The 144,179-nt window shown below is 38.8% G+C and overlaps 1 protein-coding gene across 3 annotated transcripts; it reads left to right on the plus strand.

Moving 5' to 3' along the window:
* The first annotated feature begins 5,430 nt into the window (after nucleotides 1–5,430).
* RSPO2 (R-spondin 2) lies at nucleotides 5,431–108,245 on the plus strand. Of its 3 annotated transcripts, XM_032713666.1 has the most exons (6): nucleotides 5,431–5,468; nucleotides 5,782–6,069; nucleotides 57,784–57,972; nucleotides 68,200–68,343; nucleotides 69,052–69,240; nucleotides 106,385–108,245. In XM_032713666.1, the coding sequence occupies exons 2-6, from the start codon at nucleotides 5,976–5,978 to the stop codon at nucleotides 106,492–106,494; spliced, it is 726 nt and encodes a 241-aa protein (XP_032569557.1). In that variant the 5' UTR covers nucleotides 5,431–5,468; nucleotides 5,782–5,975; the 3' UTR covers nucleotides 106,495–108,245. The 3 variants fall into 3 exon arrangements, with proteins under 3 accessions (XP_032569557.1, XP_032569565.1, XP_032569549.1); XM_032713674.1 differs by lacking the exon at nucleotides 5,431–5,468 and having other exon boundaries at nucleotides 5,608–6,069; nucleotides 69,055–69,240; XM_032713658.1 differs by lacking the exon at nucleotides 5,431–5,468 and having other exon boundaries at nucleotides 5,613–6,069.
* The last annotated feature ends 35,934 nt before the right edge of the window (nucleotides 108,246–144,179 follow it).

Raw genomic sequence — 144,179 nt, forward strand, 5'->3', positions numbered from 1 at the left:
AGGTAAGATCTTTTACAGCACAGTGAAACCTCTGTGGAGCAAAACACATAAAACTGAATTTTCTATGAACTGAAATTTAGTTCTATAAAATAATGTGATTTCTGAAGTGTGTAATGAACCATCTCAGCACTGTTCAAATGCATCAATACCGCTGCTGAGAGTTTTGAATAATCTATGTAAAATATACCTGTTCCTAGCTATCCCCATGACTAAATCTGTTGCCCAGACTCTCATCACCTGGTATTTCAATTGTTGCCACATCTTCTTCTTGGGCCTGGACTAAAGCATTATTTCTATGACTATGTTAATTGAACATATTATTGCTCAGATAATTTTCCCAGTTCCTCACTTTGACAAAGTGCCCCTTAGACTGAGTGCAGTGTTCGTTAGTGCCACAGTACACACAGCTGCCATACGTACAGTCAGTTGCTCTCTGTAGATTTAAGTCGAACTGTAGACACAAAGGTCTACCACATGCTACAGAACCCATCCCAGTACATTTCCTTCCTCTGCTTTTTAGTCTCTTGGGACCCCCGACTTTTTTTCCCCTCTGACTGTAAACATGTTCTGGGCTCTACAGACTCTGATTTGGCTTCTAAGACACTGACATCACTCTTCGCAAAATCTTTAATAATTTTTTCTTAATCACATCTCAAAGTTACCTTAATTCTTATTGATTTATTGACCACCATAAATAGCTAGCTGTGTGCTTGAGTTCTTGTTCTCCATTAGCTCTGTGGTTTTTCTTGTTTTTCTCTGCCTTTGTTTGCTGTTAACATTCCTTCAGAAGCTCACCCAAAGGGGATACTCTGGTGATCCTCAGCCACCTTCCAGCTCTCTGGCAGGGACTGACTAGTCTCTTCAACATATCTCTTCTTTTCTCCTTCTATCCTCTGTCTTTGTGTAGTCTTCTCTGAAAACACTAATTCAGGTATTATTTCTGTATTGGTAACTAATCATTATCTGAGACTTACCTGCAGATTTGACAACTAAACTATAACTAGTCTATATCTAGAAAGAAGATTCTTTCCATGCAGCCTGCTTCAAAACATGAATTTTCCATCCATCATAGTCTCAAAACTATGATCCAGATTCTTATTGCCAAATATCTTGCTTTTTGCAACATTGTATTCTGTGAATTTAAATCCAATTTAGCCTGCTATCTATCTCTCATTGTGTTCTTGGCCATTAACTTTGATTGTAATGCTTTTTGCCTTGCATACTCCCACTGATTCCTCCTCAAAATAGGAAGCATAAGCTGTTTGTCTTCTCTTTGAAAGCATTTTTTGCCTATCATACCTGATTCATTACTGAGAGTTTACCTCCAATCATCATTTGATCCAGGATGCAGGCCTCCATCATTTAAATTCTGGATCATTCATACAAGTGCTTTCATACCGTCTCCTTAGCAGCCCAGCATGCTTACAAATAGCTCTTGGTAAATACTTAAGGAAAGAGTAATTACTTATAATCCTTTAAAGTCATCATAGCTGTGTTTCCTACCTGCTCCAGGTCAGCCTCCTGGCTGTTACAGTCCAATGGTGTCTCACTGCCCACACATGTTCCCGTTCACTGTCTCTTGATGCAAATCACATCAAGCAGTCCCGACGAAGCAGCTATGTCCTGTACTTACATGGTATGATAGAATGCTAGCCCATGGCAAGTGCTGCTAGGTATTGTGTGGGCTGCTTGTGGGTGGTCTAGCATGCTTGGATGTTGAATCTCAACCAGCATCGACTGCAGGCTTCCTCTGCAGAGCTGGCTCCAACCAGGGCTATGGCCTACCCCACTGCATACAGGAAAAACTCAGTTCTCAGGCTTACTCCTGCTTGCAAAGCCTAGCAATTTCATTGGAGATACTTTTATGATATTTACTTTCCAGGTCTGGGAGACCTTCAAAGGGGCCCAGAAGAGTACAGGCTGGAGAAGAGTACAGGCTATGCTTCCTTAAGAAACAGGGAGATGTCTGAGACCTGTTTCCCCTGAAACCCAGTACTACACTTTGAGAGACCTCAGTCATCTTCAGTGTCAGCAGGACACCTTTCAGAAAGTCCATTTATAATTTTATACATTTCAGACACATCTAGAAATGGAGTTGTGTTAGTGGGGTAGTCCTGATATCACTGTTTGCAAAAAGGACTCCCAGCCTCACCTCCAGATAACTGTTGTAGAGTCAAAATCCCATAACTATGGGTTTGTAGACCTGAAACAGTAAGGAGATCAGTTCTTGGAGTCCTCATAAAGGTGTAGTTAACACTATTGTTTGATTTCTCCTTCTTGTAGTCTGATCTCTTTCTCCCTTGCATCACAGCTTGGAAGGATCTCTAGAATGTTGGTCCAGTTCCTATTTCTGCATCAGAAAATTGCAAGCATGTACTCTAAAGATACTGCTAGTGCAAAAAAAGTCTCAGTCTCAGCCCTCTGGGCCACACAACCTGCCACATGAACTTAGAGTGGATATGGGGACTACATATCTTGGAGAACTCCAGTTGCTGGTAAACATCCTTCACTGAAATAAATTATGGCCTCTGTTGCAACAAGTTTTATCGGAAAGTTTCACTGTGTAAGTAGATTGGGGAAAAAAAAGTCCACAAACCACATATATACATGTCTTATTTTTGGCACTCTTTCCCTTATCATCCATTCCAAATCCACTTGGATACCGCTGACACTAAGCTAGTGTGACCTTAACTGACCCAGTTCTTAGTTCTGTGTTAATTAGTTGACAGGTCACATCTCTGTAATTCTTAGATTATGACAACACTGAAAGGTACAGGTGCTCTGCATAGCACAGTGGGATCTCATACACGGTAACCCCATAATGAAAATTATAATAAATAAAGATTTTTCATCAGAAAATACTTTTATATCATAAAATCATAGAATGGTTTCGGTTGGAAGGGACCTTTAACTTCATCTAGTTCCAAACCCCATGCCATGGGCAGGGACACCTCCCACTAGACCAGATTGCCATCCAACCTGGCCTTGAACACTTTCAGGGAAGTGGAAGCTTACCTGGCAGCTTATCTGGGCAATTTGTGCCAGTGACCCACCACCCTCTGAGTAAGCAATTTCTTCTTAATATCTAATCTAGAAATACACTCAGTCTGAAGCCATTCCCCCTTGTTCTGTCACTAGAGGCTCTTGTAAAAAATCTCTCTCCATCTTCCTTACAGGCTCCCTTCAGGTACTGGAAGGCTGCAATTGGGTCCCTCCCAAAGCCTTCTCTTCTCCAGGTTGAAAAAATCTAATTCTCTCAGCCTTTCTTCATAGGAGAAGATCTCTTCTTTATCCCTCCAATAATCTTGGTGGCCCTCCTCTGGACTCACTCCAACAAGTCAATGTCCTTCCTATTCTGGGGAACCCAGAGCTGGACACAGCACTCCAGGTGGGGTCTCACCAGAGCAGAGTAGAGGGGCAGAATCAATTCCCTCAGCCTGCTGGCCACACTGCTTTTGATGCAACCCAGCATCCAATTCACTTTCTGGGCTATGAGCGCACATTGCCAGCTCATGTCCAGCTTCCCATTTACCAGCACCCTCAAGTCCTTCTTGTCAGGGCTGCTCTTGTTCTGTTCATCCCCAGCCTGAACTGATACTGGGGGTTGCCCTGACCCAGGTGCAGGACTTTTCACTTGGTGTTGTTGAACCCCATGGGCTCGCTTCTCAAGCTTGTCCAGGTCCCTCTGGATGGCATCCCATCCTTCAGGTGTGTCACCTGCACCATTCAGCTTGGTGTAATCTGCAAATTTTCTGAGGCTGCACTCAGTCCCTAATCCAATGTGACTTTAAATAATCTTTACAGTTGATACTAATGATTAATCTAGTGTATTACTACTCCTGTAGAGTAGATAAGCATAAAGAAGGGCAGCCCAGGGGCTACAGAAATATTGGAGAGTTTGGGAAACTCAGGATCCAGTTCTGACACTGTCTCATACAACACTTTTGATTTCAGGCAAGTTATTTACCCTCTTTGTAACTCAGTCTTCAGTCTGGAAACTGATGGTACTGATGCTTCTGTGCTCCAGAGGAGTCTTATACTGATAAATACAGTCAAATGTTCTGAGATCTCAGGATGGTATGGGAAGCACCATACAGTCAGACTTCATTTATCTGTGGTTAGATTGTTAAGGCTGTGGATGAAGAGCCAGCTTGAGTCTAATATGACATATTAGCTCAGGCACAGCGCCACATGAATGCAGTTATGCTCTTTCTAGGGCCAGCTCTGCTGTGGAAAGACTACATCTGCTTTTGTGAGAACCTAGCTGGCTCCATCCCGAGGCAGCTCAGGTATTTCACCACCAGAATTATTGGGGGCGGGGGCTGGCGTTGGGGGGGAGGGAGGGAAGGAGGAGCAGAATCACCCAGCAGAACCCGAGCCTGAATCCAGCTGGGTTTATGAGACCTGGCTTTGCGCCAGCTGTGCGAGATCCACGCTGTCTCCCAGCTTTTGCACCTGCTCCACAGCGCCCAGGGTCCTGTGGGGCTCATTAGGTCAGGCACAACGGGTTCAGCACCGCAAGCAAGCAGTCACGGTCTGTCGATACCTGCAATGCTGGGGAACAGGCTGCGAGTGAGGAGCAGAGAAATAAATGGCACTGCGGGCTCAGCGTAGCGGATGCTACGAGGAATTAACAGACCCTCCTGCATCAGAGATAAATTTACCTGGAACCTCTTGTTTTCTCCCTTGTATCAGCCTCCCTTATCCGTAATATTGGGGTTTCCCTTTTACTAGCTCTACAATACCTTTGCCAAGCAGAGAGGTGGCTAGAAACCATTACAAATCACTTACTGAAGTTCTCACACTTCTAAGCCATCTTGCCAGGACAATGAAAGTGGTGTTTCCAAAGACACTCTGGAACGTGTGAGATCAGATTTTAGGAAGCCAGAAGGAAAGGCGGGGAAAATAAATGAGTCAAGGTCTTGAAACCGGGGTTGAAAGAAATAATTATCAAACACTGCGGGAAAAAAGCAAAGAAATGGAAAGGAATGGAAGAGGAAAAAAAAAAAAGAAAGGAGAGAAGTGAGGAGGAGTAGGTTTCCTAAAGCTGTAAGCAAGGCAGAGAAAGGACGAGGAGGCTTTGCGGGGAGAGGGAGAAGCCCGCCGAGGAAGCGCCTGCAGGCAAAAGCACCAGCGGCTCCCGGGCCGGGTTGGCGTTCGGGCCCGGCGGGGGAAGGGGCGCGGGCCGGGGCGGGCGGCGCTTGTGCCGGGCGGCGGGAGGGCCGGGGCGGCGGCACCACCCCCGGAGCGCGGCCCCGCGCATCCCCGCGGAGCCCGCACGGCCCCGCCGCCCGCCCCGCCGCATAAAAGGAGCGGGCGGGGGCCCGCCGCAGACACCGCCCGCATGTGCCCGGCAGCCCCCGCCGAGCCCGCGCCCCGGCCGGCCCGCGTGGGGCTGCCCCGCCGCGCGGGGCCGCGCTCCGGACCCGGCGGCGGGACGGGGTGGCCGCAGGGCCGCGCCGCGGGAGGTACGGGGGGGTTGGGGGGCGGCTTCGCCCCGCCGTGCCCGCGACCTGAGCGTGTGTGGGCGGGGAGCCCCGCGCCGGGATAAATAGCGCTGTCCCCGGGCTGACAGCCCGTCCCGGGGCGCGCGGGTCAGGGGCGGCAGCGCTCGACCGCCGGTCGGGGACACACTTGGGGCTGTCGGTGACTCCGCTCTGCGGCCCCGCTCCTGCCCCGACCTGGGCTGCGATTGTTTTCTCTGTTTGTTTGTTTCTGGGGAGAGCCCGAGCAGCCAGGAGAGCCCGGGGCCAAGCCTCTCCCCTCTCTCTCTCCCTGCAGCACAGCGGAGATGCTGGAAGCGGCGGTGAGTTCACAGCGCCCGAGAAGGGCGGCAAGAGGCGTATAAACTCCTGCGGTCCCCTCCAGCAGCCGCTGCCCCACGACCCTCCGCCGGCCCCTCCTCGCCCCGCACGCCGCCGGCCTCGCCGCCCCTCGCCGCCGCCGGAGGAGGCTGCCCACCCCAGCGGCCCAGGATGCAGTTTCGGCTCTTCTCCTTTGCCTTGATCATCCTGAACTGCATGGATTACGGCCACTGCCAGCCCGGCCGCTGGAGACGCAGCAAGAGAGGTGAGTGGCGCCGCCGGCTCGCCCGGGACTTCGGCCGGGGCAGCGGCGGGAGCGCCTGTGGGGAGGCGGGCACTGCCGGGGGGCTGCGCTCCCGTCGCTACTGTCTCTCCCTGCCCGGGGAGGGCCGCTCCCCGGCAGGTGAGAGTGGCCCCGGCCTCGCGGGCTCCAGGCCGGCACGTGGGGCAGCAGCGGGGGCGAGCCGGGGGGGCGCGGGGCCGAGCCGGCGTGGCGACCCCTCGGCGGGGCTGCTCGCCGCCCTCCCGCTGGGGAGGGAGGGCCGGGAGCGGGAGGAGCGGTGTGAGCTGCGATGGGAAAGCACCGGCCCGAGCGAGGGGCTGCCGGGGATCGGGATGTGGAGCGGTGGGCGCACTCCCCGCGGGGCCGGGGTCTCGCTGGGAGCTCCCGCCGCGGGAGGGGCCGCAGGAGCAGGGAACGTCGCTGATGCCGCCGTCGCTCCTCGTCCAGCAGCTCCCAGCGGCCGGGGGCTCGCTGTTTGCCCGCGCAGTTCAGACTCGAGTGTCCATGGGACGGACTTGGAGGCTGCTTTCCGTGGACCATCCCTAGAGCGACCGCGTTTCCGAGGCAGAAAGGCGGCTTCTCCCCTTTTATCCTCCGGTACCACTGTGCCGCTCGCGCGGGGCTCGGCCGGCCGAGCGAACCGCGCCTTCCCCAGCGCCCAGGGGACTTCTGTGCCGCCAACTTTGCTGGAAACGTCCAGATCGATCCCTCTGAGGAAAAGAGATAAACGGTGCGTTGGGGCTTAATCTGTTTCCCTAAAGCGCTGGTGTCGGGGTGCCGGAGCTCAGCAGCCGGAGCGGTGCAATGTGCCAGTACAGCTCCCGTGTGGACGGAGACGTTACTGCAGCGCTTCCCGGCTGGCAGCCTGGCCGTGGCTTCGTTTGGGTTTTTTTCTTTTTTTTCTGGTGGGTCGATGGGGAGGTTCACCTTATTATAAAATGTTTTTATTATCGACATATTCTGAATTATTTTGCTATTCCTTTTCCTGTTGTTTTCTCAGCCATGCCTCCTCTTCCCATTTCTAAAGTTAGCTGAAAATCAGGTGGCTCGAGCTGCTGAGAAATCCATATTTCTGAAAGAACTGCACTTTTAGTGGTATTATTTGGAAGGGGAGGAACTTAAGATCTCCAGTGTTAAACTGGTACAAATAATAATAAAACTGTGAGAAGAAAATAGTTTGTACTTTCATGCATGTATTGCCTTCAGAGTAGATACAAATAAAATTGTAAAGCAATTTAGTTTTGATGGTTTTTCAACAGATGGTTTCCAGAATTTAATTTCTGTGTGTGTGGCTAAAACGATAGTAGTCTTTTAAAGTGACCAGACTATCTGTGCTAACAAAGGGTATACTGTGTCTTTAATTAAATGTGGAACTACTTAGAGCGCTGGCTAGACAGTGGAGTGTGATAGTGGCATTTCTGCTTTACAACAGAGCTTAAGGACTGCATTGTGGGAGTACTGAAATGAATAGACATCTAACTCGAGTTGTGTGAATTGTCCTTCTACAAAAACTTAAGCTGGTTTTAATTGATCTCATGTTCACTGATTGATCTTAGACCAATTGTTGTGCTTGTTGAACAGTTGGCTTTTCCAAAGGAGATGGATTTAAATTAGTTTTTAGTTTAATTATTGGATAAATACCATCAGTATTGACAGTTGACTTACTGGCACTGTTTTGTGTGATCACCCAAGGGTTTTGTTTTGAGCTTTGAAGAATGCAGTCTTTTTCAGTTAGTAAGTCTAAAAAAGTAAGCATAGGCAGTTCTAAGCACTGAAAACAAAATCTAAGAATGCATTCAAATTATAATAGACATTTGCCATGACACATGCAGTCTGAAGTAATGCTTTCATACAGGACCCAAAATTCCAATAATTTCACAATTTTTCCATATCCCATCTGCAAATAATCAGGCAGTCACTGTGGGGTACTGGCAGTTAAAATTTCTCTGGCATACTCTTTTGTCTGTTACGTGATCTCAGATGCTCCATAATATCGTTTTCTTAATGAAATACAATTTTTGGCATTGATTAAATCTCCTGTGTGGTAGGAATCGCTTGCATTCAGTCTGGAATTGTAGGCAAATATCATGTGTAGCTGATTTTTTTTTTTTAAAGCAGCTAAATGTACAATAAACTTTAAGTATATACGCCTGTATTGACATTTGTGTTAATTTGTAGCTGGTGTAGAATACTCTAGTAAAGAAGAGTTTAGTAAATTTGAGGGATGTTCCCAGAATTCTTCATTCCCGTTCTGCTTGCAACCCTTTCTGAAACCAGGGCTTGCAACATTGCGCTAGAAGTGGAATGAAAAATTAGGGTTTACAATGTGGTTCCTACTAACTTGTGTTAGTCAATGTTATTTCATTAAAATTTTTTTGATAAATGTGTAATAATTAACAGGTTCTCCTTACTCCACTGCTGCTCTCAGTTACTTTTGCAGCTCATTAGAATTTTGCTTTGCCTAGTTGCTCAGAGCAGAACCTTACATTCCTTAAAACACCCCAGCAAATTCTCCCTCTGGAAGTTTCTGCCCTGAGCAGGTAATTATGGCCTTTTTGCCTTTCTTGAAGAAGATTTTTTAAAACCTGTTTAAAGGTTACCTGTCTTAAAGGTCAGTGGTGTAATCTCACAGCTGGCTTAGCCTAATCTTTCCCTTTCTTGTTGAATTGTATAATTTGATTTTTTGTTTCTCTTGGATACCTACTTGCTTGGTCATTACAAGGAAAATTTATCTCTTCAGATTTCTCTTTAGCAGTTGGTATAAGATGGGCAACTTCATGTCTTAGCATTTCACTGAATATCACAGGGTGCATGAAAAACTAGTGGTTTTTCCCTTGTCTGAGACATAATAAAAAGAACTTCTCCAAAGAGAACCACAAGTCAAGATTGGGGTACATAGAAATGAAGACTGCCAGGCTGGCTTCCTGTGAGAAGTGATGGTATTCTGCAAAAGCATTGACAGAAGAAAATATAGGGATCCTTGTGAACAGCCATCAAAAAATAGATGCTAACAAAATTCCCCAAGGAAAAAAAAGGTCAGTGTAACAGCAGTGCCTGTATTGATGGGAAGACTCAAGACTAATACAGAGATGCTCTCTCGAGTTGGTGAGACCAATGTTGGAATAAGGAGAGATGTGAATGGGACACATTCACACTGGGAAACTGGAAGTTGCCTGTATCCAAGAACTCAAAGAAAACTTATGGTTGTCAAATACTTGTCATTCTATTTAGTTCATATTCATGGGGTGTCATAAGGGCTAAGGTGAATACTCATCTCCTAGATGCTCACACTGTATTAGAGGTACATAAAGGTGTAATGTTTGTGGCAACGAGTGACTAGTAGTGACAGTGGTGGTGGCAAAATACCCACAGGTGGAAATAGGAGACCCTGGGGAAGGAAATGTCATGAGTGTTTCTCAGATCTCAGTATAGCTTTGCATACAGTGTTTATAGGAGAATATACATATATGGAGGGGCACAGTCACTGGGATCAAAATTATGTCAATTAAATCTTTATCATCCTGATGTAAGATGGGAATCTTGACCACAAACCTGTTATTAATATAGGAAGCTGTTACATGGATTTTTCAACTAAAAGAAAAACCTGTTTGGATATTGGTGATTGTGATTTAGCTTCCCTAACAGGGTACTTACCTGAGATGGGAATAATCTTGGAGCCTGTCTCAGCTGGATTGTGTGGTCAGGCTTTGGGAAAGACAGATGATTTGAGCATTAGGGAAAAAAGAACCTGTGTTGGAAATGCTTGACTGAAATAAATACCACATCTACTTTTACAAGGGCTGTACTTGCTCCTAAAGAGTAATTTATCTCAAAAAAAAAAAAAAAGTCATACTACAAAGAATATCTTTTAGTTGTCCAATGGTATCCAAATATTTTAGCAATTCAGTCCTCTTCTCTTTGAACTTTAAACATGTCTTACATTTGGAAGACAGTTAACTTTTTGTCTGTGGGTTAAGGCTTAGAATCTTATGTGGAAGATGTACTTTGAAATGTTTTTCCTCAGATGTTACATTAATTGCTTGTAACAGAACTTGTAAAAGAACCGAGACATGTTAGTACTTCAAGGGGTAATTTTCAAGGTTCTTGTGATCAGTAGAAAAGCTTTGCAGGGTAGCTTCTGTTCTTTCCTCAGACCCTTACTTAAGATAGTTAATAATTAAACATTCTTTATACATACATCATTACTACAGCAGTAAGAATATCCTAATACTGTAATCACTGAAAAGTCAAAACTTTTAAACTTTTGGCTACTTATACTTTATGTGGTGCATATGAGGAAGTTTCTCAAACTGCCAGAAGTCAGTGTTTCTGTGTGAGTGACTGAATACTGGACTAGCTAATGATGGAGCATTACTGAGGATAAACAGTGTTCAAGTGAATTGTGAAGATTTGCAGAAGAGATGCTCCAAACACCAAGAGCAGGATTCACCATTGAAACAGACACCTAAATTTGGGTGTTTGATTCAGCTTCACAAACTAGGTTTGTAGTGCTGCTTATGATATTTAAGCCATGCTTCTGGGCTTGGTATGTATATGATCTTCTTGAGCAACCAGAGGCAGGCAGGATACCCTGGAGCAAGTCATGTGCATCTGGCACCTTTAGGTGTCTCAAGGCCCATTATTTGGAAACTGGAAATGCATGCTGCATGCATGAGATGAGGAGGCCTGCTGCCTTAGAAGAGACTCCTGCCCTGAGAGACTGGAAGGGATCTGTCCTTCTTTCCCTCCTGGACTTTTATTTGGAGGGGAGAAGAGATCTGATCCATTGTAAATACTTATGTCATGGTAGAGATAGTTGTAGTTGTGTGTATAATGTATTGTAGTATTTATTTGTACAGTCACTGTAATATATTCCCTTTCCCCCACTTTGAGTCTGGTTGTGTTTTGTCTGGTAAAACCCATCTCACATTGGGTTGAGATGTGGGAGGGGGAATGGAGGTAGAAAATTGGATTTTGGGCTATCTCAAACCATGACAGGAGCATGTGCTGGCACAGTGTTGTGTGTGTGCTTTCCCTTGCCTGTGTCCATCCCTTTAGCTTCCATTATAGGTCACTTGGGGTTAGGATGCTGGAGTAGATGAGTGTGCCTGGTCACACCTTGAAGTCTATGCTTCATGCTTTTGTGTTAAAACCTGTGGTAAGATTTACCTGTGGTGAGGTACATATATCAAGCACACATATTTGTGTGCTTGATAAACTTGACTTAATTTTACATTTTCCCATTTTTGGGGAAGGAGGGGATGTATATTTTCCAGGGCTTGGCTGAAAACTGTCACTAAAGTAGCTCAAAATGCATGACAGATACCAAAAGTGAGTTTCTATACTAACATCGGCACACTACGGTGATAACAGCAATAATGCAGTTTCTCAATTCAATGTGTTCATTTACAATATCATCATCCTGGGTAGTCTTTGCGAACGAAGATTTGAGAAGGATTCTGTCCGCACTTACTACAAATGCGCTGATGGCTAAAAAGGCCAATGTGAGATAGACAAGTCTGGTTGCAAAAGGCACAGCAGAATGTTTCCTTAGGCGGTATTGGTAAGACACGGTTCTTTCTGCGTTGTCTTTTCTTCTCAAGAATGATTCTGCGTTTGTTCTCAAAAGAAGCAGCAGTGTTATGTGTGGTGTGTCTCTGTGTCTCCCTATTGGAGGCCAGAGTAGACCAAATTTACCATACACAGGCCAGAATAATTACTATGATAAAGTATGTTAGCATGGTGTTGTTTACGTAATCTGCCTCTAATGAAAAATATGAAATTATTTAAAATCTAGAAAGTGGAAGAGGTGTTTGCTATCAAAATTCAAGGCATAAAGAAATAAACAATGGTCACTCTGTAAGCTGTTTCTTTGTTGGGTTTTTTCTTTCTCTTGCTCTTTCTGCCAAGAGTGTGACTATCCCATGAAGGTCTGCATTTCATTTCTGATCATCTGGCTGTTTTTTAATACCAAAAACTTTAGCTAGCTATAGATTAGAGGGACTGTCTAGTCAAACCTGCAGACCACCACAGGCAGAAAACATTTCCCAGTGCACTGTACACCAAACTTGAAAGCTTATAGCTGACCATAACATCCTTTCCAAAAACGTATAATTGATTATAAACTGAGGGATGGGATTTGTGTGACTGCATGTAACTATGTGGAACATGAGTGTCTACGTCTTCTTTTATGATTGATGTAGTACTAGTTGGTACAGTTCGTTGAGCTGTTGGTACAATTTAACTTAGCCAGCAGTAGGTGCCTGCCTTTGATCAGATAAAGCATGCCCTAAACTCAATAAATATAAAAAAGATGACTTTATTACCTCTACGTATAGATAAAGTGTAGTTCAGATGTGCGCATCTTCACTGTTAGCCCCTGAACTAAGCTGAAATCAGCTCAAAATGAGAAGGGATCCACCACATTCAATCTCCTCACCTATATTAAAGTCTGTTGGTGCAGCTCCTAACTTTGACAGGTACAGTCCCTGAAAGTTCTGTTTTCTCTCATATTAGGCATTTATTTAGCTGCAGATATTTTTTAATAAATTAAATTCCTCAGGCATGCCCTTTCTGTTCGCCTCAAAGTTTTGTTCAGGCACAGTTGGAGAACCTTCTGTATTTTTCTAGGCTCCAAGTATTTTCTAATCCTTTTCTTAGTGAAAAGCATGACTTCATATGTTTTGGCTGTTGATAATGCACAAATGTAACAGCTTGATCCTTTCATCATGGGCTGCATTAGACACTGAAATTAGGTGCTGCCACGGTTTGTGTACTTGTTGTCTTTGTAGTACTTGTTCAGCAAATGTAATGCTTTGGTAAGCATCACTGTGGTGCTGCAAAGTAATTTTGTGTATGAAGAGTAAATCTGTCACTTTTTGGGAAGCAGTGTTGGGTTTAAGCCTGTTCCCAAGTAACTGGTATAGAGCATGGAACAGGCTTTGTATGACTTTATGATACTTGGAGTCTGACTAATACGTCTTAGGATGTGAAGTGTCAATTGGATCTTGCTTGTGAGCACCATAAGGCAGATACAGAGCTATTTCTCCTGTCTACATGTTGGCTTTATCTAGCCAGCTCCATACATAAAGGCTGCTTACTGTTATGATTGCTGAACTTTGTGGGAAGTAAAGTCACTTGTAAGCCTGACTTGAAGCTGTGTCACTTTATTCTCTCTACACCCGGCTGTTGAGCTCTCACAGGGTTTACCATGACATGAACCATGCTGTCCATTTTCACTAATACTTTTAAAAACTCTGAGGAGAAATGAGGTTGAAAGGGATCAGGGTGGTGGTCTCTCCAGTGTATGCCCCCAAGAGGCAGACAGTGGTGCAGCACAGTGTCAAACACAGAGGCAAGAGTGAAAGAATGAGTTTGACAACACTCTAATTAACGTCACCTTTTCAGTGCAGTTGCTGCAGTGGAGATTGGGAGCAGGAAGAAGGAATTACAAGAGATTGGTATTTATACATAATACTACTTAAAAATTCTTAATTGATGTGAAATCCATGTTCTGAGCAAGGAATGGAGATGAAAACTGTAACTCTCATGAAATGATGGAATATCGTGATACTTTCCTCTCTAGATCTTCCTCTGAGACTACAAGGATTTGAGACCTTAATTGTATGTCTTTACTTTGGGATTGCTGTATCTTAGTACCTTGATTTCAAACAGCTACACACATCTCTGACCTTTGTCTATCAAACTGTGGTCCATGGAGCAGCTGCTAGAGTTTTCTGGATATGTACAGATCACATTGCCTCATCCTTGTGTTTGTACCTAAATATTCTTGAATGAAACCTTCCAGTGAATTTATATAGCTCTGCTTTATTCTTACGCTATTTTGATGCAATTACTTGTTGCTTAAATACAAATTTGTGGCTTGAAATGTCTTTTTAAGTGACATGCAAAAGATCGGCAGCTAAATTTTCTGACATTTCCTCTTGTTTATGGACTTGAATGTGCAAGCTGTGAAATGCATAAGGATATAGAAAAAGGAGTAAAACTGTAGCGTGGGGAAGAGCTTAATTTTGCAAGGGAAAGCGAAGAAGCAACTAGTATTTTAGGTACCTGAATTATGTGATCAGTGGGAGTTTTTAAGATACCATCTGTTAAGATCTGATGAGAAGTGCAAAAAACCTTCATGCTCTTTGTTTCAGTAATTAGTTATGTATTTCCTTTTGAAACACCTGTTTCTGTAGAGCCAGGTACTTGATGCGTCTGTAAGACTTTGCCCTTTCATGAGGGAATGCTGTTTGCTTTCACTACTTTTGTGTTGTTTCTATGGGATATTTGTATGACTGTAACTAGGGAATTGTAAGCAATTACAGGTAACACATAAAATATTTAGAAGAGACGTGCAGTTCTGCAACTGTGTTTCAAAAAATACCCCCACTTTCAATGGAATTATGCAATGTTATTTGAAGAGGATAATAGCAAATCTCACGTATGGTTAACAGAGATCCAAAATAATATGAAAGTACTTCTACTATGATTTTCTGTTTTTAAAAATAATTTTTTCTCTCAAGGATTTAAATCCAAAAATAATCAAGAGCATATGGTTTAGGGATGGAGTCTCAAATTTACCTTGCAGAACCTTTTGTCTGTACTTTTTTTTTTTGAGAATTGTCAAGATTTTCTCCATCTTGATGAAAAACAGACCCAAACATAGATGTAATGAGATGGAGAAAGGGATCTGAAAGATAAGTAATGTTTGTGATGTTGGCTTTTAGGTTGGTGTAGTTTTTTTTTAATCATTGCGCAGTTGCATGAACACTAATTCCCAAGTAGACCATGTGCAGCAATGAAGACAATGTTTGTGCCTTTTTATATCTGGGAAGAAACTTTTACACTGCAAAGGACAAGTGTATTTGTGTTAAGAGAATTGCAGTGGTGCCATAAAATATAAACTTCCTGATCCAGACACATTATTTTCTTTTTTGAGTTGAAATGCTGGCTGAAATACGTTGCACACAAATATATACTCTGCAATAATGTATGGTCTTCTCAGCCGTATGGTTGCCACCTTTGGAATACCAAAAAACCCCAAACTAGCCACATCAGACAAATGGCTGTTGTGCACGCACAGATTAATCCACACATGTATAGCAGTGCTGACAACACCCATCAAGTCCATACTAAAACTTCTTGGGCAAGATGGGAACAACTGAAATAGCAACTATGCTTAGTAGTGTTATGATAGGTGTTACTGATTTGCTCTTCTTTCTGGAATTACTCAAAAACTTTGGTAGATAAAATATGATTTTGTTACAAACCTACCAACTTACACAGTGATTCCACTGGCAAGCATGTGGCTATGACACTTTTGAATTGAAGCTTCATAATTTTTGCTTTATCTATATTGAGATGGTACTTAAGGGTCCCAGCTAAGGTGAGGGCTTGTAGCGCTGGCCCTGCTTAGAGGACAACCTCTGAACTAAGGTCACCAGAGCAGAAATCAGAAATCTGTCCTGGATTTCCTTCCAATAGCAGAAATGTTCTTTGGCCTTTCATGACAGCTAGTTCAGACCTGGTTTACATCTCATTTTACACAGTGCATGCTAATAATGTGACGGTCATGGATTCACTTTTCACTCAGCAAGAGTAACTGTAACTTGATACAATCACTGCGATGCACTCAAGGTGTGTTAGGTTGTGTTCACAGCACAACAACACAGCAGCTACCTGGTTTTAGTTTGCTTAAAGCATTTGCCAGTTACTGCAAAATACTTCCAAAGAGCCTCTGGTCTGAGATACTTCACTCTTGGAAGAAACATAAACCCAAAGAGCATTTCAATTCACTTATTTATTTGTCCTCATCAGGTTACATGTTTTACTTCCATCAGCAATATTCTCAGGAGGTGGTCTTATCTGGTTTCCTGTCCTCTCCAAAATGATTGGTCTTCTATCCCCTACTTTGTCACTTGTAAGGAAAGCTGATTTACTGAGGGACATCCAAGGGAAAGCACCTTTTGCAGTGGGGTAGTCGTGTGCCTTTGCTGTTGTGATCTGCTTCTGTGGCAATAGCTGATGATAGGACAGTTTTTTAACTTAGGCTCCTTGCCTGTGCCATACAAAATATACCTGGCCTGCATGTATCTGTCTTGATCTTTTTTTTAAGTTGCTCAGCAAATACTGATTTTACATGAGTAAATTGCCTGTTTGGTTCTATCTGACATGGTTCGGTGTTGGGAATTCTCCATCCCTGGTAAGAAGGTACCTTCAGGATGTCAGAGGGATTGCTTCCATTGTTAGTCTTTCCACATGTGAAACTTCTGCTTAATACACGTATACATCAATGACAATTGTAATAGGAAATAAATTCCTCTTTTATGTAAATGCTAAGCAGCTTTCCAGTGTGAAATGTTAATATTATAGCATGGATTTTAATAATGAAAGCATCTAATTGGAATGGTGCTTTTAGACAGGTGCTCTGGCTTCCAACTCTATTTCTTACAGCACTATTGCAGAATGCTAGAATGCAGCATCTTTGCTGATGCTGAGAGGACAGTGGGTCATAGTTGCTCTTTTTAAATATAATGAAACAGCAGAATTACAAGTGCTTATCATAACTCTTTTATTCAGTCTCAGAGTTTCCTGAATTTGATCTGCTGCCCTGGGTCTTCTAAGTTTTTTGGGAATTGAGTTTTAGGAAATGCTTTTATCTGTAATTGGGAAGTAAAATGAGAAGAATACCCATCTTTTTTTTTTGTAGTGTTTAAAGTAACTGGTTTTGTTTTTTTTTTTTTTGCTATAAAGCTTACTTTGATTCGAGTTTACTCTGTTTTGTTTGTGGTTGTTTTTTTATATAGATTTTTGTAGAAACTGAAAACTATGAACTGCTTCAATGCAAAATGTGTGGTGTGAAACTGAGAAGTGAATCTGCAAAATCTTAATATTTAAGTGAACGGAACCTGTAGGCCACCTAGTGCTATGCAGTGTGTATCTCTAGTGCTGTACAGATGTGGAATAGTAAAAATATAGACTTGTTTTAGACTTCTTTTGAAGGATTCGGGTGAGCAAAACTGACACAGGAAGGCAAGAAAGAGGAGGCATAGAATAACCTTGTTATTAATGGTTTCAGGCAGAGCTGGGTATCCGATCTCCAGTTCTGATTGTCAGACTTGTCTGTGTTCACTGGATTATGTGGCCACTCTGTGCTGAGGGCATGTGCTTGCACAAAAAAAGTATTCCCTCCATTTCAGATTAAAGTTCAGCCTCATCTGTATCTCTTTGAGCAAGAAAGGCAACAATTTCTCATTTATCTGCCTGTATTTGTGCTGCACATGCTCCATCTGTCTCTTGCATGGTCTCAGCAACTCAATAGAGAGACTTCTGTGTTGTGTCAAAGGGAGTCTAGTTTTGATCAACTTTGGGTACAAGAAGAGGATGATATTGTCTGTTCTTCTGCTAAAAGCGTCTTGTTATTTGCATCTTGTACCAGCAGTATTCTGGCCAATACCCCCATGCCTTTAGGAATGGTTAGGAAAAGTGACCGAATCATGTGCAGTTGCAATCACCCTAACTTTGCTGGAGTACTAAAATCAACCCAGAGAAGCTTCCTTGCATTCAGTAGTGACACAGGACTTTCTAGCTCTGTCACTTTCCCTTAATAAGACTCCCATTCTAGCGGAAGTAATGAAATAGTACCTGCTTTACCTGTTCCCTTTTCCTTATATTTTTGGGTCCATGCAAAAAATGCTGATGATGCACAGCAGAAGTTAAAGGTAAGAGTTGAAATCAAAGGAATGATGAACAGCTAAGTTTGTCTGGGTGATCTGAGCCATTTAAAGTTGTCATAAAAATGAGGTTCTATATCATGTTAATTTTGCATCATATGAGTGCCTTGCTTTGCCATTTTTCTTCTCTCAGGTATGTACAAATACCAGAGAGTGCACTGTGAATGTAATGATTAAGATACTAGACCTAACTCTGATCTCACTCATTTTGCTGTAAATCTGGGGGTATTGCCAATCTGTCTCAGCTATAGTGGATACTCCTGAAGTGGTGTTTGCTCTGGGATATTGTTGTCTCGTGCAATATTCCTGTCAGATGCTACAGAAAGACCGAAAGGCATTTTTCTTTTTTAAGAGCTGTAGTTCACTTTGCTAATGCTGTATTTAAGAACTCTTTCATTACTTTTAATTCTTTCATCAGACTCCTGGTAAAAATCTTGCTGCTTCCAACTTTTATTTCAGTTATTGTAACATTAGCAGTAGCATCAATATGTAGGGATTTTTTTCAGCTTTTGGAAAAGGATTGAAATGGGACTCTATTAAACCTGAATCTGAAGACAGACTTGGTATTATATTGTTTTCTCTTAATAGCTTTCCAAGCAGCCGCTAAGTGAAACTACTGCATATTGAGCCTGATGTAACATGAGGCTCATTGGGTAAAACAACATTAGTCTGTGCTACTGAAATACACTCTGGAAGGCTTAAGGAGGAGAGGAAGGAAAATATTTGAAGAGATCAACTGGATGTGGTTGAATACATGTAATGTCACCTGAGAAGGATTAGAATTTGCTAAAGCTTGACCTGAACGAAGACCTCCATTTAAGGCTTGTGTTCCTACCAGATCAGCTGCAGTCATTTTTCTGTGCACAGTTTTCTACCAGCAGTCGTACAGTGAAAGAGTCTAGTGATTTACTTGGCTTCTGTGTCTCAGCTGTAATAAAGTTAAAAAAAAAAAAAATCCCAGTTTAACATTCCTTCTTATTAGCTGCAGCTGGCTTTTTCTAATTACTAAAGTCAATATTTTTGTCGTTTACATTCTGTTGCTTTTATCCTTTCTGGGTGCTCAGTGTACGCACACTAGCTGATGAACAGCTACACGTGTAGCTCATATCCATAGATGTGGACAGCTTAAAAAAACCACATGTACTGACAGTTCAAATTTCAGGAGAAGACCCAGTGGAGTGGTTAGTAGCAATGGTACTTCATCCACCATGGTATTAGTTTTTTGATGATGTGGGGTTAGCAAACCCAGTGGCCTCATTCTTAATAACTTGACTTACTTGTGTCTTGGAAAATCGTTTGATTCTTTTGTTTTGCGATAGTGTTTTGGAGTGCTCAGGATGCTTTCCCATGCACCTCTCTGAAGTGATGGATATCTCTTACAGGTATCAAAACGGAGTCCCGGGGTTACAAAATAAAGTAAAAGAGAATGACAACTGGGGATACTTAGTATCTTTGAAAAAACAAGTCTCAAGTGATTTTCTTTTTTTACTCAATCCTGCTGTGTAACTGAGATAGGGGTTGAAGAGAATGAAATGTCTAATTGTGCCAATATCACACAACTAGATAGATGTTCACCACAGCAGACCACTATAACCACTCCTGCTAAATCCGAGGTTTGACCATTGAATGGTAAAGTACTTTATATAATAATAATATAAATTTTCTTATTAACATTATAGGTTTTTTTCAGGGGAACTACTTCATCTCATGCTTCTAGGATCAGACTTGAGTATTGCAGACTAGGAATACTCTTAACATGGAAATGGAAGAGGTTTCTGATACCTTTCTGTGAAGTATTATTGGCTGCTGCTGGAGTGAGCAGTGCTTTTGCTCAGTATATCAGTTTCCATGTAAAATTTTCATTGCAAAGTTTCTTTTTCTACAGAAAATGGTAATTGATTCTAGATTTTTGTGAGGTTCAGCATAGCATGTGCCATTCTGGGCTTGATCTTTCTTACAAATACCTCAAGTCACAGTTAAGTCTGGCAGATATGTAATGAGAAAAAGCACACAATGAAATGCAGTGCTGTGGAGGAATAGCATGTCTCTCCAGAGACTTATATTGAAATGATTTGATGTCAGAACTACTTAGAGTTATCCTTCTCTTGCGTTTACATCTCATACCACGAAGTTATGAAATTGTGACTAAGCCTTAACCATTTTGTTTAGCCACAAACATAGTTGACTTGTGTTTCATCAGTGCTTGTTATCGTGTTTATTTGTTTCTTGATTTTGTCATTCATTCATAATTTGTTACAGAAACACTATCTCCTCTCTCCCTGTAGTAACCATGTAGAGATCCCTGTGATATTCTGATGTGTGGAGTAATTTCTCTTTTGTTTATGCATATTTAGCTAAGAAGAAGTCTGATTAGTTGAATGCTCTTGATAGTATTCAAGTATATCCTAGAGCTTTGCATTTGCTGTTTGATGTTCCATTTTACAGCTTTACTTAAATGCTCTGCAGGGATTGTGGTTTAGTGGTGAGAGCATGAAATTTGAATCCAAGGTGCCTGGTTCTCTTACCAACAGAGCTGGTCAGTATGTTTAAAACCAGATTCTTCTACCCCACCACCCCATAACAGATTTCTGTATGTGTTTCTACAAAGAGTTTTTTGCTCTCTCTGTTTTTTTAAAATAAATGTTGGGCAGCTTAAGCAGGCACTGCAAGTCTGTCTTTTCTTTCTGTGCCTGAGTTCCTCTGGTTTAGAGAGAGGGTAGTGTTTTATCACAGTGCAGTTTAAATTATATCAGATTTGTATAGCTAAGAGGTCCTAGAGTGCTAATCTCTAGGCATGTAAATGGTTATTATTAAGGATAATAAGCAAGTAAATAAGTTTCCTGCTTCCAGGTTTATTGACTGAGCACACACTAGCATGTAGAGCATGGCATTCGTGGCATGATCTGAGCTTCAGAAAGTGCTGGCTCTATCTGATTGAAGCCTTCTGTGTTCTCATGTCTATCAGAGATGAGGCAGCAAAACCTATATGACTCTGCATCGCTGCTCAGCAGGGTGCAGAAGTTACTGCCTTTTTTTCATTACTAGATATGTGTCTGAAAGTATTTAAATGGAGTTTTATCCTGACATTTTATTAACTTTCAGATACAAAGGGTGGAGGTCTTCATGTGCAGGTAGGTATTTGCAGTAGGCTGACTTAATTGTTGTAAGAACAATTTATATACTCATAAAAAACCAAATTATGTTTTATTTCATTCCAAAATGAGGTAATTATATTATCAGATTTTGAAAATGAGGAGGCTTGAGACACCTCAGGGCTGTGAAATTAAAATGTTTCAAAGAGGCCCACAGTTAGTTACTAAGCTGAGCACATTAAATTTAACTTATCTGAAAATGGAAACATAGCTTCAAACCTTTAAGGCATTCTCAAATTTAAAAAAATGTATATTTCTTCTATTAAGAATGTAAAAAAAGTATATAGCATGTTTGTCTTTACCTCCTCAGTGCTTCCACTATCTTTCCTTTAATTCTACAGTCTTGCATTCACATTGCAAACATAATCTATGTAATGTGAGCCAAGCGGCTTTTAGTTTTTTAGAAACATATGACCTGTTTTTAAGACTGTATTTGCATTTCCACAGTATTAACAACAAAAAAAAAATCAATAGCCTCTTGACAAATACTAATTTTAATTTCTACCTGAAATGTACTGAATGCGAAGCACCCAGAGTGCACAGGTAAATTTAATATATTTTTTATTTTTTTGTCGTCTTTATAAGGGAATTCTCATTTGAATTTAAAAAAGCCCTGTAGTCATTAAGTATCATTCTTTCAGGATGAGACCCAGCCTGCTCTGACTTAGGTGGATATGAAATAGAGAAGCTAGTACATTTAATTTCATTTTTAATGGTATTCCTGCAAGATGTGGAGATAAAACTCTATGTATCTGAAAAGAAAATATGCTCCATCTGTTCTAGTTAAAGATTTCTAAGTCTGGTCCATCATGTTTGTTTGAAGTCTCAGACTGATGCTTAGGGTTGACAACAGGGGAATGACAGATTTGGTGGATGTTTTGAATGTGGCGAGTACATGCAGGATGTAAAGTAGTGATGTTGGATTGAATTAAAGTGATGTCCTGCAGCTAAATGTAGATTTGTGTAGTGTGGAAACAGTTTGGGTTGTCTTTTTCATATGGCTTTCTGTAACTCAGATACATTAATATTAATATTAATTATTAATTTGAGTTTTTTAAAGAGTTCTATGAATTCTGTTTTTTGCAATGATTATGTTCAGCCCACCTCCTGTATCCACCTTTCTTTTTCTGGAAAATGGGACTACACATTTGCTCCTGGCGCAGACTTTTAGCAGCACTGCAATGGTGAAGACTCTACACATCTTAGAAATAAATTCAGTTGTGTTATCTAGTGTTGTGGTTTTGCTTGCATTCTGCTACATAAGTTTCTTTGTTCGGATGTTTATAACTTGGAAGATCTGTTCCTTAGATTTACATATTTTCTTCTTTTAGTGCCTTTATCCAAGATGTTCTTTGGAAGCTTTCTTGCTAAACAGCGACATGATGGTCAAAATCTCATGCTTGGACTTCAGAGCAGCGTGTTTCTATTTGCTTAAACTGCTCTGTAAGTTTCTTAGAGCAAAGATATAGGGAGAATTCTGGTCTTATGAAATGAATGGCTCATCATCTGCTGACTTGAGTGGAATTAGAGTATCACCATTGGTTTACAAGTGCCAGGTGAATTACTGTTATAATTGGATATGTTTGTGAAGAATCTTTGCTTATCCAGTGCTTTTCCTGGGTTCTGGTAGGACTGTTTTCCTTTTCTTATTTGTCCAGTAGTTTTCATGTCTTAGGTAGATTATTAAAGAAGCCTAAGGTACCTTAGATGTAGCTGAAGTGAGCTGGAAAACAGGCGGTTTCCAGTACAGAGCCAAGCTTGTTACTAATGCTCAATAAAAATAAGAGAATGGGATTTCCTTCAAGTTTCTGAATTTTATTTACTCAGCTTAGTCTTAGCATGTAAAATCTTATGGGCATGAATGAGATTAAGTAACACATGCTCTAGTTAGCATTGTTTCAGATTTGGCAATAAACAAACTTTGCTCTTTCCAGCCTCAGTAGATAAATGCTTCATATTTTATTAGAACAATTTGGCTTCTGACATGAACTGTAAGCCCATTAATCCTGTAATATAGTGATTAAAATTGGAAAAATACAGGATGTAAATATGTTCTTCATTATGCACTTTAATGCCAACCAGATATATAGTGTGCAGTCTAGAACATGACAGTTGGAGTATACTGAGCAACGAGCAAATTGTTGATGAGGCTCATCTGCTATTGGTTTATGTTGGGGTTAAGAGTAAAAAAACCTTAAATTTCAACTGTTTGACATTTTATGTTGATGCCTGTTACATCTTGCTGGACATAGATTAAATAGGTAGGGCCAATACCTTTATTACCTTAGCTCAATATTCTTCATTGAATCAAGGAACAAGAATAAGATAAAAAATATGTGAAGAGTTCTTCAGTAAGTTGTACAGAGGAAAAAGACTCCTCAATTGTCAGAGTGGCTACATTTTTACATTGGGAATAATAATAAAAAGTAGTTCTAGTCAATGAAGCAGTAAGTCCAAGCTCTTCTATTTGACCACATTCTTTTAATTTGGGACTGGTTTTCCTTCTCAAATTTAATCTGAGATTTGCATAGATCACTTAAGTTGGGAAAGAATAAATTCCTATTGATACCATAGCATCTGCTACAAGAATCTTGGAAGTGATTATAATGGTCTCAGTTGCCAATAAATTAGTTGCTCAGTATGGAAAGTGGACCTCCAAATACTGGTCTCCAAATTTGAATGTGGTCCGGGAGTAGCCTGTGTATCTCATCTGTGCAGAGCATGCACGGGGAAAGGAAGCTCAAAGGCCTTTTGAATACAGTTTTAATTTTCCCATACAGTGTTTTCTTCTTGGATTGTCAACATGCTAGACTTCTGCATGAAATTTGTGAAGGGTAGAATATTGATCAAGTGTCCTTATAATGTCAGAATCTAAAATCATTCACCTTGTAAAAGACTGCTAATATTAGTCAGTCAAGTTGTTAACTCGGCACTTCCATGTCCACCACTAAACCATGTCCCTAAGTGCCACACCCACATGTCTTTTTAGTACCTTCAGGAATGGTGACTCAAAATTTCCCTGGGCAGCCAGTACCAATGCTTCCCTACTCTGGCTACAAGAAATAGGCAAGTTATCATCAATATTAGCCATTCTTTCATTTCTGCACTTGCCTGGATTTCCCGGGGTAAGCTTCCCAGCCTCCTGACTGCAGCTCATCTGGCATGGCCTCACCACTGACGGCTTGGAACCATGGCCAACATGGAACAATACTTAACCTTTTCACTTGGTGCCAAGGACAGCTTAGACCCCTTTTCAGATCCTCTTTACCAGATTAAATCAAGTCAAGCTCCCAGACGGAGCACAAAGTGGGGGGGCTGGACTCACACCTCACAGCTCCTCTGTAACACTTTCAGGAGACATTCACCTCTCCAGAAATCCCTCTTTATTAAGCTGGACCTGCCACAGGGCACAAAACGTTCCTCAGGACCTGCTCACTTTCCACTGGCGCCTTCACCCAGCCCGAGGCACGGGCAGGGCCCTGTCCTGGCCCCACAGGGTCCTGGCCCTACATCACGCACCAGGATGGGCCTTCCAGCTGCCGGGGGCACAGGAGTGGGACCCAGCAGGATTCAGCCCAACCATTGCCTCCACACTGACACGGCAGAAGCCTTAAGCTCCTTGGTGATGCCCCATTTGTGTCCCTCTGCCAGGCACCCCAGGACCAGACCACCCACTCACACAACTGCTCACAGCAACGATTTGTGATGTTTCAAAAGTTTTTGAAGTCCATAAATGGAACTGTTGTCCCAAAATAGGTTCTTTCAGCTGGTGTACATCAGACCCACTGTGTGCTGCTGAGTTTTATATTGACAGCCATCATGTTTTTTTATGAAGTTTCCCTTTCTGCTCCATGGAGTTTGTCACGAAGATATTTCTGTGCGTTGACTTCTAAGCTAGACAAACCTCTAGTACATTTGCATAAGTGAGAGTCCCTTTATGAATGGAGACATTGTTTTGAGATTACCTAATTAATGGTTAATTACTGATTTAATAATGCAACAAATTTTGGGTGTTGCATTAGTGTGCTGACATATTATTTCCTTCCTCTTACAAGACAACACAGCAGAAATTTCAGATCTTCACTAAGGGCTTTTGTAAGAATAAGTCAAGTTCCATGGCACTTGCAATTGAGCAGTAAGAGATGCAGTGAAAGAGAACCTGTAGCCTTGCTTTGTCCCTTACTTAAGGCTCAGACCTTTCCTTTATGACTGAGATCACTGTGCTTCCACAGCCCAGAGATGCTAATGTGGAAAAAGAGTGAAGGAATCAGTGGAGTTGGTGGAGAAAGCCAAGAAATTGTTTTCTATTGGTGGTTGAGGTTAGGTAGAGAAATAGGAAGAAATCCCCACCTTTTTCATGAAAAGCAGACAACTAACATAGAAAGCATTATTTAGTGAAAAGAAAAATTAATTGCCAAACAAGATGTCAGTCTAGCAGCTTACAATCAGCCTTAGAAAACACAGAAAGTTCACTGGTATGGGATTTTGGGGTGCAGTTTTTATTGGATCTGACAAAGTGCGCTGTGATCTCTTTGGAACGAGACTTCATGGAAATATATTTACAGCCTGCACACAGATTCAGAAAACATTCCTGTATTTGAAGTGGTTTAGCAAAATTCATTTATCCATTAAATCGAGAATTGTGTTTAGGCTGCAGGACCTGATGGTCCACATAATGTGCACTGGGCTCCTAGCAGTCATATGTAAACTGTCTAATTGCTCTCAGCTGTGTTATAACAAATAATTGGAAACTGAATATCCACCAGCAGCAGTACCTGTAGCTGTAACAGTAGTAGCCATTCCTCTTACAGTTCCTTAAAAAAAAAGATGAGATCCCTCAGAAAAAGTTGTTTGGTTTTCTTTATATTCTTCTTCTGCTACTTTTAAAAGCTGCTCTTGCAGCATGACTTGCCTGCCTGTTGTCCATGTTGCATTGTTTTCTTTGAACAAAAGCCAGTCGTTTTTTTGGCAAGTATTCTGCCATTTGAACTACTGTCACTGGGGAGAAATATGCTTCTGTGTTGATACAGTGATGATTTTAACAGCTCGCTGACGCAGTGGAGGACACTCCAGAAACATTCCTGGATACAGAGGTCCTTGCTTTGGACTGTGCATTGTGAATCCCAAGATGTTGTACGGTGGGCAACTCTGTCTTGTCCACTGGGTTGACTTTCATATTGGTTAAAAGACCAGTAAATATCTGCAGTGGCATTTGATATTACTTCTTGCTCACTTTATGTGTGTGGGATGCAAAGGCAATGAAAAGAAGTGCACCCTATGTTCTGTAGTATTGTTTCTGGTTTTGTGACATTATCTGATCTATTGGAATTTTCCAGATATTGAACTGAGGAACCCAAATCTGCTCAAATATATTACAAGGCCTGTGAGAGTACCCTGGGTAGGGTTATGGCATTAGTTAATAGAGCTGTGCAGTCCTTGCAAAAAGATAAAGGACATATTTATGTGAAAAATTTGGAATAGCTGAAGCAAAGTTGTAACAAGATCTCTTGAAAACCATCATTATGTACACTTCCATTTAACTCAAGTATGAAATGAGAAATCTGGTTTTTTTTCTTAATGACTGTGTCTGAGCAGATGTAACTATTTTCATATTCTATAGTTAGCCTAATAATTAGCTGATGATTGCTCAGCAAAGAGGCCAACAAATCAAGAATGTAAAGAGTACATTGACTCGTCTGAGAATATTTGCTTTGTATTATATGTGATTGTTAATTTTTGGTTATATGATTGCTGTATGAAGTATTCAATGTTTTATAACTAGAGAAAGGAGATAAAATGTTGAGAGCTAGTTTTCAAAGGAAAGTGTTTTCTTGGGTTCATGTGGAGAGGATTTTTCATATTCAGAATAAGCCAATGAGGCAAAACAGGAGGGGAGAAACCTGCAATAGTGTCACTGTAAAGTTGCAGGTGTTAATATCTGCTTGATTAAGCATTTAACTGGGAACCTTACATTGCCTAAGTCTAGCCTCAGCTGTGTTTGTAGTATTTAAAAGGTGTTAATATGTATTAATCTTCTAAGATACTTCTTTGCTGTTTGTTATTTGGGTAGGATGCATTGCAAGAACATGGTCCCTTGCCTCTTGGGTTCTTTTATCATAGCCCTTATCTTGAAGTGAGATATAAAGCAAGGGATTTTGTAGGTTTCTGATGAACTTCACTGAATTCAGGAACCACATGTAAGATTAAGGCCTAACTAATTTGATCAGAAAGTCCTAAAGAGCATAAATAATGAAAAAAAGGTGGGAAAAGATGACGTTGGTGTAAGAGAGCAGAATGTGGCACCAAGTAGAAGGAATAGTGAAGAAAGGAGTTTTTAATATGGAAGGGAAATCAGCTGAGTTGATTGGTTTCATGTGTGGGATTCTTTTTTAAAATATTTAGTTATAGAATTAAATGGAAATTCCTTCCTTGGGAATATTATGGTAGAGCATGGTTACACGTGTGCGACAGAGGATAACAATGTATATGTTAAAAAAGAAAAGACAAACTGTTCAAAATATCAGGAGATTCACAGGAAAAGCACCTCTTCATTGAGTTTAACAGCAGCTAAATTATGTGTCCCTGACTTAATTAGTGTCAAAGTTATTTGAATCTTGTCATATTAATCTTTTATTTGCTACAGTTAACTGAAATACAGTTCTCAACAGTGTTTAAGTTTTAGGTGCTGATGAAAAGGTTTGTGCATCTTATAAATTGCATGCACTGTGTAGAACTCTTGTTAATTGGTGGTGGAAGTTACAATCCATATTTTAAATAAGTAGCATAATACTGCCATTCAGAATTACACCACAAAAAAGAAAGGGGTTTAATGGACTCCATATGTCTGCTTTTAGAAGTGTTTAAGTAAAACTTTGTTATACCACATAATGGTAAACCATCAGTGCTATAATGTCCTTGGGGTCTTTTAAGAAGCTTCTTTATAGACACTTGTCTGACAAAGATTAATTCATTAATGAATTCAAGCTAACGGTAATATAGTTTATATTGTTACAACAAGCAGACATCAGTGTTGGTTGCATTGTCCCTTTAAATTCCTGAAAACTGAAACGCAATATCCTTGCTCTTGAGGAAAAACTAATTTTGAACAAGCAGCAGCTTTTCAAGTACGTCACTTGCATTTCAAAACAATTGTTTCAATGCATACTTTAGTTTATGCTCTTTCAGAATAAAAACTAAAAGAGTAGTTGTATGTAGCAAAACATGAATATAGAATGCGGTCTTCCTGTGTCAGTGATAATTATTTATACAGAAATGTTAATAACTAGTTCTTAAAAGTTGCTTCATGTCTAAACATTTCAATGAAACAACTCTATTTATAACTTTTAAGTTATAAATAGCTTAGGTACTAATGGCTAGCTAGCCTAGGGCCACATTATTTAAGTGGTCCGATTGCCTTCATCTCCTTCCCCTCATTGTTCCCCTGCTCCTAAAGTAGCGCTTACACTTGGGAGTGTTTCCAAACCCAGTGGCTGTACATGTGTGCTGCCTGGCTTAGCTGATGACTTCATACTGAAACTCAGATCATTGGGTTCTGTATCAAAATTCTCATGGGGAGCGTATTAAAAACTGTAGTAATGCTTCCTTCACTTCCACCCCTGAGGCACAGGCTGGTGAGGAATGTGCATGCCCATATCATGTCAGGATATGCTGCTTCCCAGTTCTCACCTAGCTGGGTCTGCTGCTCTGTGGATCAAAAATGCCCAGTGGCACCAACACATCTTCAAGAGTGGGGACAGAAACTATTGATGGAACCTGAGGTGTGAATTCTGGACATTTGTGTAAGTGTACCCTAATGAGACGAGCATATTTTGGTACAAAACAAAGGCCATGGCTCTATTAAAAAGGCATAGACAGAAATGTAATCTAGTTTTAAATGATATGTCTTGAAACGACTTGTGCTTTTCAGGAATGTGCGTGTAAATGTGTGTATTAATAAGTCTGTGAGCACATACAGGGGGATTACTGCATGCTGTTAAAGTTCTTACAATGTTCTGTCTAGGTGTCAAAAAGAAAAATTTTATAGAAAAAACATATAAAAATTGTCTTTCCAAGACTTTTTTAAAAAAATAATAAATTTCAACCTTTTTATTACTTTCATACAAAATTTCTTTCATATTAAATTATTAATTCCATGAACTATTTAGCTTTTTTAAAAAAAGTAGACTGACTTTGAAAGGAGCTGTTTTTACTACATGCAGGTGACCCCCTCAAAGTCATATTCAGAGCATTTTGTTCTGTTCAAAGGAACCAACCTGTGTTCAGATGCATCTCCCACCTTCACGTGTCAGGTGGGTGACACACTTCATCTCACGGTTGTTACATGTGTATAAGCACCGTGGGCTGACCTTGGTTGGATGTCAGATGCCTGCCCAGCCACTCTCTCACTCCTCCTCCTCAAGAAAGCAGTTGGGGAAATAACATGAAAAAGCTCACAGGATGTGATCAAGACAGGGAGATCACTTACCAAACTAAATGTTCTTTGCTATATGGGAGTAACAGCAGTGGGGATCCATTTTTAACTCCTGGAGAGGCAGAAAAGTCGTATGGGCCATCTTCTTGGGTGATATCACAGTGTTGCCTTGTGATAATGAAGTAAAACATATTGGAATTGATGATATTTATATAAAGCAGAGGAGATAAAGCAAGAAAAATGAAAAATCTTCATGGTCTGTAAAGAATTTCATGCATTTCAAGACTGTTACACAAACTGACTGCAAACTTAGACACTGCTTCATCTATTTTTTCCTTTACAGATTTTTTTTTTTTTTAAGAAAAGAACAAAGAAATTCTATTGTTTGCTCTTTTACTTATCATAGGAATCCAGGATCAATGTATTTGGGATCCCATCCTCTCACATCTTAAGTGCTGGTAATACCGCCTGCATTTCACCAGAAAACCAGATTGCTGCTGGAAGGGAATGATACAGTTGTCAGAAAAGGAAAGGAGAGCTCTTATCTCATGGAAGTTTATTTATAAATCATAATTTCTCCTTTCAAAAAGGGCTGATTATTAATTAATTTAGTTACTCATCAGCTCACTTTTTTCATCAATAGGTAGTTACTGTAGCAACAAACATACATTGATTATTTCAGATGTTAGGATTTAATATATACTTGCAGTTACCTTCTGCACATGTGTAATACATTCTAGCTTTTTATAAGGCTGTTGGTTACAAATGGCTTTGAAATAACTACCATGCCTTCCAGCTATAAAATCCCATAATAATTATTTATTATATCACCATCATTTTTATTATGCTAAAAGAGATTCTTCCACACCCCCTCCCAGAGCAGAATAATGTTGTAGAAGGGATTTCTTTTGCCCGCATTACTTCAAGATTGTTCAGCACTGCAATACAGCTATATCATCTTTGTTTTAGGGGAAACTGAATGGAGTGAGACAGCTGCTTCATGAAACTTCAGTAATTGGATTCATGTTTAAATAACTTGGGCAAAAAAAGCCTTTAGCTTCCTAGCCTAATTCTTTTTATTATCTGCATGTAATCTGAGTAGGTTCTAACTAGAAGTTCTCTAACAATTAGGCTAGCTGGCTTTATAGCTATAATTTAGACATAGTTATACATACCTCTGACAATTCCCACTTCCTGTTACATATTCAGAACATAAAAGACAAGGATGTTGAGATGGTAATTTGTTTCTGAAAATGATTTCTGAATCTTTTAACCCCTCTTCCCCTAAATTTTAAAAGTATTTCTGGAGCTTAGGGCCATTTATTTGTGATTTGTTTTGTTTTGTTCTCTTTTATATTTAAGACTTCAGAAAGAGTCTGATTTTAACTTAATTTTAGTGTGGTATATGCTGTTATAACATCCAACTGCTTAAGCATATTTTAGACTTTAAAATACACTCATTTAAACTGCTTTGGTTCCAGAGCATCTGATTTAGATACTTGTGCATTCACTTCTTAAATAAAGTGAAAGCATATTGTGTCATATAAGATTATTTTTTTCTTCATTATCTGATCCCTACGCATTTGAACTTGGGCTTCTGTGACAAAGACACAGTTGTTTGTCTGCTGATTGAATTTAACAAGAAGCTGGTGTTCTCTAAGTACAAGTACCTCATTTCCTATAACGTAACAGTACAGTAATGCTAAAGGCACATACGTACAAAAAAACCCCCAGAAAAATCCCCTTAAAATCTCAAAGCTGGAAATTCAACCACTGGAAGGTAATTGTACTGAAATTTAAGCCAAAAGTAATTTTCTTACATAGTTAAGGAGTTTTAAATGTGATTAATAAACTGCCATAAAAGGGATCTTTAGAGGCAACTTCAAGGAGATGATATGAACTCATGTGCATGGAGTGATCATAGTTCCCAGCACAAAGATATTTTCAAACCTCTTGGGACATAATAGGCAAAATAATCCTTATTTTACTGCAGCTTCTCAATTCTTTCTGTTAGATATTTATGTAAATGAGGTACTTTTGGAGCTGCTGTCCAATAAACAGGTACTACTGGCAAGCATCTCTCCACCTACCCCAGAAGCGTAGCACCCTTGCAATACAGCAAACAAAGTACAACATTGTCATAGATCAATGTTTAGAGAGGGACCCATTTCACTTAGTTGTAGCCATCTGAAGGTTAGATTCAATCTGACCTAGCCATCAGTCTGTGAAACAAAATGGGCAGCTCAGCGGGAATGTTCAGCCCACTTATGTTTTAGGTTCTTCTTTAGATGGTGGAACATGATGAGCATCTCCAAGGGTAATTTATCTTATCCCAAAGGGCTAATGTAAGAGTGAATCCATAAGGTTTTAGATGGTGAAGTTAGGTGAGGTGAATTCCATCCCTAGCTCACTAAATATTGTAGCTTGTTACTAGGGCATACTTGCTTATGACTTGAGAGTGATGCAGAATCTCTGTGCTGGAAATTAAATCACATTACAAACCTTATTAAAGCAGAACATTTGTGTTAATGCAGTCGAGCAAAACAACATTTTGAATTGTGAATTTGTGAAAGCAAATACCCTTGTCAAGCCACAGAATTCCCATAGGTGTACTCTGATCTGGGAAGTTCTGATAGAGTCTGAAGACTGAAATTTCAGTAATTTGTTTGTTTGTTTGTTTTTGGAAGTATTCCATTATGATAACAGAAGGGATTATGGTAGAAAACCACTTTTGAGATGAAACTTAAACATGTATTTTACATTGTACACCCTGCACAGGTTCTTTGCTGTTCTTCGTTCCTATATTTTCTAAACCTTGACTTCACAAAAGCAGAAGGATTTCTGATTGGAAGTAATATATATCCTGCAAACCTTCAAGTGGACAAAGCTAACAGAGTTTCTGTGGGTGACATACTTTTTCTCATAACTGTCAATACTTACCAAATAATCTGTTTGTCTCCAATTCTGTTAAAACAACTTAAAGTTTTAAAATGATTCAGCAGTAGTGTTTGTGGAGCATCTTGCCATGGTACGTTGAATTTCAGGATTGCCTAGAAAGATGTTAGGATGTTCTGCCAAGCTTCTGATCCTGGTATGTTCACTTGCACAGCAATATTAACCTCTCCATAGTATTCTGTATGTGTAAATAGGTTGTTGTTTTTCACTAGTGCCTGTCTGGCCCTCCACAGTTACCACCCTGCGCTTTTTGTTTTTGGTAGGTGGGTGGGGCAATGATTTGGCTCTTAAATGTTTTGCTTTTGGCACTGATGCTTGACTGGCTTCTGTCCTCTGTTTAATTCCTATTTTTTTATTTACATTGTAGTTACTGTTCTTTATCTCTGATACTTATATTGTGGTGATGTTTTTGGTTTAGAGTTTCCACAGTGTGCTATAGTTTGTTCTTTGTACAGTCCCAATGTTCACTTACTGACTTGGACAGCAAAGAGGAAAAAGAAAAAAAAATAAAAAGGAAAGAGTATATGTATTTTTTTACAGCATTTGTAGTCAACACAAAATACACTATGGAAAACACAGTTGTTTCAACAGATTCTCAAAGCTGAGACCTGGATAAAGTTTATAGTTTCAAAAGGGCTCGAGGGAACACATATTTTTCTGCCAACTCTAAAAAGACTTGAAAATGTGTTGAAATCTTAAATGTATTGTATTTGTTTTGTCTGCGTAGGCAAGTGCTTCTGTGTGGCCCTTGTATTTCTTGATGTCCTCTACAGCTGATCTTGTAGGTGGGTTTTATGTCTCTAGTGCTGATCAAAGGGAGTTTGTAAAGTGCTTTTAAAAAAGTGCTTAAGAGTTGGTCTGGCTCATGTTTCATGGGTTTGAAGGATTCATTGAAAATATGTTCAGTAAAATAATTTTTATTTCTATCACAAAATTTGAACTCAGTTTCTTGAGTGTTAGCCTTTTTTTCCCCTCTCCTCACTACAAAAAAATAGGCTTTCCTAATGATATTTATGTCTTAAATAAGTGGAAAACTGGAAATTCTCCTTTTATGCTCTGATTCCTTATAACTGAATGTGTAATTTTTCTCATAGTAAAGTTCCTGGTCACGTGCAGGTGAAAATATTTGACTTGCATGCTTCTATACATTAAGGTAAGATTTTTAGAGTGGCATGTCTTGCAACTGCTTACAGCTCATTAGATTAATTATTTCTTCTTCTAACACCTATTATTACTGTTAGAAACTTTTACTAACTGTTACTCAGTGCCACTTGGGAAGGGTTAGGATATTCAACTGTGTCACTTCAGTTATCAAGGAGGGAACAGGTCCCTGATGTTTAATGTCAAATGAAAGAATCTTTGGGACATGGCTTGATTGATCGACTGATTTATTGTCCTAAGCATATATATTGTCTAACTCCTCCATCACTTCATTTTGAAAGTTACTTATCATACCCATATTTCCAAACAAATTCAAATTTGTACAGACATATCTGATTTTAATAATCAAATCAAAGCTGTTTTCAAGACTTTTACAAGTAAGGAGTGGAACATTGGTGGAATGACATTGGTGGAACTGTTTTCATAAAAATGGTTAGCAAGGTAGATTAAACTGGTATTGAATTCCTCTCACTACAAGTGGAGCTGAGGGGAATTCAGCCTTGTTCCATGATGGTGCCTTCTTCAGAAAGTTTCTGTTCCTGATCTGTGAAAACGCTCTCCACAGTAAGTATGTAAAGATGGGAGATCTCACAGGAACGTACTTAAAACTGCACCACATATGTAAGCAGATGTTATTTTGTGGTTTAGAAACATTAACTTCTTTCTTCTTTTCTCCAGCTGTATGCCAGGATCTTAACATTTGTGCAATTTCAGTATACAGTCAGAAGTTTATGTATCAGTTTATCAAAAAGCAGTCTGTTGTCTCATGTATTTGTGCCTAATGTTGCCAAAGATAAAGTTGGATGAGCTTTTTCACTTTTGGATGCATTTTTATTTGTTTGTTTTGATACATGATGTTTTGAGATTACATGTGTCTGCAATCTCAGACTGCAGCCAGAAGGAGATGAGACTAATCCTTAGTTTAAACAGTTCAAAGACTGATATAGTAACCACTTTTAGACTCTCCAAGCTGCTTTGTAACTAAAATAATATGTTTAACTCTCTCCCTGTTTTAATAAATGCAATTTTAGTTAATCATCAGTCCTATTTGAGAATGAAGTAATTTGGGATATTGCAATAGGAGTCCACGTCACTCTGGGCTGTCATTTTTTTTTTTCTTTAGTCATACTGAGTCCTGGTCTCCCCTTTGCCTGCAAGAGCACTTCTCTTGTAGCAAATAGTGGACCTGTTCAGCTACAGAGATTGAGTGTTTGTGTGTATAGCTTTCCTTTCTAAGCATTGTTTCCTGAAATTTGTACTAATTCCTGTCTCTAAGGTCAGGTACTTTTCCTTACATTCTTTTGTATTGCAGTGTCAAAACATACCTACCAGCAGGTGGAGATTGATTAAAAAATGTCAAGTTGACTGGTTGATCAATCCTCTTTATCAAAAGTGACCCTTTCAGAGGTTTTCAGGATATCTAACTCCATTTTTCCTGTTCTAAATCCCACTTCGCCATATCCAGTTAATTTCTGTTGGGGAAACAGGTTATGCAGAAAGGGCATTTGGAGGGATCCCTTGAGCTGCAGAAACCTTTGAGGAAAAGGTGATGAATGGATGGAGAGGTTGCAGCTGCCCAGCAGGACTCCAGTAACACTTTGTGTGCCTGGGAGAGCCTGGCAACTTCCTGCCTTTCCAGCTGAGTGCCACTGTGGGAATTTTCTCCAAAGGGATGAAAAACCTCCAACATTTCTCTGAGCCGTGCCAAGTGTGATCTATCCATTTGCTACTGCTAAACAAGAGAAAAAGGTTAAGGATTTGCATTTGCAGTTAATAGTGTCAGCCTTTCTGACCTGGTTCCAAAGAACTTTTTTCTTAGTCTTCCATTTTGAGGACTTTACAGGTAGATGGGATATCTGACGGTTCTGGTTTTGTTTAGCCTAAGGTGGTCTGCTCTTAACTACTGGGCATGTGAACTAGGTGTCAGTTTTGGGTTTCTTCTTGGGAGGCAGCTGCAGAAGCTCACGGCAACCTTGAGCTGTGTTGGATGCCAACCTCTTCCACTTCTGTCTCCTTTGCCTCTCTGATAAGCAGCAACTTGTAGTTCTGCTGACTCCTCTTTCTTCCACACTTGAAAAAACTGTGGTGCTCAGGTTTCTCCAAGACTGTGACATTGTGGGGTGGCAGATGCTCCCAGCCCAGCTGTGTGAGAGGCATCTGGCTGTGCTGTGCTGGCTGGTTTGCCTCCTCCAGGGAAAAGGCACTGGGCCAGATTCAGCTTGTTAACTTCCAGATGGATCTTACTAGCTAGTCTGTTCCAGCAGCACGCAGAACTGGCAGCTGTGACACCTAGGAGGTGAGCACGGAACTGTTAAACTGTTAAAGAACATAGGAAATTTGAAGCGCCTCTTAAGGCATTGACTGAACTTCCATAGTATGCAGAATTCATCCAATAATCAGTTGTCAATTCTGCATTTGCAATTGGGATACGTAGGACCTGAAATCAGCCAGCATTATGAAAAAGAGCATTAACAAACTCCTTTGCTGGCTTTACCTTGCTGTTTATTTTATCTTCCCTTTTCCATGAGACCTTTGTTCTACATCCACTCCTCTGTTCACCACCTTTGTCAAGAACCTTTCCTTGAAGCCTGAGGAAGTGGTTTAACATTGGATACAGACGCACGCACACAGACGCACACAAGCGTAACATCCCACTGATAGAAAAGGAGTGTGACTTCCTGTACACAGTGGGATTGATGGGGGTGGGAATGGCACAGTTGCTAAAATGCGAGCAGCAGAAAGGCGATCCCCAAAGTATATAAAATTCCTATGATTTAAATGACTAAGTCAGCTGAATGCTGGTAAATCTCCAGCTTGTTCAGTGCAGAGTCTAAATACGCAACCTGCAGTTGTTTTTAGGTTGTTTCCAATCCAAGGTTGGACTGCAGAGGCAAGCGTAAAGACCGGAGGGATGGGTAAAAGAAGAAGATAGTAGGAATGGTTTTAAGTGCCTTACTAATCAAGCCTAATTGCCATTTTACTATCAAGTAGAAATAAAGGTAGGGAACGTAGCTGCAGCATACAAAACCTCTTTGTTGAACTGTAACCTGGGCTTCCTTTTTACTGGATCTCTGCTTCTCATTGTTAATACGCATCTCATACAGTAAAGAACTGAAGTAAAGATCTCAAGTGAAATGCATCCTGGCCTGGAGTAAGGTTGCTTGTGGGACTTTTTCATCTGATAAATGAGATGGAATGGCAGGAATATGGTGTGAATGGGATAGACTAATTTTCATTTTTGAAACTTTTCTTGTCTATACTTCCCCTCTGTGTGTTCACCTCCTGTAAAATTGTTGCACACTAGTCTCCCTGCAAACTTGTTGAAATTCCTTCTGAATGCCCTTAATATCCCTAAGTGCCCTAAGATTAGGTAAGCTTATGGTCCTCTGGGGTTAAAAGTTGATGTGACCTGCTTCTCTGCTACAGAACCCATTTAATTGGATACTTGGACATGTAGATACTTGAGCATCTTGCTTCCTAACTGAGATGTTCCTAATTCCCTCTGTGCCTAATTAGAGAATGCAGGTCTTTCCACAGACGTCCATGCCATGCTGGGTGGTTGTACAGGGACTGCAGGAGGACCTGGTAAGACAGCATTTTCTGAGGAAGGGAAAAGTGTAAGCTGGTGCTGGTACAACAAAAAGGTTTCGGATGGGACAATTGAAGGCCCTAGAGGTGTTTGTCCCTGCTGCAAACTCTAGCAGTACCTGTACAGTCAGTAGGAACAAAGCTATGAGAAAGATCACATTCATTTTTTAATAGAAAGTGAAAGGGAGTTACCAGCTTGATTGCAATCAGCTGAATGAACCCAGAAAAACACTTCAGCCTTCTCATTACCAACCAAGGCATTTCTTTCTTCTCAACCAGGTATTTATGGGGAAGAAATCCATTCTTGAAAAGATGGGGTATTGAAACTACCATCTCTGTCTGAAACTGCTTCTAAGCCTCTTGGTGGTGCAGATTTCTAAGAGCACAACTTGGACTGAAAGAGTTATGACAAGCTTTTCTTTCTCTCCTAATTACCACATTCTTCAAAAAGACTGCCCCAGTAAACACTTATTGTTCTCTATTCCTTTTCTCTTGTGTTTTTGAATATGACAAACTAAGTTTCACCCTTAGATAACCTTGTGTCCTTACAAAATTTTATTTAGATGTCTAAATTCCTAAAAATAATACATGAATGAAGCATTCCAAGCAGCAAACCACAGCTTCCTGAGGTAGCAGTGACTGTAGTGCAGTTTCTAGTTCAAAGATTTTGTTTTATGAGTGATATAACATTGCAGAGTCTACATCCAGTTTTACCGTATTGCTTTGCTGTGTGCTGTTTGTATTTATTTTTATGATTTTTGGATGCAAAGCATGTGTCATTAGTTGACTAATATAAACAGAAGATTGCTAAGGTACAATTTTTGTGGTATGTGTGCCCACTCTTCGCTGAGCAAGGCTTTTTAATCTATATATTGTTTCTAGCCTGCAATGATCAAAATACTGCTTAAAAGTTTTAGTCATATATTTTATCACTTACAGGAAGTGCTTTTACTTTTGCAGAATATGTTTAAGACTGGGTATAGTACTCTGACTTTTGGTACAAATTGTTTTCCTGGTGTCTAAAGCCTTGCTTGCTCAAACTCTCGTAAAAAGGGATCTGACTGGGATTCGGTTGCCAAATGTGTTTAGAAAAGGCATCATAAATGATAAATTATGATTTCGAGTTCATTTGTCTGGGACAAAGCCAAGCACGATATCTGTTATGTTACATTCAGCAACATAGAGCGGGGGAAGGTAAGGGGGGAGAGTGAAATGGTAATTTGGCATACCAAAGTACTTTATTTTCTTAACAAAGTTCTCATATTTTAGAACAATTCCATCGTTTGGACAGAAACCATACACTCTCTAATTACTGGCAATAAAACTAAGGATTTAAGAGCTATGAGTGTTACAGTTGGAGGAAACTATAATTAAGGCTCTGTTTCCTCAAGGAAACAGAGTTCAGACAGTTTTTAAAAGGAGATGGCAATTATATTTGAACTTCTGAGTGTTGATAAATGCACATTCTCCAGTCTTCAACTAAGTTAAGCAGTAAAGTATATCTTAAGTAACTTATTGTGTTTCCCAATGTGTTGTTTCAGCTCTAGAGTGATTTATCTAGTAATAGTTGTAATTTCTTCTGATTGTAAATCAGAATTCTTTAATTCTATATCTTTTGTCTTCTGCTGAGAAAGAGATGTGTAGAATGAAGTAAAATTTAATGAATATGGTTAAGAAGTAAGCTGGTTCTAAAATACTGCACTGTGTATGTATGTGCACTCTCTTGCAACCTGTATGCTTCCAGAGAGTCAGGAAGGCTCTGTTACTACTGAATACAATAGCAGGAAGATTGTTAGTCATAAAATAAATGTGGGTGTACTTAAGTATTGTCAGTCAGCAGGTCATTGCACGTCAGTGCAGAAACCACTGGCATATAAATCCCTCGTAGTCTGATGGGCTTCCCTGGGGCAGTATTTTTAGTCAAGAAGGATGCTGTGGAGGCTGAAGCTGGAGGTGGTGATTGGGGCAGCTCCTGAGCTCTGGATTTCTCACTTTACTATGATGTTCTGGTCTTGTCAGGACTTTGGCTGCTCCACTGGTTTCCCAGGCAGTGTGGAGAGAGCAGATTGGTGTGTCTTGGTGCTGATCACTGTAGGCTTCCCCTTAGCCCACTAAATATTGTGAAAGGGCGTGAGTACCTGGGAAGCCTGTTGATGCCAGTTCCCAAGTGCCTGTGTTCCTGTTCTTGGTGCAATGAAGTACTCTTGTCACGTGGGCGGCACCAGAACTTGGCTTATCTTTGAATTATTTATTCCTACTTTATTCTGTGCTGGAATGAAGACTGATTTTGGAACAGGAAGATCTTCTGTAAAGTGGTATAATATTTTCTGTACATCCTCACAAATTAGAAGGACCATTTTTGTATCACCGGATTAAGTATTAGGTAGATTCAGATAGTTACATAGTTAGGGAACAGAATACCTTAGAAAACTATATTTAGAAAGTTATCACAGTAGTGGTGTAGAAGCATGTAGAAGCATGACATAAAATTCCCTCTCTGTTTCCATTTGTTGTTGAATTGGCAGATTAGTTGTTTGAAAAGTCAAGCATTTGTGGTGATTTTATTTGAATTTTAGTGGAGCAGAGTTCATGTCTCTAGCATTAAAATTTATTTTGTTAGTGTAACCAGAACATTTTGTGTAATCTGATAATTTTGCATGTGAGATAGTTTGTGTTTGAGTCAACTTCTTCAGAAGCAAGTCAGAACTGTCCGTAGATAAACTGTTTGCTGCAGTGCTGTGAAGAGGACATGTGGTCAACAGGTTAATGTCCTGACAGACATTGGTGTCCAGTGTGTCCCTCAGGGGCCTGCACTGGGAGCAGTACTGTTTAATATCTTCATTAATGACACAGTGGGATCAAGTGTAAATTTGCAGGAGACACAGCTGAGTGCTGTGGATGACATGCCTAGGGGAAGGGGTGCCATCCAGAGGGACCTGAACAAGCTCGAGAAGTGGGTCCATGGGAATCTCATGAGGTTTAATGAGACCAGGTGCAAGGTGGGGCTCCTGGTTCGGGGCAACCCCTGGTATCAGTACAGGCTTGGGGATGAACAGATCGAGAGCAGCCCTGCCAAGAAGGACTTGGGGGTGCTGGTGGTTGACAGGCTGGACATGACCTGGCAATGTGCACTTGCAGCCCAGAAAGCCAAATATATTCTGGGCTGCATCAAAAGCAGCGTGGCCAGCAACTTGAGGGAGGGGATTCTGCCCCTCTGCTCTGCGCTGGTGAGACCCCACCTGGAGTGCTGCATCCAGCTTTCCTAACATAAGGATGTGGACCTGTTGGAGAGAGCCCAGAAGAGGACAATGAAGATGATTAGAAGGATGGAGCACCTCTCCTGGGAAGAAAGGCTGAGAGCTGATGTTGTTCAGCCTGGAGAAGAGAAGGCTTCAGGGAGACCTTATAGTAGCCTTCCAAAGCCTAAAGGGGCTTACGAGGAAGATGGGGACAGATGTTTTAGCAGGGCCTGTTATGATAGGACGAGTAATGGTTTTAAACTAAAAGAGCATAAATTCAGAGCAGACATAAGGAAGAAGTTTTCTACAACGAGGGCAGTGTAACACTGGAACGAGCAGCCCAGAGTAGTGGTGGGTGCCCCACTGGAACAGGCTTCCTGGAGAAAGTGGTCACAGCACCAAGCCTGCCAGAGTTCAAGAAGCATTTGGATGGTACTCTCATGATGTGGCTCTTGGGAATGGTCCTGTGCAGGGCTAAGAATTGGGCTTGATGATCCCTGTGGGTCCCTTCCAGCTCAGCACATTCTGTGATTCCTGGAAACATTCAAGGTCAGATTGAACGGGGCTCTGAGCAACCTGCTCTAGTTGAAGATGTCCCTGCTCATTTCAAGGGATTAGAGCTACATGACCTTTAAAGGTCCCTTCCAATCCCAATGGTTCTGTGGTTCTATGAAATTCTTTATGCATCCTTCTGTCTGTTTTTCCACGTATGTTTTTCCACTAATTTTTAAAAGCTAAAGGAAAATGAATGTTTTACAATACTTGCAACAAAGCAGAGCTAAGTACAGCACAATGTTTTTGTGCAAGTATATGCCACAATTATGTTTTTCTCTCCATCTTTGGAGATGAAGGATGCAGCTGTTCAACAAGGACCATAGCAGAGAGTGAGGGAAATCTGTATATTTTTGGCACCTGGGATTCTTTTTCAGTTTCTAATTTTTACCTTTAACCAACCCTGGAAAAGCACACAAAATGTTAAAACATAAAGTGTTAACCTGTGACCTGGAAAGTAATTTTTATGTTTTAAACCAGGCTCATGTTGTTATGGTTGCTGATAATATTTTTGGAATTAGAAACCTGTCAGCGTTTCCATTTGGAGAGAGGGAGCTATAACCGGCTATAAAAATATGTTCCTAGTCAAGGCATGCCATGTGAGGTTGTGAAAAGCAATTAAGTCTGGCAGCTTTAAAATTAGAGGCCCATCAACAATATTTGGAAATCTGCTGCTTTTCTGTCTGTGCTGCATTTCTAGATGTCAGGAAATGTATGACAATAAGTGTGTGGTGGCTGTTGGGGATCTGCTTTTATGGGTCGCTGTGCAGAATCAGATCTGGATGGATGACTTTGGTTTGTCTTTAGTGTTAGGTTTTCTTTCCCTCTGGATGTCATTTCACAAATAATGCTTTTGATAGATATTTTAACACCCTCTATCCATTTCCTAGATCTTTTGTGCAATTGGTCCTTTTCCTTTGGTTCACCACAACTTTAAGTAGCTCCAGCACATTCTTCCAGTTTACGATGTCTCCCTGACTCGCCAGCTGGACTCCACACATAGCCTTGGTGCTCCAGGAAGGAAGACTTGGCATCGAGTGTGTCTGGGGTTAATGAAAGCCTGGAGTGGGAAGTTATAAAAATCAGATGGTTATAAGTAATTGTAAGGGGCTATACACTGAGTTTAATAGCTCCACAGGGAATGGTGATATATATGAGGAGAGCAGGAGAGAGAGAATGGGCATAGGAAGGTGCCATTCCCCCTCCCCTTTCATTCTGTCTTTGCAGGATATTTGATACCTTTTTACCAGAATCCTAGTCTAACCTGACTGCACTGCATCATCGAACAATGCCGACAGAAAACCTGTAGAGAGGGGAAGCTGTTTCCAAGATCCAGTCTTCTCCTCTGGCTGCAATAAAATATTTGAGTCTGATAATCACACATGATTATTTCTCCTGTATTTTTCATAGTGATTCTAAATCATCTACTTTATCTTTTATCTTGATCAAATACTTATCTGTTTCATTTTCTGTTCAGGCGGATTAGGACAAGGTTTTTTTTTTTAAGGGAAAACAGCCCCAAAGTTAACATCAGCTTGTATTTCAGTGTGCCCCAAATTCAGCGTCAGAATCACAGGGACCAATGCTGCTGCTCAGGTGGAAAGAGGTAGTAGCTGGAGTCAGGCCTACTGGTAAAAGGTTGACTGTAGTCCCAAACTTTTAATCACTGGTTGCCTGTGATGGTCAGTGTGGAGGCAGGCCTGCTAAGCCAGGAGTTTGCAGCTCCCCATGGAGGCACCGGCAGTTGCTGTGTGTGCAGAGCCTCATGCTTCCATAAATCTCCCTGCGTGGAGGAGATGCCAGGTGCTTGATCTTAGCGAGTTGTCCCATGACCATGAATGTAAGGAGACCCTGATGTTACTTGCTAGGTATAAACTAAAATTAGAAGTTGCCTCGTGTTTAGGATTATGCTATATCTTAAGAACTGTAGTATAAGCTGCTGAAAATGAGTTTTTAGGTAACAGTTAAGAGTACGATATTGAGGCATGGTGTTTATATTTTAAATTAAAAAAATAAATAATATAATCTTAAAAATATAAAAAGTATTTTACAAGGTAAGGACCTTCTGTGGGACCTGCATACATTCTCTGTCATTCTAGCTTCATAGTAATAAAAGGTGGTTGTCCTGTTGGCTTTGCAAAGCCATCATTGTGACAAAAAATGCTTGTATATTTAAAGAATAATGAAGTAAAATTGCACTGGCAACCTAAATTCTGCCTTTATTTTCATCTTTTAATTATGAAGGCCATGTTTTTTTAGTGGTTTAATAGAAACCATAATGAGTACAAAATCTTTGAGGGAAATACAAGCACCTTATATGACATGATTTAATTACTTGTTTTCTAGGGCTGGTTTTGTCAGGGAGTATGTTTGCACATGCAGATACATACACACACATGCTCATAACTTGAGCAAACTATTCTGCAAGTCCTTGAGAACACAAGTGTGGAACACCACCATGCTGGTTTTGCAGTCATGTTTTGGAGAGGAGCTATACTTTGAAGAATATTCTAACTGTAAAATTTGTTACATTTTTAAAAAATATGCTTCAGGTTAGGATAGGCTGTTTTCTGTATGCTTCACAATGTCAGACAAATAATGAAAGCAAAGAAACAAAAAACCCAACACCATAGAGATTATGTAATTTGAGGTTTCAGTTGAAGCGGTTAAATCTCAAATATAAATTTAAATATAAGAGCTGTTTTTTTCAGAGGCAAAAGAAAGTGTCATAATTTCCTTAAAAGTGTGCCTCTGGTGGTATAGATGAAAATGTGCTTATGATTCTCAGCTGCAGTTTTATGTTTTACATATACCTACTAAAATCTTATGAAACTATAAACTGAAGTAAGTCTGAGCTACAAAGCAAAAGATGCATTTAAATATTTTCTATCTAAGAAATAACTGTGAAGCAAACTGGTGTATTAGGGGGTAATTTCCCAGGACATGAGCTTTCATATGCAATGAAGTAAATTTGTTCTCAGTCATTTTGACTTTTTGTTTTAGAGTCCAGACATATCCACACAAAGGGTTTTTTTTTTTACACATAGTTTTGTGAATGAAGAATGTTTATTTATTTATTTATTTAAGGTCCTAATATGGGATTCTGGACCAATATATATGAGAGCATGTTTAGTACTACTAATTTTTAGGCTGCTCTTGTTAAATGACAGTGTGGCTATGATATTCTTTATTCATGTGATGTTATTTGGGCTCTCCACAGGCTTCCCTAATAGTCCAATTCTTAAAGAGTTTTTACCCATCTTTACAGAAAACTTGTACCCTCTCCTTTCAGTGGGAAGATAATTTTCTTTCTTCCAGTTAATTATTTTGAATCAAAAAATCTAGTTATGGGAGTTATAATTACGAGATTACTTCGCAAGTTGAGTTAAAGACCATAGTTTTACTAAGGCTGTGCTACACAATCCTTCCTTTCTGGAAAACTATCAACAAACATTTATCATTCAGAAACCTGTACCAGGAGAGTCATAACTGGAGTGTTCCTGGCTGTTACTGACTTAGTTGAAATGATTGAAGTCTGTTAATGTACAGCAATGTTGAAAATAAAAACCTGTTTGAATATCAAAGTATCTGTTTAGCTGCCAGTCTTTCAGTGTCTCATTGGAAAATTTCTATTAATTTTTCAATAGCTGTTTTTTTTCAGGGGCTTATGCAATTTTTGTCTCTGGTGGTCTCTAGTATGATGTGTTCTGAGATCTGATGGAAGAACTTTGGAGTAATGATTTCTCTTCTGTGAAATACTCCAGAAATTATTTTTTTTTGCATTTTTTAATAGATCGATCTTTCTCACTCTTTTTTTGAAGTAACATATAAACACATGTAACTTTCTACTTTAAGCTGCTGACACCCCTTTTACTGCAAGATAGTGAAGTTCTATTATCTCAATTTTAAGAATGAGGAAAGAGTAAAAAAAGCTAGGTTACTTGCCCAAGTCATAAAAGCAGCTGTGACTGAATTATTGCTTGAACCTAGGTGTGCCTTATCCTAAGCTGAGGGCTCCCTTGACTAATTCATTCCTCCTCTCAGAGGTATGGCCTTTGTAATAAAAAAAATAAAAAAAATAAAGTGATTTATTTAGCATATCATAATCAAATATTATTACCTTTTACTCAGATGTATGCAGGCTAAAGACTTGAACTGGCACAAAGTACTTCAATTCACAGGTTACTAAACTATGTGTCACAAGCTACTGCAGTGACCAAGGAGTCGCAGAACACTTCAGGTCCTTGGAAAAATGAGAATTAACTGATTAAAAATTGCCTAGAAAGTCCTAGCTATTAAACTGTGCCACATGCTGAAAGTCTATGCCGGTTTGATAAAAGAAAATTCCTTTCTGGGTGTAATCTGATAACTAGCTTGACTTTGAGTATATTGGGGACATATATAAATTAGACACGAGTTTTGATTTAGCATAATATTTCCCCCTCATTACTGTCAGTCTCTGATCATTCAGAGGAAGAAAAATAATTTTCCTCCATTCTTGAGAAACTATATGTGCTGGTTGCATGTTAAAGTTGGTAACCTTTTCAGCTTAGTGGCTGGGCCCTGAAGTATGAGACTATATGTGATTTATAACTAACGTGTCTCTGCTCTTTTCAAAAGATATCTCTGGGCGTAAATGTTCATGGGTTATTGGACAGTTGTGGATATTGTCCTGTGCTGTCCTGAATTTAATCTCATTTGAGCTGAGCTGCATTGCTACCTAGAGGTCTTTTCCTCTGGTGAGCTTTTTTTCTCTTAAGCTGACTCAGTGTGGGAAAGGATACTTCCAACTGTGAAGGTATCCTTTTAGTTCCCTTATTTGCAATTGCAGCACATTTCCAAAATGTTTTGTTTCCATTTCATTCACTGATACTTCATAGAACTCATAATATGATGAGTTGGAAGGGACCCACAAGGATCATCAAGTTCAACCCCCAGCCCTGCACAGGACCATCCCCAAAAGTCACGCTATGTGCATGAGGGGATCATCCACATGCCTCTTGAATTCTGTCAGGCTTGGTGCTGTGACCACTTCCCTGGGAGCCTGTTCCAGTGCCCAGCCACTCTCTGGGTGAAGAACCTTTGTCTAATATTCAACCTAAACCTCCCCTGACACAACTTCAGAGCATTCCCTTGGGTCCTGTCACTGGTCACCACAGAGAAGAGATCAGTGCCTGCCTTTCCTCTCCCCTTCACAAGAAAGTTGTACCTGCAGTGAGGTCTCCCCTCAGTCTCCTCCAGGCTGAAGAGATTTAATGACTTCAGCCACTCCTCATATGGCTTCCCCTCAAGGCCCTTCACTATCTTCATTGCCCTCCTTTGGACACTCCAATAGCTTAATATCTTTCTTATATTGTGCTATCTCCTTCCATGGGATCTCCTGTGTAAAGGAATTTACCTGGGCATCTGGGAAACTTTTCATATCCCTATGTGCTTTGTTACCTGTTCCTCCTCCATCAGAAGTGTGTTGCACATCATGTAACTCAAGCTGCCTTCTTTAGGTCAGAAATGAATGCAAACCCCTCCATTTACATGCTGTTTGATATTCCATCTGTTTGATATTTATGAAACACTAAGCAGTGTGTTCACTGCTTTATAATCTGGAGAAATAAGGCATGCTCTTCACTGCTCCTGTGTCTTAAGCAGTGTTCTGGATCTTCATCTCTTTAGTTGCAGTGCTGCCAATAATGTTTTGTCTTCAGTGGTTTGGGTGGATCTGGATTTGGAACTGTGTTTTTGTTGGAATGCCTCTTTGTTGGATCCCTGCAGTTTTCAGTGCTTGGAAAAGTTATAACTTACAATGGAAGACAAAGTAAACGCACCATCAAAGGGGAAAAATTAAATCTCTGTTTATTCACCTGCATGCTAAAGATGAATCTTATCCACAGCAGCTAGCTGAAATATTCTAGATATTAAAAGACTTGGAAAAAGTTGAATTTTTTTAAATACCTGGGACTTTGTTCCAATAGGATTTATGTCCCAGATGTTGATTTGCAGCAGCAATATGCTGGATGAAAATTGCTGTTGAATGTGCTATCAGATAGTGACACACAGAATATGTACATGGGGAAAAGACACAGAATACCATCTGTGTAATTACGGAATAGACTGTGACAGTCTGTGCTTTCTGAATGACTCTATCATGGGAATATGAAGTGGAAAAGTCTGAGACTGGTGTCCAAGTGACTTTTAACAACCTGGGATGTGGAAATACATTGCCTTGTGAACTCCGCTGGCCAGTCCTCCCCACCAGCATGGTGTTATGAGGAAAGTAAAGGAGTGTTTGGTTTTTTTTAATTTTTGTTTCCCTTTGCAGCTTTCACACCAACACCATGTATAAAGAGTTGGTCCAAGGTACAGTAAGTCTCTGGAAGAAGCATGACTATTTTTCTGTATTAGAAGTGGAACTACTAGCTTCTGTTTGAGTGTCTGCTCATGCTTCCCAATGAAATTTATTTTCAATGGAAGGCAAATAAAATTCCCCCTGCAATAAGCTGGGGAACATGGTCATTTTCATATACTGTCTTCCCTGTTTATCTCTTCCCACATACAAAGTCTAGAAGGAGCTCCTGTGCCTCATACATAGGTAAGATATAGTGGATTGGAGTTTCTTGAGGTTACTGTGAAGTTACATGAAGTTACTGACATTTAACCAGATTATCTGGGGCTTATAAAGTCTCGTAAACCCCAATGAAAGTTTATTCAAAGGTTATATTATCAATATTTTTACAGACAGTGAAAATACCATATAAGATAAAGACTTTTGAGATTTGGAGTAGACAAAAATGCCCAGAGCTGTGCAAACAGTACAGCAATGGGCAAGTATTGTCCATGTTTCAGTACCGTTAGACTACAGGGTTTCTAAAAAAAGCATCAATCTGTCAACTCATAAGGAGATGAAACAGAGGTCTTCTTGGAGGGACTCTTCTCAGCGTGATGACAGCTGAAGCAACTGCTTTAAAAATCAACTACTTGAGTGGATTAAAGGAAGTGGCTGGTTCATTTGTTAGAATAATGCAATTTCTTACTATATATGAAATGGATTGGTCTATAAGTTAAAACTCAGGAGTGGGATTGGCAATATACATGTGAATGTGCATCATGTAAGACTTTCAAATACCACATGTGAGTACTTGGTGGAGGATGGGGACCTGTGAGTGGTATTTGTGAACCAGTTGGTTGGTAAGGCTTGTTTTTTGTTGTGGCTTTTTTTTTTTTTACAGGCTCTTTAGTGGGTCTACTTGCATGAACACAAGGAGAGAGGGCTTTTTTTGGTTTATTTTATTTTATTTTACCTTTTTTTGTCTCTGAATGCACTTTATGGCTTTGATGCTTGAACCTTTTATTGCCAGTGTTTCAAGTGTGTCAGTCACAGCAGGAAGACCTAGAATAAAACTGGTGAATCTGTGAACAGAAAGTAGCAATAAAAGCTAATATTTTCTAGGACATTTTAACAGGGGGTGGGACACTTTCCTCTCTTTCTATTTCTGTACTTGTTTTTTAGGAAGGCAGGTGATGGAGTCGTGTTTGTGACCTGCAACAGATGTTCCGTATTTTTTTTCCATCCTGTAGACAGAATGAACTTCCCATGGATAAAATGTAAATTGCTGACAGCTCTGGATTTCTGGATGGGAAGGACAACATATGAAACCAACATATGAGTCATTTTATTGGTAGACTTCTGAACTTGGTAGTCAGTATGCAATGCTGATAATGCCTGTAGTCACTAAATATTGCAAAATAGCTCATCACGTAGGTGAGTTCTTGAGACTTGCCAGAGTGCTGAAGGAGAATAATATCAATATTATGTATCAATATCATAGTGACTGTCCCTACCATGATGGTGGGGAAAACAATACAGAAAATTCTGAAAGTATTCAGCTGGATAGCTGTGTAGCAACAGTAAAATGTTTTGATTTGGAAGTGGAATAAAAGGCCGCTGTTGTTTGAATATAGATGGAATGAAGACAAGTCTGCCTACACTAGAATAATCAGAAGGACATTATATCAATAATGAGATAATGAAATGAGCTGATAAATGAGAGTAGTTTAAGCATAAAATTATGATATTGAAAATATAATGAAGACCTCCAAAGGAAGTGAAGAAATTGTTTCATAATAAGCAGAAAAAAATTGCTGACGAGAATAAATTTGGTGAGATTTATACCAAACTCGTTGAAATGAAATGCCACCCTACAGTTAATCTGTCTTCAGAGGAAGAGTGGGAAACATGGTTTTTCTCATTTGTGGACAGCTTCAGAGAAAATGATCCTGAGTGATGAAGGCCCAGTGTCCTGAGAAAGAACACTGGGTGATCTCTGTAACTTCCTACCCAGAGCAATGTGGTATTTGGGAAATGGTATCTTTGTGGTCAAAAAAATTTACGTAACACGTGAGTGTTTAAGGAGAGTAACATCTAGGAAAAGTAGAGAAGTTACATCACTTCTGTATTTGGCACTGGTACAATTGCTTTTCCAATGCTGAGCTCTTTTTTTGGTATCCATAAGCCTGTTGATAAAATGGTAAGGCATTGATCAAAGGACTGGATACTTTGCCCTGCGGTGAGACATTCTGGAATCTTGCTCTGTTTATCTTACCCATGAGAAGGCTAGGACTTGACCTGATCAGAGGGTCTGCATAGGGAAAAAAACATTGAAAAGCTGTTAACAAACTGGCAGGCAAAGATATAAAAAGGTCCAGTGGTTACTATTTGAAGTTCAAAATTCCACTGCAGATTTTCAACAGTGTGAGTGATTAGCCCCTATGATATCTTAACAAAGGTTGTGGTGGTTTCCTTACCGCTGACAATTTAAAAATTAAGATTGAATGGTTTCTTAAATGATACGTTTCAGTAAAGCACAAGTTCTGTGGCTTCTTTGTACCGGGCATTGGCCTAACTGGTCATAAAAATCCCCTTTGACCTTGAATCTTTTAATTCTCTGAAAGATAATTACTAGAAACAAACTAGCCTTTTTCTTTGTTTTGTTTTGTTATTGAGGTTCTCTGTCTAAAACTTACTTTTGCTTTTACAAAGTTCTAATGAAAAATAGGTATTTTTCTTGGCCAGCTTCTGTTCATAGCCCATCAGATGTTTTTTCTCTACAGTGAACTTGCAGTGTTACAGTCTTAGTACATTGGTATACTGTGTAATACTGGTGTATGTACAAGGCTATATGTCTTGTTCCATTCTTTGGTACCCTGAATACATATGCTGTGCCAAGCATGAATGTATTTAAGTTGGTTTTATTGTGGTATGTATGGGATATCTTTATAGCATTAATTGAATTCAGGATTATGAAATCTACTCTTTCTGTAATAAGTGCAGCTTGTAATGATTTTTTAGTTGCTTCCCTTCTCTGAATCCCATCTGCACATCTCGTGTTTACAGTGTTAAGTGTCTTGGAGACATTTCTGCAAGATCTGTACTAAAATCCAATTACCAGCATTTATGTGGCTGCAGTCCCAGTTAGAGCAGGAGTGCTGTTAAGCTGGATGTTGCATCAGCAAGCCCAATTTCTGACTTCAGAGAGCTCAAAAGACCAAAGTTTGCCAAATAGTGACACAGTGGACAGACAGCAAATGATATTAGGGACATAATGCGCATGTTAGCCTGGCTCTCTAAAGAAATTTTGTTCAAGGAATGACTTTTCCTCCTGCTTGTTTCTCTGCCCAGCTCTCCTCTTTCTCCAGTTGGTTTTGGATTCATTTGTCCATTTCAGCCTGGTTTTTATGGAAGCATAAAAATACCAGGTTCTTGTGGTGAGCTGAACCATCAGGTTCAGAAGAGCTTTGTGACACCCAACAAGTGGATATATAAGAAAGACAGAAATTAGAAGCAGTTGTGGTATGGGCTGCAGGACAGTAAGATCACAAAAAATCGAATGCTCTAAGTTCTCTTGCTTACAGAACAACTTGTATTCTTGTGGGGAACAGGCTAGACTCATTTTGCACTGTTGATTCTCTTGTGATTTCAAATAGTCATAACAATTCACTTAAAACTGCTTCAGCAATCTGGCTTAAATACATTTGATCTAGACAAGAGTTAAAGTAATTAGCTGACATTTGATTTTACTTGATATGGATCCAAACCATGAAACTTTGAACACCCTTGGGTTCAGGAGTGTTTCATTCAGTGTTTGGGTACTAGTCTGTGTTCTCAAGTAACCTTTTTAAACTTGGCAAACTTAATACCAGATATAAAGGCACTACATAGGGAATCAAGTCTGTAAATGCTTTTTCTTTAAATATAGAAATACTCTAGACTATAGTTGTAGAAGCAGAAGGAATAGAAAATGGATTATCTGTGTTAAGGTGTGTGTTTGTGTTTATGTGCAGTGTTCACACTTGTATATGTACTTATATGGCTGTACAAAACATTACTTCTGCTGGAAGGACCTTACAGTCTTAATAGACAACCAGGGCAATCATGTGCTTTGAGAGCCAGAGGATGGTGCTAACTTAGAGCATGTGTGCATTTTCAGTTTTATGATGTGATGACAGCAGTGCTCTGACACTGGTTAACATTTGTGGGCCTTGTGAAAGGAGCAAGTCTCCATGAGGGATTTGGCTGGAGGAAACCTGCCTGCCTGGTACACAGTGTTGAGGAGGGTGTTCCAGGCAGGGTTGAAATAAGGATGAGTAGCGTGATGTTTTACATTGCAAGTGATGCAGTTGGTAACTTGGAATGTGATTGACCACGTTTTGCAAGCTTGTTATTTTTTCTTGCACTCTAATATAGAAGGAAAACAAAGAAGTTCTAAAGAAATGTAAAAGGAAGTGTAGAGATGTTTCTGTTGAATGCAGGGGCGTTCACTTCCTCCTTCAAAGAGCAATTATGTGTGAACTCAAAAAAGCTGTATGTGATAAGAATACATTCTATTTGCTATGTTAAGAAATGAGATGGGAAGAGAAGACTTTGCGGTGGGGGGGATTTTGTAGGATTTAATTATAGCCTGTGTATATAGGGGCAAAAGAGAGACAGTTAAGTGGGTATATTCAAGAAGGCATGCTTATGGGACACCAAAACCAGCGCTATGGTATTTGTTTTGTTAAGCTGTATGTCCATTGTCCAAGTAATTTATTAGTAGAGCATATTGTGACTTTTCCCTGTTTTGGGACAAACTGAAGTAATAAAAAGGTTGTAGAAGTCAGAGCTTCCTGTGAAGCTCTGAAAAGAAAATAAGCAACAACAATATGGAAGAACCCTGATTCAGTGATATGCACTTTACAATAACTTACTGCATACATAATACCCAGAAATTACTCAGTTTGGTGCCTAAGCAGCACAGTGGGAAGTTTTCAGATTCTTTCATAAAGTTTACTCTTTGTATTACAACATACAAATCGTATTATTTCCCTTACCACTGTATAATTCTTCAGCGATTTAAAAAAAAAAAAATCTTAATGTGCTAAAGAAAGAAAAATATTAGATGCATTTTGGGGGTTTTATTATCACTTAGTAAATAGGAGACCAACAGGGAAATTCATCACTATGTGACCATTAATTATGTGACAATCTTGAACTCTGGTATCCAAATTCAATGTATGAGTTAAATAATAATTCATGTGAGTAACAATAAATGTGTCATATATACAGTACCTCATATCTGGGGATCTCAGAGCAGTTTACAAGTTTGCATCTCACAGTGTTCCTATAAGAGGGGGAAAAAATACAGGCATGGAAATTAAAAAAATTCCTTAAGAGTGGCTGGGAGATAAAGAAGGAGAAAGGTCCGGATATTATGGTTTGGGAAACCTACATGTAACTTAAAATTATGGGACAAATATGTACAATTTATGGAATTACTGTATTACTGAACTCTTTCATATATCTTGAGTTGACCTTAAGCTGTGAAAGATGTGCCATCCATCTCCTGAACAAAAAATAGTACAGGATTATGAAAGTTCATTTTATGCTGCTAGCTACTTTTCTGTGAGAGCCATGGCTGAAGCCAGTCAGCATAATTAAATTTTCCTGCAGAACAAAGACATTTTACCAGAAACAGGAAAAAAAGGTGCTTGAAGAGAATAACGTGGGCGGTCATAAAGGAAAGAGAAGTCGGAATTTTCATGGACTCTGTTGGCCTTCAGGACTGCTTCCCAAGTGCACTGTTAACCAGAGTCCTAAACAGACCAAAGTCTGCCCTCTAGAAGTCCAAGCAGAGATTTTGTGGACCCCCTTCCTTACTTCACCAAGAACCAAAAACTTTACCATTTGGTGATCACTATACCCAAGATGGCCTCCTGCCATCACATCACCCACAAGTCTTTCTCCATTCCCAAACAACAGGTCCAGAGGTTACCTTCCCTAGTTTGCTCCCTCACCAGCTGTGTCAGGAAGTCATCTGCCTCACAGTCCAGGAATCTCCTAGACTCTTTCCTCTCTGCTGTGTTGTATTTTGAGCAGACATCTGGTAAGTTGAAATCCCCCATGAGAACAAGGGTGAGGATTGTGAGACTTCTCCCAGCCTCTTACCAAGTATTTCATCTGCCTCTGTATCCTCCTTGGGTGGTCTGTAGCAGACTCCCATCATGATACCTGTCTTGTTGGCCTTCCCCCTGATTCTTACCCACAAACACTCAATCCTAGCCTTCCCATCATCAAGCTCTAGACAACCAAAACACCCCATAACATACAAGCCTACCCCACCACCTCCTTGCTTATCCTTTCTGAGGAGTTTATAGCCATTCATTGCAACATCTCAGTTGTGTGACTCCTTGCACAATGTTTCTGTGATGGCAACTGTCATACTTTTCCTGCTGTACAGAGACTTTCTGCTCCTCATGTTACCTATGCTGCGTGCATTGATGCAGATGCACTTCAGCTGCGCTGTTGATCCCAGCACCTTATTTGTGGTTAATTCCTACGTGACTATTCTCAGGTGCTTCCATGGTTTCTAACCTATGAATTACCCTGGCATCTTTGTTGCTAAATGTATTTCCATCTCCTAGGTCCCCTGAGATCGGAGACTAAGGACCTTGCTAGCACTCTGTCCCTCAGACACTGGCATACTGCCCCTGGATTTATCTTTAGTTACCCTTGATTTATCCTTTCCCCCCTTCACGGCTAGTTTAAAGCTCTTTCAGTGAGCCCTGATAACTCCTGTACAAAGATCTTTTTCCCACTTTGAGACAGTTTTACCCATATTCAGCAATTGGCTGGGCCCTAAGTCAAAATCAGATCCTGATTTCAGCTGTTTCGTATTTCAAAAACCACTCTGAGTGGTGAATACATTCAGGCATCTTGCATCTTTGCTTTTGCTTTGTTTCTTTTAATTCTTTTTGTTATAATACAGGCTTCTCTGAGGAACCTTGAATAAGCTTGGATGTACAAATTTGCTGAATGTGAGATGCAAGGAGGCGAAAAGGGAATTCAGAAGTCTACAGGATTGCCCACCATGTGTTAAGCAACAATTGCTTTGGAGTACGTGGTCACATATTATTTGATGTGGTTACAGATAGGCAATCCCTGCTGGCAGTGAGATGAGGGATGCATCCAGGCCTAGCTTGCCATCTGCTTGTTTCTTTTCTTGTCTGTCATTAAATATGTGGATTGTGGATGAGAATAGTAACAAGTCAAACTGTAGGAAAAGTTATATCTCGGGTCTTGTGGGCAACAGGAGATGGGAACTGGTTTAGGAGTATAGGGCAGTTGGTCTGGTAGGGTGTCTCATTACAAAAGGGTTAACAGAGTGCTGAAGGGTAAGGATGTGATTCCCATCAAGAGGATCTCATCAGGTGAGACTGGTGCCAGAGGACTCCAGTACTCAGTGTCCCACTGACTGAGCTATTTCACACCAGGTTGCTTGGCTTCTTGTCCTGCCTGCCACCCACTAGGATTATTTTGTACAAGATCAGAGTTGAATGCTGTCATGCTGAACTTAGAGAGTTGAGGGGGGATGGGAGAAGAGAGGGAATGGGAATGTGGTGTGCAGATGTGTGAAGGTGAGAGTAAAGCTTATCAGCTACTGATTCCACAGGGTAGTGGGCTTTTCCTTTTTTTTTTTTCCTGGTTCTGCTGGTGAAGTCATCAGTTGAACAACCTCAGTTATCCAGCCATACAAGGTAAAAGTACGAGATCACTACATTAGGGTGTGAATACTTTTAAATATATAAAAATATAACAATTAAACATTGTTTTTGCCCTTTTGGCCAGCTGCTCTCTGGTGGGCTCTGTTAAAAAACTCTTGAGACCCCAATGACACTTTCCTCTGTTGAATAGTATTTTTCTTTTGTTTCCAGTAAACCAGGTTTGAACTGATAAATTTCTGTGAACTTCTGTGGCCAGTTTAATATTTAATACAGACCTGCTTAAGTTATGCTGTTTTCAGGAATGTCTTGAGCCATCCTCCCTCTGCTAACCTGCTGTGCTGATCGAACTCCTGAGAAGGACTTGACAGCCCATGGGGACAGAGGAGTGTTCTGCAATTCTGCAGAAAGGTGGGATAATACAAGCTCATAAGGACAAAGACTGATGCATCTGAAGTTTGTGTTGCAGTTATCAGCCAAGTAACTTAAAAGAAAAAAAGAAAATACTCCAACAAAATCAGGGTGTAGACTTGAATGCACAGCAGCTGGTGATCTGCACTAAATGGCTTCCTTTGGTAATGTCTGTGAGTACGGTTTTCAGCCCATTTTGGATAGAAACTTGTAGAAAAAGGCTCTTAGAAGTTAAAACTGTTACTCTTTTTCTGAAAGTTTTTTCTTGATAATCTTATTAGATCAAGAGGAGGCTGCAGGAAGACAGCTGTTGTAGGACCCTGAGCCCTAGGGGACAGCACATGTTGCTAGTGCTGTACCTGTTCTGCAGAGACTTTTCTGCTCCCAGTATTGCTCACTTCACAAGTCAGAAATTATGCTAATAGTGTTGCTGGATTTCCATGGGCATGTGATTTGCAGGTGCATATGTTGGGGTGCTGAAGTTCCAAAATAGCCCTCTCGTAATCCAGGAGGAAACAGTTAGAGACCTGCTGAGCCACTTGGATCCCCACAAGTCTATGGAACCAGATGGAATCCACCCAAGGGTGATGAGAGAGCTGGTGGAAGAGCTCACCAAGCTGCTCTCCATCATCTGCCAACAGTCCTGCCTCACTGGGGAGGTCCCAGATGATTGGAAGTTGGCGAATGTCACACCCATCCACAGAAAGGACCAGAAGGAGGACCTGGGAAACTACAGACCCGTCAGCCTGACCTCAGTGCCTGGCAAGGTTATGGAGCAGATCATTCTCAGTGCGATCACACAGAACCTACAGGATGGACAAGGGATTAGACCCAGCCAGCATGGGTTTAGGAAGGGCAGGTCCTGTCTGACCAACCTGGTCTCCTTTTATGATCAGGTGACCCACCTGGTGGATGAGGGGAAGGCTGTGGATGTAGTCTACATGGACTTCAGCAAAGCCTTTGACACCGTCTCCCACAGCACACTCCTGAAAAAGCTGCAGCCTACGGCTTGGACAGGGGCACTCTGTGCTGGGTTAAGAACTGGCTGGATGGCCGGGCCCAGAGAGTGGTGGTGAACGGTGCTGCATCCAGTCGGCGGCCGGTCACTAGTGGTGTCCCCCAGGGATCAGTGTTGGACCCAGTTCTGTTTAATGCCTTTATTGATGATTTAGATGAGGGGATTGAGTCCACCATCAGCAAATTTGCAGATGACACTAGGTTGGGGAGGAGTGTTGATCAGCTGGAAGGCAGGAGAGCTCTGCAGAGGGACCTGGACAGGCTGGAGAGTTGGGCTGATTCCAAGGAGATGAGGTTCAACAAGGCCAAGTGCTGGATCCTCCACTTTGGCCACAACAACCCCATGCAGCACTACAGGCTGGGGACAGAGTGACTGGAGAGCAGCCAGGCAGAAAGGGACCTGGGAGTTTGGATTGACAGGAAGCTGAACATGAGCCAGCAGTGTGCCCAGGTGGCCAAGAAGGCCAATGGCACCCTGGCCTGTATCAGGAACAGTGTGGCCAACAGGTCCAGGGAATTGATTCTTCCTCTGTACTCAGTGCTGGTGAGGCCACACCTGAAGTACTGTGTCCAGTTCTGGGCCCCTCAGTTCAGGAAGGATATTGAGGTGCTGGAGCAGGTCCAGAGAAGAGCAACTAGGCTGGTGAAGGGACTCAAGCGCAAGTCCTGTGAGGAAAGGCTGAGGGAGCTGGGGTTGTTCAGCCTGGAGAAGAGGAGGCTCAGGGGAGACCTCATCACTCTCTAGAACTGCCTGAAAGGAGGTTGTAGCCAGGTAGGGGTCGGTCTCTTCTCCCAGGCAGCTGTCCGTAAGACAAGAGGGCATGGTCTTAAGCTGTGCCAGGGGAAGTTTAGGTTAGATATTAGGAAGAAATTCTTTACAGAAAGGGTAATTGGGCATTGGAATGGGCTGCCCAGGGAAGTGGTGGATTCTCCGTTCCTGAAGGTTTTTAAGATGAGACTGGATGTGGCACTTAGCGCCATGGTCTAGCAACTGTGGTGGTAGTGGATCAAGGGTTGGACTTGATGATCTCGGAGGTCCCTTCCAACCCAGCTGATTCTATGATTCTATGATTATATTTTGTTGTTGTTGCATGCTTATGCCCCCAGCTTTAAACTGGAATCCAGCACTGCATTTTTACTTAACGTTTACTGGTAAACTTTATAAAGCTTGGTCTCTGCTTGCCTGTACCTGTATTGTGTGTAAATTCATTAAATTGCTCTACATACAATTAAAACTGTAGAGATTGCATTTCTTTTTATTCAGTGTGAGTACAGATGTATGAACTGAGTGCACTTTCAGAACTGCCCCTTCAGAACTTCTTGTAGTCATGCGGAAGATAAGTAACACTTTAGAGGGAAGAGGACCTCCAGCCAAAATAATTCTCAAATGATCTTAAAGTATAATTTATCTTCTTATTTTGCAGCTAGCTATGGACCAAATCCAATTTGCAAAGGTTGTTTATCTTGTTCAAAGGATAATGGGTGCATCAGGTGCCAACACAAGTTATTCTTCTTCCTACGAAGAGAAGGAATGAGACAATATGGTGAATGCTTGCATTCCTGCCCATCGGGGTACTATGGACTTCGAACGCCAGATATGAACAGATGTTCAAGTGAGTTATTTTTTTGAACCCTTACATTTGCTTTTGTAGAAAGGCCATAATTTATGCTCAGTTTTTAAGATGACATGTTGTGGAACAGAGTGATATTTTCACAGAGTTCTCAAGTTCATCCTAAGACTTCTTTGCTAAGGAATGTCCCAGCTCATTCCAAGATATATAACATTCTGCAGATTAAATAGTTGATGCATTGACCTAATTTTTATTGTTGTTGTTTTTTTATTGCTATTATTTTAGTTAGAAGGGAAATTTAGGAAAGAATGCAGATATTCCTAGTTTTAAGAAACAAAGATTAAGAATTATTTTAACAGTGCCTCATGTAGGTACTAGTTATTGCATGCACTAATATATGGGTGGGCTTCTTGTCATACTTTTTGTTCCCATACAAATTTCAGGTGACCAGATGCCTCACACCAGACATGCTTTAATATGTAAGTGTTGCTAATTTAATAAAACAGATGTACTATTAAAAACAAACAAACAACCTCTCACTTTTAGTGAAGCATTTTATTTGGAATTTTACAACCTGCTAATGTGCAACAAGATTCCCTCTTTGCATGTTTGTGCCTAGAAGGCCAACTGTTAAAATCAATGAGTGCTCTGGTATCTCAGATTATTTCACCTCTGTCTGGTAGTTGTGCTGATTCGTATTGATTTTTCCATATGCTCATATGTGGAATATTTGCCATATGGATTATTAATCATTGCTATTACCTCTAATTTGTATTTAGGGGGGGAATGTTTTTGTCATAGTCTAACCAGAATCGGGTTACCAAACCTAAGAACCTGAAGTGAGAAACAGCTTTTCTTTGTTTCCTGGAATAATCAAGTGTTTTTTAAATGTGCAACACTCTCCCCCTCAGTGCTGTGCCATGTCACTGAGATGCACCGTGTTGTGAGAAGTGTGTGCTGGCTTTCACATCACACATAGTCTTGAGACCCACATGAGGTCGCTCAGTGGCAGTCTGGGCTGGATGAGGAGCACTTATGACCATGCTTGGATCCAACCCAACCCATCCCACCTCTTCCATTCGCTGCGTGGGCTCCATGGATATAGTATTCTATATCCGTGTGTAATATTGCAGAGTGCTGCCTAATATGTACTAGGTGGTTAGGTTTTGATGAAAAAATTAAATGAGAGCAGTATATGGTTTATGTCTCCATTCTGTAAAGTAATTTAGAACCTTGGCCTTAATTTTCGTAGCTCATTTGTGAATTCAACAACTTCTTTACTTGAAACCTCTCAAAACAGGGCCATAAAAACTTCCCCATGTAAAAATCGTTTTGAATATATTTATAGGTTTGGGAAATAGATTAATTTATCTATATTAGCCTGTACTGTGTTTGTGAGATAGGAAAAGTAGTTTGTACTAGCAATACTCTTTACTTTCTTAGAAAGGAAAAAATAGAAAAGTTAATTGCAGAAGGTGGAGGGTGAATTCAATATAGCATTTTTTTGTTTTGACCACTTTAAGGAAGTGGTCTTTCTCTGAATTACAGGATTGATTTTGAAAAGCATAAATGTGAGTTGTGTCCAACTCGTGTTGGCGTGTGTTGAGCGCTTGGTATTTGTCTCACCCTCATGCCTTTGACAGTGTCCTTCTGTGAGAATAATGATGCAGTTGCATTTACCGACCAGTCCTGATTCCCCTGTAATGATTTTTGTATTGCATATTTTTATTTTAGCGTAACTGCCAACTGACGTATTTATAAATCACATATTCATTTTTTTCTTGGTTTGGTGATCCTGCATGGCACATAGGAAGCATTGTGGACATACAGACATTTTGTGGATTGAAGTTGAGTTGAAATAAATGTCCTTAAAGATAGAATAGGTTTCTTCCTACTTGATGTTAGATACTCTTAGGTATGCTTAGTACAGGCTGCATTGCTCAGACAGTTCTATCTCGGCTAAAAATAATAAAAAATTTGGCTATGCTAAAATCCTTCTGGGAGTTATAGGGCTTGAATTACATTAGTTGAAATGATTTCTACCCTATTAATCTCTTCATAGGCACAAAAGCTGTTTTAACATTTTATTACTGGAACACTTGCCCATTTTTGCTAGAGAAGCTATAGAACATATTTTTATGGAAAATGTTGACATGATTTTAAAAGCCAAACATAGTGCCAAATGTAACACAATAAATACCACAGCCAAGTGCAACAGGTCTAAAATTATGGAAATTTTGGATTTCAAGACAAATTTTCTTTTCTACATGTAAGAAATACGTATGTCTTGAATTTGCTAAGTGGTTCTAGGCTGTTTTTCTAGTAACAGTGAATCATGAAATTTGAGACTGCTTGTCTCTAGAAATCAGTGTAGAGTCTCCAACTGGACATGATTTCCTTGAACACTGCAGTATGAGAATGCAGTGCTTTTGGACATGAGGTGGAAAAGTGTTGAGTTTCTGCTGTAGAGGAATGCCCAAGGGAAGAGCTTCACTTTGTTAATTTTCCAAGAAATTTTTAATAATTAATGACTTTGAACTAAACTGCTCAAGAGATAATCTCATGAGAAAAAAATGAAACTGAATTAAAGAGTAAGATGAAATCTGTCACCTTGATGGTTGAACTGATTAGTGGATCAAGTCTATCTCGAACCTTTCAGCGTAGTCTGTGGTTACAGTAACCTTTATAATTTTAGGGGGAGGAACCACTCAGAGTATAGAAATTACAGCTCCCTTCAGCTTTGGTTGGCTACTTCATTTGCTTAGGTTCACCCTCTTTGTCCTAGGAGGGTCTGACATGGCTAAAATTATAATTTCCCCTTCCATTTGTCATCATTAAAAACAAGATAAAAAGCAGCTTTTAAACAAATTGAGCATTTATTAAGCACATATAGTTAATTCAATGCATTAAGAAAGGTAATTAATTTTTTAACGTTGTTACAACATAGCAAGACATCATTAATATATCCTTGTTTGACTATACTTATGTAGTATGGCAGAGCATATGACCTTTTGAGACTGTTGTAGTCAGTGCAATTTTAGCAGTCAGGGGTTCAATTACCACAAAATTCTGGAGAGGATTTGCACAGGAGGTGGTGTAGCTGACAGATTGATGTGGAGGGCCAATGGACACGTCAGGATGGCAGTGTGAAGTTAGATCTGTAGCACCAGTGCTGTTGTAGCGAGCAGCTGAGGGATGGGAGCGGGAGTTGGAAGAGTGAGTGTCATGGTCATGGGAACAGACTGGGGATAGGTGAAGTTACAGAAGAGGCAGAGAGATCTGAGGCAAGAAGAGTAGGGTGCTGTGAGCCAGAGCTCAGGGTGAAAGACCAGAGTATTAGGTTCAGCAGTGTAGTGCATCATCATCTACTACTTTGACTTCTTAAACACAAGGGAATGCCTCAAGCAAGGGCCCAATTCCAGTACAAAGACTGCCAAACCCCTCAATTTAGGAATGCCATGTTTCCTTCGTAGCTTTAATCTACAGCTTCTCTATGCAAAATATGATCATTTTCTCTCAGTATTGCAGGCTGTGAGTACAGTTCAGGACAGCTCTCTCGTATGCTGGTGGTTGCTGGTTTCCACTCCTGTAGATCCCCTCCAGTGTTCTCACTTTGCTTTCCCATATGTAACTGGTCTTCACTGGAGTCTGGATTTCATGCAAAGCAGAACTTACTGTGAATCGTTGTTGTTATTAAGATTACTAGGAATTGACCAGCTCTCTTTTCCACTATACATACTACAAAATATCTTTGTTATGAAGGGAGTTATGAATGTAAAGTAAATCCCACTTACTTTGTTTAGAAAGGGCTAATGTGACAATGGAAATGCTACAGAATATGGATATTTCAAAAATGCAAAATGAGACTCCTAAAATTTTCAAGATTATGCATATCAGTAAAAATACTTTACAAATGAGCAACTACTTTTTATATTTTAAATACATATATTTTGACCTTAAAATTCATCATATTGCACTTAGTATGAGAAACTAATCTAGTAAAGTTCTTCTTAAGGTATGTTAAAATATGAAGTACATGCATCTCAATATGGAGCATTTTATTCTTTATTTTAAGTTTCAAAGGCATTATATTTCCCTACAATTCTGCTTATTCTGCATCACCTTATAAGCTGGTGATAAATTTAGAATGGAAGGATTGTATTTGTTTTGGTAATGTTGCACTCTCTGTAATGATAGCACAGAGAAGCTGTTTACAAGGAGCATATACTCTTTTTTTACAGCAATAGGGACATGCACCTGAGTTTAAATTTAATTCTATAACTAAATCTGTATTTTGAGCTCCTGAGCTTTGATTCCTTCTCTGAAGTGTATGTCAATTCTTTAATGCTTGTTTTAAAAGAAGAATGAGTAGGAGTGGCTTATCGTGACCGTCAGAAGCCAAAGCAGGTCATGAAAATGTTTTAACATCACTGTGATTCATCTTCTTAAAATGTATCTCTAATTTGAGCATGATTTGTAGTCTGAGCTTTGTCCTTTCAGAGTTGTTTAATGTACCATTTATGTAGTTTTCTGTAAATATTGTAAGTTTCATCCATGTTGATTTTTTTATGATATTCAAGTAAATGGCAGTATAAATGAGTTTTTAAAGTCTAAATAAAAATGTTTTATTGCTAGTCAGCAATGCACTTCTTCTATATCATATTGGTTACCCTAACCTTGACTGAAACGTGGCTCATAGCTATTACTTTTTTTTTTCAAAATCTGACATACGTGCAAAAATACTTCTGAAGAAAAGTATTTCTGAAGTGCCATAAGGTGCTACAGCTCCCTGAAAGCTAAGGAGAAAGGAACTTTGGCTCCTAAATCCTGTAGATAACTTATCTTTTGCCACTCTCTTTCAGAAAACAAACTCAAGATGTTTTAAATTTCTGCCTTTGGATTCTTTTTTGGCAACGGCCTTTTTTCTTAAAGGAAATCTTATGACTGAGATTTGTTCTCCTCTCTAGAACCAAAGAATATTGTCCTTCAGCTTGGTAGGTTTCCTGGCCGTTTACTGAGGAGTGACACAATACTAGCTCATGAAGTTATATGATTCTTTCTTGAGCATATTCTGTAACTGGTCTCAAGCATGGAGGCACTTTTACGTACTGTAAGCTAAACTCATGTTTTACTGAAGTGTCAGTCACCTTTTTACTGTCCTGTCAAACTAAATTAAGAGATTGCACACTATCAGTAGGCTTTCCACTGGAGAAGTTATGCATCTTGTCCCATAAATCAGCATTTCAGAGCCCTGTTGAAGGGGTAAGTTTTTGATTCACTGTATTTTGTCTCGACACTGAAGATAATTGAGCAAAGCAGATCTGTCTAATTTCAGCCCAGCTTAGCTTCACTAGGCAAAGTAATGACTTCTCTTCCATCCTTTCTCCTGGGAGGTGAAGTCATGGAGCTGTGAATTTACAGCCTCTCCTATGACAGCCTGTGATTGAAAATAGACTTCTAGAAAGTTAGCTTTTCTAACTCTTGGAGTACTGCGCTTCTTCAGTTCTCACTTTTCAATTTAAAAATCTGTATTTAGCATGTAAGATTATATTTCTTTAGTGTTTTTAATATTTATTTTACCCATTCAAGTCATTACGATGGGCTCTGGTCTGTCTGATGGAATAAGAAATTTATTGGTTTAAAACTTCTCTTGCATTTAGAAGCAATTAGGACCTCTGTCATGGATTTCAGTGAGGTCATAATGGTTCTTTTAACTTTTACATACAACTCTTGTGAGAAGTATGATATAACATTTTAAGTGTCATCTGTTTAGAAATGTGCTAATCAGACACACCAGCAGATTTCTCTGGACCTTCCTGAGTGCTTTTAAAAGTCCAGTTATGTGAGGATGATACCAGAGGAAGGTGTGGAGTCTTCGTATGAGGGTGGCCTCTGTTTTGTACCTTTCAAGTGGAAGGATGGTAGCAAATATTTGACTTTCTGGCTTTTCCAAGATGTAATCTCTGGAAAGAATATTTGAGAGTTTGCTAGATAGGTTGCAGTATGAGTGTTACGATGTCTCAGAGGTCCTGGGTGTGAGTAGAAGGTAGGAGAGCCAGTGGGATATGTGGAGACATGATGCTAAGCAGGAACGGTAGGGATTTGAGGTCTGGTAGGAAGCAGATCCTTGTTGCCCTGCAGGTAGGCCTGCCAAAGGTATGCAATTCCTCTGGGGGATTCTTCTGTAGAACTGAATTTATCAACTCTTTCTCCGCTCCACACCAATCTTGTCTTTCTCTCTCCCCCTTAGCTTCCACTTCCAGGCCTCCTCCTTCCTCTTTCTAAAATCTCTCAGGCTGTTGCTCTTGTCTATTTGCAAACCTCTAGTGGCAACTATTTTCTGTTTATTTTTAAAGAAAAAAAAATAGGCATTTTTAAAGCATACCCTTGGTTATGCATTATCTGTTTTTTCCTCTGAAGAGTTTCTTGGGTCTAAAATCTTAGCTATGTTTATCTCAATTTTTTGGTCTCGTTTCCTCTAGGGTTTTTGGGTATTGTAAACTTTTAGGCAATCTTTTAAGTGGAATAAAAAGCATACACAAACCACATCACCTAACTGCTGGTATTATACAGAAAACGAAACCACTGGACTCATGAGAAAAGCAATTGGGTCTGTGGCTAGTAAATTGAAGTAATAAAATTGATTTTTATAAGAATCTACTCCAGATGAAAAAAAACCCTCTATCTTATTCCAGTTCATTATAATTATATCAGTAAGCCAACTATTTAATTTGGAGGGAATTTAAAAGGATTTAGATAGGGATTTTTAAAAGTAGAAAAGATTTTGCTTTTCATCTCCAGAGGTAGGCGTAAGATGCCGACATCAGAAAGTTTAAAGGCTTGAAAACGGTAGCATTCAGAATAAAGCAGTTCAGGTCACTAAAAAGTATTTCCTTGGGTTTTATTATTTACTGTAAAGTATAAAATAATTTTTCAAAATGCTGGTTTTCTTAATTATTGCATGTTATGTCAAACAGTTCTCCTGTAGATTTCATAGTAGATTATTCATTGTTATCCATTTTATTACTTAAACAATAGAATGCAAAGAATTTTAGTAATCTGCAATATACTTCCATTAAGACCTATATTTAAGGAAGTTTACATAGATAATGATGTTGATTAACAAAAAGAAATACAAAATTCAACACAGTTGTATTTATTTCCAAACAAAGGTATCTTAATATCCTAAGGGGAGTATCAGCTTATTTAGGTGTCCAACTAAAAAATGTGTACACTTTCTGTATCTCTTCACATTGGTATAATTTACTTTAAGAAACAAAAGAATCTAAAGAATTCATTTATTCTAATTTACTAACCTCAGTCACCATTAAAGTAATTCACTAATAGCACTTTTATTAAAAAAAAAAATCTCCCCAGAGCATTTAAGTCATGTAAGGAAATGAATATAGGCACCAAAAATAATATACTCTATAAATTTTCTCTGTATTTCTTAACTACTGTTGTGACAGTTTGTGATTGAAAATAGATAGTTCTAGATAGTTAGCTTTTCTGACTTCTGGATTATTGCTTTTCTTTAGCTTTTTAGGTTATTTAACATTTATAAAAAATGCATACAAGGCTTAAGTGCAGGAGCATCTTCCATAATTTCAAACCTTGCATATGGAGGATGTCAGAAAGGATCAGCAACAGTATGGTGTATTACTGAGTTAAATGATCATTATGATTAGCACCCAGTAATCCCATGTATCATGATGAATATCACTCTGGTGAAATAATGTTGTAATTTCAGAATTCTTACAGTGTTCCTACTATTCTTTCAGCATTTCCCTCTAAATTTCCCCCAAATCCTAAATTTCATGTTTGGAGTATTTTATCTTCATAGGAAAAAATTGAAAATAAACTGCCTAATCTCCACCCAACCTTCACCCAACCTTTACTCCAGCCAGCCTTCACCTACAAATGTTTCTAAAATATAGTTATCATGACAAGGACTCTACTGTGACAAAAAAAGAAAATTGGCATAGGAAGTAAAGTAAAAAATATAAATAGGATGGGAATTTTGAAGTATGATCAAGAAACTGAAAGAAGATTGATTAATTCTTTTAATGTTGAAATATGAGATATTCACATATGTGCTTAGTGTTAAATAGTGATATTTCATGGAGAGTATCCCCAGCATAAGGTGAGGAGACTTTCACCTGCTAAGTGTGTCTGTATCATATCAAAAGGCATCTTGTATTGAAAGTTTTTCCTTTAGTCCCTCTTCCACGCACACAAAAAGGCTTTTAACATGTTGCTACCCGACACGCTTTGAAAGCAATAGTTAAGACATTACTTAAAGAATATTGTGTCACTTGGATGTGAGGGAGGGTCACAAGATCTTTTCTTTTATTGTTCTATTCTGCACCTCATCATTGGACTACATGATTATAAAAACCTTGATGTCTTTTCAAAATGCTTCATGTGGTGAGCAAGAGGCAAATGTTTTTTCTGAATATTTAAGCAAACAGGATGACTTAAGTGTTGCATTTGATAAAATACTTGCAATACACCTTGGGTGTAACAAAGCAAGTTAGCAATTAACTCTTGTGGTACATCTCCAGAGCAGCTCATCTAACTGTTTTTGCCTTGCAGTGCATTAATCTGGGGAAGTGATTTTGCAAGGTCATTGTGTGGGCATTGATCTCCTGTTCTTTGGGGACTGGTTCAACCCTTGTGAAAAAGAAATTATTATTTTCAGCAATTTCCTATAAACTGAAGTGCGGACAAGAAGCCAAACTTGTGCTACTTTTAGACCACAAGTTCTAAAAGCCCCTTTGAGACATGTGGTCCAACAGAGTTGGTAGCATGCAGGTTATGTGTGGTCGTGTCTAAATAACGCCAGCAGAGTTACCTTTGGCAGTGCAAGGCTTCAAAGTGATGCTAACATTCCTTTTAACCAAGCAAATGTGTACCAGAGTGTATTCGAAATACACTTTTTTTCTTTTCATTCAATCTGCCTAATTTATTGGCCAGTGCCACAAGAAATCCTATTTTAAAAGCCTCATATTTACTCAGTTGCTAAAAAGGAATAAATTTACGTACTCACTCACACGCACACTGTTTAACTGTTGTGGGGTGGCCTGTTTTGGCCTACTGAAGTTCAAGAACAAATATTAAAATCTGTTTTATAAAGATTGGCTAAATTTGAAGTGTTGATGGGGGATATTTACCAATAGCTATTTTAGAAATGATGACATAAATGAACAAAATTATTAGGATATTGTTGCATGACGTGAATAACAAATGCTTCTTGCTGCGACTTCAGGTAGCTGAAGACAGGATACAGTTAATGTAGTTTATGTAAATTAGGTGTGCTAGCTGAAGGATTAGATCTACTTAAATTAATAGTAAAGTGATCATTACTGTTCCAAATATAATGGATTATGCTTTTCAATCTTTGGCACATTTTTCCCTGGTATTTTTTTGTAGGTGTGTGTAGTATATGTATGAACATTAATAACTGCTCCATTTTCAAGTTGCCATGTTTTACTATAAAATATGATGTTTCTGAACAGTTTACTTCTGAGTTTAATCTATTGTGGGTCATATTTCTTTTAAATTTTCAGAGGAGTATGTTTCATGAAGGCAATAATTGTTTAGTTTGGTTTGTTGTTTGGTTTTTTGTTTCTTGTTTGTTTGGGGGTTTTTTGGGTTTTTTTTGCTATTGGTTATAGCTTTATGTCTTTTAGTCGTTTAAGAATGGTTATTTTTTTGTGGATTAATAATAAAAGGGAGTTAAATCTAGAAATATTGAGACTTTTTGCATGGTAGCACATGCATGTGTGTAGACATGAATATCAGATATACTACGTGAAAGCATCTACTCAGCTATTTATAGGGTCAGCTCCTGGAAGAAAATGTATCCTACTTTCTATGATAAATTATAAACTGAAGACAATACATATAATACATGCATGCTTCCCAAAATTATTTGTTGCATCTCAGTTTCATCACGATTACTTAAACACAAAAATAATTTACATTTTTCCTCCAAAAAGATGTAGTAAACTCAAATATAAGTAAACTGGGGGTTGTATCTACAGTTTTGATTACAAAAAAGATATAATTCAAAGGATGTAAGGGAAAATGTGGTAGACAGTTACAGTTGCCTTTAGTTTCTTCTATAGAGCAGATAGATTTCAGGATGACAGTATTCCTCATTATAGCACTTCTGGCTTTGCTATTTTATTGCTTTATAAGTCCCTTTATTTTTAGTTTTACCCTAACTTTGCTCTCTTATTGTTTGTTATGATCCTTCTGATTCAGGATGCAGAATAGAAAACTGCGACTCCTGCTTTAGCAGAGACTTTTGTACCAAATGCAAAACTGGCTTTTACTCGCACAGAGGCCGCTGCTTTCGAGGGTGCCCTCCTGGATTTGCAGCCTTGGAAGAGCTTATGGAATGTGTGGGTGAGTCTTCTAGCACAGCAGTGCTGCTGATGTAGCTCTTTTGATGGCTGGCCAGGTTCAAATATGGTACTGTTTTTAAGGTGGTGCTTAGTATTTCTTATGAGGAAGTATTGACTGATGAATTGTACTTTGATTTCTTTACTACTACTATTACTAAATTTTCCAAACTTTAAAATGTTGCATTATTGGGAATGCCACTCTGTTGCACATCAGAAAGTTCTGTCCTTTTAATTGTAGAATCACCTAGTATGAGAATTTATAACTCAGAATTTGTAAGATTTCAGGAATTCTGTCAGAACAGACTCTTTCTTTCAAGAGTATTGCTTGCATTTCATTATGGAGAGGGCCTGGAAATGTGAACTTTTGAGCTTTTCAAATCCATGTGACAGCCAACTAGGAATTATTTACTAGATAGAGAAAAAATAAGTCAATCTCTTTATTTCAGGAGGGTTTTTGAATATTTAGAACTGATGCGACTTGTATACATAGAATTTGATAGTTTGATTTTTTTTGCTTAGGTTGATGCTAGCAAAAAGATCTTTCCAGGTTCTGTAAAAGATTTTAATTTTGTTTCTAATTCTTGCCTGTTAGCAGTAAAAGTTTCAAGTATTGCTTCCTAACAGTATACGATGTAATTAAAAAACAAAAAGAAAAAAACAAAAAACCCAAACAAACCAGAAGAATTACTTTTTTCTTTTGCTTTGTCAGAAGGCTGTGAAGTGGGTCAGTGGAGCGAGTGGGGAACTTGCAGCAGAAATAACAAAACATGTGGATTTAAGTGGGGCTTGGAAACGAGAACAAGACAAATTGTGAAGAAGCCAGCGAAAGACACAATCCCGTGCCCAACCATTGCGGAGTCCAGACGGTGTAAAATGGCCATGAGGCATTGTCCAGGAGGTAAGCGTAGTCCACAAAAATCTTTGTGAGCTTTCCTCAAATTAAATCCTATTTCTAACTTGAAAAAAGAGCTATTTCATCCCAGCTAAACAGGAAATTGTCTCTGTTCTGCCAGCCAAGGCTGAAAGGCAGCAATACTACTTCAGTCCTAGTCTGTATAGCAAGACTTCAGGAAAATGCTCAGTGTGGGAGTGACCAGTCCCTCAGGAGACTGTGAAACTGTGCTTTTCCTGGTGTGGTACCAAGGCTTTTTCAAAGAGGTACCTCATGGAAGAACCATAACAGGTGGCAATTTGAGCTTCCGCATGAAAACTGTACTGATAGTGGAATAACTGTTCTGCATATGGCAGGAAAGATGAGAATTGTAAACCTCTCTGCAAGTGGCACACCCACTGCTGGTGTGATGAGTAAATTAAAAGAAGTTAGTTGCACATGGCATTCTTAGCTGCAACTATTAGCTGGAATATGTTATTTATTTTGAACATTGTAGGTTGGGGCCAAACTATGGTAGATGTGATACAAGGAGAACTGTGATAGCTACTAAGATTTTCAGCATGAGACCAGTTTATGGCAATTATCACAAGTAAATAAAATACATACTCAAATTTCTTTATCATGGTGTTCTAAAACTTAGGTGATGATGCTGATTTGAAAAAGGAAATTGAGTTTCAAATTTGTGTTCAGTTTTTTAGACCCCAAAGTGGAGACACATCACTGGTAGGGGGTTTTTGTTTGATTTTTATTTGAAGTGTTTTCAGCTGTGCATCCTGAACACTTAAACAGGTTTCAAAATTTGTAGGAGAGGTGGGTGATCAACAGGTGATAAGGATGCCATTCCTTTTGGAATCGTAGGCTTAAAGAAAGATGCAGGCTTGAATGGACTCCAAGAGGTCTCTAGTCCAATCTCCTGCTGCTAGCTGGGTCAACTGTGAGATCAGACAAATAAAAAAGGAATAAAGGGTTGAAGATCTTGAGAAAAACCATAACCTGATGAATAAAATAAACCAGAAACGGTCTTAGAAAAGGTACATAAATAAGTTTGTTTTGTGTTTTGGGATTGTTTAAGATGTCTGTCTTGGCTTGAACATTCTGTCCACCAGTACGTGTGTATATTATACATAAAGTTTTAGCTTACAGATTAAATCTGTGCAAGCTTCATTTTTGTCTCTAGGACCCTGACACAATCTGGAAGAGAATATGAAGTTGATTCTCTGTTATCCAGGTTAACAGTCTATTATGCACTCTGCCTCCCCTGGCAAGCAGAAATGTGGGTTTAGTCTTGATAATTTAGTTAGCACACAAATTATTCAAATTGTTTTAAATAATTTGAGAAGTGTGCTTAAGTGAACCCTAGTATTTGTGGATACTGTAGCATGCTCATATAACTGTGTAAATTTGGAGCCGTTGAATGTTCATACCTTTTTGTGGCAGATTCTCTTAGACTATTTCAAATTCTTTTGTCCAGCAATTCAGGTCACTGCTTGAAGATTTACATCTCAAATTTATCTTTTAAAAGGCACAGTGGCTTTCCTAAGAGTTAGGATATTTATTGCCTAGTCTGTATCAAGATCTTTGATCAAATCTCTGCATTTTTTTTCACTGTGTATCAGGACCATTGTTGCTGCAAATACAAATTCAGTGTGAAAGGCTTGTAGTACTCTTTCATGGGCTCTAGTAAATCCTAAAGAGTACAGTCCTCTCCTCCCGTGGTGTGGAATCCCCTGCATGTGTTTTCAGAGATAAAAATAAATATGTACAAAACTGCAGGTTTAAACTCTCCACACTGAATGCTGATGCTTAACCACTTCCATACCATCGTATAAAACACTGCCCAGGTGTAAACTCCCTTCCCTCTCCTAAGAAACTTCTGGGAGTGAGTGTGTTAGTGGTGTTTTAAGTGCCTAGGGTATGTCTTCCCCAGACCTCATTATCTCTGCAGGTGAGGAAGCGACAGAGATTGCCCTCTGTAAAATTCCTTTGTAGTATGTTTTAATTGCTATATATATAAGGCTGGTCTGAGATCCCATTCCTTTATCACATTTTAGTTAGCAGGTTGCCCCATTAGACACACAAAATGTTTTGTTGCTTATTTGATCACTGTGACGTGGTGGGAGGCAGAGACACTGGTTACATAGAAGCTCAAATGAAGCAGGTCCTGATTGCTAAGGAAGAGATTCTGTGTCTTGAAAAAGATATGGTATTTTCCTAATGTTAGGAATTTTGTAATTGAACTTTTAAACTGAGGAAATAAGAGAAAAAAATGTAAGGATAGCACTGCTGGGAGGCTGAAGAACCATGATCCCTGTAAATGTCAGTTGAGAGGCTCTTAATAAATCCTTTCATCTTAATGTTCTCAATACAGAAACTCACACAAATGTGGAGAATAAGTATTGGATTATAGAGCTAAGATGGTTGTAGATTGTGATGGATTAAACTGAGCACAGGAAGTAAGGATATTTTTGGTAAAATAGGGTCAAATAAAGTGCTTTTGTCACATGCTTTCTACTTCTGTACATTTTACAGTTACTATTTTTGGTCCACATCTTTGCAGTAGGAGGTGAATTAAATTCTGTGTTCCTACTAAGTACTTCAGTTGTTACGCATCTGGCTGTATGGCTGTGGTACAGCTCTAGTCGATGATGAATTCTTTATCCCTTTCCCAGTAATTCCCAGTATATCCAGAGATACATGCTGGAATGCAAGTGAAAGATGATTTCACTTCTTTCCTACTGAAGCCAGCAGCAAAACAGCCCTACTGATTTCACATTTGTTAGTGATATTTTCTTATTCTCAGTAGTAATTGATTTAACTGTTATTACGATACGGAAATGTCACATTTGTGTGTCTGTTATGTATGTTACCTTGTGGTTTGAGTGTAACATGACTCATACTATGAGAGGTTAGATTTAGAGAAAGGAGATTTGGATCATTCAGACCACCTCCTACCCATGCCGGTCCTTCCTGGCAAGGAGTTTTCTTCTCTTTAGCTCAAAAAGAGAGAAAGCCAGAATTTTTTAAAAAGAGTGATTGTGTTAAGCGATGTGGAAGTCAGCAGGCAGAAATGTTCAATAGACTGATTAATCTTGCTGTCTTGATTTTTCCCATATATTTGCTATAAATATTTTATTTTTATCTCCTATTTTTATGTTCCTCATGTTCACCTCAGTAATTGCTCCTCTTTTGTTTGTACATTTGGAGAACCTGTAGGTTGCTCTCATTTTTCTTATTAAGTATTACACAAGCAAGCAAAGCAGCTATTTCTTTTAGTTTTCCATCAGACTGCACTTCTTCAAGCTGTCTGCTACATGAACATTACTCTATGCCAAACTCTATTACTTTTGCAAACACACAGTGCTGGCTCATGTCCAGCCTCTCATCCACCAGCACCGCCAAATCCTTCTAGCTCACCAAAGCCCTCTGTTCCCCAGGCTCAACAAACCCAGTTCCTTCAGTCTCTCTTCACAGAGCAAGCGCTCCAGCTCCCACCCATGTTGGTGATGCTATGCCAAACTCTATCAATATCTTTCTTGAACTGTGGGACTAAAAGCTCCATATGGTATTCTAGATCTAGTTTGATGGAGGTTAAATAAAGGGAGATGATCACTTTCCTTAATCTGCTGTCAGGCTGTGTTGTCAGGTCAGCAGATTGAAGGAAGTGATCACCGCTGACAGGGCGCAAAACTGACTCACGTTTAGCTCAAGTTTCATTGGGACCCCTCAGATTCCTTCCCAGCAGAGCTGCTCCTCAGCCAGTCAATATCCAGCCCATATTTTTTCAGGGAGTACTTCCTTCCCAGGTGCAGGACTTTGGTCTTCGTTGCATTTCCTGAGGTTCCATTCTGCTAAATGAATCTTTTCTTCATAAGAGTGAAATGAAAAAATAAAAAAGGTCAAAATAAATGTAGCACCAGAACTCAATGAATAATCTTTGTCGTCAGGCAGTTGATCACATTCTTTTGAGTTTTTTGATACATCTGCACTGTACCCAGTGCTGAAAAGTTTGTAAGCCAGGACTCTTCTTAGACCTTCATTTATATACATTGTACTTGTAGTCTGTCTCAACACATGATACCTACAAACACTGTCTGCCTTTTGAGAGTCAAGGCTAGGGCTTTCCCTAGGTGGGGCTTTCTCTAGGTGGGTCGCAGTAAACATAACCCCTTTTTTGTCTGTCTCCTCTTGGTCATGTTATGTTGCGATAAGAACAGATAGCCTAAGTGGCAGAGGTTGGTCCAGGAACAGCAAGAATTGTTGCCTCCTCCGTGAGGACAGTCAGGTACTTGGCTAGATTGGACCAGTAGACTGTGTAGGCACCACCCTTGGAAGTTTCCAAGACTTGACTCGACAAACCCTGGACAAACTGGTCTGAATGGTCTTGATCCTATTGAGAACAGGTGTTTGGACTGAGGACCTGAATGATTCTGTGTCTGAATGACAGAATGTGCTGTGGGTTTAGGCTGAAAGAAGAGTGTTCATGCCGTTTTGGCTTTGCAAAATTTCTGATAGCTTCTGCTCCTAATTAGAGAGAAGCTGGAATGACTGGTTCTAGGGAATAGGAACAAAACAAGTCTTTACTGTGGTTGTTATAGTACTGAGATCTCTTTATTTGGCCTTTTTTATTTTTGTTGAAATTATATGCAGAGTATGTGTAATGTTTTGAATATAAAGCTAACTGTTTTTTCATGCATTTCTGAAATTAGCCTTAATCAGCTTAGTTTGAAGTGCTGATTTCTTAATTTATGTGTTATTATTTGACCTATTCACTTAATTGTCTTTGGTTGAATGCTGCACACTTCTAAATTCAAAATCATGCATGGGATCTAAAAGATCTATAGCACAATGTGCCTCTATTTTGAGTTAATGCACCATGGCAGTCTAAGAAAACACTGAAATCCAGCAGAAGAACTGTAGAGATGCAGCTATAGAACTGTATTTTAGAGTTGCTATGACTTTTTAAGCCTTAAAGAAAAGTCCAGTCTAATTTGTGGACATTTTTAATAAACTGAGGATTTCATTCTGTTGTTAGTTAAGTCATGACATAAATGTATGTGTCAAGTTAGAGATAAATGAAAATGATCCTACTTAGAAAAGATTATAAGTTGATGCATGATCTGAAGAGGGATGGTAACAAACACAAAGCATTGTGGCTTTGGGGAAGATGCCAAGATTTACATACAAGACTTACTGCTTCAGTTAGTATTTAATGAATCTTGAAGACATTGGAATATTATTTACCACTGTATTACTAAAATTTAGGGTGTACAAGACTTTCCAGTATTTTATATAAGACTGTAGTACATAGACTTTACAACAGTATACTGTCATTGCCTACTGCAGCTCTCTGTTAAGTTTGCAGTAGCTTTTTTTGTGCTCACCAGACAGGTAGAAACTGCATTAAGTGTAGCTCCACTGAGTACTGGCTTTGCCAGAATACTGGGATCACCAAGCCAGCTTGCCTCCTTGGTGCACTTTGTGCATGCCAACTACACTCTGGCCAAGAAGGCTTGGCCTTAGCTTGCCTGAAAATATAACCCATAATTTTCAGTTACAAAGCATGAATCAAAGCTTTTGAAGGAAAGAAGGAAAACCCTCTTCAGCATCAGTTTGCAAGAAGTAACTCCACCGACAACACTAGGTGCACAGTGCAGGTTGGAAAAGCAATGGTAATGAAAAAATATTTTTGTGAGTATTTTAGTTGATGGCCATTCTGCACATTTCGTGAAGGAGCTAGTAAGTGGGAGCAAGAAAGGACAAGATAATAGTCCAATGTAGTTTGGAGGCTTTCCAGGAAACAAGAACTGTTTTATAGTGTGGCTTAACCCTCAGAGCCTGGCATGCTTGTTAGTACGTTTGTTCAGGAAACAGGCTTTTGTCAGCCGCAGATTCTGCTTGTCTGGATTGTCAACATCTGCTTCGTACAGAGAATGTTGTGCTGTGAGTATTAAAATGTGGGTCTTTTTCTATTCTTTAGCTGATCACATTCAGAAGGGACTGCAGCATTTAAAAACTAATTGTAAAGGAAATCTAGAGCCTGAAGAAAACGAAACACATAATACTGCTCATTGCAGTGAAAGAGCCTGCAAATAGACGACATATTTTAATTAAGGCACATAGGCAAGAGCTACAGTTATATCATCAATAGTCAGTAAGTTTGTACCAGCTTCTAAAAAGACTGCAAATGTTCCCGATTCTGTTTGGTAATAATAAAAACAGTGAAAATCTAATCATAAGTAGTTTCAGGTTGAAAAGGACCACAGAAGGTCATCTAGTCAGCTTCCCACTCAAAAATCCTGAGAAAATCAGGATTAGCTTTTACTCTGACAATTCTCAGACATTAAATATTTTCCCTTTCTTTTCATAGTTCTATTCCTCTTCATATGCTTATTTCTGAGACAATAATTTTCAAATTATAGGAAAAAATGATGTTGTTTTCATTTGTTTCAAAGTGGAAAATATAGAAATGCACAGGAAATTTGTGGTTATGTTTTCATGACATTTGCATTCATTGACAGTTAGATGTGCATGCATGCACGTACCTGTATTGGAGCACTTCTATACCTGATGCCTCTTAGATTTGCAAACAGAAGTGTACCTCTCACCTGTTAGCATACTACAAAATAACTCAAATCAAGAAACTCTGATTTTTCTTTTCTGCATTAAAATATATTTTCTATAATCTTTTTCTTAGAAACAAAGAACCTAGACTAATATTTCCTTTGCATATTTCTTTTCTTTTTTTGAACTGAGAGAGCAAATAACTCTCTTACATGTGCATTTGATTAATATTCATTAAAATGAGATCAAGTGTAAACTTAGTGGGATTTTGAAAAACAGCTGTTATTTTTCTGTTATGTTTTTGGGAGCAATCCATTCCATAGTTATTTTCCAAAGGGAAAATGCAATCCAATTAGGCTCATATTTGAAAAATAGTTAGAAATAGTTTTTGTAAGCCATCTAAGCTTGAACATCGGTTCGAGGAGCAGTTATGTTTAATTCTGAAACCAACTGCTATCGATCAAGGACCAACATGCAGATGTTGGACATGCAGATGTGTCTCCTCTTTGATGTTACTAGATTACATTACCTTACATTGCTTGATGATCGAGGTGGCTCTTAAAGCTCTGTGAACAAGATATGGCTGTTGACTCATCCTCCTCCTTTTTCTACGTGTTTGAAATCAGGTCAGTTAAAATAAGTGGCTAAGCAGTTAAATGCTCTGAAAAAATATCAACACTAACTGAAAATAACCCTTCTGAGATTTTGGTAATTTAGGTAACCCAGCGTTTGGGTTTGTATTTTCCTTGAAAATGGTACGGTTGATTTTGCATGGGAATTGAGGCAGCTTTTTATTAAGTCACAGTACTCCTACAAAACTTTTTTGCTGTTTTTGTCTGGATAAATGTAACTATGTGTTACAACTAAAGTTATTAATATTTGTGGGTTTGTGTGAATATGGTGAAATAATACATTACTTATATTTAAACCTGTAACTTAGCTTGGATAAATATAAATAGCCTAAATTTCCTTGGAGTGCTCTTGTAATGAAGTGTGGTTTTGGTTTGCTTTTTTAACTAATGGCTCACATTTTTAAAGCTTTTAAGACACTTCATTCTCTTTGACTGAAGCAGAATTTAAAAATGCATAAACTAGAAATAAAATCTGTCTAAAGTGACCTTTAAGAGGGTACCTTTCATGGCATTAGCAAAACACTTTTGTAGAAAAGCATCGTTGTCGTCTGATTACTGTTTCAGTTTTCCTTCTTTAGTACTGCTGCCCAAAGTGTATCTTATAATGGACTGTGTATACATGAGTGCATGGTTTTACCTCTATGTACCCTATCAGGACAATTCAGCCTCTGGAAATTTATGTATTGTTTTATCATATTGACAGGATACATTTTAAACTTATTTTCAAAGGTTTATGAGGGAATTACTGGCAGTGCAGAAGAGCCAACTCAAGTGTATTTTTTCCTTCCTTTTGGATATAAATTGTTCTTCAATCCTCCTTTTTAATTAAAGTAATAGGAACTGTTTTCTTGGGAAGACTTTTCCATAGCTTTTCAAATCATTAAAAGGTTGTATGCACAATTTATTTATTGCCATTATTATATCTTAGACCAGATAAGTACTTTCAACATGTGTGTTTCCTTAAGTACACCATATTTCAGAAGTAGCATGAGTATTGTGTGATGCAGTGTCTCCTATGGGAGTTATCTGTTTTTAATGAATAACTGAGTGTACCAGAGTGTAAATCCTCGTAAATGATCAGAGTATGAGTTAGAACAGTCCCATGGCAGTTATACAATTCAGGGCTGTTTAAAAATACTGAAGGAGAGCCAGCTGCTAATCCACATGGAAATACAAATACTGAAAAGAGCTGTAGCTGATCCAAGTGCACAGATTGAATTTGTCCATAAAAGGTACTTGACAAATTTTATTGTACGTGCCCTTATGAAGTAAGTCCTGTTGGTTCTTTGTCTTTTGCTCCTTCTGAAACTACAATCCACTTGTAGGAGGAAAAACCATATACATGCTCACTTCTGATTCTTGACAAAACAGCTATTTTTGTACACTATAGTGTCAGCACTTCAGTCACAGCAGAGAAAACAGAAAATACTCACCTGTCTAAGATTATATTTTCTTCCCTTAGGATCAGTCAGTAAGGCACAGTTCTGTGCATATCCTCTCCCAAACCACAAGCCTGAGTATGGCAAGTCTGGAGAGCCATCTGCTTCAGATGTGACATGACTAGAGAGCAATCAGCCTCCCTAATTTTTTTAAGGATTCAGTAGGACTTTTCTTGCACAGAAGTCTCTTCTTAAGTAATAAAACCCTATTAGGCTTTTCAGAAATTATTTGTTTTTGCAACATTGATACAAGGGCCACAGCCTGACTGTTCCAGGATCTTCCCTGGCACAGGGATGAGACTGGCAGGTCTGTATTTCCGAAGATTCTCCTTTCTACACTTTTTCAGTATGGATACAGTATTTCCATTTTCCCAGTCACCTGGTACTTCATCTGACTGCCATGGTTGCTTAAGATCATGGAGAGGGACTTGGCAAGTACATCAGCCAGTTCCCTCAGGGCTCTGAGGTGCATCTTATCAGGTCCCATAGGCTTATATATATTCAGGTTCCTGATCTTTCGTGGTGGGATGGACTTTGCTCACCCAAATTGAGTCCATTCACTCAAGCAGTGTGAGAAGAGAGATTGCCAGTGAAGGCTGAGGCAAAAAAGTTGTTGAATACTTAGCCTTCTCCTCATCTGTTGTTACCAATTTTGTCAGTTTTGCTCATCAGGGAAATACACTTTCTTTGACCTTCATTTTCTGACTGACATACCTGTAGAATATGTTCTTGTTACTTTTTGCATCCTTTGCCAAGTTCAGCTCCAGCTGCACCTTGGCCTTCCTGACCCCGTCTCTACATAACTAGACAGAGTCCCTATATTCTTCCCAGTATACTTGGCCCTGCTGCCATTGCCTGTGTGTTCCCTTCTTGCCCTTTAGTTTGACCAGCGGGTCTTGAGTCGGCCATGCCGGTCCTTACCTTCCTTTCCTGATTTCTTACACCTGCTCCTCTGCTCTATGGAAGGCATCCCTGAAGTTCTGCCAGCTCTGTTGTACTCTCTTGTCCCTGAGGGCAGTTTCCCAGGGGGTCCTATTGACTAGTTTCTTGACCAGCTGGAATTTTGCTTTCCTAAAATTCAGGGTCCCAACTTTACTCTTTGCCTGACTAATATCCCTCAGGACTACGAACTCCATCAGTGCATGATCACTGCAGCCCAGGCTGACTCCAGTCCTGATGTCACTGATTAGCTCACTTGCTTTGGTGTAAGTAACCATGGTCACACTCCTTGTACAGTACCAATGTAAATTAAATTATCTCAGTATACTTCACCCTTCCACTTGCAGTAGGCTAACAGTGTAGATGCAGCTGATTAGAGCTGCTTGGCTGTTGAGGTAAGAACTCATTACACTGCTGTAACTTGTTTGTGATGACCCGTCTGTACCCTTAATAATAGCTATCTTATTCTAGAGAATAATTTTCAATGCTCTGTGGCAATCTAAGGTCGCCTAAGACAGGAGCCTCATGGATTCAGGCTGAATTCAGCAGAAGTTATTTACTCCTATCCTACAGCCAGAGGGGGCAAATGAAGAGGGTAAAGAATACAGGAAAGAGGAGGAGAGAGGAAGGAATCTGAGAAAGAGTTATGGCTTCTTCCTGTTCTTTGGCTCTTTAGACAGGAAAAAATCACATAGGGACATGTGGGTTCTAATTAATAGCTTTGTTAGCCAACAGTAGAAGGTAAAGCCTATCCACATGTGCTGGTTCACTGATATTCCAATGCATTTTAAAATCAGACACAGAAGGTGCAATTCTACAGTGATGTGTAGTTCAGAGCTCCCAAGCTGATGCTGCATAAGGTAGCTCAAGAAACAGGAAGTTTAAAAATGAGCGTAGTGCTGTGCAGGAGTTAATGACCTCTACTGAGAGACAGCATTTATTGGGTCTGGCATGGTGCTGTGCAGATATAATGTTTTCAGATCATGAGATACTATGTTTAGAATGAAGAACTGTGATTTGCTATATGGATGCATAGCTCAAGAGTGCTAACTTGAGGGACTCATTCCCTTTTATGGTTTATTCCTGTCTAATTATTACAGAAGGGCTCACAGTAACTCTGTAATGGGTCATTGCTCAATTCATAAATGCAGCAGCTTCCAGTACTCTGCTGAAAGCCAGATTTAATTTAATTACCTTGAACCAGACGGCTACAGGAGTGAAGGGGGAGTACTAAGAGAGAATATGTGAAGGAACAATCTCCCCAGCTGCTCTCACTTGATTGCGTGGCTGCCAGTGTCAGAGCTAGGCTAGAGTCAGCTGCACTGATTTTTTAGGTTGTGCTGTGAAAGTCCTTCATAGAGAGCTTCTAGATACGTCTGCATCTTTACCTCTCATGAGCAGCGCAGAAGAAGGGGAATGGTAGAAAAGAGCTACTGCTTTTTTAAATTCATTTATTGTTGCGTGGTTTGGACTTTTTTTTTATTTTCTGTCTTTTTAGAGCTTTCTGAGATAACTTGAGATCATTTTATTTCTGATTGGAAAGTTTGGACACCACTGATTCCTGTAGTACATTTTGCTTTGCACCTCAGAGGTGAATGCGAAGAACTTCCTTTTGAACACTTTGAATTCCAGGTTCATTCTGAAGAACTACAAAACTTATTGCAGATAATGTTTGGTAAAGGAGTGGGAATTTGAGCAAAGGAAAAGAGTAATAGAAAGCAGGAACTGCTCATGATGAACAGCGCATCCCTATTATGCATTGGTTTTACATGGTATTGTACCCATTAAAATGGATAGATATAAATAATTTTCTGGGCACAGTCTTAGGAATGAATTAGCCTAAAATTACCCCCATGCAATATCATGGGGGTATCTCAGTACTGTAACTCTGTCAGTATAACATTCTGCACCAAATGATCAAGCATAGAAGCAGTATTAATGATGATGGACAAAATACTGCACCGTATGTTTGGTTTCTGAAGGGGCTCTTTTATGCCTTTATGCAGAAAGTCCTCTCTCTTAAACACATTTATTTTATGTATATAAACTAACATAGTCCAGATTTTTAAACTAGCACTTCAGATTTTGAAGGGACCCCAAAAGTATAATCTAAAGTGTTCTCCAATGAATTACTATTTTACATCATCTTTGCCATTTAATGTGAGAGTTTATCAGTTTGTGTATCTTTATACAGTGTGAATCAAGTAGAAGGCTATTGGAGTTCAAAGGAGGGCTGAGTTTATACAGCCTTACACAGCACCTTCAAGTTTGACACTTTAACCTTATGTTGTACACATCAATTTACTGTGTAGACATATTGCACAGTAGCAAATATTTAGATCATCTTTTAAGACTGTTCTTGTAGAACTTGATTAGCTTGGCTGTTCATATATTTGTCCATTTTAAGCCTTTTAACTCAAATTATAATTTGTTGGTTTCCTATGAGCATTCCTTGGCATTCTTAGCTGATCATATGCATAAGTGTGACGATTTCCACGAAGCTGGTACCAGGTGGGAGGTATCTCGTTGCAAAGAGCAGCAGCAGAAGGGCACCAAAGCAGGTACTTTACAGCATGTCAGAGTTATTAAAAACTTCAAGAAGTTCAAACAAGGGGCATGACTTGCAACTCAAACATAGGTGCTTGTAATATCATGTAAGGAGCACAGGTGTTTCCAATGACAATAATATCCCATGTTAGCACCGCAGCATGTTAGAGTGAACTCCTGACAAAAAAGGCAGCCAGCTGTTAAATTATTCTACTTCTCCATCAGATACAAATGCAGACATCTTGAATGAGCTGCCAACTGTACTTCTACAAAAAGTTAAGCAGAGTAGAAAGAGTACTGTAAAAACTGTCAAATTTTTTTTCTTAATTCATTGCTTTTAATATGGCACAAGGAGACCTTAGCTGTTGACTAGAGGCAAGTGCCAAGCAGTTTTGATCAGATCTAGCACAGCTGCCCTGAAGCTAGATTGCAGCTATCTTTAATACTGTAGTATCTTCAATACCGACAAAGCTGCTGCATTTATCTGCTGCTTGACATGACAAATGCCTAAAGGGTTTCTAAAAAAAAAAGGTAGTTATAAACTACCAAAAAGATGATTAAATTCTGGCTTTTTATTTTTGCTCTGAATTTATGGACCAGATGATTTTGTTACCTCCTCATTTACCATCTGTTCCTTATAACATCTAAACTAAAAGAAACAACTTCTGTGAGGCCTTGCAAAACAAAACCACCATTTGGTCAAATATAGAGGACGGTTTTAAGCATTGCAAAAGGTTGTGCAGGAGAGATGCACTAAAAATCATTTTGCAACTCTGCCATATAGCACTAGGAGTGATATATGAGTAGGACTATTTGAGTGTATTTACAACAGGAAAGAAGAGATTGTATTTGATAACTGATGGGTTAAGAAATTTCTGGGCCATAAAAACTCCACAGCTAAAAAATACCTGAGCAAGACCTGTGTCAGGCTTCAAATCACTGCTCTGATTAGGCAACTGGAATAGCTGGTGGAAGGTTTCTGGCTAAGAGAATATACTGTGGCAGAATAAAGGGAGATGAGTCTTGAAGCAAAAGGAAGTTAGTTTTAAGATCATTACAGACCGTGTCAGTGTGATAATACAAAATACTGACATTCTGATGTAATGATCAGAATCAGTTTTTATAGTCATTGTGGACGATTCTATATATCTCCTGTGCAGATGAATTGATGCTATCAGCTATAGTTTGCAGGACTCGGCACATGATTATTCTCCCACCAGACTTTCTTAATCGCCTCTGCAACCCAATGCCAGCTTGAGCGTAGGCTGCAATAATACCTCTTTTGAGAGCAGGGGAAGCCAGTGGATCATGAGCCCTACACATATAAATGGGAAAATCCTGGGAGATAAGGTTCATTTTTTTCCTCGCAGCTGTGGCAAGGAAAAAGAGAAGAGGATTTATCATTTCTGCAGAACTCAGAAATAGAGATGACTCAAAAAACAGCAAAGTGTTTTGTAAGAAAGTTTATAACATGCTGAGTGCTTCTTTCTACTGGGCTTTTTATAATTAAATAAGTAATTGTTCTTAAAATTTCAAGCTTGAAAAAAGGAGTTGATTCATACATCTTTTCCAGAATCATGTTTTTTTGGGTGGAGTATGTTGTGAAATAATAATATATTACTTTTTTCTTAGTTTTCTTCTAAACATCTGAATTATTTTTTTCAGGGAGATAAAAGAAGTTCCATTTCTTTAGAAAGGAACATTCTCTCGCTTTTCTTAGTGTCCTGGGTTTAGAGTATCTCGAACTGTGACTCAAGCTTATAAAGCATTCGCCTCCAAGTTTTTTGGGGGAGATAGTTATCTGGAATAGGTCAGTGGTGTTTTACAGATCAGTTCCTATTAGTCTCTCATAGCATTGATGAGTGTGAACTTTTGACGGTTATTGCCAAAAGTCAGAGGTTTCATCAAAGCTAGCAAAGTTTCATTGCTTGGTTGGTTTAAACAAGAAGCAAATCTGTCTGTTTTGTAATCATTAGTTCCATGAAGTAATGGGATCTCAGAACTTAAAGTGAATGTAAAATAGGAGCCAGCATATAACTCACTTCACTGTGCAATTTTAGGACCACACTAATTCAGTGAAGGTTGTCCTAGAAGAAATTATTAAAAAAAAAAAAAAAGAGAGGAATACTTTCCCCAACCAATTGTAGGTATAAAATAGGGGTTTAAATAGTGTTGCTGGAGTTGGAGTTATAACTGCCTGCATCAGTATGTGCACTTTGCAAAGCTGGGAGCAACATGTTTCAAAACAACCACTTAAAAATGATTATTCTTTTTTAGACAGTTGTCCAAGTCAGCATCTCTGTATCATCTTTCAGGGCTATTAAAGAAGGGTGTGGATCAATTGATAGGGGTGTATTTTATTTTTCTCTGTGAACCAAAATTTCATCTAGTTGTACAATTAACTGTGTAAACCCTCTAGAACTGGTAGAGACTTCATGTCAGCTCACTAGCAATTGAATTGATTTATTTACCTTTTGTACTTACACTAATTTTTCTAATGGTCTTTTTCTAAGACAAAAACAAGAGTACAGGGGAAAACTTTCTTAGTGAGAACAATGTGATGTGCAAACTTTTGTCTTCTCCCTCAATCAAAAATGACTGATTTTGTGAAGACACTTTTTCAGGGAGTGAAATACTGATACTGTCAGTGTGGCCATGCTTCAGCTGCCAAAGAAAAGGTACAAATACCCTGAAATCTGTAAGACTATTCATTTGCTGTGGACACTTTAAGAAAGCTCAGATAGTTCCTTCAACAGAACTCTTTGAACTGTGAAAGTTACCATGTATCACTTGCAGGAATTGTTATAAAAAGGCTTTACCTTATCACTTCCTAAAAAAATTAAGAGGATAAAGTAGTAATGAAGACATTAATGGTAGTTCCCTGCATTGCGTTCTGGTGCAATTTTTGTCACCAGTTTCGTAATTTCTTAAGCTCAGCTGCTGGAACCACCGCATAATAACACTCTTAATGTTTTAGCTGTTTTCCTAGTCTTTGTAGCTGCAGGCATTAGTTGGAAAACATGGTCACTTTGAATGTTTCAACACCATAGATTCAATGAAAAGCACTGGAATTTAATTACTGCATTAAAATCTAGTGGTTTTAAATTTTACTTGCAGCTGGCTCATGATTTTTGTCTCAACGTGGTTGTCAAACCTTTAGCTGACATGCGACTCCAAAGAGAACATATTTAAAGGTTCTGGTTTAGAGTTTTCAGTGTTTGCTAAAACACTCTACCTCATTTGGCATATAATTTGTGAAGAAGGGAGTATCTTGTAGGACTACAGATTTGCTTTTCATGGTTTTCATTTATGTAAAACTTAGCAGCAAAAAATCGAGTGTTAATAGTGAAGACACACTTCAATGCAATGACCTAGCATACTAATTTGAGAATATTAGAAATTCATATTCTCTATTAGGTTCTGAAAAATGAGCTAATGCAATACATTGTGACCAAGCAAAATCATAGCTGGTAATTTACTTCCTTGGTTTCTGTCAGCAGTTTTGTTTTTCTTGAATAGGTATAATTGTGTGTCCAAAAAGAGATTGCACTAAACCCGGTTTTGATATAGTCAGACTTTCCAAATCCTTTATTAAGGACAGCAATTTCCTGCTACAGATAAAAATACTTCAGTCTTCAGTTATATTTGCATTCGGCTGGTAAAAAGTAGCTTTCTTTTAAAAATGTGTTACTTGTGGTCTTCAAAGCTGAGTTGATTGAAGCTATCCTATTACATTAGCGTTCATGCTACTATGGTGTTCAGCTGAGCCAAAGTTAAAAGTAAAAAAGCTCATTTAAAGCCATTGAAGGCTGGTGATGTCCCCATGATACCACAGCTATGAGATTTTGAAAGCAAGCACTTTCTGATTAACAGCCCCGAGCTGTCGCAAGGCGGAAGTGTGGGAGGTTTCAAGCCTAACCCATTCTACAGAAAATGAAGTGATATTAGTTACTGCCGTTAGCCATATGACTCAGTAGTAACTCAGAGAAACATTATTTACGCTTGGCAGAAGTTAATGCTAAACAAGCTCCATAGTCTCATTTTTGCTAGCAAACATATTTTCCCATTAAAAAGGAGCTAAAATGTACTTATGGTGATCTTACCCTTTTGAAGATAAGTGCAAGAGATACTTTGTCTAGTTTGGAAGTTTTGGTGTGTTTTTCTGCCAAATTTATAAAAATAATGATAATAATAATCAGATCTAGATCTTCCTTACTTGAGGCTTCATACAGTGTTTATTACAGTCTAGCTTTATTTTGATGGAAAAATACCAGGAAATTGAGTATCTAATTGTTATATAATGTTAAAATTTGGAAATGTTTTTGTCTGAGTTGCTGTGGTTCAACAGCCAATGTTTGTTATTCTGCTTTGATTTTTATACCTCTCAACGCATTTGGAAACAGATTTTGTGTGTGCTTAATTTTTTCTCATTAAGTCTGATATCTCTTATGTTTTTCATTTATACCTAAAGCTTACTGTGGTATCCCCGAAAGTGTTGAAGAGATTGGGACAATAGCTGTCTGTTTGTATATGATATAAACACTAACATATATGCATACAGGCATAGAACGACATGTTTCTATGCTTCCAAGCTTGCTGGTATTTCCTAAATCCATAAGATACTTGCAGCTAGAATAATTTTTATCTTTCGCTCTTGGTGTTTCTTTTAATACACAGCTGCTGTTGTTCAGGCTTTCAAAAATTTGTTCCATAACATTTTTGTTATTATCATGCCCTGCGGAGTACTGAACACTTTTGAACATTGGCTACTGAAGAGTATTCTTTCAGAAGGATGAGTGTGTTCTAAGAGAATCCTCCAGCTTTTTTCCGAATGCCTTACTGACTTCTGACTTTAAAACTGACTGTTTTAAATCCCTCAGAGGTTTGTCAAATGCCTGTCATAAAGTTAGTCTTTTCTGCCCAAGGTAATGGTATTGTAGAATGTGCCTGAGAATTTTGTAGTATTGTATTTCTCCACACTAAAAGATTGTAAAATGCTAGATTACAAATAGTCCCATTAAATCAAATTCTCCTGTTTTTCTCAGAAGCAGTGTCCTAATTTATGGAATACTTCTGACTATGTTGCAGTTACACATATCAGCCCAAACAGGACAAATAATCTAGAGGTCATCTGCTGAACACTCAACAAGGAGCCCTCCCTGAGTTTGGTTTAGAAACAGTTTGGCAATAAAAATGTTTTTGTAGTATTCTTGGAATTGCCTGGTATCAGTGAAAATATACTCAATTTATTTTCAAGTATTTAAGACCTTAATTTTACAAGAGCGAAACCAAAGGATGGAATAGTTAAAGGAAGAGTGAGGGATAGAGATTTTTTTTATTGTAGTACCTGTGAATTACATATTAGTTTGGAATAATGATAGCACAGTATGTCTCTGAATACAGTCTGGCCACACCCTTAGTATCCTAACCATGACCTCAAGAATATTTAGCTTTTTATATCATTGCAAAAACTCTTCACCGTGATTTAATTTATCTTACCATTAAAAAGGGATGTAAAATCTCTCCTTAAAATCATGCCATAAGAACAAACTTTCTTTCAGGCTTTGAGAGCTTCCAGTACTGGCTAAAAGTAGAAATTGCAGAAGCATATGAAAATATTCAGATCGTGGTTAACGGATTGTGTTTTGTTTTGTATGATTATATTGTTATTGTACTGTGTATAATTGTGATACTTGATATACAGCTATTTTTCTAAATGTCAAGATGTGGCTACTAAATAACCCTAAAACTCCATTTCTTGGTTACTACAGTAAATGATTTTCAATGGAATAATGCAGTTTGGAGAGGAAACATAGCTGTTGCTCACAGTGTGCATTTTTGTTGGGACATTTCTCCTTCTGGGGTGTTTTTTTTTCTTTTACTTAGCTCTCTAACACAGCCGCAAAAAATTTGATATGTTTTCTTAAGTCGCTTGAGGAAAAAAAAAAAAGAATCAATAGTATTTCATAGTATTCTGTTCAAATCTTATGCATAATTTGTCAGTCCTGTATTGAGACAAGATCTGATATTCTTGTTTTATGGAGCAACTCTTCACTCAGGATGCTTGCACAAAGACAGATCCACTCTTATACAGGTGCTTGCATAGTGCATATTGAAAATCACAACTCCAGCTATACATCAAACTGTGGTAGCTTCACCAAAACCTCAATTTTTGAAGTTGCTGGGCTTAGCAGACATGCATAATGCTACGTGTTTTCTACCCTTCATAAAATAATTAAAATATTTCGTTTAAAAAGCATTATATTGAATAATTGATTACTTCATTTGGTGGATCATAACAAAAAGCATCACTTAACATAAATTTGCCAAAATGTCAGGGTGTCATTCCTTGTGCCTTTGGTTATGCCTGAGGACTACCAGACTTGTAACACTTTTCAAAACTATTTGTGGACATCTTCAGTTCCCCTTCCTTCTGTTTTTGACACAGTTGTCCCTGTTCAGCTGTATTCCTCCCCACTTCCCTGGTTTCCTTCTGCTCTCTATGCTTGTATTTTATTTTGCTTTAATAAACAGGTTTCCACTCTGTATGTCTCTTCTATTTACTCATTAATGCTTCAATTCACTATTCCAATTTTGAAAGCTGTCTTTTAATCTGTGTAAAATAAATTAATTAATGTAATTTATCTAGACTGATATGAGAGAGCTGTAACAGTTCAGCCTGGAGAGGAGGAGGCTCAGGGGGATCTTTCTAATATGTGTAAATACCTGAAGGGAAAGTGGAAAGAGAACAGAGCCAGGCTCTTTCAGTGGGCCCAGTGACAGGATGGCAATGGACACAAGTTAAAACACGGAGATTCCTTCTAAACATCAGAAAACACTTTTTGGCTGTGAAGATGACCAAGCACTGGCACAGGTTTGCTCAAAGAGGCTGTGGAGTCTCCTGCCTTGGAGATTTTAAAAAGCCACCTGGACACAGTCAGAGGCAAATGGCTCTGCGTGGTCCTGCTTGAGCAGGAGGGTTTAGACCAGATGATCTCCAGAGAGAGATCCATAACCTCTCTTTTTAAGCTCAAAGGCCCTTCCAACTTTGACCATTCTCTAATATGTATAGTTTGATTTCAAAATACAATTTGAATGGGGGACCCCTGGTGGTCTAGTGGTTAGGATGCAGCACTCTCACCGCTGCGGCCCAGGTTCAATTCCCGGTCAGGGAAACTCCCCCGGGCAGATGGAGCTCGTCAGCCCTGTAAGGCCATCCATCTAAGAGAAGGTCACTCTAAACAAACCTACGTCCTGAGGACCTCACTGACACTGTCCGAGCTCGCTCGGCCCCGGCAGATGAACCTTAGGATTAAAGGGTGGGCTCAGCTCAGCGCACACTGTGTCTCACCTAAAAAAATCCACTGCGCAGGCTCGAAGGGTAAAGACCTTTCCCAAATCTTCATTCGCAAAGACTGGCCATACATACAACTTGAAGTGGTAGTAAATATCATGAGTTGTTATACTATCTGTCTTAAAGAGCAAGAATGTTGCCAGAGATAAAAAGTTTATGGGTTTTTTATTAATTATATGCTTCTCGATTATGAATAGAAAGAGAAGTAATGCAACATGTGTTTTGGTGCTCTGTAATTTAGAGCACCTGACCTTTTAGTACAGATATGGACATTGCTTTACCAAGGAAGGACAATTTTTATGACTAGATGACTGAAGAGAAGCTGTACATCTCACTAGAATATTGAGGACGATTGTAGAGAAAATTTCTGAAACCTATGGAGCTCTGTGGAAAAAAAAAATTAGTGAGAACTTACCTAAGATATAGTAATGCTAGCAAAATACCTGCAGTTTATTTGATGTTCATGGCTAGGCTTCGCGAACGAAGATTTGGGAAGGCACTATCCACATTTGCTGCAGGCACGCTGGTGGCTTATGAGGCCAATACGTGACAGACATATCCGATTGCAAAAGGCGCAGCAGAAAGACTCCTTAGATGGTGTAATCTGCAAGACACGGTTCTTTCTGCGTTGCCTTTTTTCCTCGAGAGTGATCCTGCGTGTGTTCTCGAAGGAGACAGCTGCGTTATAGATGCTGTGTCTCCAGGCCTCCCAATTGGAGGCCAGAGTAGACCAGTTATGGTGATCAATATGGCCAAGGCTGAGATGTTGTTTCAGGGAGTCCTTGTATCTTTTCTTCGGGGCTCCTCTCATGCGGCAGCTGGTGGCAAGTTCACCATAGAGCAGGATCTTAGGGAGGTGGTGGTCCTTCATCCTGGAGACGTGCCCTGCCCATCGCAGCTGCGTTCTCAGTAACATGGCCTCAATACTAGTGACAGCTGCTTGCTCTAGTACAGATGTATTGGTCACAGAATCTGACCAGCGGATGTTAAGGATTGTACGGAGGCAGCGTTGATGGAAGCGTTCTAGGAGACGCAGGTGGTGGCGCTGAAAGTAAAATATAGTTCTTTGCTATACCGTGTATGCTCTTACGACTGAGACAATAGCACCATTTTTGTCTTTTTTTGCTATCCTAAAATCCTTCTTCTGTTTTACAGTCACTCTGTCAATGTCTGTCTCTCTGCTACAATAGTAATTAAAATCAATATAATAAGTGACTACAACCTAAAAAGACTCCATCTCCCTTGAAATGTCAATAGAGAAGCCTGAAATCCCTTTGCCACTTGGACTTTGATTTCTTAGTCACCCTGCATCTTGATCTTCTCAAAATAACATTTACAACTGCAGCTTGCAGTTTTGGTGGTTGAGACAAAGGGCACTGTGCTTAAAATTCTCTTTTATAATGCTTATTAACCCACCAACTTCTTCTGTGTATAGTTTCTTATGCAAAAAGCCAGATGATTTGACTGCATTGTATTCCGCTCCACATCTGCAACAAACTTACCATTTGCATTAGCACAATAGTTGGCTGAATAAACTTGCCTCAACACAGAATATTAACAGATGCCTTTCTCTTTTCTGACCCTGTTTAATCACAGTGAAAATAATTTTCTGTTTCCTTTCCCAAAGGTGATGGACTTCAGTGTGTTGTCTGATGACATCAGCTTATAAGAGAGGGAGTCTTAACCAGTGATTTTATCAGAAATTAACATCTTCACATGCTTTCATGTTTGTAACTACCATCCTGGCCTAGTCTTTCCAATGATGATACTTGTAAGCCGTACGCAAAAATATGCAATCATTTCCTATAGTTCTAAACCTCGGATAACCAAAATGCAGGCACTGTGTGCCTGATTTGTAAGGCATTTAAATTAGAGGTGGAGTGATGCACATATTTTTGGATGATATACTATGGAGATACAAGTTTTTCAGTGGAAGCATCTTGGTGGCTACATGATGCTGTAGGCATTGCAAAAGAAGTGGATTCATGTCTTATCGTGTCAGGAATGGACCTGATGTTCAGGACATAAGATGATATATACCCTGATTTTAGCATGAAAGCACTGTACCTCTACTCTTTTCTTTTACTCTCTATTATTCTCATCTCATACAGCAGTTCATATTTTCTGGTCTCTCATGTCTCAGGCAGTACATGTGAGACTTGCAGGTTCAATGCATGTGTTGTGCTTTTTCCCTTGATAAGCCTAAACTTCAGGCGTTTTCAGTGTCATACAAAGTCTGCTGTCCCTTGTGTGCAAAAGAAGTTGGTCCTGATTTATTATCACTTGAAAAATTAGGAGCCAAAATGTCATGACTGCATGGTCCTACTAGATTTGCAGTATGAAGTGGCAAAGAAGTTACTGAGTGGCAGAAGGTCAGGCTGAGGCTTTCACTTAACAAGGATTCTACCAGGACATACAAAAACCTGTTTCCAACTCCTTCTACAGTAAGTGCCTCCATATGGCAATGGACATGCCAGGCATCATGCGTGGTGGAGAAGTCTCCTGTGAAAGGGAGCGTATATTTTTGTCCTACTTTTATACTGTTACTGACTTGTTAGTTTTGGGCTACTGTTACAGTCGTGGTTTCGGTGGATCCTTGGTTGACCGAGAGCAGCCACTTTCATGTTTTTGTATTCTGATGCCACCAGCTGACTATTGCAGCCCTTAACATTATGCACATAGGCTTTTAAGGATTTGTGAAATTTGAGGATCAGTGCATTGTTCAAGACTTATGGCCAGCATGGAATGAACAAAATTCTGCTAGCAATAGTAACTTATATCTGATCTGTTGTTTGAAAGCTCAGTTATGTTCCCAAGCAGTAATTCTTGCATGTAAGAAGAAAATAAATCAGTTCTTCAAAGGTGACCAAAATTTCATTGCCAGATGAAATTTCAGAACAGAATCATTTATCTAAACAGTGTTTTTGAGAAATGATGAGATCAGGCCAGTTAAGTTCTTCATTATGTAAATTATGGATTGACATTAATCCCATCTATTATAATTTTAAAAAAAGAAAAAAACCCCAAGCTTCCCCCTTGGTAACATACTGTATCGTTCAGTGTTAGTTTTAGCTTCTGTTCTTGGCCTATTCGTAGATCTGCAGTCCATTACAGTGGCGCCTGTTAGAGCAAATACTGTGAAAGTTTTGCCAGTTTTTCTATGATAAACCATGTTTTCCAGGAATTCATACTTAATCATAAAAAATCCCTCACATTTGAGACTTGGCATGGAAAGCCTAGATTCAGAAAGATTTCACTTGTATGTTTATCCAGATATGAAAAAAATAAATCAGTCATCTAATTTAGGTATTTCAAAATAATGTATTGTTTAAAGATCAGAGAACTATATTTGTTGGAAACAAATAATATTATGATCACTTAATCTTAATAGACACGTTTCCTGATAGTGAATAATTGCAATATTGCTCTTACCTTACAGATCACTCTTAAATGTTTCTGTGTGTTTTGTCTGTTGGGTAGATATATAGTTTAAAATGTTCAAATTGTTTTCCATATTCTAGAAATATTCAAATGTCTAAGGTTATTTTACTTTGAAAATCTGTGTATCAATGAAAATTTAACTGTATAAACAACTCTGTAACTGATGGTATGATGTTGATATTACACCCTAATGTGCATTTTAAAACTTATTTTTTCTAGATGGCATGCTTATATTACTGGTGGGAGGATTTTTCTCTTTAGTTAATTACCTGTAAATAAAATTAATGCAAGTTGCAGACATTCATCATGGACATAGGAGTCAATTGACTTTGTTACTCTTAACTAGTTCTACTAGAAACAAACTATAACACTGGCACTTTCTAACTAATAATCCATATACCTATACAGATTTAAATTGCCTGCAATAGGCAAACCAGGGAGAAATGCTTATTCTGTAGTATAAACCTTTCTTTTCAACTGTGTATTAGTGCTTTGTGTTTCCTGTTGAAATCAGGTTTGAGGAAAGAACTATTATCTAAACTTTACACAGAAATGAACAACAACAGAAATCACATGTTCAAAGCCTGTGTATGTGGAAATAAGTTTAAAGAAGAACAACTAGATAGTGTTGGGGAGTGAGTAATTATTCGACTACACAGAAGGAAACTGGAAGATATTATACATAACTGGAAGGAAAATAAATTCAGACAGGATTTTGAAAGGAATCTCCTGAAGTCAGTAAATGAGAAGAAAAGGCTTCCAGTCTGAGTTAGAGAGAAGGAAACTGGCTATAATAGTGGTTTAATTGTCTCAGTAGAGAAAATAAACAGTTGAAAGGATACTTGTAACTGATTTGATAAGTATGTCACATGCTAAATGATCCAGTTGTCACCCATTATTAATCTTATAGAAGAGTTTAAATCAACATATGGAATAGATTGTGATGAAGGTGCTGGCCAAGAATGAATATTTGCTAACATGATGAAATAATTAGCATTCAGTAGAGATCGACTCTACCTCAATGTGAGAAGCTGATAATCACTTAGCTGAACTTGGGTCCAAATAATTAGTTCCTTCCACGCTCAAAATGGTATCAACCAGTCCAAGTAGATAGTCAAAGTCATACATTTGTGTCAATTTTCTTCCAAGTAGCTGGTATAGTGCTCTGTTTCAGATTTAGGATGCAAATAATGTTGATAACACACTGATGTGTTGGTTGTTGCTAAGTGGTGCTTACACTATGGTAAGGACTTCTCAGCTTTTCATACTGCTCTGCCAGCAAGGGGTCTGGGGAGCACAAGAAGCCAGAAAGGGGCACAGCTGGGACTGCTGGCCCCACCTGACCAAGGGGATATTCCAAGCAGTATGGCGTCATGCTGAACAACAAAACTGGGAGGAATTGGCCGGGGGCTGACAGCTGCTTCTCAAGGACTGGCTGGACAATTGCATTATGCATCACTTGTTTAATATATTCTTTTTTTTTTATTATTGCTATTGTTACTTCCCTGTCATATTAAAATTTATCACAACCCATGAATTTTACCGTTTTTCCATTTCTTTCCCCCATCCCATTGAAGAGGAGTGAGTGGCTGTGCAGTGTTTAGCTGCCTGTTAAGTTAAACCACAACTTACATGTCTGTTTTTAGGTCCATGTATTCCAGTCCAGGGGTTTATCACACATGCGTCTAAATCAGAACTGCAAAAACTGTTCAACTTGAAAAGCAGCTGTAAATTTGAAGTTAGTCCAGTCTAAAGGGTTTAGGTAAATGTTTCACCATCTCTTGATTTGCAAAGAATGTACAAACAGGACGGTACCATTCTTGGGAGACACATTAGTTGGCACAAGAAACATGACAGGAAACTTGCTAGTGTTTTAGGGCAGTGTTCAAACCTGTTCTCTGACTCTGTTTATTTTTGTAGAAACATAAAATGGTTTGGACTGAGAGGGACCTTAATGATCATCTAGTTCCAACCCCCCTGTTGTGGGCAGGGATGCCACCCACTAGACCAGGTTGCTCATTTTATTCCTAAGATGTAGCCCTTGTAGTTGGCCACCAGTTTAGCAAGGACCTTGGTTTGTGCTGCTAGTGTACTCCAGGATGGGCTCTCTATGACTGACAGCCTCAATATCTACTGGCAGAAGTACCTCTGAGGTACAAGGAATTATTATCGTCAGGCGTTCCTAAGCAAAAAAAAAAAAGGTCTTGTACAATTTCAGTCTTTTGGCTAATACTGTCACAAATAATGAAGGCAAGATCTCACATACATTAGAAGCTCACCCGAAGTAGCCATAAGAATGTGATGATGTGGAGCAGGAATAGCACATGCATTTATATTTTCATATGGTTTAATTAAACCCATAGAATCATTCTGTACATACTAAGGTTTTATTGGTATTAGAATAAAGAATTTCTTTTTTTAAAAAATGAAACTGATAATTACTTCTCTCTGTGCTTCTAATCAATGGTCTTTGATGTACATCTGTTTTTTAAGTACATCTGTACTGTAACTTCCAGTCAGGAAAAGCCTTTTATGGCAAGTAGCCTTTAAGCTACATACTGTGTTTATGTCACATAGTCTTTTCCCTTTTCTCTTAAGAAGTATCCACACATTTTTCTTTCAACTTTCAGTTGAATTTTCAGTGAATATATACTTAAAACATTTTGTGCAGGAAAAACTTAGGTTTTGATTAATTTTGACGGGTTGGTTGATGGAGGTTACAGTGCTGTCTTTCTTGCTGATGTACATCAGAATAAGAAGAGAACCTACTTTGTCCATTCTACATGTATTATTAGACACCATGTTATATTGCCTCTCATATCATGTGATCCAAGTGTGTATCCAGCTGCTGTGTATATGAAAGGGAAGACAGCCTGCTGTGACGCTGGGAGCATCTACAGTGCTGGGCTGCCATAACAGAGATGCTTCAGACCATTCATTGATTCCCCTAGCAAACTGATCTCTCTTACCTCTGGGAGGGGGAAAAAAAGCATTTTTTGTTGTTGTGTTCTTCAGATCAGTGCTAAATACAAGAAATACATGGTTTAAAATAAAATGTGTTTAAACACTGATGCACTCAGGCCTGAAATGCATAGTTACTATTTAGCATATTTAACCATGTGAAATAGCTCATGTGGATAAATTTATTGTCACAGGCTTATTTCAGTTTAGTGAGATGATTTTCAGATAAGCCTTTGCTGAGTTCTGCATGGCTGTTGTATGTGAAGCCAGCGCTGCCTAGCTGTAGGTGCTCCTGCAGCTGTGCTGGAGGAAGGAACATGTGTGTGCTCATCATCCAGCCTGCACAGCTGGCCGGGTGGCCTCCAGCAGCACGGGAGGCAGCTGAGCCTTCCTGCAGGCACGACACTGTGCTTCTTTGGATTGACAATTGTTAGTGCAGCCTCTTCTGCCTGCAAAGCTGAGACTGGTAGTTGCTGGGTGGTGGGCACTGAGGAACAGCTTGGGCAAAAATGTCCCCAGCAGCTCCAGCTGGATTCAGAAAAATGGCATTCCCTATAATTGTAGTAATACTGGTTGCATTCTGAAAATTCACTGTAGTTAGGTTTCTAATGGCTCTTCCCAGACATACGTGTCTATTGTGAAGGTAAATAACAGGTCTGGGCTCTATGGCACCCCCTGAGAGATCCCATTTTGCTTATTGCAGCTTCTGATATAAAAGATGTTAGAGGCATATGGTTAAGTCCAGCACTGGTTGTTTTGTGGTTTTTTTTTGTTTGTTTGTTTTTGTCATGTCATGCAGATAAGTTTAACCTAACAGAATTACTTTCAAAGTAAAATTTCTTTGTGTGAGGCTAAGCCTGTACATTCATACGTGGAAAGCTTTTGCGAAGCCCATTCCTTTGGGATTAATATTTGCAGCTGCAGAAGCGAAGCTAACAGAAGCATCACAGACATCATGCCCAGGTCTACCTATCATATTTAAATGTGTTCAGACTTGGGACTTCTATAGACCTGTAGAGTTTTGTTTGTCTTTACCACAAAATAAAATTAAAGCATGTTCTGAGTGGATGTCTAGGAAAAAGTGATGATGGCCTTAAGATATTTCTGTAAGCATTGCTGTTTGTTTCAGTCAATTACATAAACATCTTTTAGAAGAAGAAATTATCTGAGAATAATGGTAAACAATACTGTAGTGTAGACCCAAAGAAAAGTCCGTGTTGCTTTGTAAAGCAAACACAATTGATTTTCATCAAGTTAAATGTAAAATTATTCTGGAAGATCAAAGAGTTATAGAACTAGGACTGTATACCTGCAGCATGAGGAATGGCATCTAAAAAGCAGTGTTTCTGAAAGAAATCACATGAGTCCACTACAATATATAGAGAAAAATTTCAAATGCAATTCTTTGCTGTATAACTTTGATAATAATGAAAAAGCACAACAAATCAATTTCAAAACTCTGACATCCAGGCTGAGACCCACATTTTATAGAAGATACTGGAAAACTGAACAGATAGTTCAGTTGGAAACTGTGCAGGTACAAGTAAAAAAAAATTGTCTGAGGACTACAAAATAAGCATTAAAGTGCACAAAGTCTGCTATATGTGTAACTTCTCAGAAAGACGGTGAACAAATATTTATCTACAGGACAGGAAGAGAAAAGTCTGATGTAGGACAGAAAGGAATAATGAGAAATAATAGCTGCATAATAAAATTTAAATTGGGAATTGGACAGAAATTTCTGGTGGTGGAATGATTAACTCCTGGAACAATTGCCAAAGGAATTGGTGGACCCTCCATCTCCTCTTGTCTTCAGATTTAGATTGAACACGTTTCTCCAACAAGTCAGTAGCCTCAACAATGTATGACACTAATACTTGCTTTCTCATGTTTATGTAAGAGATCTCACTAAGACAAGTAAGATAGAGGTTCTCTTGACTCCCATTCTCACTTGCAATCACTGCATCCTCTTAAGTTTTAAGCAATAAAGCAAGTTTTCAATTGTATTAATTCAAAGTGTAGGCATTCTAAAAGAGAGAACATTATTTAATTTTCCTAGCTAGGTATTTATTATTTAATCTATGGACTTTGAAAAGTTATGCAGGTATGAGTTACTGGGTCCTCATAGGTAGTCTTGGGAAAATACTTCTTGGTTAGCTAGCAAGAAAGCTACTGTAACACATTTAGGGATAAAGCCATATCACTTGGAACATCTTTTAAATCCTGACTGGCCACAGATCAAAGACTATGACTATCTCTACAGTAGTTCACTAAACTTGCTGGGGTGTTACCTGGCTCTGCATTGAGTGGCACAGGTTGGTCCATATCCATATTGCTCAGTTCAGGGCTCCCAAGCCAGGGACATGCCTGTGGGAGCAGCTCTGGCCTGTACTGCCTCTGGGAAGGACAGGGACTGCCCCAGGTCAAAACATGACAGGCAATTGAGGTACAGTGTCTGGAGGTGTTCTCTAACACTGTTTAATTTAGGTAATGCTGGTGTAGCATTACTCTGGAGAAGTCTGTGGCCATAGTGTGTGGAATGTATAGGTAAAGGGAAGTCCTAAAAGCTTATTTTAGATCATTAGTCTGATCAAATGTCTGAGGAGTAGGGAGAAGTGTACACCATCTACACCAATGTAGTTACAGATAAACAGAGACTAACCTGACCAAATTTAGGTAGGCAGTGTGAATACCCTCTGCTTCAAGGCCTTGTCAAGTCTAAAGCGAATGAGTATCAGTGAGCAGTGCAGGTGCAGCAGTTAGTCTGATACACTATATGAGCAGAATGAGGTAATAATTTTACATAATATTAGAAATAATACATTCTTATTAATTTTCAATTGTTATTCTGTAGGAGTCTTCCTGCTGGATCATACTTTAGTTTGTTGTCAGGTGTTTAATTTAGCCTCTTTTCTTTCTGAACTTAAATAGGATTTACTGTGCAATACTTGAACTCAAGCAGAAGTGATAATAAAAATATTTTTGAGCTGTTTCATTAAAAAAAAATGGGAGAAGAAAATAAAAGAAAAAGATCCTGGAACAAATTTATTCTTCAGTTCTTGACCAGAATCCCTAAAGGCAATTAAAAAAGGACTAACCCTTCACAACTAAATAGTATTGCACAAAAGCAAAAACAGCTCTAAAAAAAATTAACTTCTCAGTATCATCTCTCTCTGTAAGAAATCCTTAATTGAACAAAATGCAATTTCCAGTATGAAATTAAATCCTGGGGGTACCATAAATAAGTGTTGCTTCAGTAGAATTCATTTTTTATTCCCAATATGATGAGATAAAAATAAAATTAATTGAATGGACTAGGAAAAAGGAAGAAAAATCATCTGTTTTAAAATACTGGGCAGAAGGAGTTTTAAGTCAGATTAGTGTCCAGTCAAACCTAGAGAATTTTAAGCCAGTTAGTTCTTAGCTATAACTGTTGTCTGTAGAGTTAAAATATATTTACATATATATGGGTACTCTTGAGAGTGTAGAAATATTCTTTAATTACTTTGAAATTTGCTTTATATTGCTCTGTGAAAGGAAGGAAAATAAAAAAAAACCCAAACCTTTTATTGGAAACATTTTGCTTGGCTTTGCTTGTGAAGTATCTGATCTGACATGATGTTGGCTAAGATAAGGGTAGTGAATACCCTGCATGCAACTGATATTCGTGTAGTTTGGATTCTGAGCTAAATTTACATTAGACAGACATTTTGGCTGCAGCGGAGACTTACCTGTTTTCATACAACTGTGACTGAAATGACAAAGGGACCCAAAATTTAAGCATCTATATTATCGGTATTCAGGTCTCTTATGAGAGTTTCCATCTCCCCTTAAGTTTGCTAGTTTTCCTCTTCCCCTCGTGTGCTTTCTCTTGCTTTCTTCTCTGAGCACGTGTGTGTGAATTTTTATGACTTCACTTTCTATATTCATTAGTGAATATATGTACTTCTACAAACAAAAAATAATACTCTCTGAAATTATGGAAGTTAATACCTCACTGCCATCTACTGTCTACACTGGAAAACTGCGCTGTGGAAATGCACTGCATTTCAGTTATGCAAGGTGACACTTTTCCCAGTGAATTTGCCCTAAAGTTGAGGAAAACTGCACTGAACTTTCAGAGTAGGCTGTGACATGTTAATTCCATTCTTTGTGTAGGAATCAGTATTTCTTAAACAGATGAGAATGTCTCATGACACTCAATATTGTCCATAAGGAAAGAACATCAGATTGTGATATTGCTTAGTTAGTTTGTATTCAGGCCAGATAAAAAACCAGATGTGTACTTTGGGAGAAAAAGTATAGCTCACTTTGCTTATTCTTGCCCTAAATATTAATACCTTTAATTTCTTCATGCATGTGTCAAAACAAAAAAAGCTAGCAAGATTAAGATACAAGAACTTGAGATATTTTGATGTTTCTTTTATTTAAAGAATTGGTCTTTAGATCTTTTAAATTAGCTTTCATCTCAGTAGCTGATGTCTGGTGTATGAAAATGCCAAATATATGTAATATTAAATGTTGGCTGCAATTTACCCGAAGTTGTGAAATTATTAAGTTGCAAATCAACTATCAGGATTCTGAATGTCAGGAACTGAATAAAACATCACTCAGGTTAGCTTTGCACTTTGAGTGCTTTTGTAATGGTTTGTGTAGAAAAACAAGGTTTACTCGACAGAAATTTCTCTGATTTAATCAGGCAAGTTGACATCAAATAGACAAGAATGTACACAAAACATTAAACTGTGTGTTTGCATAAGAGAATTCTTTTTCTTAGATTATTATTAGTTTCAGTAGGCTGGGAATACACATTTATAGCATTAGCTATCAGTACTGCACCAAAAAGTTTAAAAGGAGACCAGTCAGCTTGCAAACTCAAGCACTTTAGAGTTGAAGAAATGTCTTCATTTGTTTCTTATCTGTATCTGTTGTGATGAAGTCTGTAATTATGGTATGGTTTTTTTTCCTATTTTTATTAAGTAATTGTTCTAAGACCTTATTTTTTCAACATTACTTAACTCCTACAAATCAAGAGAGAATAATGAAATAATTCATGACTTACTGTGGTGTCCAGGTTTCATGCTTCACAAATGTTAATTAATCTACCTTTACAAATTCTGGTCTTTGTGAATTTGAAATGGTGTTGTGGGCAGCTGATGTACTCTGTGTGATCATACCATCCCTTCTGGTGTCTTCAGAGGCGAATATGTGTTTGCAGGATTTTTTCAAATGACATCAGAAGTTCACCCAGGAAGATGAGAAACTGCTTTCTGTCCCATCTCCTTGACCTTCTTACTTCTTTTCCAGTGTCCCCAACCAAGACCAAGTTTCACTCCCTATCTGAAAAGGTATTTTACTTTGGTTGATTTCCTCTAAATCACATTCCTCCACACTGAGCACAGCCAATTTCAGCCTAAATGTTATGGTATTAAAAAAACCCACAACTGCAAACTAGGTTTTGAAAACTGTCATGAATTTGGTAGCAGGTGACATTGGTAGAGATGCCCGTGGTGTGCATTTTGCAAATTTATTAAAGCTCTTCGTGTCCTCTTCCTGTAGGCCACTTGTCAGTGTTGGTTTGTAAATCATGCTTTAGGAAAAGGATGCCTTTGTAAAAGTGAGGAATTTTTTTTTCCATTGACTGTGTGTTTATAAGATTTCTTAACAATTTATGCATTTCTCTGGCAGTTTCAGTATCCAGAACTTTTAACTGACTGAAAACCCTGGGAAATAAATTACCTCTAGGGAATAATTTCTGGACTGAATTCTTTGTTTGCTTAGTTGCTGGATTTTTTCAGTCAGTGTTTATGTGTAGTTTGCCGTGTGGTGCAAATGGGAAATAAATGGCAAGGCATCTATGGGTCTGTGCCTGACAGACATCCTGCTAGAGAGGGCTCCTCCAGAAGCTTACATGAGGAGTGGCTGAGGGAGCTGGGATTGTGTAGGCTGGAGAAAAGGAGGCTCTGGGGAGACCTTATCGCTCTCTACAACTACCTAAAAGGAGGTTATAGCAGGGTGGGGGTCAGCCTTTTCTCACAGACAACTAGTGACAGGATGACAGGACGTAGCCTCAAGCTGTGCCAGGAGAGGTTCAGGTTGGACATCAGAAAGGGTTGTTAAGCATTGGAACAGGCTGCCCAGGGAAGCGGTAGTCACCATCCCTGGAAGTGTTCAAAAAATGACTGGATGTGGCACTTGGTGCCATGGTCTAGTTGACAAGGTGGTGATTGGTCAAAGGTTGGACTCAATCTTAGAGGTCTTTTCCAACCTAAGTGATTCTGTGATTCTGTGACATGGTTTAGTGGTAAACATGGTGGTGGTGCTAGGTTGACAGTTGGACTTGATGATCCTAGAGGTATTTTATTTTCTAACTTTAATAATTCTGTGATCTGCCATCTTTCTCTTGAGTTATCTCTTTAACTGGTTAATCATTGAGTATTTCTATCGTCTTTCCACTGCTGTCATTAGTTCCCTGATGTTGCCATCCTTCAGTGATATGACTTAATAATAATTTGTCTAGCTTCCCACATGGATGAAATGCTGCCATACATGAGGTTTGTGGTAGAGCAACAGCTGTAGGAGCATGATGTACAGGTGTTTAGCTCCTAAAACAATGCATGAAAGGGAAGAAAAGATTAAAAAGTGTCTTTAGCAGGGTCTGCTAAGACTTAACTTCTACCAGTGAAAGCTCTGCATCTGAAAATCCAGAGAAGGGAAGCAGGCAGACACCTGTAAATCCCATTGTTCAGTAATCATCAATAGAAGAGAAAAATGTTTTAAATAAAGAAGGGAGTATTAAACATTCTGATAGCTCCAATATAGTGATTTATATGTGAGACTGCTGAAAATGTTGGGGGGTATTACACTGTGAAATAAAACTGCAGATAGTTGTTTTTCTTTGGGGTTTTTTCCCCTTTTCACTGAATGTTTTAAATTTGCTGCCCCCATGTGGCTGTATACTGTGTTTTCTCTGCTGAAACTCACGGTGAGTTTGTTAGAAGCGCCGTTCGTGTTCGTACGGCAGTGCTTATACAGCAAGTCAAGCGCAATTCAGATACTGAACTGAAACTGGCTGGCTGAGTCAAGGATCTCAAACAATGTGACTGGGAGTCCCTGTGAATACATTTGCTTCATTTTAATTCTGGAGAATCAGGAGTGCCCTGGATGTTAGGAATCTGCTGCCCAAACTCTGTCCAGAGAAAGCTGCCTTTGCAGCTGTCAGAAGATGATAAGGCTCCTTCTGAACCAGGTAGTGTGTATCCCAGATTGACCAGGTAGATCCTGAAGGAGTATGCAGTATTTCTAAACGAGATAAATATAGGCATATAGTAACCGAAACAGTGCTCAGATATTCTGGCCTTTGTATGAATTATTTGTATTTGCTCTCCTTGCTCCTAACACCAGTCATTAAACAAATAAAAACTGCAGTCATAAAATTAAAATTGAAGATGAGACCTTATCTGGAGACCTGTCCCTTGGAAAGGAGAAACAAGATGCATGGCTCTCTGCCAGATGACAAGCAGGCAAGCATCATTCCACTAGGAAGGATGTAATGTCACTTAGAGTGGTGCTGGCTTTGGATCCCAGGCAGCTGCACTGGACTCTTTGCTCGCTTGGGTACTGCTTCTGATCAGGAGGGGTTTATAGGCTGGCTGAATCAGCCTTTATATCTCAGATATTCGTAGAACCATAGAATGGTTTGGGTTGGAAGGGACCTTAAAGAGCATCTAGTTCCACCCCCTCCACCGAGGGCAGGGCCACCTTCCACTTGACTGGGTTGCTCAAAGCCCCATCCAGCCTGGCCTGGAACACTTCCAGGGATGGGGCATCCACAGCTTCTCTGGGCAACCTGTTCCAGTGCTTTCCCACCCTCACAGTAAAGAATCTCTTCCTAATATCTAATCTAAACCGACACTCTTTCAGTTTAAAGTCATTTCCTCTTGCCCCATCACCATAGACCCTTGTAAAAAATTCCTCTCCAGCTCTCTTGTATTGTCACTTTCTGTTCTGTACAATAACATTATAGCCTGTTGTTGGTAGTGATAAAACCCCTCCAAAGAGGCAGTCCTTTTACTCTCCCTCCTCATTTGCTTCAGTCAGGAACTACCTTCTGTGTGCAACAGCAGGTTCTGGACTAATCTGCTGCTGCTAAAAAAATCCACTCCTTTTCAGCTGCCCAACAAAGCCAAGCATGGCAGAGCCCTGCTGCTTCCTATGGAGAGAAGGACTTGGGGTCAGGGCTCTTGCTTTAAGGAGCAGTGTGCATGGCAAGGTGTGGGGAAGGTTGTGCAAAGCTCAGATGAGGTTGTCCAACACCTAACTCATGACACCGAGCTGCCACCTGATCCGGGGGATTGTCTCCGCCATCAGCTGCCCTCTCCCCACTGCCCTCCAGTCAGGGAACTGGGAGAGTTTGGGTCCTGGATCCTCTTAGAGGATCTACATTACATATCATAAGCATCGTGTCCCTCTAAAGAGATATGTAGTAAGATATTAAAAGATACTTCTGTTCACTGTGCTTCTGCTGATAAAATAACCACTGTAATTGAAATGTGCATTTAATAAAAATTCTCATGCTTGGGGACTTCAGCAGCATACTTTGTTTGAACTCTCTAGTCTTTATAGTCACTTTTTTCTTGCTAATCTCTTATCTCTGTTGCATTCTACTAACAGTATGGGAACTGATGGTTAGCCAAGAAATACCTTTTATATTCTGTTTTCTGATTTAAATGACATTTGGAATTTGGGGCTCAGCATCACCAAGTCATCTGGATTTTCTCCTGTGTGGTTTAATATTGCCCTGAAAATATTGAAACTTATTCTGTACAACAGGGCACTTTGAGATACAATGAGCGAACAAAGCACTCCTCATAGGAGAACAAATTATCAGCTATCAGTGCTCAGGGATGCTGCCTCTACTTAGGTTGCTACTCCATGGCACATGTAAAAGAAGGTAATTTGCCTTTGATGTGCCTTGGGACAAAAGCAGGTACAGGGACAATTGCTGCAGAGCAGCAGAAGCATTGTAATGTGCTTGTTGCACAATGACATGTCGAATCACTGAAATCTAGTCCAGTTCATTTCTATTTTAAGGATATCATATGGGGAGTGGGCTGGCAATTTGACTTGATGTTTGTGTTGCAGGATCTACTTTCTAAGGCTTAGACAGAGATACCAGCTATATTGTGAGTCATTTTGTCCTTTTATCTCAAAGTGTTTTAGAGGAAAAATAATAGGGTCTTTCACTGCCTTAAACTTACTTACAGTAAGCAATTAATCTCTAGAGGATGTCACAGAGAAACTAGATGAGACACTGACTTAAGTTTATATTTCTTTTACTAATTGGTCTGTATAATGGAAAACCTCAGAAAGATCACTGAGCAAACTGGGTAGCAAAACTCCAATAAAGCTCTGATTGATTCTTCTGGTCTTGTGAGAATCGATTGACCAGCAGAATTGGTCTCCATTTCCCCTCATCTTCTGCTTCCTTAATAAGTATTTTGAACATGTGGGTTAAAAAATTTAGAATATTGAAAGTGCAAGTTAGACAGTGTTGAACTATACATTCATCCAAGGTCTGATGCCTTACAATGTGCCAGCTAGTGGAATTCCGTAAAAAATATAAATATATATATATGTGAAAACTTCTATAGTTCGAATCGTCTTATTGTAATACCACTTTGTGTCAAGTGTTCCTTGCCTCTGACCTCATTAGGTGTGCCTCGTCATTAGATAGAGTGTTACTAAAGAGTTTTAACTTAAAAGCTGCTTTGATTAATGCTTTGGTCGGACTAAGGATTTATTGTGTAGGATTAACTAGATTTAAAAATGGCAAAATGCCATAGTAACCTTAATGCCAGACTTTAATGAGAAGCAGAAGTAAACTCCAAGGACCTTTATGATTTTTAATATGGACTAAACTCCTGTGCTTATTACGTTAATGTCCTGTCCTATTTTATATACAAGTATTCCAATAATTCCTATAGAATAGTAGCCTAGTCAGTGTATTATGTATATATACATATATAGCTGAAGTATATAAGCCTATATTTTCAATGAATCATAAATTTTGATGATTTTAGAATGAGATTTATTCAGTGTTATTATGAAATAGAGAAAAACTCTTGAGTCTTTTAAATTAAGAAATAATATGAAAATAAGACAAAGCTGGATTGGCAAACGTTTGTTCCGTTTAGCAGTGTACTGACAATGTAGATGAAAAATGTATTTTCACATTTTTATGTAACCTGCTAATTGAATTTCCTTTTACTGTCTTGTTAAATTCATTTGGTGCTCCTGAAAGTTTACAAAGTTGTCACTTCTAGAGTTTAATAACCTTATTTTTTTACCATTGATCACATATTTTAGTATATGATACTGCCAAGAAAACCCAGACCATTCTCACACCTGACAGCATTTGGCCATCTCCTTAAATCCTACTAGACTTGATAGGATTTAAGCATATACTGAAAAGGTAGTGCATTGCCCAATGAGGGCCTTTGTATCTGACATTTTTTTAGTCCATGATATCTTTGCTGAGATAACCGAAGGGCACTGATCTATTATTAGAGCTGAAGAGGAAAAGCTTTCCCATTAAAGAAGCTTGAGAATTTTTTTCCTGAATTGATCCTGATTTCCTGAATTTGGTTATTTTTCAGTGAATTTCTAATAGTAAGAAGTATGAAGTGTAATTTTTGTTTCTGCTCAGTAATATACTGTGAGAATTAGACACAGTGTACTAATAAGCAGTAACAACAGTTCTTCACAGAGGTGGTAATGTTTCTGCCAAAGCATGTCGGATGGCATCCAACCAAATACTTGGGCTGTAATGCCTAATTTCTCATTGAAATCACAGATATATTGGACATGACTTAAATAGGATTACTCACTCAAGCAAATTTACGCAAGGATCTAAGTCATATATCCAGTTTCCAGTGAGTTAGGAGTCTACATACTCATTTGGCTCTGAGCCTTAGGCACTTGCATAATGTTGCTTGTGGGACCTGCCCTGCCAGAAACGAAACCTGCATCAACATTGTTACTCATACCAGCGAAATTGTGCCTGTGGACAAGTGATGACAGTCAGGGATCCTTTTTTATCACACTGAAAACTTGTGTTTTCACTGACATTGAAGCTCATTAACCAGCATTACCTTTGCAGTCCCTATTGATAATTTCTGTATGAATGAGCTACTTTTGTTGTTGTTTTTTTTTCTAATTTCTGTATTCTTTACTCGACTCATTGTTATGATTTGTTTTCTTTTTTTTTTTTTCAGGGAGAAGGCCAGCAAAAACAAAGGACAAAAAAAAGAAGAAAAAGAACTTGATGGAAAGGGCTCAGAAGCAGCACAGCATCTTTTTAGCGACAGATAAAACAAGCCAGTAAAGACTTGATTTTCTTTAATATATTTTTTTTTGCAAAGTGCACAAAAGCTGCTATATGCTCCTGCCCATGGATGCACTACAGTTCAGCTGCTTTGACAGTATTGGTGGCAAATAACTTGTGAAAATAAAGCCCACAAGCTTGTTTGTTTTATTTATATATTTTTTTATTTTATTTTTTCCTTTCATTTTTGACCTGAAGACTTCAAGGTCAGGAGCACACTGAGTTGAATCAGTGGAAGTGGTCCTGAAGTGCATCAGAGGTAACGTTCTGAGTGCTTGGTCAACATGTTGACCAGGAAAGAAATCTCCGTAGCACCATTAGGCGGACTTGTGCATATTTAAATAAATAAAAAAAGGAAGTCTTGGAGGTGTAGGTACTGTTGCATTTATGGCCTTTGTTTCCTATATTTGTACATTTCAAGAGTAAATGAATATGACTTACCTACTTAGTGTTAATGTACATTGTTCTCAGCACCTGCTACATCAAAACAGTTGTATAATAAAACTGCTTTAAGACAACATGCCACAGGATTCACTGCTTAGACTTACAGAAGCACAGCAAACTCTATGTGTACATACTACTCTGTCTACATATAAATGAACATATTTACTGTACATCTATGCATCTTTCTGTATAATACTTTATACATGTTTAAAAGTATGTCCTGTTGGTTCTAGTAATATACTTTAATCCAGTAAATGTTTACTTTTTACTATGTTTTAAGTATCTTCTCATATTCCTCAAGAGTTACAAACTGGATTTTTTTTCTCATTTGCAAAGGACACTCATTTACAAAACTACCTTGCACTGACCCTCACCATGGAGTGTCAGCTCTGAAGTATACTTGCCAGACTAGTCCACAAATCTTTTATGCTATTCTGTACTCCTATCTCAGCCCTCATGTATTTTGTCTCAGAAGAAGAAGTGTAATGTTTTTAAGATGAGGCACAATGACGATAGATATTTTGAGTGTCAGGACAGAAATTATATGTAAAGTTCTTGGTATCTAAGATTGTATGTGTAGTTTGTTGGTTTTTTTCAAATATAATGCAGTGTTTTATTTCAGTTAGTCCTGATGCAGTCAGATACAGAAAATAAATACCTGAATAGGGGAGAAACAAAAGAAGAAGTTACTTGAGGTCAAATTTAATCTGCAGCTGGTGTTTGCTTTGGGTTTTTTTGGGGGGATGGGGAGTGGAGACAATTTTCTGTGTAGGATGTTAAAATGGCTCAGGATGTGTAATTTGGTAATCTAGCATTATTGGGACTGTCATTCAAGGAGATTTTTGGATACGTGCTGGGAAAAACTCACACTGAAATGGCTGTCATTTAAGATGCCTGAGAATAATTAGAGAAATTATTTCAGTTCTAGGACTAAAACTTGTATATGACCTACACAAAAAATGAAAAAGCAAAACAGACCCCAGACCTTCACAAACCTCATTTTGACATATACTTTAGAAAAATCCCACAAATACCAGTTTTTGTTTTATGGGCTATATGCTTTTCAAATAAACTAAGGAAATAAAGCATCTGTAAGCACAAATGTATCAGTATTTAGCTATGACAAGTGTTGCTACCGAAGTGTGCAGTAGTTAGACACTTATGAATGTTCCATAAACTGCTTGTGGACTTCCACTTAACTGTGAGATTTTCACTATATGTTCATATTTACCTAGAACACAATAATGTTATGGACAGTAAGATTGTTCTGATCCTGGGCTGCTATTTTGGACATAAAATGTTCACTTAAAAAAAAAATATTAAAAGACAATAGGAACTGTAGCTGCCTGTTTGCTTATTGGTTATCAAATTTGGCTCTAAGTGCAGTGAATGCCCTCATACAAGCCTTTCAATAGATGTTACAAATATTGTATTAGGCATGTCATGGAAAGAATGCTACAAAATACAATAAAATGATGTCACAAGCTTCTGAGTAAAATATTTATGGTTCTTTTTAATTCAAATAGTCTATTCCTTTGGAATTGTGTACACATAGAAGAATTGGAGAAGGTGTGTGGATGCAGATTTTCTCCAACTGGGGTAAAAAAAATATGAGGGTTTTCCAGACAACTATTTTGTTGATACTTAGGTTTGAAGAAACACCTAGTGTTAGATATACGTTGATTTCTGCTGTCCCAGTCACCTTCACATTCAGAGTTTCCTTGAGAGTGTAGATACAAGAAAGTCATCCCTAAGTAGCAGATGCCCTTCTGTCTAGTTCCTTTGTTGTACTAGACATTCTGCCTTTGCATGGTGGACCCTATCAATGTATTCATAGCACTGGGGTTTTTGTAGGCTCATACTTCTTCTGAGGTTAGAATGGACTGTCCCTTGGACATTAGGAAAAGGATTTTCACTGAAGAGGGTGTTTGGTCACAGGCTTCTCAGGGAAGTGGTCATGGCATGAAGCCTGTCAGAGTTCAAGCAGTGTCTGAACAATGCTTTTAGTAATATGGTTTAGTTTTAGGTAGTCCTGTGAGGAGCAGGGAGTTGGACTCAATGATCCTTATGTGTCTTTTCCATCTTGAGATACTCTGTGGTTCAATGAATCTATGACCTTGAGAGATCATCTAGTCCATATCTCTGCTTGAAACAGTGCTAACCTTGAAGTTATCTTCAAACAGATACTGTTTCTTGATAAAGAAGATCAGGTTTAAAGCTGGATAACATTAAAACAGCCTCTTATTTTCTTTAACTTTTATCAGAAGCAGGCTTGTAAAGATCTTAGTTCTTTTCTGGTAAGTGACTATCCAGGTACAGATGTCACCTTTTTCCTCTTTCAGAGTTGTTACTGCTTTTTGAATCTGTTTCTCTCAAACAGCAGAGGGATTCACAGCGGTGGAACTTCTGCATTCACAAGGCTGTTATGCCCCTAGTTTAATGCTTAGCTATTGGAAGTCTATTTAAAACTACAAAAGATTCAAATCAGTAGGATAAAGGACTTATATATGCTGTAGTCATTGGTTTTAAAAAGGCGTTGCATTGCTATGATGAGCAGAAAGTGCTTTTTCAAAAGTATACATTATTTTATATCTTATTCGCCTGTCCCAGAAGAGACAATTTCATACTGCACTGTGTATTTAGGATCTCTCTACTCTCAGTTTGACTTATATCTGCCTCTTTAAATTAAAACACAAACAAAAAAAGAAAAGAAAACCAACTCCAGGTGCAGATTTAGTGCAATTATTTTGTGGCTGACTGGTCTTTATTGCACTTCAGCTGTTCTTGCCAGTGAGAAATTTTTGTTAGATGTTTCTTTTCTTATTCCTGGCGGGGGGGTGTGGGGGGTGTGTAGTGTTGCATTCCACATCACAGTAATGCAAACCTTCCATATTACAAATGTCAGTATAAGGAAATTGTTCTTCTCTTACACCTATATGCTCAATATGAAAGAAGAGTGAATACTTGTAGAATTTACATGATATGTCTCTGTTTATCAGTATGAGTTTTTGTTAGAGAAAAAAAAAATATGTTTTCATCTGAGTCAGCTAAAACCAAACCAAAAATCAATTAGATGCCATGCTAACTCTTCAATATTTTTAATAAAATAAAAATATTTGTAAAATCTTGATTGAAAACTTATAAAATGAAAAGATAGATCTTTCCCAGGCAGATTAAGATCAAATTCAGTGATTCAACTTTGTTATACTGATGAAATAGAATATAGAATAAAAATAACTGGATATTACTGGCACAAGTACCATGCTTTTTAAGTGGGTAGTGCTACTGAAGGCTGATGCTACCACTTAGCAGAAGGTATGAGTTTTTTTAATTCAAACTGCACATCTCTCTCTCTTCACCAACAAAATGTATTTGTCTTTTGACACCAGTTCACTTTCACTTCCAGTGGTGTAAGCCAGCATGAATTCCAGTAAGCTCTAGACTGATGTTATTTTGGACTGAAACCAAGAAGAACAAAATGTACCCTTCTGAAAGTGTAACACACAAACCGCTGTCGACTTTTTGTTTAGTTCTTTTCTGAAAGCTCTGTGCTGAACCTGGCATCAATTCTTTAATGAGAAGGCTCTTTCCAGGTCTGAGGAAAGGACATTATCTTTAGGAAGTAGTATAGCAGCCTGATCTGCAGGAAAGCCAGGAGAAAGGCAGCCCACTGTTTGAAGTGTAGTTCCTCTGAGGAGTGAAAAACACTGTAAGAAAAATATGACTAGAGAGAGCATCTGAAATGAAACCAGCTTGTAACCCATTGCCTAACTCTTCTGGACTTCAACTGATTTTTTTTAATGCAAATTAGTTCTGTTTATGTCTAATGAACATACGTCTTCAACCCCAGTGAAGCTGTATACTTACTTAAGTGGCCAGTAATACATCTCTGGTCGTGCCAGCTGTGGAACTGCTGCCCAGCCTCCTTGTTTTCAAATGTATCTTCAGTGACACTCATGTAATCCTGATGATTTTAACTGGGCAATGCTGTTGAAACTAACTAACAGTTCATAGACCACAAATGTACAGACACTGAAAATAGGGCCATTTTGTTTTTCCCTGTCACTTTTCAAAATAGAAATTCAGCTCAAGAAAGCAAACAGTGGCAGTTAGAAGATATATCTTGGCTTGCAACTATTTCTTAGCTTCTCCTTAAAATTTAAGGGGGCTTTATGAGAAAGATAAGAGTTAGGAGGGTTTTGTTGGTTTTGGATTTGGTTTTGGTTTTGGATTTGGTTTTGGTTTTTTCCCTGAAGCCTCTTTTTTTATCAGATACTTCAGTGAGAGATTGCGTTTGCTTTCTGAGTGGACTTGGTTGCCATTTATAGAAACTAAGGCCCATAACTGCAAGGGGGCTCCTAATCTTTGCTCCAGAATTGTTTGTCTTTTATTTAGTTGTAGTCTAGTAGTAGGTACATGAAAAATCTCCGGGGCAGGAATGCAGCCACGGAATTTCTCCTGTCATGGTTTTGTACTCTCCTTTTGGCCTCATTCCTTGTTATGCTGTAGCCTGGCTTCAGCAGGAGCAGTGAACAGTATTTCTACCATAAATGTCTTCTAGTCTGCATTTTCTCTTGGCTAGGGCATGTGGTTTCTAACTCTAAGGCTGGCTCTAGTAATTTATTTTGTGGTCAGATATTTTCTCTGTAGAGAAAGTTAAAGAGAAGTTCAAGGACTAAAGGTATATAAACAGATGATGAGAGGAATAAGCAAGTATGTATCCTCTCACAGCCATAATCTAAAACAGGAATAGGTAAGTGTATAGATAAATATAATGATCATCCCTGATCCAATGATTGCAGATGCTGAGGGCATATGATATGAATGAACAACAGATAATGGCTCATTCCTTACACAATATTGCCCGTTGCCACTATTGAATGAAGAATATTAAGCTATTGGTTTGCCCTGTTAGAGTATCTTTTTTAGGCTTTTATGTAAAGGTATATGGTGTTTGTTGCTCTACTAAGAGAGTTTAGATACCAGTGTTTCTGCCTATTTTTTTTATTTCATAATGAATTTATAAATTCAAATCAGTTCAATCCCAGCTCAATGTGATTGTTCAAAATCAAAGTCTCCGATCAGTTCTCTTGGGACAGTTTGATAAAGACAGTCAGTAACTTTAGCAGGCAAGGTAAAATAAATAATAAATAAGTACAATAAAACAAACAAACAAACAAACAAGTAAATACACCTAAAGGTGTATTTGACTTTGAACTAAAACCATGACAGTTTATGACAAGGTGATAGTTCATATAAACTTGGCAACAGAAAGAAAGAATATAGAAGAAACATTTTTCAGTCTTAATTTTGTATGCAGCTATGATAAAGATGTATGAATGCTGAATTATAGCATTTTAAAGATCTGTAGTGATATGAACAGAATTGTATTTCTTCTGTATATAAGTGACTGCAGTTCTGCAATGATGATTGAACGAGGCAATAATTCTTCATTCTTAACTCTCATTTTGGTTTTACTTCTCTTTCATGCAAACAGTGCAGCACAAAGATTTTGGGGTTTTGCCTACACTTTCTTCCCCTTCCTCCCCTCTCCCTGGGGCTTCCTCTGCCATGATTCAAGGGATTCCCTTGAGCTCTAAGCTGCAGATGCTTTGCAATATGCAGCCGACTTGCAGATGTTTTGGCATGTATTTCCAAGCTATACAGCCAGGCACTCTGAAGAAAATCCAGATGTTATTCAGAGAGAGAGAGTAGGTAGCACATGCATTTTAGAAAAGTATGTTAATTCCTGTTATTTTCCTGGCCAGCTTCATTCTTTGAGGTGTGATATAAAAAGAAAGGGCAGATGTATCATCTGGGAAGCTTCCAAATCCACTTCTTAGAAAAGCAGTGATATTTGACCATACTGTAATTGAAAAAGATTGGTGTGTTTTATGCAGAATGCCACCATTCCTGTGCTGAATAGACAACTCTACCACAGAACTTCATGTCATAAATTATCATAAACTTGATGTTACCTTATCATAAACCAAAATTACCTTTTCCCTATTAAAATGGCATATTAACAGATAAAAGTATAGACGAAGGCTTCTTGAGCAAATAAAGGTCATTTAAAACTGATGGATCCTTTGCTAACAATGGAGATGAAGTGTGCATTTCAGCCTGGACTGTTGTATCACCAAGGCATTATTCAAGACCCCTCTTGAAACCCAGGATAGATTTCTTAAATTCTGGAATAGGACTTGAAACACAGAGCAGGACAGTTTCGATTTTTTCAGTGCAATATCATAGAATAGTAGAATGGTTTGGGTTGGAAGGGACCTTAAAGATCATCTAGTTCCACCCCCCGCCATGAGCCGGGCCACCTTCCACTAGACTGGGTTGCTCAAAGCCTCATCCAACCTGGCCTGGAACACTTCCCGGGATGGAACATCCACAGCTTCTCTGGGCAACTTGTGTCAGTGCCTCACCACCCTCACAGTAAAGAATCTCTTCCTAATGTCTAGTCTAAACCTTCTCTCTTTCATTTTGAAGCCATTCACCCCTTGCCCCATCACTACACATTCTTGTAAAAGTCCCTCTCTCTCTTCCTTATAGGCTGAGTTAGTCTTAAAATAAGCAAGTGATTCATTCTCTCCACATCCAGCTTTTGGTAGGAGTGTTTTTTCCAGCCTGCTTTCACCTGCCTAACTATTCCAGCAGAAAAATTGTCCACTAGCAGTGGTGGCCCATTTGGAATGCATTTGCCAAGCAGAAGTCATCTTCCTTTTCTACAGCAAATTTTATGCAATCCCTGTCTATAAACAATTCAAATGCTTTGAGGGTAGATCATGATCCAGAGCACAGAGGTCTGAAGGCTGATCAACAGCAACAAGGCCTTTTGTGTACACAGTACTGAGTCTGCTTTCCACCTTCTTGGGAACTCAGAAAGGGTGGGTTGATTAGGCAGATTGTAATGTCCAGAGAAACTGGAGAAAGTGAGACTGTAAATTTCTCTGTGGTGGTGTCAGTTTAAATGAAGTTCTTTCTCACTTATAAGTTACATACAAAGCTAAGTGCATGTGTCCTCTGCTCTGTTAGTTATGTGCTATTCCAGTTCTGCCAAACTATGAAGGTCCTCTTATGCTGATTTTTGCAATTTGTTGTTTATAAAAATGGTTTGTTGAACATCCACCAAAGAAAAGAGTTGCATTGAAGGTTTTGTTGATGAAAGATCTCAAACAGAACCAAACTGTTTTAAAAATGACACCCACACATTTTCCATATGGCATCAACTATGCAAAGTGCACCATGATCAGCAAATTGTAATTTAAAACCTCTCAAAATTATACAGTTGCCTTTACATGAAATGAAGAATATGTGTCCAAGTGAGACTGTATTATATACAATCCTGACTTGTTAGAGCTTTGCTTAGTCTAGCCTAGCCTATTAACAACACTTTTGTCATCCACTGGATATGGAGCCCAATTAAGTGTATGCTAAGCCTTTTGTAATGTAAGGGAGAATAGCTACCTGAAAGAAATACATGATACATCTGCACGTATTTATTGTTGTGAAGGACTAGATGTGCATATGGCCGGAATGAAGGGTAGTGCACAGTCAGTCATTTTTAATTATTGTATAAATGTGTTTTTACAGTTGAGGTGGTACTGCTGAGGACTGACTCACAAGCATTCTTTAACCTATGGTTGCCAGAGACATTGGAATTCCCACCTATCTTCTCCACAGACAAAAACTTCCCTGTCTGACCATCCAGGAGCCACTCTGGCAGTCATTCTTACACCATCTGAGCTGGGACTGAAGCACCTTTGCTGCTACACACCCCACACTCACACAGTCATCGATGCTCGATGCTAAGTTTCCCATAGCAGAGTCTCAGATGTCCAGATTCTTAAAATAATTTTATCATAGTGCAATAACTAAATAACAAAATAACAAGCTCGATCTGGGTGCCTCCGAGGCGGGACCCCAACAAAGGAACCGTACAGTCTAAGCAGCAAAGTCTGTGGGTCATCAGCTCCTGCCCTGTCTCTGAGTGCCCACTCCCCTAGCTGGCACCACAGATCTTCGGGGCCCTTTCTTATCCAAAGGGTCGGCAGTTCATAGCCCCTTGCCTCAGGCTCAGGTTCCTGCTCCCCAGACCTCACCCTGCTGCTGGCACTGCAGCTGCACATCGACCTACCTGCACTAAATTAATTCCTCAACAATTGCCGCCAGCCTTTGTCATCAACTATGTTTCTTGACACCCATACACATTCATCTAAATTGAAATAGATGGAGATGTATCTGTGTTTAGCAGTTTATAAATTACAGCAGCTCAAAACCAAGTACTCTACCATGTAATGTACTGCTATGTTGCATTACTCTTCAGAGTGGAACTGAGACTGATGTCCAGGTGCAGGAGCTTCATCAGATCTTTCAGCTGAATCTGTAGATCTTGCTGAGGTGAAGGTATCAGACACCACTGTGTTTGTCTTGTTTATGAGCTCCCAGAAGGCCCATGGAGAATTCAGTGAATCACCAGGAGTTTGAGCAGGCAGAAATCTGTAAAAATACAAACTTGGCTGGTGTGTAAAATATCATCTCATTTTTTTTGAGAAAATTCATATTGGTACTCAGTCAGATGCAGATGAAGACAAAAACAAACACATTCCAAATTTTTCAGCCCAAGCTGAAGAACAGTATGATCTTAAGGTAGCAAGAATCCTACTCTTAAACCTCTTGGAAGCTAACATCAGATGTAATCAGAAGCACAGGCTCACAAGCACTATTAATCAGGTAAATTTCTCCGTGGGTAGACACGATTCAGCTTCAGACTCTCAGAGCAAAGCACATCTAAAATGTGTGTTTTACTTACATGTTTAACAACTGTTTAATAGCAGCAATAATAAAGACGTGATACGTTGTATGCATTGAACTGAAAAACGGCAGTTGCACAGGACATAGATCTTAAGAGGAACGGAGGACACCTCACAGGCTATGACCAGATGAATCTGTAGAGTTATTCAAGATTATGTGCCATATTGGGAAGCATATGAAACATTTAGATAAGAAAGATTTGATACATGGATGAATTTGGGCAATATTTTCTTTGCAAATGGGAACACAAAGATACTATTTCATTTTTAAAGGCTGGCCTTGTAGATGAGCTCTCCTTTACTTCTTTCCTTTTAGTGTGTGCAGGTGAATCTGTTGCCTTCTTGGAGAATAAGTCCTTTTTCTGATCTTCATGGAAAATTATAATTGCAAGGGCAGCTTTTCATCAGTGGGTGACAACAACAACTGAAAAACTAGTATAAGCCCTCAACTTTCTGAAAATCCCCACATTTTTTCCAAGCTTATTATTTTAACCAATCCTGGATCTCTGGATCATGGAAGAGATAGAAAGCATATGTGTAAACATGAACTACTCAACAGCATTGGAAGCTATTTGCTTGGACCCAATACCTTACATATTCACTGCCAGTCAGTGCCAGTTATGCAAATTGCTACTTAGAAGGCTGTGAGCTTCATGATTGTTACTTAGCTTTTTAGAGAAAATGCCAGGGGTTTAATTTTTGCTTTTTGTTTGGGAAAAAACCCAAAACAACAACAACAACAACAGAAACCCGAAAATACTATTTCTACCCTGAGCTGTTTATTTCAGTACATGATTCAAAGGTAGATGATTGCAAATTGCTAACAAGAACTGGGGTATGATTGATATCTGTTAATTGGCAAAAGTACTTTTTAAATAACCCCCCCCCAAATTAAATGTCTGCTTTATATATAAATTACAAGATCAAAGGATTCTTTTGATGAGAAATATTTGGTAGTGTGAAGTATAAGAGTATGACAGGAGGTACTAACAATTCAGTGCTATTTTCACAATCCTTTGTCAAATGTGACCATTTTGTTTTACAGTGCACACTAATTTATTCTGGATTGATTGTTGGCATATAAGTGGGCATAACTTGCAGGTTTTAAGTCTCAGAGGGAAGTAATGGTGACTAGTGTGATGTTCACAGCTGCTTCCAGCCAGCTCTGAAACAAGCGTTGCCAACAGCGGGAAACCCCACCCCTGATCAAAACTTCAGCTTAACCCAGAAGCCCCCAATTGCTGGCATTCAAAAATATTTTAGAAGGACAGCGGCAACTTCTGGGGACTGGAGATGTACTCTTGGAGCAAGGAGACATTCCATGTTGAAGAGGGTATGGACACTGATGATCCTGTGAGCGACTCAGACTGGTGCAGATACACTCCGAGGGACTATGAGCAATCAAGGCTGGGGCAGGGACACGACCTTAGGGACTGTGGCTCACCATCTCACTGGGTGAGTCTTGATGGATTTCATGTAATCCACAGCAGCAGGAAGGAAAATAGAGACTGAGGATAGAGTGGGCTAGGGGGTTATGTGAAGATTTTTTTTATGTTTGTGTGTGTGTTCTTTTTCTCATCACTGACTCTATAGAGTCCCCAGATCCCTACACTCCATTGCAAAGAACTGTGCGGGTTGAATTAGACTGGTAGAGCTGATAGTGCTCATGTCCAAATTTTGCATGCAAAATTCTTCTTTCTGTATGTATTCATTTTGCAATATTTCCAGCAACTATTTTTCACATTTATTGAGTCCTTGTGGGAAATGCTGAAGGCAGCCTACGTAGAAAAATTAGCACTCATCAGATGAAACGTGATTCATAAACCTCTGGCTTGTGGAGCTGTGCCAGCTTGGGAGTGCTGCAGGATTGGTCCTGCACTGCATGGTCTTTCACTTAGGATCAAAGAGGCATATATCAAAATATATCAAATATCAATATATATCAAAAAGTCTGTAGCAGGAGGAAAAAGGCAGGTTGAGCTAACGTGATACTATAGAGAGAATCATGGCAGAATGTTTTAGTCATATTTCAAATGAATTGAGCACAACTGCAGTTTTAATTTAGAAACTCTCCATGCCCTCAGATGCTTGACATGAGAAACAGTGCCAAGCTGAGGGAACTGCTGACAACTCTCAGGTTAGAGAAATAATAAAAAGGTCCTGAACAGATTAGAACTTTAGACAAGACAAAAATTTTTTTTTTCAATCTGGAAAAAAAAGTAAAGCTATCTTTATAAGGATGCACTAAAGGAAATTAAATGTGTTGGGTTTGTTGGCAGCTTAACATTTATTTTGGTTTCTTTGCTTCCTTGAAATTTTATCTGAGATTGTGTGCAAATATTTCCAGGTATTTCACTGTGCAAAATTATGTATTTGGCAAGAGTGCTGCAGAAACGAGTTTCAGTCTTTGATTTGAAATGTAAAAACGGTACTTAAAAAAAATTAATTAGGCTGTTTTTAATAGGGAACTCATTTAGTGTTTCCATTTCACTATTTCAAATTTTGCGTCAACTGGTAGCTAGTAACATTTTTGCAGACTGTAATGGAAACCAAGAATAGAAACAAATGCTTCACTTCACAAAAAATTGAGTTCTCAAATGCTTCCGTGTTGCAAGATCTCTTATGATACCCTTGTGTCTCTTCGGTAAGATTCAATTCAAATCCATTTAACTATAAGCCTGGGTTTTTAAGGGAATCTTGGATGAACATGCTGTACTTGAGGCTTATGCCACAGCAGAGCCAGTGCAAACCAGCGCTCCTGCAGCCCCTTGAGCAGATGAGGTGATACTGCAGGTTTGCTGGCTCCACAAGTAGCAATTACTGTAACTTGTCACAACTGTGGAGTATTGCAGTGTTAATCCTCTTCTCAAGAGTCAGTCACTTGGGTGAGCATTGAGGCCACAGTGTTCTGCAAGGAAATCTGTTTGCACAGAGCTGGTGTTCTGTCTGGCAGTCTGCATTGGAAACCAGTCAGAGAGAGGTGTGTCATTAGAGGGAAATGTATGAGGGAAAGTGGTTTTCCCATCAAGAAGATTTTCACGTTTGGCTTTCTCCCTCAGATCTATGGGTCAGATTTGCAAAAAACTGGGGTCTAAAGATTCATGTGGCTGTGTCCCAAACACTGTTCTTTAGCACTCTTCCAGTTGTTCACTAGAAATCTGTGTGTGAAGCACTTTGGCTAGATGTCATCATTATGATTAAAAACTATTGAAAAGACAGGGGTTTTACTTTTTGATGTTAAGAAATAGTAACATCACACAACTAATGGTGCAACCACTCTCCTGTTTTCTGCTACTTCTGTTGGGAACCCTCTGGAGATCCTAAGCCGTTAAGGGAGAGACACATGTTCAGCTCCAGCTGGAGAACTGTCAGAAAATGCCACATCTACAGGACATTTTCTTGTCATGCACTTGCAAAGAAAAAGGAATTTGTCCTCAAGACTAAAAGAAATTGAAGGGTCACTGGCAGAAATACCTTCCTGAGAAAAAACCCAAACAAGACCTCTGATCATGATGCTGCCTGCCCAGACAATAATAAACTGGAGTGAATCCTTCCATGTCTGTGAAGAGGATGTGGATGGTCATCAAAATGTCTGGCATGGTTTAGGAATGATATTCCCCAGTTTAATACTCCCACTAAAAAAAGACCATGAACCACACCCCTCTGCCCCTCCAATAGAAGGTGCAAAAGGCAGAGATCATAGGTTGAGATAAGAACAATTTACTGGAAAATGCAATGAGATAAGAAAACAAACAGTAAAAGCAGCAATATTAATAACAAAAGTATATAAAAGAGAGGGTGATTCACATGGAAAAATGCTCACTACCGACCCTGTGACAGTGAGACAAAGGCTGACAGGTTCCTTCCACGCTCCACGTTTGTTCGACTGGAAGCCCTGTCCTTCTACTCCAAGGACAGAGAGTCCTTTCCCCTGCCCCCGGCAACAATGTTAGGTGGTATCGAAGAATATCTGGGCCCTAGCCAAAACTAGGACAAAGTCCCAGACAGTACTTTTCATAGCTGAATGTCTACCTCTCTCCTCGAGTTCTGGGCAGGATGAGACTTACAAAAGCAATCAGGCATTTTGGAGCAGACTGCTGCTTGGACATGTGTTCTCTTCACTTTTGCACGGGAGACACCAGAATTGCCCTCTTTTGGATATCTGCTGTCTGCTACAGCAGTACTTAGTAAAGCTGGGATCCTTCCTTAGGATTAATGCTACATATTCAAGAAGCAGTCAAGTGTGAAGAATTCAAATTTTTCAAAATGTTCAGTTTCTGCATGAAATTGTCAATCATGGCTCATGTTTGCTTGCCCTCGTGCATTTTCCCTCACTTGCTGTCTACTCATAAAATCCTCCTACCCCATGCTGTCCTTTAATTCAGGCTCTCTGAAAAAAACAAGTGGAAATATTCAGGCATTGCACAACAAAAATGTTTATAGTAGTGGAAGATACCAAGAGTGTAACTAAAACAATGGGAAAGATGTATTAGCTTAAAGATGCATTAATAAATGTGAAGTTAAATAAAGCTGAACCTTCAAGAGGTAAATATTTAAATCAAGCCAGAGATGGCTCACATTGTATAAAGCTTTGAGGAAGTATGGAGTGTTTTGTCGAACAGAGTTCTGCAATGTGAATGCTAAAATTTGCATTAAACTTTATGCCTATTTCTGTGCATCATAAAACTGAATAGAAGTCAAAGATGTTTTTCTTTGTTGTGTTAATTGGAAGCCAAAGCAATGCTCAGAGGGTGTAACTGACTGTTGTTTGCCCTCCATGCCTGTAATAAATGTTGCCAAGAGAATAGCAGCACTTTCTAGTCTGTCCAGGCCTTTTTGGATAAGACACTCCCCAGAGGAGAAGGAGGGCAACAACATTCCAAAACTCTGAGCAGAAACATTTTCAGCCTTGTTAACATGAAAACCAAGTGCAGCCCAACATATTTCTTTTTCAAATTATCATTTGCCTTAGCAACTGCAGAACTACAGTCTGTATGAAGAGGAGAAATCTTTCCCAGAGAAGGCCTGGCAAGTCTACAAAGAAAACTGAAAATGGAGCACAGGCTTCATCTCCATCCCTGCAGAAGGCTACAGATTGTCCAAGGACTTCAGTGAAGCGTATTGCTGGAGAGGGGCATGATGCAGACAGAGCAGCAGCAAAGAGCTGTGCTTGAGTCCCTTCTGTTACAAATATCAAATATTGCCTTCAAGAAGCACAGAAACAATTCCCTTTTAATAACAATCCTTGCCACAACATTCTCCTTTACTGCCTTCAGAGGGATGGAGCACATCACCTCCCAGGATTTCCTGAACATCCTTCATCTGACTATGCCTCTGTTCCTCTGACTTTAATTTTTAGCATTTGTTTAATTATCACTCTTTTGTTTCAAGAGGAATATATTGGCTATCCGTTTTGTATTAATGGGATAGCATTCTATTGGTGAAAGAGTTGTTTAAAAAGATTAATGTTTTACTATTATTTTTCAGTTTGAACAAGCATATTTCCATACAGTATATTCTTCACTCATTGCTATGTTCGCTCAGGTAGGAATAAAAAAACGCTTGCTTTTTTTGGTTGCCTGGAGCTTCTTCCTTAATCTCAAACCTTATGAAAAAATACAGATGTATCCATTCATTGTACAAGACTCTTAATTAGAAATATATTAACATTCAATAATATATTATCATCTACATTAATGAAGATACAGCAATAAACTCTTCTGCACACTGTGATTCATGCCTTTGTGGGTGCTTGCTGAGGGACAAAGCGAACCAACCTTTCTTCTCCTGGAATATCATCAAGGTTGCCTAAGGCTTCTGGTCTGTGGCTTGTGTCCACACCATGTAGACTTTGGGCTCTAATGACAGCTCTGAATTGCTCTTGAAATGCAGTGTTATTAGATAGTAGTCCTTTACAGTTAATTTCCAGTTAATGGACCTGCTTTTCTAAATACCCTTTCATCATACACTTTTCTGGATCAGCTGCCCTCTAACCCCACTGTGCATATTTGCTGTTATTTTCCCCAGGAAGACATCAGGACAACCAGCACTGTGGAAGAAGACTATTACTGGTCTTTCAGGCTTAGTCAAGAGGAGACTTCATCCCATCTGTAATCTCTAAACAGCCTGTCACTGTTTAGCAGGGTATAATAGAACATTATTATCTGGTAGCTACTATGTTCATGTACAACTTCTTGCTAACAGTTTTGCATCAAAAGTTTAGCAGATTAAATTTCACAAAGAACACACATCACACAAATCTTCAAAAGATCTTCTCAAAGGAACAAGAACCAAAATAAACACTTTTTGAAAATAAAGCAGTTGATCAAAATTGACCACTACATCCTTTGAGAGTAATCAAATGAAAATTTGTGGGTAAAAGGCATCCTCTGGAGGCAGCAAGATTGTTTGATATTTTATGAAAGTCTATCTATTAATAAAGAATTTAAAGTACTTCATTCTGCCTAAATTCTGGTCAGAAAAAGCCCTTCATGTGCAAGTGATAATGGGCAGAACACTTTTTTCCCTTGTTCCTCACATTATAAAAAATACTGTAGAGGCAGAAGTTGCACATTCCAAAGGTGGTTTAGATCTCAGAATTTTTATTCATTCAGATTCAGTTTGTGCACAAAATAAAGGACAGTTTCTATTTCCTCATATTAAACATTATCTGGCAAATCAAATATTATTTGATTGAAGAAAAATGGTCTGCAGCTTAAACAGAGATAAGAGATTCTGCTTTCATACCTTTTAGTAACAAAACAGTGTCTCATTTCCAAAACCACTTTGACACAGAACTATGAAGGAAGAGCCAGATCCACTAAATCCAGAAAAATTCTCAAAGAAATCTTACCAGATTTTGGGGTTTTGCCTGAAAAGACTTATATATATATGTAAAATGTAAAAAAAAAATCCAAGAAACCTTATCTGAGGAATTTTATCAGAGAAACAAAAATACAAAATCATGTGTTAATTTTTTTCTCTATGGATTGGAATAAGAGCATTTTTAATAAAAAGGAGACTGGCCCTTCAGGTTTATCTCTGAACAAAATCAAAACAGTAATATGTGCATGTGTTTATTTTAATATTCTTATGCAGAATTAGGAATTCTGAGTTACTATGGGAAGACGTTCTTTTGGCACTTCCATTTCGGCCAGAACCAAGCAGAAGAGTTATTGCATAGATATTGCGCAGCTCTTGTATTTTCTTTTAGTTTTCCAGGGATAGTTCTAAGAAACATACAGATTTGAAAACAGGATTAGTTTCTGATGGGAAATGGCCATGCAGGGTGGGAATAACAGGGACGCAAATCTCGGGAGCAGCCGGTGGCGGAGCGCGAGTGCCGCCCTGAGGCCGCGGGGAGCGCTGCGCCTGCTCCTCGTCTTGCTGCTGGTCCTGCTGCTGGTCCTGCTGCTGGTCCTGCTCCTCGTCTTGCTGCTGGTCCTGCTCCCGGTCCTGCTGCTGGTCCTGCTGCTGCTTCTGGGCTACTTCTGCTCCTGCTGCTGGTCTTTCTCCCGCTCCTGCCGCCTCATTGCGGGAGCGTTCCGCAATATGCTGGGCTATCCCATTGTGTGTCGCTCTTGAGGGCATCACAGATACAGGGAGGCCTTTCCACACCTTAGGATCCCTGTGTTTGCTTTGTATGGAAGGTGGAAAATAGTCGTGGCTTTTAAACTTTTCACAACTCTTTATTTTATGACGCACAGAAGAAAACAACAATTCATACAGCGGTTTTTCTTCAGGATAGGGAAAAGGGGCCTTTACAGCAGCTTAAGGCCATATGCAGATACATAATTTCTTATGAAATGTGAAATACTTCACACCAGAAGAAAAAAATTATCTTCTAGAACTGTGGATTCCTTGGTTCCAAAATCTTGCTTTCCAAACTTAGCACCCAACAGAAATGTCAAACTGACAAAACATCTGCTGCAGGTTTCTCACAATTTGCTTGGGATTCCTGAAGGCTGGACTTACCAGCAAAGACCAAGGCAAAGAAGGCATTAGGCACCCTGAACCCATGTCCTTTTCACCAGGACCCCTATTCCATGAAGTGCATCTATGTTTCTTTTAATCATATCTTAGTTTTGCTACTGGTAAATTGGTAGAAGCCTTTCTCATTGCTCCTCACATACCTCACCAGATTTAACTCTAGATGTATTTATGTTTCCCATCTCTGCATGCTCAGTCTGTTTTTATATTTCTCCTGTTTCACCTGTTCTTGCTTCCAACTCCTGTGTGATTTCCTTTTATGCTTGAGTTGTGTTAGGATGTTCTCGTTCACCCATGCAGGACTCCTCCAAACTGCCTTTGCTTGATTTCCTACACGGGAGGATGATCCATCCGTGAGCCTGGAGGAGGCAATCCTCAAAAATCAACCAGCTCTCCTGGACTGCTCTCCTGTCCAGGACACTAAAACACGGTATTTCTTTAAGCAGATCCGTGAAGAGACCAAAGTGCTGAAGTCCAGGGTTGTGATCATACTGTATTTCATTGTGTGATCCTGCTCTGTATCTTGATCTTTCTACCATGGAAACAGAATAAACTTGGAACAGAGGGTAGATGTATCTCATGTTGGTTACTGCATAAGTATATGGTATCAAATTAATAATATTTCCTTTTATTTTTTTTTTCAGATTTGCCTATTTTAAGTTATTTGATTCATCTACAGTCCAACTACCTTAGCACTAACTAATGGGACTACTATGCTTCTTTAATTAAGAAAAAAAATTATATCCGTCATAAATTATAGTTGAAGGAAAAGCCTTTTATATAATTTTACATCCCATTTACTTAAATCTCAATTCCATTTCAAAAGTCAAAATCTCAACACATATGTAAGTAAAAAAAAGATTGTGTTTCTTTTGAAAGTGCTGAGTGTGTTTTTGGCAGCCTGGCACTGAGAACTGTCTACAGAAAGCTGAAGCTGATGCTTTTTCCTCACTTTCTGCTCTCTTGACTTTTGCCACAACTTGCAGTTTGTTCATCCTGGTAGCACCGAATGAGTCCTAAGGGGACACATATTATATATGCCAGATACACTTGTTCTCTGAACATAGGCCAGAGCAGGGCATTTGGCTGCTCTATGTAGTGACAATAACTATGCTGTAGGGATGCACCAGTAGATAACTGGAAAGACGAGGTTTTATTTCATAGTGATCAGGTTTGTTTCCTTCTTGCTTGGACAAGCAGGTATAAATGTACTTAAGGAAATAGAAAAGAGCCAGAAGAAAGTTAAAAACATCCCTTTCTTACCCCTCTCTTTTTCAATGTCTAGAACATATGAAAGTCAGCAGGGAAAAAAAAAGTCTAGCTTCAGACAGTGAAAAAAGCTTTGTTTAAGGTTACTTCTTTTATATTTTCCCTTTCAAAAATCTTAGTAAAAGCTGAGGAGAGAATGTCATTCCTCCCATCCCATGCTAGAAAAAATCAAAAGCCAGAAGCCAGGGAGATCAGAGTCTCAGAGCAGCCATCCGAAGAGGTTGTTAAGAAAGACACAGAAAATCAAGAGGTTTTCCAGAGCTATAGAAATTTGCTATGGAGGTGTGAAAGAGCCAAAGAGATGGGAAGCAGGAGGCCAGTAACAATGAGGGAAGAAGCAGAAAACCTGGTTGCAAGCAAGAAAGAGGGCTGGGCATGCATCAAGAGAAGGAGGGTGCACTTAAATGTTATGATTCAAGATCAAAATTAGGATTTTTTAGAGGTCAGAATAAATCAAATGTTCCAAATATACTGTCTATTTTAGAGACAAGCTTAGATATGACCTAGTGAGGGGATACTGGTCAAATTTGGAAATCCTTACAGCTATACAATTCATGAATTGTGATGTTTCCAGAGAGAAACAATTATCTGACGGATAGCACCAAGATGTAAAATCAAATGACATTACTGATCCCTCTTTTCAGCACAAAAGGAAACATTCTGAAAGATGGAAGGTCTATTTCCTGTGTATTTAGCTCCACGTTTCATCCCAAAGCTAATGAATACTGTCTTGCTTTATCATCTCAAGGAACTGGCCTAAGTCACAACAGAGCCCTTAACCCATTTCCCCATTAGGAAGCACAGCTATGACCATTTCTTCCCCCTTTTTTTTTATTTCCTATAGTTTGATAAGAGAAATGCTTCCTAGCTCAGCTGGAAGTGTGGCTGGGACAGATGAGAGACAAGTTGGACTCTGAAGTAATGGCTTTCCATTCGTTCTGATAGATGAGAGTCTCAGAGCACTGAATCTGTAGGAAGACGTATTGCAGGAGTCAGATAGGGTCTTTATTGCTCTCCTGCTGTTGGAAATACAGGGCACAAACTTAATTGGATAGCAATGGGAAATACAATCTGACTGTAGCCAGTGGACATGGACAGAAAGTAAGTGTCCTGCAGATTCTTTGTACTAGAGGCTAAACTCCTACCCAAGGTGATCAGAGAACGGAAACAAAGATCCCCGTCTCCTGTTACTCACCAGAATTGCAGCATAATCCTACAGTCTGGGAAGTGAGTTGATTCTTGCAAACTGGCCATGAAGTCATTGACAGGTTTGTAGACTATTGGATATTGTGTTTGTTTCATCTCCCTTGCACAGAGGGTTCGCTGAAGCTTCCCGGAAACCACCTCCAGGGAGCACTGCAGACTGATGTCTCAGGAGCAGCCCACTGCACACCCCTCAGTCAGGTACCGCGGGGCAGGGGAAGCCCTTTTCCCACTGCATTCCTTGCCAGAGCTCTCCCATGGCAGCTACCTGCTGTCGTACTGCCGCTTAGAGAAACACCCTCAGAGGCAAGGGACAATAGAATAAACTGCTGGAAGGTACCAGGAGAATGACAAGTAATGTGGTGAGAGTATGATTATTTAAGATCATTGCAATAGGAACACGAGAAAACTCTTGAGCCTAGATGACTAGAGAGCCCTCACAAAACCAAGGAAGGAAGACACTGCTGCAGGCACGGCCTCGTTTACAGCTTGAAGATAAGTGCTTTGGAAAGATTACTTCATGACTAGAATACAGCTAGTGGTGGTGAGCGCTCTGCTACGATTACCAGATTTTACAGGCAAATATTTTCTCAATGAGGTAGCTACATGCAGAGGAGGCAGCATCCCAGCCAAAAGCAACTGAAACAAACTGCACTTGTTTTGTTTTCACTGCCTTCAATGAGCATTGCATTCTACTGTTTTCATTTTAAAAGTGCATGTGGTCCCAGAAAACATTGCCAAGCTGGGCTTTCCTTCAGAAAAAAATCAAGATAACCAAGAAAATCTCAGAATAATTTGTAAGAATAGTAGAATTTTATTTTAAGCAAAAAGTAAAAACCTCAGTGAAATTCCTAATAATAATGAAGTATATCTAAGATGTTTTAGTTTGAGTTGTATTATTGGCACTTATATCGGCTTTAGAGACAAAAAGATAATTAAATACATGTGCAAGTTTGGGGGTGGGATAATTAGATCTTCCAGAGTTAGCTGTATAAGAAATAATATATACTGCATCTTAGCTGTGGTTGCATTAAATGATTTTGGTTTGTGCATTTGCAATAAATCTTCTACATGGTCTTCAAAGAAGAACTTGTTGCTTCTTTCTTTCTTTAAAAAGTAATCTGGTTTCATTTGTAACATAAAAGTGATATACATCCTTTTAATTCAAACTAAACTGGCAGCTGACTCTAATTTCTGTGTTTATAGGAGTAAATGAAGAGAACACAAAATAGGCTCTTCAATAGCCTTTTGTTACAGCAAGTGCTACTCTACTTGCATTGGAATATTTGTTAGAAAAACTAATTCTTAGATAAATAATACTGTGCTTATAATAAGATTGGGGAATCGATGTTATTAGAATGGAGACCAAATGAACAAAGGAATAAAGTGACATTTCTAATGTTCCAGTCCCAGTGCAAATGCTGTTGATTTAATATGGCTCTCGCTCAAGTGATGTAAGATCCATTTCCAAAAGTGATGTAAGATCCATTTCCAAAAGTGCACTCTGCTCCATGTGAGGGTATTTGTGAGTCCTTGTTGATGTGATGACTTTCAGAGCTCAAATCTCTTGCTGCTTGGCTGGGGTCTGGTTCTTCTGATTTGGGATTGTGTTCAACTCTGGTAATTTGCTTCTTCTTTTTTTTTATTCTTTTTTTTTTAAATTTTTTTTATTTTTTTAATTTTTTTTTTCTCATTTATAAAAGTCAGCAGAACTCAAGGACGTCTCACTTTAATGAGATGTTACTCATAGGAAATCTTTTTTCTTACGTAGTTTGTTTAACAGCGAGAAAGCTGAAAATGTCACGTGCTATATGAAAAGCACTTGACATTTTTGCATAGTGGTTAAAGAAACAGTTACACAATTTTTCCTCCTATTTCTTCTTGTTAGTTTTAGGAGAAAATATAAAAGTATGCTATTATTTTGCTACAAGGGGTTTCTTTGCTGAGTTCTGTGAATGACTTAATACCCATATGGGAGAAGTCACATAGTTCAGTCTCTGTAAACATTGGCAGACATAGCATTCAAAACATGAATCTGATGTGAAAATGCAATGATCTTTCCCATTACATGAGTAAAAATTTATTTTTTTTTAAGCAAAACCATTGTTCTTCTGGAGCATAATATGGAACACTGCGAGTACATGGTTCCAAAACTAGTTATCCTGCAATTCAAACTCATTGTCAGAATTTCAGCCTAGACAACAGGGTAGGTTAAATCAAACTGCTGTCACTTCTCATCTTGACTTTCCATGGAGTTAGAGCTTAGCTAGACTTTGGATATTTCTATTATAGATTTCTGTTGAAAAATCTATCTCTGTATCCACCCATCCATCCTAGGATGAAGTCTAACAATTTGGAGGAGGAAGCCTACTGCTGAAGGCTGGCTACAGTTTCTGCTCTTACCCTTTTGTCTTCAAACTGATACTGTGAGAAAAAATGCTCGAACTTCTGTTATACCCTGGTCTCTCCTTCACATGCAAGTCCATCTTTCCTGTTGGGCCTTTGGAAATAGAGTAGTGATGCTGATGTTCAGGGTTAGGAAACAGTAAAAATTCTTTCAGCCTGGACCATCTTTTGAAGCCGCAGTTTTTTGAGTTTGGGCAGTTTCCTTTCTCCCTGTGCAGCAGCTAATACTTGGAAAAATTGTTCCAGGCTCAGATTAACTATTGAACTGACTGGAAATTTTTAATGAGGAAATGAAACTCTCTTCTTTTCTTAGATTACAGTTTTGAACTCCTTAGGGAAAATATGAAGACAAATTGTTATGCAAATGAAGAAATTAAAGGGACTAGAATATCCAGTACATTTAAAAAACGCTATAATCATAGATTGCTGATTACCAGCTGCAGGCCTTACAAAGGTCTTTGAGCAGTATTAATCGTACAAAAAGTACAAAGAGTTAGGAGACAATGGGGAATATAACTCTTGCATGCAACATTGACAGTCGTGAATAGCAAAAATTGTTAAACCTCAGTAACCAGACCACGCAGTTAACTCCAACATCCCTAGGCTCTTTTAATTCCTTTCATGAAGCAAGCATATGCATTCTTTCAATGCAAAGTTGTATGAACAAGGCTATCGTTTTTCCACATGGTCTAATAAAAAAATGACTGATTATAGAGATCCCAGATGTACAGAACAAGCTAGAGAATGCAAATATACTTGACTCATTTAAAACACATACAGAATTGTTAGATAAGTGCATTTTAGAAAATAACTGGCCCCCAAAAGGAAAAGAATACAATTTAGAATAAATTTTAGCTTGACATGGTGGAAGATCTCTATTAGTGGTGCTTTTCATCCATGTATATTCTTTAAATATGCATTAAGTAATAATAATAAAAAAAGTGGAATTAAAGAAGGAAAACATGGTAACAGTTTTATGATTACTCATAAAATCACCAAAACTGTTTCAGCACTTCAATTTTCAGCGTTAAGGTTTCCAGCAGTTGGCTTGGGATCCTTCAGTGTACAGTTTTGTCTAATGTACTTTATAGGTCTTGAAAGAGGTCTTTCTCTACCTGGATTGGTGCAACCTTAAAACCTACACTGGATGCTGAACAATATAGCACCTAAGCATATTCTGGTTTTTCTTATGTTTTGTCTGTAGTGCCAATGAACTTTTACAGAGAGGCAGACACACTTGAATGTTGCCACCCATTTTAGTTTCTAGACATGTTTTTCAGGTTGGTGTATTCTGATTTCGGAACAGTGCATGGGCATGAAATGCACTTAGAGGCTTTTTCCTGCTCACAACCTCCCAATTTTTGAATAATTAATGGTTTTATAGATGCCTACCTAAATAGATTAGGTTTGTACAGCTATATGAAGCTTTCTGCAAATATAGACCTTCAGGCTTTTCTGTATTCCTAATCACTGAATTAGCTACTGACAGCTATTAATATTGCAACCTCAACTGGCTTACTAGTAAATAATTAAAAGTCTTGGTCTCTTTCTTGTGTTTGCAAAACAGCAGATGAATTTTTGTTTTACCATCACTTTTCCGGGCACAGGATTTTTGCTGGACAAAAATAATGCAAGTACAAAATATTCTGGTAATTGTGCAGCCTAAACTACTCCTCCACTCATCCAGGGACAATATAGAGACGTTCAACAGAAGAGTCAGTATGATCTTCAGGCATTTTAGGAAAAGTACTGTTAAGAGGACTCACAAAAAGTGTAAGAAAAATCTGAAGTGATTCTGTCAAGATATGGCTAAAGCTGTTTTATACTACTGATGAAAACAAATATTTACTCTTTTACAGGTTAAGGGAACTGGGGTTGGAAAAGTCACTAGATTTACCACAGATATTACTAATACTGGTATAATTATTATATAATTCACTGCATCTGTTCAACTCAGACCTTAACTAGATCTCTGTGAATAAATATCATGTTTGGGGACAATTCTGAGAAACACTAAGTCCACCTATAAGTTAATATAGAAGTTTAATTTGAAGAATTGGTCAGTATTTTGGTAAAAAAAATCATGGGGATTTTCAACAGTTAAAGCCATTTTAAATTGTCAAAAGGACCCCAGAACAACTAAGCATTTATTAAAAAAATTAACAATAGATGACTTTTTTAAAGCATTTTCCCTTTATTTCCTGTATGAGACAAATGATTTTTCTTGTTGGCATCAAGAAAAATGCTGCTAAACACTCATCTAGTTCTAGTGCTAATGGCTATTTCACATTAGTGTTCACCAAAAGGGGAAATGATCAGGAAAAATTAATTTGTTTCAGGAGCTGTAACCATGTCCACAGTGGATGGTGCATCAAGATACCTGTTGATGTTTCAAAAAACTTATCCTGCTGCTTCTGGACTCAGAGGTGTCAGAAGGAAAGGCTCCCAAAACTTCATAAACCGCTGAAAATTTAGGCTAATTGCCCAGGAAATCCCCCTGGCCAACAGAGGACTAGCTGATGATTTCTAGGGCATTTCACTGTATAATGTAGATGTATAATGTTCAGTTTGACATGTTTAGGGTAATCACATTGCAACGTTTAATACAAGTTTTGTGTAAACTAAGCGTAAGGTTCTTACTTCCACTGAAGTTATAAAATTCCAGGCTTTGCAACAGAAAACAAGTTTGAAATTGCCTACAGTTTTTTCTGATATGCATAATGCCAATGTATTCTTTGTGAATTACAAGTCCAAAGAGAGCTTCCTTTATTTATGGATTTTTTTCCAGTTTGTTCTGACATACAAGAGGAGTTAAGCTGTCACATTATAAGAACAGAAAAAAGCCCCACATGATTTACAAAACAATCCAAAGAAAACAGTATGCCTATAAATCACAGCTCTTAAAAATTGTTATTCTATACTTCAAAGACTGTTGAAAAACCAAATGAACTTTGTAAAATATTTTAAGTTTTTATGACAAACTGTTGGGGGACATCTGTTGTAACATCTTCTAATAATAATACTTTACATTTTTTCCAGTAGTTCCTCCAAAGATTTAAACACGTTTTGCAAATAGCTGCTTAAGTAGTTAATCCTTATGAGTAATCAGTGTATATTGCTGATGATGTACTAAAGCAATTTATTAATATTATTTTACTATCTGGACAGAATGTTTTTAAGAGTGTGGTTTGTACGGTTTCAGAATTGGAACATAGGTAAGAAATCAATTAAAGAAGCACAAAGTATAAAAATCTGAGAGACAATACTTTATTATAACAATAACTATTGCTGTAATATCTGAGGACCATCCTGCAGTTAAATTCAACATTAGCTTTCTTTATTTCTGCTTTTTCTTTTTTTTTTTTAATTGTTATCCCCTAGCTTTATTTTTTATTTCTTATTTTCTTTTCTTTTTTTCAATGGATGAGGTATTCTATGGTTACGGATAAATTCAAATGCAAAAATGAGCAGTGTGTTTAGCAGCACTCTTGGAAGCAATTTGCATATTAGTTTGACCTATTTCTCTGGGAGAAGTTTTCCTAGTTTTTTTGTTATTTAAAAAAGTTCTTTGTACTGGTGTTACAGTTTCCTGATTTCCATTGCTCCAAGGAGTATGCACATAAAGTACTTTGAGAAGAGATGGCACATCCGATATCTAGCATGAAGCTCAAAAGTATGAAGAAAACCTCTTACAAGACAGGGAACAGCATTGGGCATCGAATTTTGCTATCAGTAGTTGACATTTGGTTCTGGTTCCATTTCACATGAACAAATAATGATTGGAAACCGGGTTGCAAGACATACTAGTGAAACTTCACGGTAAGTAAAAGTATCTGTTCTTTCAAAATGTCTCATTCTACTAAGTCTTTGCTTGTACAAACAAAATAAATAATGCTGTAATTTTTTGGTTTAGTCCTGAGTAATGTTGCCTTGGAATTTTTTTATTTTTTAATTTTTAGATTTTAGAAGTAGCTGTGTTCATTGTATCTCTCACCCTTTAGCACAGTAGTTACATATACTCAACCCTATCACCCCATTTCATACCGATTCCCCCTAAATTCCAGTAGCATATTTAATCTCTTTTTCAAGGTAGGCATTCATTCTGTTTGACATCTGCACCCTGGCCTGGACAACAAGATATCACCCAGGCAAAGCAACCTTCAAACCCAGAACTTTGGAAAGCCTCCAAGGCTGAGGAAGATGAAGATGAGGAAGAGGGGGTCCCAAAACTCCCCCAGCCTCAATTCCCAAGGGGCAGATCGGGGGGCGGAATGGGGCAAAGGCCGGGGGGTGGGTGAACAGGGACTGGATGGACATCATTATAAAAATTGTAACACCTGGGTCAGGGGGTGCGTGTGTGGTTTGTATTCTCAGAGCCTGAGAGGCTTCATTAAAACCTTCCCTAATCTTACCTCCTACTTAAATTGCCCTGGAGCTTTTTTCTCCCTGAATCTTTTAGGCAACAGTAAGAATAAATAATGCATGTCTGTGTTTCCTATGATTTCATTAAATGCCTAGATTTTGTTTCTCTCTTGGTAATTTTTAAAAAATTCCATGATATTAAAAAAAATTAACTTCCCTTTGCTCAGCATGGAATGATTTCAGAGCTCCAGCTTTCATTTGTAAAAAAAAAAAGAGAAGGGTTGGAGTTTTAGTTTTTAAGGTAGTAGAGCACATGAGATTTAAGACTATAATTTTTACTAATTTCATTATTTTTGTCTCAATAACGATGTACTTACTGAATACTTTTGAGATTACATTTTTCTAGGTCAATTTAACATGTATGTTCTTCTCTTAGTCTCAAAACTTTTTCCTCATAAGGAGGCAAAACATTTCTGATGATTGTTTTCCCCGTGTTTATTAACATACTAATCTAAAATTCAAAAATACCTTTATTGTCCCTCAACAGAATGAGCAATTCTGTTCAGCTAATGCCAAAGAAAGAGAGATTCCCTTCACCTGAATCTCTTTATCTTGCCAATTACCCTTAAGTACCAGATTTGCTTGCTAATAATTACAGGAGTACAGTTCCATGAAGTGGGCTGCTGTTATGGCTCTTTGAGCTAAACAGACTTTATTTTATTATGAAGGGGAAAAAAATCACAAAATCATAAATCATAAAAAAATTTCTAATCTTAGGCTGGGATTTACATCTTACTTACAAAACACCTTTAATGTATATGCTCCTATTTACAGTATTCAACACATGTTGAGTTTGTGACTGTCCATCTGTATTTCAATTCAGTGGTTAGAGATGTAATCTAGACAAGCTCTCAGATGGTTCATAAGATGGGTGGATAGACCAACTACATTAGGATGACTAGCTCTGCAATATTGCCTTTTTTTTCTGTGTATATATGTGAAGTCTTTCTTATATTCCTTCATGGCATGCAAATGAGATGAAAAATATGAAATAAAAAGTAGCATTAAAGATCTGATGATGTCAGATTTCACAGACTTGGTGAACACAATATTGCAAATTTTTCATCCTTAATCCATCCACATTCTAATTAGTGAAGGACTAGAATATTCTTCGAGCTGACAAGATACATACTTTTTTTTGTAGTTCAATATTCAAATATGCCAAAAGAAAGATACTGGTTGAATATATCTTCTTGGACTGTCTTTTTATCCTGTATATCTGTAACTTTAATATCAAAATCTGGAAGATGCATAAGGGGTTTGGTGTTTGGTTTTGGCTTTTGGTTATGTCTATATTTGGAAATTTCTTAGGAGTATGTAGCACTAAAGCCCACTTCCATGAGAAATGAGTTTAGCTTAGAGTTTAAGAATGATCTGACCTAAAGCAATAGGAATTATTCTTACAATAAAAAAGGACAGTGCTGAAGTTACCTTTTAAGACCCCATTTCAATCAACCAGTGCAATTTGCCTGTAGGAACTAGGTCTTCATTAAGTCAACTTACTCCCTGGTAGTTCTGGATTAGAGTGTTCTTTAATAATTATAATTCCCTATTACTTCTTAAGTATGTTTAAGTCCTAAGAAGATTTCCAAATACAGTTATAATTTTATCTGAAAAATGAAAGCCAAAGCTCTTGTTGACAAGTAGAACTCTTTCCTATCCCTTCAAAACATTGATATTTCTAATCTCTGTGTCCAAATGTCCCATAGCAGGCCCTGGTTTGGAGGGCTAGATGGACTGCTGAGGCCATCCAGCAGTTTATAAATGAACATTTAATGTATAATAGTGTTTGCTTTTATCTTGAATTTCTGGAATTTCCTATGCCTCCAATTGGAAGCACTTCAATCCCCTAGTGAACTAATACAGTTTGTAAATACAGAGAGATTGTCACCATCTATATACAGTGAAGGAGACAATGTTGAGTGTTAAGTTATGTTGAAAATAAACTTGCACAATGGGAACTTCTTGTATCTATTTGTAACATTCCACTCTTTCACAGTAAAGGAACTGATAAAATCCATAGCAATCCTGTGCTTCAGGATTCTCAGCTGTTTCTCGATATAGACAATTTTATTATCAGCCCTAAAATAGAAAAAGTCTTTAATTATGCCCCTGTAAGAAACAGCTTTTGTATGCTTCTGACCTGTTGTACATCATTTCATTAGAGCAGTCATGGTTCTGTCTGTAATAACTTTGTGCTCTGAATGATTCTATCCTCCTATAAGAACAGTATCTGCACTCAGATGAAGTGCACAGCCTGTGTCAGTTCATCTTTCAGCACTCTTCTTATTCTTGTATAGATGCCTTGAACTTGTCATCATTAGTGAAATAAATCCACATTCTTTGGCTCTTAACTGAAGTTTTGAGGAGGAATTTCTACTCCTGTGCCTTTGAAAAACTTCCTAACTAGCTGCATGGTTTTGGTATTATCAAGGTTTTCTGTATTCCTGAATTCCAATTCATTACTTCCATTGATATATTTAGTTAGTTTGTACCTTCCACCTTTTTTTTAGAAATTAATTCAGTGTCTGGCAATGTCAGGATGAATTTTTCTGTTGTCTTCATTAGGCACTGCACTGGGACCTTTCTAACATTCATATGGTGTAAGCAGTCTGCCATGGCATTTTGTGTCCGTGTAGTACTCTCAGAGTGTTTGACTATTTTCTTCTAAGTCCTCCAGATTAAAGGAGAAGCATGGATAAAGCATAGCTAGAGTTGAAAAGGTATTCAATCATGTTTTCCTCCTTTTAGTATGGGTAAGTAGTTTGTATGACTACAAAATATACCCACTAAAGAAACTAAGAATCTAAGGCTTAGAATTCTTGTTTGCATCTGTGTATGCAGTTCAAAAGGGAGGAAATGTGTCAAGTTAGGGAATGGGTCATGGTAGAATTTATATATATATTATATATATATATATATATATATATATAATATCTGTGTAGCTAATTGTTCTTTTTCCTATACCCTACACTATCCCCAAATCATTCTCAGATGTCTGAGAGAATGTTCTTCGGCATGAAAAAAGTTGCCAGGAAACTTTCTGGTAAATAAACAGTATGAAGAGTTGTATGTTCTGTCCATAATACCAGCTTTTAGGCAAAGAAGGTAAATTCATTAAATCATAGAATATCCTGAATTGGAAGGAACATACAAGGATTATTGAGTCCAAATCCAGGCCCAGCACAGGATAGCCACAAGGATCACAGGACTGTGGTAAATGACATCCAGAACCAACACGCATCCTCATATGAGGCATTGGAGAATTTAGAAGTTCTAAAGGATTGTCGAGAAATCTTGGGTTTTGAGGAGCCATTGATTTGTAGAACTTGTACAGATTTTTATAAGAACATGTATTTTGCCCATTTAGAAACCAGAAAGTCAAGTTATATGCTGAGGTTATACATCTGTTTTTGACAGAACAAACTAGTCCTTTATTGTAAAACAAACAGTAGAGGTTTGTTTCCTGGCTTATATGTAAAACTAAAGCAGTTAGACTTCTTGCTGGAACAGGGGAGTCTTACAGTCAATACACTTTTCCAGCCTGTTAGGATTGAAATCCACAGGAATATGCCCAGGTTCTCAGACAATGACAACATGAGTGGGTGAATAACATCACCCACTGAATCACAGAATCATAGAACAACTTACGGCATTAGGGACCTCCAGCAGTCATCCAGTCGAATCCCTTGCTCAGAGCAGTTCTACTTAGACCAGCTTGCTCAGGGCTGTATTCAGAACATCTCCGAGCATGGAGACAACCTCTTTAAGTCATCTTTTCCTATATTTAATAGAAAACCAAGTTTTCTAATACCTAATCAAAATTTTTTATGTTCCTGACTTGTCCTTGACTCTCTTTCTGTGACTGTGCATTTGCAAGAGTCTGTCTCTGCCTTCTTCATAGCTTTTATCCTCTACCTGTGTAGCTGAAGAAAGCAGTAAGGTCTTCCCGTAACCTTATTTTCTTGAGGCTGAGCAGGCTCAGTCTTCTCAGCCTCTCCTCCTCAGTTATGGTCAGCTTATTGGCTGTCTTAATGCCCTCTCTGGATTTGCTCCTGTGTTAGTATCTTTCTTGTACTGAGGAGCCTCACACCAGACACAGTATTCCAGATGTGTTCTCACAACTATTGGACAGTTGCTAAAGACATGAATTTTAGTCTGTGTTTAGGTGTGAAGATTCCATTTCAGAAGGCCCAATATTTAGAGACTTTACAAATCAGTGGGATTTTCTCCCCTATGAAGCATGAATTTCTACAAACTTACATCTGAGAGTCATCATTATCACATCTGTTTTATTTCCTGAGAACCAGAAGAGTAACACTGTTAGATGGCTTTAGTCTGTTTTTTTAAATATCTCTGAGGCACACCTAGAAGCTGGTTGCCTCTGTCTTAATCTTGGAAGATGGAGAAGAGGCTGCCTTCTCATTTGTAAAATGATTGAAAATATAGAACATCAGCTAGGATAATGATTCTAACATCTAAGGATTCTGATGTGTCAGAAATAGATGCACTTTTAAGCGTTCTTGAAATAATCTGTGACCTGCCTTTCACAATAAAATTATGACCAAATCCACTTTAAATGGTTGTAAAGACGTACATAGAGTTGTTGTGAAGGGTTTGACCCTGTATCATACTTTAGTCTTGTTACTGATTGCTACTCTGTCAGTTTGGGGAAAATTGTCTAAAGTAATTGTTTTCTTATCTATTTGATAGACTTAAAGAATATTTACTGCATTATTTGAGAGGTCAGAATCAATCAGTCTAGAGATAATATTAAATAAGTCACTTATTTACACTTTTTCCTTCTAAATAAAAACTGCAGATACTACCACTTCCAATGAACGATAACTTCTCTATATTCCAAGATCTGTCTATATTTCATCTTTGTTAAGTGACAGGGACAATTCAGACAGGATTTAACCATGTTGGAATTTTATTTTCTTAGTCTACTAGTGTGTAAATATGGCAATGCACTTTCTGAACCCTTTCTAATAATGAATGGTGTGAAACAAGGCTGCATTCTTGCTCCAACCCTATTCACAGTCTTTATCAGCATGATGCTCCAAAGGGCCATGGCAGACCTCAATGATCAGGACGGTATCTACATTCGATACTGTACTGATGGAAGCCTATTCAACCTAAGGCGACTGAAGGCCCACACCAAGACCTTAAACCATCTTGTCCGGGAGCTGCTTTATGCCCACACAGAAGAAGCTCTGCAGCTTTTAACATCCTGCTTTGCAGACACTGCTGAGCTCTTTGGGCTGGAAGTCAGCTTAAAGTCAGCTTAAAGTCAGTTCTCTATCAACCTGCTCCTCAGGAAGTCCCCCATCATCCCCACATCACCATTGGCCAATCAGAGCTCAAATCAGTCCAGCAGTTTAATTACCTAGGTAGCCTCATCTCCTCGGATGGTAAGATTGACAGAGAGATAGACAACAGGTTAGCAAAGGCATATAGTGCCTTTGGAAAGCTTCATAAAAGAGTTTAGCAAAATAAACACTTGAAGAAAAGTACCAAGATCAGTGTTTACAGAGCCATAGTGCAACTCTTTTATGCGGATCTGAATCATGGGTCATTTACTGCCACCACCTGTGTCTCCTAGAACGCTTCCATCAACGCTGTCTCCGTACAATCCTAAACATCCACTGGTCAGATTATGTGACCAATACATCTGTTCTAGAACAAGCAGCAGTCACAAGTATTGAGGCCATGTTGCTGAGAACACAGCTGCGTTGGGCAGGACACGTCTCCAGGATGAAGGACCACCACCTCCCTAAGATCTTGCTTTACGGTGAACTTGCCACCGGCTACCGCATGAGAGGAGCCCCAAAGAGAAGATACAAGGACTCCATGAAACAACATCTCAGCCTTGGCCATATTGATCAACATAACTGGTCTACTCCGGCCTCCAATCGGGAGGTCTGGAGGCACACCATCTATAACGCTGCTGATGCTTTTGAGAAAGCACACAGGATCACTCTTGAGGAGAAAAGACAATGCAGAAAGAATCATGCTTTACAGAATATACCATCTAAGGAGTCTTTCTGCTGTGCCTTTTGCAACCAGATGTGTCTATCTCATATTGGCCTTTTTAGCCACCAACGCGCTTGCAACAAACGTGGGTAGAGCCCTTCCCAAATCTTCGTTTGCGAAGCCCAGCCACGATGATGAGTGTGTAAATGAAACAAATGTTCACTTCTGTACTGTGACTCAAACAATCTGGCTGTAGCTATTTACTCCTCTGAGTTTGCCATGATACAGAAACGAACTGTGTGTTGACAAGTCCTGGATCCCAGTGTTACATATGTCAGACCTTTTACATCTGCTTTTTAAATAAATCAAATGATAAAACACAAAAAGCTTCCATGCGCCCTTCCTATTCAGTCTGTCAGCAAATAAAGATGGGTGAACTCATTTCAGAAAGGCAGCCTTTTGAAGACGTTTAAAAAAGAAATGGGGAGGCTAGGATCAAAGGACCCCAGAACCTGTTCTGTGTAGTCAATGAGTATCATTCTTGCACATCTGGGTCAGTTCAGAGTGTTTTTTTAGAGGCAGAAAATCTCCCTAAAGGCCATGAGACCTCTCGACATACTACATTCTCTTGAATTTATGATGTGACTTCAATGTTATATTGAAGTTAATCGGTAGTGACCTTAAACATACACAGTCTTAGACAAAAGCTATGCTAAGCTAAGTTAAGGTCACAAGATGTAGCTATAATTTGGAGTAATAAAGATATCCAAAGGGTATGCAGAACAAATACAAGTAAAAAGGCTGTGTAAGAAACCTAAATGAGTCTGATGAAGACAATGCACAAGAGAGACATTCAAGCCTCCTCCTGCCCTCATGCTATAATCTTTAGTGATGCCATGTGGCAATAATTTGATTTCTTTCATGGCAGCCCAAATATAATTAAACTCTTAAGGAAACATGTTTCCTTTAGTGGTTCCATCCAGCAGACCTGAATCACCCAAAATCACCCAAAGATTTTCCCCGTAGTGCTTCATTGCCAATGAACATTAACTCTTCTCATTACCTTCTTGCTAAATAAAAAATAACCTTTGACAGTTTTATATTTTCATGATGGAAAGAAACAAACAATATAATCAGCAAATCAGTATGCCCATATAAAGCACACAAAACAAATAGCATTGCATTTTCCTGTGGCCACTGTTGAATATGAAACCTCCATCATTGCAGACCTTCTTCACCTGACCAGAAGAGAGACACTGTAGCATGTTCTGAAGGTCCCTAGTCACTGTGCTGGGCCAGCAAATGGGTCTATCCCATGTCTGACAGCCACTGCCAAACAATGGACCTACCTACCCTCCTGTTCCAGTTAAACTAAGCACATCCAGACTCTCTCTTCATTTTGGACAAAATAAATTTTGATTTGCCCTTGCTCACAGTGTTAAATATCAGTTGATTCTTTGGGCAAGCAGAAAATCTCTCTGAATAAATCACTGAACTTTGCTGAGGCTCAAGAAGCACCTGGGTTCACTTTGGTTCAATTATTTAGGTATCACAGCCCCCAGATTTTCCAAATTGATATATTATAGCAAATTATAGTACATTTATAAAGTAGATGTAAAAGAAGTCAGTGTTTTTTGACACATTCCCAGGTCAAATACTTCAAGCCAGGAATTTCGACTGAGTGTTCAAACTTCTGAGATTTGTGGCATTGACTTGGATGGGAAATTGTGTTACAACTGCAGGATTTTTTTCCCTATAGCTGATAGTTCTCCAGAAAAAGGAAAAGTTTTGTAATCACGTAGAAATCAAGACACATTTCTTACTTTTCTACGTTTTCTCCTTCATGAACTCTTCAGAGGGTATCTACTTCTCTGGCATTACTTTTTAGAACTACAAAAATACAAATCCTCTGTGCAAGTCTATTTTTTTGCTATTCTAGTCTCAGGTCTATCTCCCTCCCCCAAACTCTGCTTTCTACAGCTCTGTAAAATGTACCTTGTCTTTTTAACCTTTAACAGCAGAGGGCAACCTGAGAATGACTATCCTAACTGTTCCTACATCTTGAGATGCTGGAAATCCAGCAGTTTAAAGGTTGCTACAAACTACTGGGACATTAAATACATGTCAAATAATTACAATATTCAATATTGACTGTGAGTGTGCCAAACTTGTTATATATCTTGAGGCAAACTGAAATTTAGTTCTAGGGCAGTTGACTACATGGTCTCAATAAAAGAGCTACATTATGCTCAGAATTAGTTTGTCATTTGCAGAACAAAATTTTCAAACTGGTGGAAGAACTGTGTAAAAAGGATGGGGAAATGGCACCATGGAAAGAACATAACCTTACTCAAATATCCTAAAATTAAAAAAGGATAAACTAGTATAATTAATAAAACTATTATAGATTTTTATAGACCTTTACTTACCATGGCTTATAATTCTCTGTTTACCTCTATGGACTTGAGTAAAAATCCTGTATTTCTTTCTATTGTAAAGTTCTTGAAATAATGTACTCAACTTAGGGGAATTGCACAACCTTTGTCTAAACTTACTGGAAAATATTACTATGCTATGTTAAATTTAGTGGCAGAGGTAAGAACATAATTTAGAGACAGTGAGACACCAGAAGACATGAAACAAGAGCCCAAGAGAAAAGAACCTATGTGATATTAAATATCATGAGTGTTTGACAGCAGTGATTGCCTTGTTGCTCTTAGCCTGATCCAAATACTGCAGCAAATTTATTTAAGAGCCATCCTTTAGATCTTGGAAATCATCTTCCTGTTGCCATATAATATCTTATTTATATTCAACTGTGTTTCATTGCACTTTTTTAAACAAAAGTTCGACTTTTCAAACATGTTACAACATTATGTGCAAAGAACATTTGCTGCTATTTTTTCCCTTGGGGCCCTGCATGCCTTCCTCCCAAGCTTCTCTGAGGTTTCACAGGACTCATCCCTTAATCCTACCTTTATTTTCCCCTTCTGTGGATATTTGCAAGCACAACTCCAGCTGTCAGATGATGCCAATGACTCACAGGTTGAGTCCTCCACTCCAAGTTAAATTCAAATTCTTTTCAGTGCTGCTTAATACCAGGGCAAGGTCAGAATGCCCGAAACAATTTCTAATCATTCCCCTTCAGTTTTCTTTATTTTATTTGCATGGTGTCATTGCTGTCCTTCCTGGGCCTGATGCCTATAAGATGGGGATTGAATGAACCTCAACCTTCTTTCTAGAGCTTCAGGTTCCACCTCTGGGAAGAATCTTTCCTTTTCATTCAGGTAGAAACAAATCTTAAGTTTTAACTCTCACAGCTTTGGAACATTCATTTTACATCAATTGAAGATGATGTTGTTATGCAGAACTTGGTCCCTAATACTTTTCATACTTTCGTACTGCAGAGCTTCCCCCTTCTTCTGGCAACAAAAGACAAACTGCCTTTCTTCTATTGCAGGGAACTTTCTTGCAACCCTTACTGTCTCTTCAGTGATGCTGAGCTTGTGAATGCATGTCTTTTCTGCCAGTGTCTCCCCTCATCAACTCATTGTTACATTTTTTTCAACCAAGGATTTTTATGCCATTTTCTCTAAATATTAGAAGCTAATAAAAATTTTGGAGGAAGTATTAGACCTTAAACTTCACACTGTAACCCTATTTTTTCACTTTTTTTTTCCAAAACATGAGCTTTGGTAAGACAAAATTAATTTTGATGAGAACTGACTTCTTCATAAAAATCAAGGCACTATGCCTAGGTAATCTGTTCTGAGTGAGGATCTGGTAGAACATGATCAAGAGCAGGATGAAGCCCTTCCATTTCTTTGTCTTGCTTTAGAACCTGAGCATTTACAGTTTCAAGGGATCTGTATCTCCCAAGCCTTGCCATTCAACTTGACTCACAAACCAAGCCCCATCTTTTTCCATGGAGAAACTGAAATTCTGGGATTCACTCTGCATCAGAATTGCCCTACATTTTGGTTCTTTGCTGCGTTGCTTTGCCTCTCTCTGCATATTTCTGAAAACATTATAACTGTTTATGTGTAACTGTCTCTGTTTCTCTGGGAAAACATTTAAGAACATACTAATTTTCAACCAGTTCTAAATTATTACATGGTCATGCAACAAACAAGACAGTAAAGGGAAGGAAAAAGTGATGAACTCACTAGATGTGCTTACTGACCTGGCTAGTCTCACTGAACTCAGTATCATAACCCTTTTTTTTCCTTCCTTTAATTCTCCTTTTCTGTATGTTCATATTTCTTTATTGTTGTCTTGCAGACTGCTAAGGCTTCATGATAAGGATAGTGTGAGATTATGGGAGAACATTCAGGTGACTAAAAGCAAATAATGATAATTTATATTCATTTTTTCACAGAACAAAAAGAGAGTCTTTAATATATGAAATCTGAATGTATTTTAGAGGTCTAGTTCTTGGTTTGTTTTCTTTTTTTATCCAGTGGTATGAGATACTGGACAGACATCACTTTTCATAAAAGTCTACTAAATGTTTGCATTTCTTAGATGTCCTTCTTAATATAATATTGGCAATTTTTGTGAAAATATTGGCAAGCCTTCCGTTGGCACAAGTGTTAAAACAATATTACTAAGACAGAAAGTAAAACTTAGTGAGGGATTAACATGAGAGATTAAAATAACTTTTTGCTTTCATTAGTTGAAGGTGCAGTCATTATGACCACCAGGAATTTTTCCACTCACTTTAAAACTGTGTTTAAAATGAGCTATTCCAGAGCTTTTTGGCATAGAGCTACAAAACATCATGGATTTTGAATTGCTGTAAATCAGCAAAACTGATCTGACCACAGCTAATCTGTCATTGTGCCACTATGTTTATTCTTGTGGTGGCTCTGGCACTCTTGTCTATATTGTGTACCACTGTCACCGGTTTTCTGATGGAAATTACTAGCTGGTGTGGTCAGTTGACTTTGGTACAACTTCTCTAACTTCAGCCTGTCTCACCTGGTGTCAGATGCAAATGCAGGTCTCGTTTCTACACATGTAAACACTTTTTGTTCTCAATTGCTGAGCTGCATGTCTTAGTGTGACTGTCTTGAACTGCCACCCACTGTGGTGTGAAGAAGCACCACGCTGTGTACTAACTGTTTGCAAAATCAGTTTCTGCTCCTTACTTCTAAC

Source organism: Chiroxiphia lanceolata, chromosome 1 (assembly GCF_009829145.1).
Source record: "Chiroxiphia lanceolata isolate bChiLan1 chromosome 1, bChiLan1.pri, whole genome shotgun sequence".
Taxonomy (NCBI): domain Eukaryota; kingdom Metazoa; phylum Chordata; class Aves; order Passeriformes; family Pipridae; genus Chiroxiphia; species Chiroxiphia lanceolata.

Bases quoted from the DNA above. Each gene is read 5' to 3' on its own strand.
- RSPO2 (XM_032713666.1), top strand. From the start codon at position 5,976: ATGCAGTTTCGGCTCTTCTCCTTTGCCTTGATCATCCTGAACTGCATG. The intron at 6,070-57,783 runs GTGAGTGGCGCC...CTTATTTTGCAG, and splicing joins CTGGAGACGCAGCAAGAGAG to CTAGCTATGGACCAAATCCA. The intron at 68,344-69,051 runs GTGAGTCTTCTA...TTGCTTTGTCAG, and splicing joins AGAGCTTATGGAATGTGTGG to AAGGCTGTGAAGTGGGTCAG.